At 52.9% G+C, this 142,833-nt stretch overlaps 1 protein-coding gene across 4 annotated transcripts; it reads right to left on the bottom strand.

The window, feature by feature from the left end:
* Positions 1 to 28,380: 28,380 nt before the first annotated feature.
* PLXNA1 (plexin A1) lies at positions 28,381 to 140,911 on the bottom strand. Of its 4 annotated transcripts, none has more exons than XM_069028448.1 (32): positions 140,833 to 140,911; positions 125,262 to 126,608; positions 118,830 to 119,012; positions 90,576 to 90,716; positions 88,430 to 88,530; positions 87,850 to 87,973; positions 85,591 to 85,744; positions 84,810 to 84,909; positions 75,780 to 75,894; positions 70,979 to 71,179; positions 62,763 to 62,859; positions 62,268 to 62,458; positions 58,589 to 58,740; positions 58,155 to 58,275; positions 57,673 to 57,809; positions 56,958 to 57,125; positions 55,982 to 56,075; positions 55,261 to 55,500; positions 54,960 to 55,103; positions 54,019 to 54,253; positions 52,513 to 52,655; positions 49,766 to 50,022; positions 45,792 to 45,858; positions 41,086 to 41,232; positions 40,097 to 40,256; positions 39,559 to 39,662; positions 39,036 to 39,132; positions 38,186 to 38,376; positions 37,344 to 37,513; positions 35,439 to 35,651; positions 32,277 to 32,427; positions 28,381 to 28,912 (listed from the first exon to the last, which is right to left on the bottom strand). In XM_069028448.1, the coding sequence occupies exons 2-32, from the start codon at positions 126,462 to 126,464 to the stop codon at positions 28,817 to 28,819; spliced, it is 5,697 nt and encodes a 1,898-aa protein (XP_068884549.1). In that variant the 5' UTR covers positions 126,465 to 126,608; positions 140,833 to 140,911; the 3' UTR covers positions 28,381 to 28,816. The 4 variants fall into 4 exon arrangements, with proteins under 4 accessions (XP_068884549.1, XP_068884548.1, XP_068884550.1 ...); XM_069028447.1 differs by lacking the exon at positions 140,833 to 140,911 and adding an exon at positions 140,295 to 140,397; XM_069028449.1 differs by lacking the exon at positions 140,833 to 140,911 and adding an exon at positions 140,295 to 140,397 and having other exon boundaries at positions 49,766 to 50,016.
* Between the last annotated feature and the right edge of the window lie 1,922 nt (positions 140,912 to 142,833).

The following is a 142,833-nucleotide window of genomic DNA, read 5'->3' as shown; positions in this document are numbered from 1 at the left end:
AGCAGGTGAAGAGATCAAGGAACAAACTGTCACCCTGCTGGTTTTCTCCCAGGTCAAGAAAACTCTACAAACCAGAAGCCTACAACTGTGTTTTACTTTTGGTGCTCTACAGCCAAACACACAAGATAATTGGGACTGTCAGAGGGACTGAAGGTGACTGATGCTGCAATCCGAAGGGGATGATTACTTCTCCAAGAGATTTCCAAGGAGCACCTGGGGTCACCAGGGGCACCAGCAAAAAGGATTTTTAGGTGACTTTGCATAAGACAGGAAGATAAGCTCAGAAGCTTCTCAGTGAGCAGAGATGACTCTACACTCAGAAAACTCAGGAGGTGGCAGGCAGCGGATGGTGACACAATGGTGCTCAGTATGGCCCTCAAAACCACAGGCCTCTTCCAAGTACAAATTAGACCTTCCAGCCCAGCCAGCTCCTCTAAAGCCTGAACTGGCTGGAGGAAAGCAGAGCAGACTGGCTCCAAGCCCCAGGAGATAATCACTGAGCTTGGGCAAGTGGCCCTGAGCCTGCAGGTGTGTTGAGAGACGAAGACAACAGCTGTTTCTACTTCACCCAGGTCCTCCATGCCAGGACAACCTTCCTTCATTCCCAGAAGAGCCACAGCTCTCTGCAAATTCATCAGGGGGCATTCTGTGTAAAATGCTCTCATGTACAATAAAAATAGCCCAAGAGCCCAGGCAGGGCTGAAACAAGTCGAGTGTGGTGGCTGAATAAAGTGGTTCAGAGCTGTGAGTCCAGCCAGAGCTCTGCCAGCACATCTCTAGAGGAAAGAGTTTTCAACTGAAGGACAGTCCATTCAGATTTGATATAAAGATTAAGTTTTTTACAATAAGGGTGGTAAAACACTGGCACAAACTGCCTGGAGAGGTTGTAGATGCCCCATCCCTGGAAATATTCAAGGTCAGATTGGACAGGGCTCTGAGTAATCTGATCTAGTTGAAGATGTCCCTGCTCATTGCAGCGGGTTGGACTAGATGGCCTTTAAAGATCCTGTCCAACCCAAACTATTCTATGTTTCCACAATCTCCACCCATTCCAGGTTTGGGGTGGAAAGAAACACATTTTGGGAAGGTGGGAAATAGCTCCTCTGAAGTCCTCTGATGAAGAGGAGATGGAAAGAAGACTCATGATCAACTCCCTCTTTTCAGTTGCAGCCCAAATTTTCTCACCTTTCTCTGCCAAAATACCAGAAGCAGCCACCACAGGGTACCATGTCCTGTACCCAGAACAGGTGCAGTAGACGGTGACTCCCTTGCTTGCTCTATGTCACCCACATAGACCCAATGTGAATTTAAAAGTAGCATCACCAATGCAGAAAAGGGGTGTTGGTTCTCCATAGCTCCCCTCAACCCTTGCCCTGGCTGTGCAAAGAGGCTGAGTGCAGCTTTCAGTGCTTATGGGACAGAATGACCCCTACCCAGCCTTCAGAGTCTCTCCTGGCATCAGCAGGCTCCACACAACATCTCCATTCCTCTCAGGAAGAATAGGCTTGACGGTGTTTTGACTTCTTTCTCAGAGACTCCCACATGGCATTTTACAATCCAACTCTGCTCTTAAATACACATCCTGGGCTGCATCCCAGAGATGTGTGTCAGGCACGAAGTGCTGTCAGTCAGCCCCAGTCACAACACATCAGGGCTTAGGAGAAGTCTGACTGATCGGAGCGAGGGGGGAGGGAGCACAGGAATGAGAAGAAAAGGCTGAACAGCAAAAAAAAAAAATGGGAGAAAGACAAATCAAGCAGGAAAATGGCAGGAACTATTCCATACAGGAAAGGATGTTTTTCATCTGCGATACAGCAGCAGTGTCAGGCACCAAACAGGTCAAAGATGCTCACATACAGGTTCACAGAGAGGAGGGTGGAGGAAACTCCTGGGAGGGCTCCTGGGCTGAAGTCCAGTGTCTCTCATCCATGTGGCTTCAGGCAGCAGGGGCTGAAACGCGCTGCCACATCAGCAGCATGGCAATTAATGTAAAGTGGGCTGTGGCAACAAAGCTACCAGAGAAAATGTGTGCCTGGCCAAATGCCACTCTGGAGCTGGCTCTGATGGCAGCACCCTCAGCCAAGAACGACCAAACAGCCACAGCACTGTGGCTGCCTCTCCTGTGCCACGGAGGAGTTCACGGGGCGCAGGGAATGCTCACTGCAGAAATGACGCGGGGTATTTCTCATGCCACCATCCCAATGTTTTCCTACATAGGAAGGTACCTGCAATTCTAACAGTCAAGAAAGACAAAGCTGGACAAAATAGGAGCAACTGAGGAATCAGCTAAAGCTGTACTCATTTGAAAGCAAAGGTGAATAAGTTTAAACAGAGATTCAGAGGAACGCCTATGAGAGGGCACTGCAGTGGAGAGGGAGGAGGTCCCTCCCCATTCTGGGAGAGGAAGGACTTGGAGAGGAGACCTGGAACATTGCATAAAAGTTTGAGATTACTCAAGTATGCTCATTCTGTGAATTTCAGTATCTTCCACCATGCATGAAATGAGTAAATATTCATTGGCCTGAAGAGAAAGAGAGGAGAGCAATGAGGAGAGATGGCTCTATAGCATAATTTATATAAGTATTCACCGGAGCTTGAACAGGAACCCACATCTCCCCGACTCCCAGGTGAGTGCCTGAGCTTCTAGGCTGAAAGTCCTGCTTCTTTTCATTTCCTCACTGCAACTCAAGGTTTAAAAAATATTTCATTACTCCTTCTAATGTTGAAAAGCCCAAATAGGAGGACTGAGCAGATTCTCCTGCCACCTCAGAACCAGAATTACCTGACAATCAAGAGGGTCTTTCCAGGTGGGTTCAAGTCTCTTCCAAAGGGAGAAAAGATAGGAGCAGGGAGTACTCTAGCCATGACACTATTTTGTGAGAGTGGCCAAAGTTTCTCACTCCATGCAGACCCTGATCTCTGAGCCATGCCCAGAAGATGCCTCATAGATTGGGCTTTGCCAGTAAGCCAGACATGCTCAGAGTAACCTGGTGTTCCAACAGCACTGACTGGTTGAGCACACCAAAAACAGAGGTGAGTCTGGCAGAGAGAAGAAGCAGATCCTCAGGAGGATGGGAAACACAGAAATATGGCAATGATATTGCAAGGCAGCTGAGCAGGGGCTCTGAGGATCCAAACTACACCTCTATAGCTGTTTTTATGTCTAGGGTTTCTCCACAAATCCATGAAAGAGGACAACAGGCTTGTGCTCACCTACATCACGAATACAAGGGAAGGAACCTCATGAGGAACCAGCTGCTCAGGCAAAGGATTCCCATGCAAACCCCAGTGCATCTCATCACTCTCTTGCCTACAAGGAGGCATGGTAGCTCATAAAGGGGGTGAGGGGCACAAGCTACGACCAATTTCAAATTATTCATCACTGACCCTCACTCCCCCTTGCATAAGGACTGTCTGCACCTCTGGCTTCATGGGCTGAGTTTAGCCAGCTCACGTAGCATTGCGTTGGATTTTTCTTTCAGCTGCATGAGAGACAAAGGCAATGAAGTGGGTGGTGTACACTCTGGCTTCACAAGGCATTTGCTAATCTCTGAGGAGGAACCTTGTTAGAGAAATTGAAGAGGTCCTTAGGGGTAGGGATGGGAAGCTCTAGAAATTACACATCACCTAGAAAAATGACCAGAAGAAATGGGAGTCTCTGTGCAAGCTGGCTCATGGGGAAAAGTAAGTCCATCACTCTTGCTTCCTTATATTCCCCATATTCGAAGTCACTGATGTGGTGAAGTGACCCTGACTGGATATCAGGTGCCCACCAAAGCTGCTCTACCACTCCCTTTCCAGCTGGACAGGAGAGAGAAAATATAATGAAAATTCAAGGGTCAAGATAAGGACAGGGAGAGATCCTCACAGCTACCATCATGGGGAAACCAGATTCATCTTGGGGAAATTAATTTAATTTAATCCTTTAAACCTTGGGAGTCTGCTCAATCATTTACTCTCACCCTGGAAGAGAGCTTGTGAGTCTGACCAGTAGGCCAGCACTCTTGCAAGTCACTTTTCTGATCCAACAAGGGAAGAAGAAATGGCTGTAGAACGGAGGATACAGAGAGCCTTGCCCTTCACTGGCTCATCTGAATCATAATTAGAAAGTGCTGCAAAACATCTCTGCAAACCCAAGAGGAAGCCAGCCTGCCCTTCAGCCTGTAGGGAGATCAGTCCAGCAGCACGTGCTCGCGAGCCCCGGCCCAGCTCCGGCTGGGTTAATGTGACAATCCATTTCTGACAGCGTGTCAATACAAAGCAATTTAGGAGTGCATGAAGAATCGACCCGAGGTAACAGGCAATTTCTCCGCTCTGCTGGTCAGACGGAAGTGGGGACCAATGAGGCCACAATCTCGGAGCACACTGAGCTCGGCAGGGCCCGCTCTGCCGGCACGTGCTGGCATCTTAGCAGCACTCACCAGAGAGAAGGGTGGAACAAGGCAGGAGCAGGACACCTGCTGTGGGACACAGTCTCGGGATGGCGACAGAGTTGAGGGTGGCATCCCATAAAGGTTTTGTTAATTGGGAGGTATTTGAATATGTAAAGTAACAAACTGGCTGAAACAGAGTAGATAGACTTAAACATACAGATGATTATAAGGCAGCACCTCAGCCTCGGGCCCATGTCACGTTCCCTGTGGGCAGGGAACCACTGCTGAACCTCGCCAAGCTGGAGAGGCGCAAGCAGGTGGTGCAGGCAACCCAAAAAACTGATTCCAAAAAGTCATCTCTTCTTTTAAGCCAAACTTAAGGCATGCCTGCATGGGACCCGAAGCACTAACACCATGCTGCTGCCCTTCTTCTGTGTACTCAAGAAGCACATTTCACACTGGTGCATCTCTCCATGCAGGGAATAAGAGAGGCCATGGGAATTAGCAGGGAGCGGCAGAGAGTGCTGTGGGACAGGAATTGGAAGGCACTGGCATCACTAAAGGATGCTGCCCTCCTTCCATTTCTGTCACAGCACAGATTGCAGGGAGGGCCCTCATTTGCCTCTTGCCCACATGGTAGCCACCAGCAGCCATCTCAGAGCACTGCCTCCACGCCGTGAAAGTACATTGGCACAAACAGCAGGGCTGGCGTGGAAAAGTGGAGGGCGAGCCCAATCCAAGCAAATCTGTTTGCAAATGCAGAGCGCAGCAGCAGCGTGCTGGCAGTGCTCATCCAGCACGATGGGCTGAGGGACACTCCCACCACACTAAAAGCATCTCAGTCTGTCATTATTAAAGCAGAAAACACAACAGATGCAGCCTGCGCTGCCGAGTCCAGGCTTTTGCTCCCTCGCAACTCAGGATGTTGCACTCTGAAGAGCTGATTCTGATCACTCACTCACCTAGAGAGGCCAGAAGTGCCTCCTCCTCTGAAAGAGTTGGGAGAAACTACCCTTGCTGCCTATTTTTTAGATGGAACAACTTTAAACCAGGCTGAGCTTCCCACCCATGCCACGCACAGCAGCTGTGGAGGGTGCCAAGCATGGAAACACAGAAGTCAAAAAAGAAGGAATGGGTAGAGAGAGGAAATATAACATTGTTGTAGCTCTGCCAGAATAACATGCTGGTTTAAACCTATCCTTGGACATATTTTTATCCAGGACATCATGGGATACAGCCAGGGAGGCAGGGTTTGAGGTTGGATCCTTTTTGTGCGGTTGCATTAAGAGTAAGATTCCCACTTTATTTTGATTTAATAAGCTAGTTAAAGCATGTTAACAAAATTAAAAGCATTATTAAAGGCAGATGTACTGGTGTACAAATAGCTAAGCATCAGCTTTGACTTTAGATGATCCACAGCTTCAGCGTATGCTTCTAATAACCAGCTGTCGCTTACCAGAGATGTGGTAAGTCTCTTATTAAATCCTAAATGGGCATATGGATGTTACATTTAAAGTAGTATTTTCCCCTCCTCACTTCTATCTTTTCCCACAGGCAACTGAGCCAACTCACAAATTTCCTGCATCATTTTTTCCCTTTGCTAATGGGATGCATGTTGAGATCAGAAGGGCCAAGTGATGACCTGTCTTTATGTTTTTTACATCCCTTTGGAAAAATCCATATGACTCTCTGTGTGTCAAAAGAGTCATAACACATCCCAGATGCCTCAGTACTAATTGCACTTTTTCTGCTTGAAGCCACCAAAGTCCCCTGAGAAGCCATTCAAGCACCAGCCCATTTTGTCCAGCGCTGCCATGCTCCTGAACAGCTTGCAGTAACAGGCTGGTGAGGACAGCTCTTGGAGGAGCCACCACCACCAGCCCAGCACAAACACCTCCTTCAACACAAACTGCATGTTCAGGGGATCCAGAAACTGGGGCACTGTCAGGCTTGTGAGAAGCAAAATCTGTTTCTAGGATGGGAGTCGGGGAGAAGGATTAAGAGAGAAAATCAATCTCATTTGCAAGGTTCCAGTAGGAGTACAGTAGAAGTGCCATCAAATTGAAACGGTGCTTGAAATCAGGAAAACACTTCCACCATCCACCATTTTTCACATCTTTTACTTTTTAACTGAGGTAAATGCACTCAAGAGTGCAGGAGTCAGCACCTTCCAGCATTGTGGTCTCTACAGGATGCCATCTGGGACCTGCCTCTGCCCAGGTGCCAGCCACATGCACCAGGAGGAGATGATGCCAGCAAACCCCACCACGCTGGAAAGCTTTGCCTTGGTCCTTTTTCTGTGAGAAGGAGCTGGCACCCACCTTTGACTCTGTTTTTCCCTACATCAGCAGAGGAAGACAAGGCTTTGGGCACACCATGAAAGAGCATCTATGAATATGTTGCTGTAACAGAAACAGACCTTCCTTGCCCCCCAGAGAGATGAACAGCTGGACTGCCTTCCCCGGGCAATGGCCACTGCTGCCCCGGGAAGCAGAGGAGAGCATCAGAGCACTTGCTCTCCTCTAGACACTGCTATCAGCCATAAACACAGGATATTTGTGGTCTAAACTTTTCAATCCTTATGTCTGAAGGTCCTGTACATTGTGCTATCAATCATTTAGAGGAATATTAAACTGCTGGAGAGCTGACGATATCATTTGCTATGTTCATTCCCTTGAGGATCAAGTGTCTCAGTGAGAGCAGGAGCAGAGTCCAAACATGGAGCCTCCCCTATCCCTGATCTCATTACAGGCCCTGCTGCTTCCACAAACCCCTTTTCCCTTCAGGTCTCTCTTCCCACAGCATTGACCATAGCTCATAAATTAATAAGTGCATGCATTTTTCAAAATCAGGTTTGTGGCGAGCAGATGTTGAAGATGAAGTGGAGGGGAGAAGGGGGAAGAAAACAAAAACCAACACATACAAAAAATTCAAACACTGTGAAATGTTTAACAACATGTAAGTCCTTCAAAGCCACAAACCCCTTGGTCCCTGTCCCTGGCTGGATTCACTAATAGGTTTGCTGCCAGTGCCAGTGTGGAAGGCAGGGGTGCACAAGGACCCTGAACCCTCTGTTTTGCCTCCAATTATATGCCAGGTTAAAACTCAGGGAAAAACAAAAACAACCAACCTAATCCACAGTCATTCTTTAATCCTGTGCATCTAATTAAAAGCAAAAGGACAAGATAATCCACCCAGACTGGCAAATTGGAGGCTGCTCATTCCCTCTCCAGAAGAAATCAGCTCGTGTTTTCTCCTGAGGATCCCAAGAGGCCCGAGTCCGGAAGACACTGGCAATATGCTACAGAAAAGAAAAAATAATTTAAAAAGGAAGGTAATTATGGAAAAGGTTCAGAGGAAAACATATTTCTGCAGTGCTGCTGAGGCCAAGCAGGAGCTGTACATGCAGCAGGAGCTGCTGGCTCCCCACTCCTGGTCATCAGAGGATCACACTGGAGAGGCAGATCTGGGACAGAAGGTGGAGGGATGGGCAGCTCCAGGGATTGGGCACCAACAGCCTGAGCTACAAAAAGGCTGAAGGAGACAAAAGACACTGTCTCCCCATCTGTGCAGCCAAAGAGCTCTAGGCTGGCCAGGTCACATAGCTGGAAAGAGCTGGGCAGGGGGGGACCTTGATGTAGGCACTCACTCTGCACTTACATTCTCACCCCTTGCTCTGTCAGGTCCCCTTAGGCAAAGGATGGAGGCGGCTCAGAGGAACAAACACACCCAGTAGGACACAACAGCTCTGCATGCCACGGCCCCAGGTGCTGGAGAGGTGTCAGAAGCCAGGAGGAGCAACAAACCTGACAGAGCAAAGGTACCAATGTCACTGTTTCCCTCAGGAAAGGTGGGAAAGAGGAGCTGTAAAGTCAGCAACGCCTTCACGAATGTGATGGATGAAGACATATGACAGGATGGAAGAAGATCATTTTGGGCCACCACCACTTGGACAAAAGAAATAGAAGTAGCTCCGTTAGGAGAGTGCTGAAAGTTTGGATGGACACTGAGATTTCTGTTAACGTTAATAATAAAAAGAGAGAAACTATGAAAAATGTCCCTTCTAGGAGACTAACTACCAAAATAAAACCTAAAAATTGCAACAGTGAAAGCTCACACATCCTAGATGGAGCAGTTAAAGACTTGAACATCAACTGTAGATGCATCATCAAGACATGATTGTGACTTAGACTCGATATTGGTGAATGATAAAAACACAGTGGAAGAGATGGAACTGGAAAATAACCTTGGACAGAGTGATTTATTTAAAACTCTTGCCTCATTTTGACTTACTCTAAACAGAACAGACAGATAAACAACAGCAGAGTGCTGCCTAAAGGTTCCTGGTTTCAAAAGGGCAAACCCAGCCTTGCCTATAAAAGGCAGGTTCAAATGTCTTTGAACTAAAGGCAAAGCTCCCTGGGGACTTCACCCCAAACACGGAAAAATAGTGAAGGAGTAGGTCCTGGGCAGCTCCTAATTTGCTAGAATGAGTAGAGCAATGCAGACAAAAGGAATAAGAAGAGAGCACAGAAAGGGAAATGATTAACCAGCAAAGAGCTAAGATTTTAGGGGCTGAAAATAGAAGGGATGGAGTGGGAAATGCCAAACGTCAAATGAGTTAGACCTGAGGAAGGATATTAAATAGTGAGAGGTTCTCTGGTCATACAAACACAAAGGTAATAAAGACAGAAGAAGCAGTGCTGTGATTCAGTCTGTGGGAAGAGAGTTCACAGGAAATCTAGGTGAGGTCCCAAGACTAAACAAATTCTTTTCAGCAGCTCTGGACAGTGACAATAATTACAAGCATAAGAACTTAGTTGGGTGGCTGATATGGAAAATGTACTTACCACAGCTGAGAGAGAAGGGAAGATCCAAGACCTTCCCATGATCAAATCACAAGGCCAGGTATCTCACAACCCAAATTCCTGGAGGAACTATTCCATGAAACAGACAGATTGAGAGCAAGGGCTTCAATAAATCCACCAGTAAGGAGGTGAGGAACATAAAATGCAGCACCTGTAAGTAAGAAGGATGAAAAAGCAATCTGAGCAGCTGTCACCCACGGCCCTCTGCAAGGGAGGAAGCAAAGACTGGGCAGGGCTGTGAAACGTGGGGGATGCAGGACTATCCCATTTGGGATTGTTTTTATTTTTATCTCACCTTTTTGTGCTACTAACTGATCTTCTAGGTAAAGGAAAAGACACATTTTAGTGAATCATTTAATGAAGGGCCATGATTTTCTGTGAGAAAGAGGAAGAGGCTTATCCCAGGCACTACAGTGGCAGAGTAGGATTTGATGGAGGGATAGCTGTGGACAAGGAGGGAAGGGTACAGCTTGCAGGGAGTTTGGCAGTGGAGTTCCCTGCAGAGTGGTCTCAGGACTTGTCCTGGTCAACAATTTCCCTAATGAGTCTTTCTTAATTAAACTAGCCTATGAGAAGCAGGGGAAACCAGGGAAGACAACTGGAAGCACAGCCTGACCACGGCTCAATCCCTGAAGGAAACCATGTCGTTTTCAAGAATTTCTGCCACAAATGGGGAATTCATAAGTTGAAAATGATTGAAGAGGAAAAGACTTTGATTGTAGGAGTCAATTACAGGCTGATTAGTGAGATAAAGGCACAAAGCAGGTAAATTTGATCCTAAGGTGTATGCAGGGGAGGATTTCCAGCAGAGGAGGGCATCTCCCAATTCACGAATTAAACTGGTCAGCCACTCTCAAGAGCAACAATAGATGCAAAGAAAGGCTGTCAGGATAACCAGTGGATAGGAAATGGCCCAAGCAGAGCAGGTACATGAATTTTGTTATTTATTATCAGGCTGAAGGAGATGTGATTTCTGTCTCCTTTCCAACTATAGTCAGTAAACATGGGAAAAAGCAATGGTGGTAGAAGGATGACATGAGTGCTAAAAATATATAAGCTAGAAACATGTCTAAGCTCAAAATTATGCCTCACCAGAGTAGGGAGGCAGCTGGGGCAAACAATGAAAAAACAAAGAAGGAAGTCTTTTTAAGATGGGTCCTGCTAGGAGTATGAAAGGGATTTTATGAGGTGGTTCCCAGCTGGGAATTTGGCCAAGGTACTGGGGTTAACACACTCACTACTCTGAAAAGTACCAAGGGATTTTCAGCAGCCAGAAATTACCAAGACCTTGGTTTTAAATCTCCACTGCTGAAATGCAACTATTTACTCAGCGCAGTTCCACTTGAGCAACTATGTGAAATGCTGCTCTGAGACTCCCTAAAGTCTCCCGGGGAGCAGGCAAAAAAATACATATATTCTGTCTGGAGTTGATTCTCTTTCCACACTTCTGTCCCTCTCATCCTGCCTCACCACTAACAGGATTTGCATCAGAGTAGGCCAGCTCTCAGAGCCAGGCAGCTCCCAGCCCCTCCCTGAGCCTGTCACACCGTGGAGACATCGCCTTTGGACATTTAAGCACAAGGAGCAGGGCCCTGGGCAGCCAGGGGGGACATTGGTCACACAACAAACACCTCTGTACCCCTCCTGGCAAGCAGAGAATGAGTTCAGGCATCGCAGGGTATTGTACAGTTTAGACATGTCCAAGCAATTCCAGCTAGGAGCAGATGCTTTCAGAGCCACTCAGGACTTCCTTAATAACACAGGATTACCGGGCCTGAAAGAAAACTGAGCCATCTCCATCCTAAGCCAAATGAGAAGGTACCAGCAGCCTCCATGGTTCCCAGGTAGCAAAGAGCTCATTTTAACAGGCATCATGTACATGGGAACAGACACTGTTTAGGGCACCCATTGTCCCAATGCCTGGGTATATTTTTTTATGCTCAATGCACTGTGTTTTCTTGCAACAACCACCAGACTCTGCAAAAAAGAGACTGCTCAGCCAGGGCTTCCCATTTCTGGGGGGGAATTATTTTGGGTTTTTAAAGCCTTGTCCCTTCTTTTACTCCGTATTATTTGTGCTGAATGATAGAGGGGAAAAACCCCACACCAAAGCCTGGACACGAACCAGGGAGCACTAAAATCCTGCCCTGCCAGCAGTGACCAGCATCCACAGCACAGTGTGCAAATGCCAAAGCACCACAAAAGAGCAAACCTGAGCAGAATAAATCCTCCTCCAGCTGCTTGTTGTTCATCCCTTGCTGCTCAGTTTGGCAGCAGGGCTGAGCCAAGAGGGAAGCCCAGATGCTGGGAATGGGGCAGCAGGCAGAAGGGTGCTCTGCAGTGGGCTCTTCTTCCCACAGGTGATTACATGCCACTGGGCAGAGAGGTGGATGGAAGCTGATGGAATGGTTGACACATAGAGGTTTAGCAGTGAAACCTCCCACTCCTGTGAGCCCATAACTTGGCACAAGAGTAGCAGGTCAGTCCCCAGCATGGTGACTTCAAAGGTTGCCAACAAGGTGAGGTGCAGTTGACACTTACCTGTCCTGCTCCTTGTCCCAAGGAAGAACCTTTCACTTTCCTCAACTCTGGGAGGCTCTCAGGAGCTGAAATCACAACAGAAAAGGGCCAAACAAACAGCATGGGATGCTGGGAGAGATGTGCCCAGTGCTGATCTGTCCCACCCCATAGCCAGCCCTGCCTTTGCACTTCACACCCACTGGTGAAACCGGGCTGCCTGGCACCCCTCACCACCCCGGCCCCCTCGGAGAGGGGCCAGAAGGGGCCCAGGCTGCCCAGTCCCCAGTGGTCCCTCTCTCACCCTCCTTGCTGCCCCAAGCACAGGCACCCCCTCCTCTCCTCCCCCTCCCCTGCCCTTCCCCGCTTGTTGCACGAAGGGCGCGTTTGACCTCAATCTGTCTGCTCGGATTAGAGTCCGGAGCCGTTCCCCTCTGCCGAGCACAGAGCCCCAGCAGGGCTGCGAGGCCGCATCTGCCACGGCGGGTTCTTCCAGAGGGCTGCCACTGTCACAGGGCATGGGGACACGGAGGTGAGAAGGGGCAGTGCTGGCTGCACCCTGCCACAGCCGTCGCTCCCGGCTGCTGTGGGGGACAGGCACGGTCCCACCAAGCTCAGCTCACCCCGAGAGGTGGGGAACAAGCAGAAAGGGTGAAGTGGTGAAGTGGGGACTTATTATTATAAAAAAGTGGAGATGGTTGCATAGGGTGAGCTCCAGCTGCAGGGATATGGATCCTTTGGGTTTGCACCAGCATTTCTTCGGACCACTCCAGAGACACTCACAAATAAAAGTAAATAAAGGTAAGTATAGAAAATGCAGCAGGACACAGTCTTTGGCCCAAGGCAAGTGACTCAGCATGGCTCAAAACAGCTGCACCCTACAACCTGTTCCCAAAATCAGAGTGACCTCACTCAGACTGCTCTCTGGGAGGCATTGCTGCCCACAACATCCCAAAAAAGTGCCTGGTCAGGAGACAAGTTCCCACAGGAAGCCCCTTTAACTTCACTGCATCCTGTCCCATGCCGCAAGAACCTTCTGCTCTGGCTGAAGTCCAGCACCACACCAAAGATGCATCCAAAGGAAGGACCAGAGGGAGGAAGGAAGGTGCCTTTCATCATCAAGTGGACAAAAAGGACAGAGACATGTGCTCAAGAAGCTGAGTGGCCAGTCTGGGAAGAAGCAGGAGGGTGACAGCTACTGTGACAGTCCTCACGTGCACACAGCCCAGCACACTGGTCAGGAGGGGACAGCAGCAAGCCCTGGAGGCTTCCACTGTGTTGGTTGAGGATGACAGGCCAAGTCTGACAGCTCTATGTGCTTCCACCATCTATTGTGTCGCATTCCTTGAAGGACAGCAGGGCCAGCACAATGCCCAGAGCCCTGGTGAGTGGGCGTCCGGAGAGCCTGGCACAGCCAAGAGCTGTCCCCAACTGCACACACCTCTCCATGTCAAGCCTCTCTCCTCTCTTTCTGTTAGAAACACCACCAGAGCTATTTCCCTCCATTCAGAGGACAGGTCTGCTGGCAGCACCCAATGCATCACAGCCATTTCTGACTGCATCAAAGCCAGTCCTTCAGGAGGGACCACCATGTCCAGTACCAGGGTAGTCAATGCCCTGGGGACACAAAGTTTCACCTCAGGGTGAAGGTTGCAGCCCGTTGTACTGCACCAGAGTCCTGCACCACAGCAGCTGGTTAACACAGTGCTGGGGCTGAACAGCAGCCTTGGACCCCTGGCCAAGCCCAGAACTAATGGCTGTGGGGTTCATTCCACTTACTCTGCAGAGCAGGGGCAGCTGAGGAATGTAGATATAGCTTGTGAAATGTCACAAACCTCAGGTGCATTAGTCAGTCAGACGTTTCCAGCCCAGTTCTCCCCAGTGAGAAGGAGAGGTATCAGTGCTGCTAAGTCCTTGCTGTTTTGCCCACACCCAGAACTTCCAAGACTTTGTCCCATCCAGTGATGGACATATCACAAACACATGAGCTGTGGCCAGGACGCGCATTTCTGGCAAAGGACGCCTTTCAGCATTTCCCTTTCATTTTATCTCTCTCTGTCCATCACCCACTTTGGAGTCATTGCCCATCAGACACATTGCTGATAGTGCCTAGGTGGAAATCCAAGGAAACCCCAGCTGGAGGCATAATGGGTCCAAAAGGGTTAGCACAGCCTGCACTCCACCCATTCTCTGCTCACCTCCAAGGGGAGAAGCCACCAAATGTTCTGGAGTTACAGCTCTGCAGGCAGAAAGCCCAGCGTGTGCCACCCCAGGACTGCACAGCTCTGCTGCTGCCTGGCCTGTCTGCTCTGTCCCCACAGCCACTGAAGCTCAGCCAGCAGCTGGGGTGTGTGGTGACACGACAGTGACATGACAGAGGCCTGGCTGCAGCTTTGTGCTGGAGGCCAGCCTGGCTGCCGTATCCTGGGGCATCAGCAGCGAGGAGACTGGCACGTCCCTCCAGCTGCCCCGATGGCTGGCCTGGCTGTGCTTTCCTTCCTCTGCTCCCTTGACCCTGCCTAGCCCACAACCCAAGACCCAAATGCTTCCCCTTACTTCAGCCCAGTGACACAGAAAAACAGCTGTCAGAATGGGGGGAAGGAGTCAGATGCCAGCGCGGAGAAATCCTCCGAGTCAGACACACAAACAAACCCAAATCACCGCTTCTCATGGATGTCACAATAAGTAGCACAAACTGTAGCTGCAGGAAAAAAATCCAATAGACACCAATTAAATGCATGACTTGACTGCCTCTGCCATGGCAGCCAGTGGTGGCTTGCTGGTGGCAGCAAAGTATCACTGGTCACTGCTGACACTGCTGAGCTGCTGCCTCTCCCAAGGGATGCCAAGGACGGTCAGTCTCACCGGTGTGACACATCCCTGTGTACCAGCTGGTTTATTGCCAACTGCGCCATAAAGTCACTCATGTCCTGCCTTAAAAACAGGGGACTCTCACTCTGCCATGACCCCAAACCTCCCTGGAGTATTAACAGTGGATGAACCCAATGGAAAAAATAATCTCTTTTAGATTGTCCAAAATCTGGGGTAGCACAGACCTGGGCATGTCTGCTGTTGCTAAGAAGGATGCTACAGCCACGGCCAGCCCAGCAAAGGTCCTGCCACACCTCTTGACAGAGAAGGGGATCACCCCATGACAGAAATATCCAGAGCAGCTGTTGGGTGGCAATGTGGGACAGCCAAGAGAAAACCCACAGCCCATCCGTGAGTCACAGTTTTTCCCTGCCTACCCACAGTGATGCTGCCATCTGCTTTAGACATCCCAAAGACAACTCTGGTGTGATAGCCACAACAGCACAATGCTGTGCCAGGCAGCCTGGCCACAGCATTCCCAGCAGCAGGCACTTCCAAAACCAGCCCTCCTGGTGCTGGCAATCAGGCGCTGGGTATCGTATTGCAGCTACCGCGGGCATCTGCGTCACTCTGCAGCAGAGGCTCTTCCCGGGGCCCCAGTATCCCCCATGGCACTGGTGCCGGCTCGCCCGCAACCTCTGCTTGCCCTCTACACTGCACCCCTGGACAGGTGCGTTCAGTAAATCACAGCCATGTCTGCAAGAAACACACGTCCCTCCTTTATTTAATCTGCAGCCACTAGAGGGTAATCCAGTCCTCCAAGTTAGATCGGCTCTTGCTTTGATACACTGGGCAGAGGTAAGCGCCTGAACCCCAGCAACTAATTACCAGGTGCCTTTCAACAGCTCCTGCCTCAGTTAGCATCCTGCCTCCATGGCTAGTCAGAGAGACCTTCCGGCTACCCCTGAGCCACACAGTCTGCAGAAGGCACCCTGAGCCGATGCCACACGCTCAGGGGCAGTTCAGACTCTGTTTCTTCCAGCTGGCTGCTGCCCCTCCTCCAAGCTGATTAAGAAGAGTACAAGATAATAACACAAATAAAGAAATAACATTTTAAAAACCCACCATAACCCTGAAATCTTCATTAATTATGAATTTTGCATGGCAACTGTTACTAAGAGAGTCTCCTCTGAAACTGATGTTCAAAGAACTTTATATCAAATCTTCAAACAGTTGAGAAGGTTCAAGCTACAAAGTCGAAACATCTGTTGCTTTCCATGCATTTTTCAATGGGGAGATCAGAGAGGAGGAAAAAAGTGTACAAAATAATCCTGGTTCTGCTTTATTATTTAAATACAATGACAGTCTATGATACACACTCTGTGAAGAGAGACAGAAAGAAAAAATGAAGGCAGAGTGTTATACAGTTCTACCTACTGGAGCCAAAAATATAATATGCTTCAATTTGCTTTAAATTTAGCCCTTCTGGGAAATGCTGCATTAACAGCCCTTGGGGATGAAGTCTAAAACAGGAAAAGAAGGGCAACTTCTCCAGCAGAAGCAATGAACTGTCAGTCCCATCCCTCTTCCCAGTGCCATGCAAAGCCTGGCTGAAGTGAGAAAGTTTGGAGTCAAGACTATGGGGTGCACCTTCCAGTGACATATATGCCACCTCCCTTCATCACAGCCAGCAGGGAACAAGCAGAAAGGGTTCTCCTCTGTGGGAATCACCAAGCAGGCAGGACCACCTCCTAAATCTGCCTTCAAAATATACTCTCTACACTCAGCTTTTTGCCCTAAGGGCAGGCAGGAATCCAGAAACTGGTGCCTCTTCACACCTGATCAGTTCCCTCTAGTGAGGCCTTCACGAGACCCAGCTGTGGCATTTTTCAAACTTTTCGGTTGAGAAAAAATAGCATCATTTTAGCCCAAACCAAACCTTTCAAGCAATAAAACAATAACCAACTTTCCCAATTTTTTTCCAAGGCTTTGCAAAATATTTGGTGTCACACAGGATCAATGTTGCTTTCAGCATAACACTGACATTTTTTTTGTTGAACAGTGAGAGGAAATTTCTAACAACATTTGGATGGAAGACCTCAATCCAACACACAGCACAGCAACCTCTCACCACAGTACCCTCAGGAACATGACCCAGAGGTTTGCAGGGTCCCTGCACTTGTGGTGTTTCCACAGCTTTCCCTGGAGCCCCGAGCACTGCTGCATCATAGGACTGATCCCTGAGGAGAGAGCCTTTCTTTAAATGGGAAAACTGACATCAGATTTCAAACCTTGTGCTTTTGGGGAATGCTGCTCCTCTGAGAGTTAATGCTGGAAGAAACCTGGTCTGTCACAGGTGGGTTCATCTAAAGCCAGGAACCAAGACCAATTAACAAACGTCTGATGAAGATCTGGACATCAAGGACATCTGTAACATGAGACTGGGAATGGCTTCTTGGCTCACTGTACCAAGTCCCTGCTGTCACAGGCACCATGATGTATTATCCCTTAATAAACATAAAGCTCAAAGCTTTGGTTCAAATCCCCCAAAAATGAAGGTGGAATGGGGCATGAGAGAGAAACTGAGTGGCTCCCAAAAGCCTTGTGAACCAGAGATTCATGTCCAAACCCTCCTCCTGCCTCCGACCCACCAAAACTTTCCTCAACACACAGTCTTCTCCTACTACCATGGCAAAGGTGAGGGTTTCCTGCAAGCATCCTTTCCAGTAGAAAGGTGTCAAACCCCTTCGAAGAGGCTTTTTCTGAACCTTCTTTCAGCCTCTGATCATTTGGAGGCAGCTGAGAAATTCAGCTGCTGCTGGCTCAGAGCAGGCAGGGATGAATTATCAAATGCTGCTCCTGAAGGCATGTAAAACGACCTAGTGGCAGCCACTGAGCTCCTGGCCATCCTCTTGCTTTCTGTGTAATATGTCATTTCAATTTGGGCCCCAACAGTTCAACAGCCCCTGAGGCTTGGTTGGGTCAGAAAGATCAGAACAAGAGGAGGAACATGGAATTAACATTTTCAGAGCGTTCTGTCCCAGCAGCTTTCCCAGCTCCCATCTCATCCAGACCCACCTGGCCCCCAGGCAGCTCCTGCCCTGTGAATCCTATCAGGTTTTGCTGAGTCCTTCCCGTGCAGCCAGCCAGCAGCAGTCAGAAGTGAAGGCTGAAGCCAGTGCAGAAATTCCCTCCTCCCCAGGCAGTGCATTTCAATTACCACAGCACGGGCTTCCAAGTGGATTTATCAAACTGGGTCTATAAAGCAAATTGAATAATCTTGTGCTTCAGACCTATAAAATTTAAGTATTATACTTGAAAGTACTTTGACAAAGTAATAAAGATGGAGAGTGAAGGAAAGGAGTGAGGAGATCAACCAGCTCTTTGTTCATGTGTTGCAACCAAAGCTCTGGCTTCAAGGTGCCCCTCCATCATGGAGCCTGCAGGGCACATCCAGCTGTGAGATTGCATGATCTGGATGGAAAGCTGATAAACTCTAAGGTATAAAGGTGCTTGATCACCCATTTTGTCCAAGACCCTTTCCCTCACTGCTGAAACTTCAGACATCTCCAAAAACTGAAGAGAGGGGGAAGTTTGAGATAACCGAGACCTTGGAGTTAGACATCCTTCCAAAAACAGTATCTGTGAGCAATCTGGTCTTCACCTCTCTGCTGAGCAGGACCAGTAGAAAGAGGATTTCAACAAGGAATATTTAGGCTGCTCAGCAGGAAAAACATCCTGAGTGGAGGAGTTGCATGCTGTTGAAGAGTGCAAACCTACAGTTGCCCCTGAGAGAGGAGTTAGGGGAATATCACGCCACATTTTGGGACTGGGAGAACACTGATGCATTGGGTGGGTCCAACATGAGGTCTTTCACTATACTAAATCACGTGAAAATTGGGGTGCCAGGCAACATGAAACACAGCAACAGCTCTGGCTCATTGGGCGTTCTTCTGCTCCACCCAGTTCTTCACACCAAAAGTCCTTCTTTTTAACTCCATCCTTGACTGTAAGGTAACACTAATCCTCAACCAGGGCAAACTCTTCCCATACAGCCTGATATTAAAAATGAACACAGGTTCCTCCCCATAATGGTGTCCTGTCCTTCTCCCTACATGTGTGAGACCCTTCATTCAAAGGGACCTACCTCACAAATCTTGGCCAGTGTAACAACATAGTACTGGGATTAGCTGCAAACATCTCCTCCCTCTAGCAGAAAAACACACCCTTACCCTGACAGTACTATTTTCATTGTTTGGTAGGAACAATGGTAAGAACAGTGCTCCAAGTTTTGCTTTCCCAGTTCAGTCCCTTCCCTCCATCAATCATCATCAATCACCATCAAGCAAACCATGCTAGCTCTGGAAACAAACCACCTGCAGTGATCACCCAGACAGGATCTGTAACCCCAAATGAGTGGCAAACTACAGAAATGGCTGAACTCATTGGCTCTGCCTCCATCTTATCTCACCAACACTTACATGATCCAGGAGCATTAATCCAAGAAATGTAGCCATAAATCCTTCTCTTTGTCTCCTCCCTAACACAAACACATGGGAGCCTACCTCTCTGCATCATGTATTTCTAGCTGGTAAGTCTGGAGTAGCGTGCTCGGATACCCAAACTGATAACACGCTGAGTCAGCCCATGGCATGTGCAGTCCTTCCACTCCAGCAAGCCCCATTTTGGCCTGAAGCCCCATCCCTTGACAGGACACCAGATGAGGGCCACCTTTCCACCCAGGTGGGACACATGCCTAACCTTCAACTTCACACATGGGGCGTTTCCCCTGCTAAATCAGCACCCAGATCTGGGAGATGTGATGGAGCAGGGTGGTAAAATCATACAACCAGCCCTTCAGAAAATTAAAAATAATTATCCAGCCTATTAATCTACCCCTGTGATTTCCCATCCCAGTTAAACCCCTCTGGCCATTGTCTGGAGCTCAAGCAGACATCAGACCCCTCTTCCTTGCTTATTATTTACTCTCTACTCGCTGCTTTTCTTCTGCCCCAGTGACCCCACTGTTCACACATCCCTGCTCTGCCTTTAACCCCATTTTGGTTTAGGGTCTGATTAACTCTTGATGCTGAAGATTTTCACCATCAAAAGGCTTTGTTTCCATGGTAACTCCTGGGGGGGATTATTCAAACCAACGGGTCCAGCTAGCACAGGGTCAGCAGGATGGAGGAACCCCCAGGGATGCTCAAGTCCTGCTCCACAGTGGTGCCCGTGCCTCCTCCCACCACCAATTACTGCAGATGAGAGCTGAAATCCCGCTGCCCTCTCTAACTCCCTCTGTGTTAGCACTGGCTCACGGACATTTTTTTCTTCCTTTTTTTTTTTTTGCACCATGTGTCACTAATTTTACTCATTTTCTGAGTTTGTCTGGAATAGTAAAAGATTTGATTAGAGTGTTCCCGGTTTTAATTGTAATTAGGACAGTCATTGTACGAGCTATAAAAGGAAATTGGGCTACCGCTGAGTGGAAGAGCCCCTAAGAGAATAGGAGCTGCAAAGGGAGAACTTCGTTCATAAAAAAGGAAAAAAAAAAACAGTTTGAGGAAGAAATAAAACTCCAGCTCAGGATAGTGTGACAGCCAAAGTGGCCCAGGCATCTGGGACCATAATCAAAACACATTTCCTGGGGTTTTCAGTATTGACTGTGAGCAGTTCCTTCCCCACTGCAACCTTCTGTGCAACCTTGGGCCAAGCAGCTCTGCCCTCATGCCTCAGTTTCCCCCACTGGGACTCATTTGGGTGGTCTGTGAGCTATTGGCTTGTTTTACAATGTGCTTTGTGATCCCTTGTGAAGTGGGAGAGGCGACCATTGAAATAACCCCCCCAGTCCCCATCCCTCAGCAGCAGATACCTTGCTAGAGGCACCACAGCTGCCAAGGGACAGCACCTGCAGCAAGGGGACGGGAGATGCCCCTGGCTGCCATCCAGGTCCCCAGGATGGACACTGGACATATCTGCTTTTTTCCAGCAGAGGGAGGGAAAGGCCCATTGAAGCCCATCGCAACGGGGTTACTGCTGGGAAGAACACCCAGAAACAGCACATGAAGTGTCACATCAGTCACCACCTGAAAAGCACCCAGAGAAGTGCAACTCCCCCACTCATAGACGGCACCACCCCAGGCTTTGCCAGCCCAGGGTGACCTTGCTGGACACCTGTGCCAGAAACAGGGTGATGAGCCACCAAACCACTGGGGAGCAGAGGGACAGGCAAGATGCCTGCAGCAGTGTTTCTCAGCTGACTTCACTGGATGGAAAAATCGTCCTGACAGTCGTGGCCAAGATTCCCAGTGGTCATGATCTCCAGACTGATCACTGCACCCCACTGCCCCTGCCTCCAAAGGAGGACCCTCTGGAAAGGGGCATGTGGCAGTGCCCAGAGCCATGTCACCTGCCCTCTGTCCCACAGCTCTGCAGGGGGGCAGCTCGCTGAGCCTGAGCTGTCAATCTGGTGCAATAAAACTCAAGACAAATCAATTTTCCCCCTTCCCCCTGCTCTAATTCCACCAGGAGAGACAGTCTTTTTCCCGAAGCAATAATCTGCCTCAGTTTAAAAAAACCCCACACAGTGGAGCTCTGCTCATGGCACATTAATGTGTATCAGCCATCACCTGCCACCTCCTAATGATCCCACCTCTGATCCGTGCCCAAAACTGTGGGCTTTTTACCACTACATTTAAACCAAAGAACAAACATAAACCAGTTGCCTCCCAGCGTGGCTGCGATTTTCATTAGTCCAGGCGGGGAGAGGAAGGGGTTGTTGCTCTGCTCAGCCCTTGCTGCCTTCAAAATTTATGGATTTTCTTTTTATTTTTTTTTCCTCTTCCCAGCAGCTCAGAAGAAACTTAATCATCACCTCTGAGGGGGAAGAAACCCCCCATCGTATCCTTCAACTTGCAGGGTCACGTGGTGCTGCTCTGGCCTTTCCTGTGCAAAGTCTGAACACAGCACACGGCCTGGCACTTGCAGCTCATGTTAATGTTCCAGCTGGGTTTTAATTTATATTCTATTCTATTAATATACATAGTTATCAATTTTATATGTACATTTAGATTATAGACTATGGATTATATAGATATACCTCATATGTGAGAAATAAAGCTTCTTTCCCATGGAAAGTGGCTGCTTGAGGACCGCCCCATATCCCCCTGAAGATGTGGCAGATCCCTTTCCTGCAGGATTATGGAGCTCAGGGGGCAGTGAGGGACAGCCCAATTAGCCCAGCTGCTCTCTTCATTTGTGTTCTCTGGGCCATGGGGCAGCAGCCTAAGGACCAGGACTGCTCAGAGTGATGGTGCAGAAGAGGAAGGGAAGGTGCAGGTGGCCATGGCTGGAATTTGGGGCTGGTGGGCAAGGGAGGTGTTTCTGCTGACCTTTAGGCTAAACCTGAAGAAGAGGATGAATCTAAAGTCATTTTTAGTGACTCTGAGTCTCTGAGCACACCAGTGGTGACACCAGAAGCAAACACACACTGGGAGACATCAGTGGCAGGTCAAAGAGAGGTTAAAGGCCCAAGCCAAGCCCTCATTTCTTTCTGGAGCAAAGCTCATGAAAGGCAGGAGGAGCTTTTCTGGTGACTGACACTCACACCACCAGCATGTGGCTGTCCACGGCTGTGCCTAGGGAGATGAGCATGTCCCTGTGCTGCAGGCTATGGGTCCCCACATCCCACACCCAGCACAACTCGAGGTGACACGTGGCACTGAGCACGCAGTTCTGCAGGAGCACAGCTACCATCTGCACGTCCTGGCCCTCACCATGTGTGTAAGACAAGTAAAGGGTTATACAGAGACCCAAAGGCAGAGCAGCAGCATCTCCCAGGGCAGGAGGACGAGGAGGTGCACAGGGAAAGTACAAAACCACAGTGATGGTGAGGGGATAGAGGATGAGACCTTCAGACCCCACACAGTGCCCTGGGATGTGCCACTCACCCAGAGCCTGAGTTTGGACGAGACAATGGCAAGGGGGTTTCCAAGACCCCCAGGTCAGCCAGGGAGGCCACAGGGAGAGCTGCCTCCACCTCTGAACCCTGGCAGCTCCAGACAGCCAAGGGCTGGTACAGATTTGCTGGATTAGCACCGTCTCAGGCGGCAGCAGTGTATGTTGTTGCTGGAAGGTTCACATTTTATCATTTAATCAAATAAAGTGCATTTGTGGATTACACAATCATTTGCAGGCCTTGATAATCTTTTTCTGGTTAGCTCTGCACTAGGACTGAGGAGGCAAACAAAGACATTTGTAGCTGTCATTGGAGGCCCTGGCTTCCTGCCAGAAGCTCTTACTCCTTGGGAAAACCAGTGCAATTTGTATTGATGAGCATCCTGGCGATGGTGAAATACTAGATATTTATTTATTTATTTGGTTGGTTGGTCAACCAGAAGGTTTTAAAGTTTTTGTTCCCTGCCAAAATAGTAGAACAAATTTTAAAATAAAAATCCTGCTTGCAAAGGGCTCAGAGTAAAGCAGCAAGGTCCAGCAAGGTCTCTTCAGGAAGAGACCCTCATCTCTATGCCTTGAAAAAAGCAATGAAAGCCCCACTGTATGTTGGACTGACAACTTAAAGACAGTTTCTTTACCCACCACAGTGCTCACCTGTTTGATGCTCAGCTGCCAACTGCTCCCACGTGGCCATGAGGACAGTGTTTGCAGCACGAAATTGGGGAAGGTGAGGGTCTTTTTCCCATTGCCCTCAATTAAATCCTCCCAGAAACCTGACCAAAACTCCGTTCAAATGTGATCTTCTTAAGCATTTGAAAGGTTGGTAAAAGAAAACTTTACTTTTTTAAGATAGAAAAACAAGATCAAAGCAATCTTTGTTTTAATAACACTATGGCAAAAATAGTGGGTGTTTAATATCTGCTGCTGATATTCTTGCTGGATAGTAGGAAAACTGCAAGAGAGAACATGAAAAACATCCAGTTTATACACACACTAAATGCAAAAAAAAGATGTATTCAGCATCCACAGTACAATCAACCCTGCCAGCTGAATCCCTCAGAAGACTGGTCCCAGGGCAGGAACAGGCTAAGGAAACAATAAAAACCAAAAAAGCAGCTGAATTTGTCTGATTTCAGTCTGTGTGCTGGGCAGAGTCCTGGCCTTGACCCCAAACCCCAGGGATTCACCCCCAAACTCACCCCCTCCTCTCTAGGAACGCCTGCCCCGCCTGCCATGGCCACCAGACACTGCTGAGGAAGGTGCCCCTGTGAGGAGGGTGCTGAGGTGACCGGCTGCTGCCCTGGGCTTGCTCTCCTGGTGCTTCACTTTGGGACCCTGCAGAGACTACAACGGAGTTTGGAGGTACCCAGAGCTACGGGATGACACAGCTTTAAAGACAATGATCAGGAGCTGGAAAAGATCAGGAGCTGGAAAAGATCAGGAGCTGGAAAAGATCAGGAGCTGGAAAAGAAGATGCCCTGCAGTGTGCAGAGCCTGCAGAGACACGACTGCAGCATCACCTCACCACCATGTACTTCCTCCCAAGCACTTGTGCTGTCACCCCACTCTATCCCTATGGGAGGAAGGGCCAGGATGTCCGAGAGGCAGAAGTGAAGCCCTGGTCGGTTCCTGTGGATCCCAGTGAGTAGCAGAACAGTCAGGCAGGTATCTACCTCTCTGTGCTTGCAGCGTTGCAGGTTCTGCCCCTCTGCATCTGATCAGCAGCTTTGAACACTTAGAAAGGTGACAAGTGAAATCAAATGGTTTAAAGCAGTTTAACATGAGCCACCCAGGAAAGGGGCTGATGGGGAAGTCATCTATATTCCTCTGTGAGAGCCTGGAGCTCCTTTGGGGGGTGTAAACAACCAGAGTTCAGGACCCCCACACCCACATATGCACCGTGTTGCTGGCCCATCGCAGCACGTGCCATTTTGCATCACATCCCTGGCACAGCCACGGATTTGCCCACTACTCCCAAAGCTACCTGCCCCACGCACCCACATCACCCCCAAAAACACAGGCAAAACACCAGCTTTAGCAAAAATGTTTAATCTCTCCTTGATGCATGTGTTTATTTACAAGTACTAAATCTGAAGAACATTAAAATAGGAAATAGCAGGATATTTACACGATCAAAGGGCGCTCGGCCAGCCGTGCTGGCCTGTTGCTTCAAGTCTGAAACAATCACAGAAAGGGAATCAGGACTCTGGAGTGTGATTTTTTTTTTTCCCCATTTAATTTTCTAAAACTATTAGAGTTCTCTGCCTCTCGCCGGGTCCACCTTAGGCTTTCCCCTGCTTTCTTAAAGGACAGCTCGTTGTGCGCTTTGGTCAGGAGCGGGTGAGCCGGGGGGGTCCCCCCATCCATCCCCCTGCTCCCTGTCCCCAGGCTGGGGCCAGCTCTGGGGGTGACACGGGGCTCCTGCTGAGGGGACACGTCCAGGCTGGACTGCACATTTTTTAACCCCAAACTGAAGAGAAAGGCAATGAGAGCAGCCAGGGACCCCCCTTGCTTGCAGTGGTGGGGGATCAGCTTGCACAGCCCAGCTGCCTCTGGTGGTGTCCAGAGCAGGAGCGCCCGGAAAGGCAGGCTCACAGCAAGGGATACTTCATCTCAGCCCGTTCTGGGGCATGGGCTACACCAGCAGCAAGAGGAGTCCTGTGGGTGCTTCCCAGCTTCTCCACACCTTTCTCCGTTCTGAGGCAGGGTCTGACAGGGCCGGTTCTGACCCCGCCAGGCTGGTCAAGGGAGGGCAGGCAGCTGCCTGGCACGATTAAGGACGCTGGGCATCATGCGAAAGGCAAAGGTAGCACCAAGAAGCGCCAGAGGCTGCGGGCAGCACTGCAGTGCCCACCTCACTGACCACCACCCTCCCCATTAGAGGCAGCAAGGGGACCCCTGAGTGGTGGGGAGATGCTGGGGCATCCTTTGCTGGAGCAAACTGCAGACACCCCAAAGCTCTCCAGGAGGAAGCCAATGGGAACCCATCCCTAGGACCACACTACAGGCAGTCAGCATCACCAGGGGGCTGGAAGAGCCAGGTCACAGCACAAGGGGAGCCCAGAAAGCAGAGCCACACCATGGCACTGCCATTCAACCCAGCATGACCTCCCAAGGAGCCTCTCTGCTGCCCAAATTCACCTCAGACCCACCATGGCCAAAAAACTCATTTGTCCCTCCAGGCTGGCTGAGGGAGCACCCACAGCATTGCTGCTGGGAAAGCAACAGGCTAATAGACCTCAGCAATTAACAGTGCTTCCAGCCCTCTCTGTCCAAAGGGAAATTTTCAGGGAGATGCTCTTAGAAACACATCTCCATCCCCTCTCAACCACCACAAAACCCACGTGCTTGGCTCCCTCAGCACCAACCAAAGCTCCCCAAGACACTCTTACCACTGCAACAGGCAGGACCCACACCGGTCCTGGACAGAGACCTCAAAGCCATCACTCCCCTTCCGTCACACCGCAGTGACCACCGATGCATTGTCACCATCCTCCGGGCGATTTCCAGGACCTCCACCAGTACCACGCAGCCAGCAATGCCACAAGGAAGAAGTTTTGCACCAAAGGGAGCTGCAGGCACCCCTCCACCCCATCACAGCAGCAGTGAATTCTACAAAGGGACCCCCAGAGGGTTCTGTCCCACCAGAGCACCCAGGGAGATGCTGGCAGCCAGCGGTGGCCCCGGCACAGGGCACACAGCTGTCCTTTAAGGCTCTCCAAGTACCACATTTGAGATGTGAACCTCTAAAGTCTTTCATTTTGCTGTTTCTTTTTTTTTTTTCTTCTGGACGAGAAAGTGGCAAATTAATTTCAAATTTTAAAAAAAAACAGGTAACAGGCCTAAACAAACCTCTAATATTCAATACTTGCAGTTTCTTTGTTTTATGGGTTTTTTTCTTCTGTTTCTTAAAAAGATCAACTCAGACTAAAATCTAGCACAGTCATGCAACAGCCCACAGCTCTCAGAAATCCAGCGACAGCTCAGGGTTCGTAGGTTTGGGAAACAATTATAAATTCTTTTTCAAACATAGTTTTGCTGTTGTGGTTGGATTCTTTTGTCATCTTTTTTTTTCTTTTTTTTTAATCAGCATCTTCTCTCCTTTCCCTCCTTATTAAAACAAAACAAAACCAAACAAAATTACAACATAATGAGAGATGTGCAGGCTTCAAACAATTGCTCTGCATGGTGAGAAAGGCTTGGAAGTTCCTTCCAGACCATTTGGTATCCTTTTTTAATTTTTCTTTTTTTCGGTTGTTGTTTGTTTTGTTTTAACTGGCTGTGTAAATTCATCTCATATTTATATTGGTTCGATTCTCCTTCAGTTGAATATACAGCACCCCACTGGGGCACGAGAATTAGATTGTAACCACATATATATATATACACACTTTTATTATTTTTTTTTTTAATTAAAAACTTCATTATTTCTCCCTCTCCCCCCCTTAACTTGCAATTTAAGGGAATGGACAGAAATCAGCTGGGCTTCTCTCCACTTGGATTTCGACAGCCGTCCGCTCCTGGCAGAGTGTGGCCCCGTGTGCCGTGGCCTGGGCAGTGACAGGAGTCCTCAGTACAGAAAAGGAAAGGGTTTTGCTCATTTCTTTTGGAAGTTTTTGGTCACCTGCTGCCATTCAGGGCAGCATTCAGCACCTTTTCATCTCTGGAAAGCACAAACCCACAAGGAACTGGCATTTCCAAGGGGGCAGCTGAGGGAGAGACCTCAGGTCTCCAACGAAGCCCTGTCAGGGCGGAGGCAGCGGAGGGGAGACAGGGTGACAGCAAGGAGAGAAAGGGGGAGAAAGAAGGAAAAGACAAGAGAAAGAAAGGTCAGTCTTGGGTGGAAGGTCCTGCACACATTTGGGGTCCCTAGGTGGAAGAGCAGGCAACAGCCCCATGGCAGCCAGAATCCCAGTCCCTCTATGGGCTGGGAACCCAGTGGGGTTTGCCAGGGGGGATCCCAGTCAGGAATGCAGAGGAGCTGCCTTCCCTTTTGCCAGGGATCCGGTCTCTTCCCCTGCATCGGCACAAAAAGATGATGGGGAAAAATAAACATAAAGGGGCTTTGTTAAGGCAGCTCCAGTGCCAGAGAATCTGCCACAAAAAGCCAGGCTGGCTCTCCATCAACCCTCCTGACAGCCCCCAAGGCCCCACAACCATCCTCCACCCCGCGTCATCCCAGGACAGGCAGAAGCAGGCAGCGCTGCCCAGACCACCCCATGGCCACCGAACCGGGAAAACAAGGACAAGCTCAACAAAACACCGACCATCCTTCAGCAGTCACCCAGGAAAAGAAAAAACCAGCCTTGGGATCTCCCTTCCTCTCTGATTTTGACCTCCAGAACCACTCAGCAGCATTAAAATAACAGCATCTATCCAGCTAACAAAACTCCCAACTTTTTTTTTTCTTCAATTTTTTTTTTTCGCACTAAACGACATTCAAATAAAACATGGCACAGGACGTATTTTAGAAATATCAAAGCTCAGGGATTTCTCCCTTTCCTGCCCACCCCTAAAGCCCCCCACCCCAAATCTCCCCAGCATCAGTCCTTTAGCTTATCTCTTAAAATCATTTTTGTTAGTTCATTGCAAAAAATTTAGAATATTTTTCCCCTCCCATTTTTTGTTACAATTTTTTTTTTCCTTTAAATTAAAAATTTTGTTTGTCTCGTGTAAATTGTGCAAATATAGCAGTTAACACTAGTGGCAGAAGGCCAGAGAGAGAGAGAGAGAAGGGGGGAGAGAGAGAAAAAGAGAGAGGAGGAGGAGGAGGAGAGGAGGTGGACAGCTGGGGGGAAGGAAGGGAGAGCAAGTCAAGTACAGTAAAAATAGGAGCCCACCCACCCTCCCTTCACCAAAGTAACAACAACATCCAAACGCCTTCCTAGAAAGCCCCGCGGTCCCGACCCTCCTTCCCTGTGGGCTCAGGGGCTCTGCCCAGGCAAGGGATGCCCAGCAGCTCCACGGGGCAGGCAACCCCCTTCTCCTCCGCCCGGCATCGCCTCTCTGCAAGGTCCCCGCTGCATCCCGGTTGGACTGGGGGGTTTGTCTGTGGGTCAGGGAGTTCTATCGACGCTGCTGCCGCCGTCGGGGTTTGTGGTTTTTTCCGCTAAAGCGCGAGGTTTCCGTGTTTGTCCGTGGGAAGCGTGCGGAGGCGCGGCGGCTCCCGCGGGCCCGGCCGCTCCCAGCCCCAAAGTCTTGTGCCCGTGGCTGCCGCTGGCCGGTCCTTCCTCCCTCCCTCCCTCCGTCCTGCCGCCCCCGCTGCCGGACGCCGCCGCCGCCGCCGCCTTCTCAGCTGCTTAAGGCCATTGTGTCGATCGCCTGCTCCAGCTTACTCCGCAGCCGCTGCCTCCGGGCCTGCTCATCCTTCTCCAACGCAGCTAAAATCTGGGGAGAGAGGCGAGGAGAGAGGGTGAGGAGGTGTCTTCCTACCTAAAGCAGCTCCCTGTGGCCTGCTGGCTCTTTGATGGCATGAGGAGATGGGGATGTGGCCCCATGGGAAGTATTCGTGTTCCCCAATGGGGCCAAAGGAAGTGCAAGGTGGAAGACACCACTCTGAGTGGTGCCATCCACAAACTGAGCCCACTGGGAACCCCAAAGGGTCTGCAGTAACACCAGGGACCTGCCTGACACTAACGAGAAGCCAACTTGCACATGGGGAAGTGAAGAAAACACAGTCAAACAGAGAGTGAACCCCAAATCCAAGCCAACAACACCTTCCCGCCATGTCTGTGCCTCCAACAATCCTGTTACGCCTTAGGGAAGCAGGGGTTGTGTTTGAGAGATCACGATCAAACCATTAACTGGTTCCACAAGCACAAAAACACCCAAATCCACAAGGCTTCGGCTGCCACCAGAGTTAAAACCTGTCTCATTTCTCCCCACAGTGGACAATGGGGACAGTGGGGTGCTGGAAGGGGACATCAGATAGATGCGCCAGCAAAGCCTGGGAGCCCCCAGTCCTCTTAAAGGGGTGCACCCACAGACCCCTGAGAATGACTTTCCTCCTTTGAAATCCTTTCTCTGAACAAGCTGCTGATCAGGATGACAGATTGCAGACTGGAGGGTCAGTCCCCTGCCCTGGGCTGGATGTGACCGTGCCCCCAGGGCTGGGGGAAGGACTGGCAGCAGCAGGAAGGTAGAGGATGAGGCTCAGAGTGGGAAAAAGGGAGTAACAAAGTGTAAAACAAAGGGGCAGTTGCCCTCCCAGCAGCCAGGAGTCTCGTCTCACTAACATCGTGCCAGCAGAGCAGAAAAGCCGATTTAAAAAAACAAACCTGACAGAAATCTCATCTCCTCGGGTGAGCTAGTTGAGAGAGCAAATTTTTTGTAATTATATATCAAGGCATCCATCAAAGGGGACTTGATTAACCATTTCATTGGCTGCATAATTGGAAACAAACTGTTGTATAATTAATAGACTTACTAGGAGGCAGGCAAAGTCCATCAGGAGCCCTACAGGTAACTTCTTAATGGGGAATCAGCTCCCTTTGATTAAGAGCTGCCGCAGTGTTGGCGAGTTGTGGAGAGGCAGACAGGGTGTGCTGAGGAGCATCCACCACACTGCCACAACCAGCCTCTGGCCACCAACACATTGGGTCTCCTTTAGGCTTTTTTGGGGCAGGACCAGGCTGGCCCCTGTCTCCCAGGGCAGTAAGAGATGCCTGATGGGAAGTCTCTTCCCAAAAGAAAAGGGAAAGCTGCATCTGGGCACTGGTGCCAGCTCCTGAGCAAGAGCTGGACACATCTGATTTACCTCCCCTGGCAGCAACAACTCAGGGCGGCAGCTGGACTGGCAAGAACTCATGGATTCTGCCACAAACCTGCTACTAGGGACACCCCCCCACATCCATCTCCACAGATGCTCTCAGCCCTCATGCTATACACAGAGTAAAATACCTATAGTGATACTCACACAGAAATCAAAACCCCACATGCCTGAAAGGTGCCTGAGCTGGAACCAAACAAGATTGGTCAGAGAAGTGAAGACTTTTCCACCCACCTGCCTCCTCTGCCCCTCCCAATCAGACAGCTGTATATCCTGGGATGCTGAGGTGTCAAAAGATTCCCAAACTGCCCAAGCATTTTTTTACCCCTCTCTTATCTCAGCCTTATGGAAACAATGCAGTCAAAGGAAACCTGTTCTGAGCGTAGAGACCCAGGTTTGTCACCTGCTGTAAGGAGCCAGGACCACTGATTACCAAGATGCAAGTACCCAAATGAAAATTAATTATGATTTTCATTCACAGCCAATGACAGCATATTATTGCACTGAACAACAGGAAAAATTATTCTCTCCCATTTTGCATCAAAGAGGGTGCAATCGGGCTGCATATAATTGTGCTTAATGAATGAAAACAAACAAAGGGAACAGCTGCGATTTATTAATCCCATTACAAATAATAAAAGAAGTTCCTGAGAGCTGTGAACACACTTGTGATGCTCAGAGAGCAGCCAACAGCAAGACACTCAACAGATGTCAGGCTGCTCTTGGGCAAGAAGAGGACCTGTGCTCCTAAAGAGCAGCTCATTAGTGCCACGGGTTCATCTCACATGGTCCCCTCCATGCTCTCACCCAGGGCTTGGAGGATTTATTTAAGGCTTGTAGGACTTTTAGCCTGGAGGAAGCAAGCATTGGATGATGGCTGAGGGATGATAGCTGGACCACAGCAAATCTAGATCTTCCAGACTGCTCCACTTCCACTCTCATGGTAGCCACAGAACTGTGTACGAAGTGTAAAACCCCAGAACCCCTTCATGGCCAACCCATTACCCAGAGCAACAGGGGCCTCTGGGATGTGCCATCCAAAGTCATCTAAGGAGTGGCACAGAGGTCCCACCAGCATCTTCCCAAGAACCAGGAAAGCCAGGAGCTCCTCCTCCCTCCTGTAAAGCACCAAGTTCCATAGAATATTGGCCACCATGATCCCAGTGCTGACCTTAGACCCAGGGGCCAGGTCTGCTACAAACTGCTCATGGACCCCTTAAATTCACACCTCAAAGAGGCACTGGAAGAAGCCTCCTGGGATTGCTGCATGGTGCAACAGGCACCCCATTTCCTCTCCTGGCTCTGAGTGGGACGATGTTCTGGCACTCTGTCACCTAAATGAGCCACCGTTCAAATACAGTCATCAAACCCCTTTATTGGGACAATAAAACCTGTACTACCATGCTTTGTGTATAGACCCATATTTTACAGTAGTTACATGTTTTATTGCTTTAATAAGATGTAGGCTGCGGATTTGAGCAGAGCTTTGAGAAATTAATTTGTATAAATTACGACAGAGGAGTTCTTAACCATCCTTACTGACATTCACAAAACAAGCACTGGAGAGGCCACCACATCCTCTAACATCTCTGAGGAGTGGAGCCACACACCACCTGTACAGCTCCATAGCATTAGTACCACCATGGTGCAGGATTGGTGGCAGTGGGTAGGGGAGGCACGCTGAGATAATGCCAGGAACTCCGCATCCTCATGGAGCTCATGTGCCAAATGTGTAGAAAAATAGGTGTTTCCCACATTACTCACTGCAGAAAATACGAGGGATGAGCACTGCCTACCCCAGCTCCTGGCTTCATGCCTCCCAAACCTTTCCTTCTCCACCAGGTCCAAGCACAGATATGGAATATGTTACTATTCCACATTTCATGGTGTGTTTTTCTATAGCAAAAAGCAGGGGACTGCAGAAACAAGGACAAAAGGAATCAAGTGGCAGCTCAGGCCTGACTCTGCCTCACCACGTCTTACCTCATCCTTGTACTTGGTGATGTAGGAGTAGATCTCGTGCAGGGCGCTCATGCTGTTGAACTGGCTGAGGTGTAACCGTGACTGCTCTGCCAGGTACGCGCTCATGTCCTGGTCACTGATCGCTGGCATTTTAGCTATATCTGCATAATATCTGCCAGGGAGGAACAGAAGAGTGGGTCAGAAACAGGGACAGGCAGGAGGGGATGGGTCCCCACCATGATGTTCACAGAGAACAGCCACTGGAAAGGCAAGTGAAGAGCATCTTGCCTCCAAGCAGTGACATGTAGTCACCCATTATAATGCTGCTCATTAAGAGGTCTCTGAGCACTCCACAGAGCAGTCAGCACCATTAGGAACATGGTCCTGATGGAACAGCACCCAGCAATTCTGCTCACCATGCTGGGAAGCCAAGAGATGCTGCTCTGAGGGATTTTCCACCCTCTCCTAAACAACACATTTTTCATCCTTCCCATCCCATTGGCATGTTTTGCCACCAAACCACATGCACCAGGACCCTCCACACTTGCAGCAACACACAAGGTTTTGCTACTGCTCTCCTAAGGTCACCATGTCCCTAAAGCCAACAATGCCCCTTTGCATTCAATTAAATACTTGGGATGTGAACGGGAGACCAGGTGACATCCTTGCCTCTGCAGCGATACACGTGCTGTGGTAGTGGAAAAACAGAATATCCAACAGGATGTTCATCAAAACCCTGAGAAGACAAAGCTGCAGCATCCCATTACAGCAGGAGAGTTACACCAAGCAGATGCACCAGTGGACTGGCTGCTGAGGACTTTTTGGAAACCAGGGTTGTGTCCACAGGCCTCGTTTAAAAAGAAACCCTGCCCACAGCAAATGAGCTCTGGCTGCTCCCAGAGACCAGTATTACCAGCATTACCACCTGGAAATACAGAGTGCCAGCCTCTCCCAGGTTTGCTGTGCTCCTCATGACTCCTCACTCAGTGAAGTTTCTGGTACAGTGATTAGCATCATTAGTGTCATCAGCTGAACACTGAGATGGAACACTGCTGAAGCACTTGGATAGGAGCAGATGGCAGCAAGACCACTTGAGGAGATGAATATGAGGATCCACTCCATCCCACAGCACTGAACTCAGCTAGTGATAAACTACTTGGGCAGTTTTTACAAAGAGACTCATTCACACCCAGAAAATGATGCCAGAAAATTCCTGGATGCTGCTGGGAGAGCAGTGGTCTGAGGTGAGGACCTCTGACTAAACCAGGCATCTCCTACACCCCTAGAAAGATCACCTCAAAATGACGTCTCCTAAAGCAGCAGTTTCACATTCCAGGTGTTATCATGACACATAGGATGGGAAGAAATCATCGTTTTTCAATACAAGGTGTGCACGGCTCATGTGGACTAAGATTCCAGTCACACCGACCATTTCCAGAGGACACATAACGTGACCCCAGCAGCAGTCCTTTCCCCAGGTTCCCCACTTCCTAAGCCCTTCCCTGTGCTATTCCTGCCTCAGATTGGCAGGATGCCCTTTTTTCAGCTGGTGCCTGAGCCACAGCAGCAGGCAGACCTGCTGTTGGGACTGGCAGTCCCACTCAGCCACCCCCACACCACTCCCATCCCTCCTCTGCAAAGCTTTGTGACTGTTACTGTGCCAAAAGCCAGAAATGCTGATTATGCCATAAATCCCTGCAGTAGAGGAACAGTGGTAGACATAGTCACCCCCTGCACAGGACATCTCTGCCCCCTGCTCATCTGCCTCTGGGACCATTCCGGAGGTAAACGATGGCAGGAACATCTGTCACCACTGAGATCTCCCACCTCCTCCCCAGGGACACAGAATGTCTAGACCAATGTTTAACTCTGAAATGGTTTTATACCTTTTTTCTTCCAGGCACATACACAGAGCTGAATATTTTTGTCATAGAGATGGCAAGGTCAAAGAAATTCACCTTATGAAGCTTGTGATGCTCCTATGGGACCCCACTCCAAAGCCCCATCCAGCCCCACGCAAAGAACTTCCTCCTATTACAATGCAGCTCATCTCTCATCTCAGGCATCATATTTCAGGGGCATCTTTCCTTCTGATCCAAGCCCTACCCTCCTCAAGGGAAGAAGCTTGTCTTTGTACTTGCCTGCAAAACACCAGGCATGCCAATGGTGCAACAAAAATATCTGTGCACAAGCGAGTACCCAAGGTGATTTAGGCTACAAAGTTCCACCCTTACAAACTAGAGAATATTACATTTACTGTTGTCTGGGCATCCTTCATTTAGTTCATTCTGTATTTGCTCAAGATGCTGAAAAAGGGCCCTCAGTTAAGACCAAGCATCATCTTTAACCCAGCACATCACCACAAAGGAAAAGTTGCATCAGCAACCTGAAATCTGCCATTTTTTAAGTTTTATGAAGTTCCACTTCACAGGACAGTAACATTTTAACAGTAGCTCTATTTGGAGGGCTTTGGAGGACATCTCCTAGGTTTCTCTCCCAAAAGGATAAAGCTAAACAGTATTATGCCTGAGTGCATCAAAATCAGTCTCATTCAAACCCTGAACCTTTAACACTACATTAATTCAGCGGGACAGAGGGATGTCTCTTGTCAGCTAACAGGGAAGGTGGAGGGTGTTGGAAGATGTCAGGGGACCTGCTCCTCAGCACAGAGACAGCAGCCTGAGCACTGCCTCAGAGCATGTACCCTCACAAGGATCCCAGGCGACATGTACTGAAGGATGAGAGATGGGAAATTATAATTTTCAAGCATTTCAGCAAAACCTGGGTGAATTGTTGTGGTACAAAAGAGGCACTTCTCTAGTCCAAGGCTGAGTTCTCACTGCTCTTCAAAAGCAATCAAGGGAGGTGTTAGTAATTCCCTAGTACAGACCAAGTTTTTACAACAGAAAACATCAGACAACCTAATAGTGGAGATTGCTTTTAGCACCCCTTAAGCAAGTCATAAACAGCTCTTCAGAACAGTCATTGCAAACTCATTCCAGGAGACAATAATGAGAAAGCATCATCCTCCAAACAAGAGGATCACCTTCTGCCAGCATTAGTACAGTCCTGCTTCAGTCAGCTGCCAAGAGGAGCCCTCCCAACAACCCAAGTCCCCACATCCATGAGCATCCACTGCAAGTCCCCCAGGTGAAGCAAGGAGCTACGGCCAAGTCTACTCACCTTTCTACCCAGCTCTTGTAGTTGGGGATGTCCTTGGCATACAGTAGTTTGTTGGAGGGAGAGTCCTTTCCTAGCTTGTGCTCAGAAGTTGAGCAGGAGTCCATGAATGTCTGAGCCACCACGGATAGGCAGGCATCAGTAATACTGTTCTTGTGAATGTCGAACACAAACTGGGGGTTCTTAATCACATTCACCCAAAAACGTAGAGGTAGACTGAGGGATGAAGGAAAATAGGAGTCAGCACCTGAACCACACCCTGCAAGGCAGCTGGCACATACATGCACCTCTAGTTGTGGAGAAGGAGCTCCCCATGACACAGAATTGGGTAGGTTGCTTTCCCCAGCATTCCAGGGATGCAAACATCCTGGGTAAATGGCCATTCCCCCCTGCCCACCCCCACAAAGACGCAGTTCTCTGTGAAGAAATTCCTCAGCACTGCCAACATCCCCAAAGGCAAACCAGGGCAGTGCAGATCTCTGGCTTCTCCAAGGATCCACTCACACTGAAGAGACCTTGCTGAGCCCATGGGTCAAACCAGGCACGGTCCCTTTCTCTCACATGAATAATCCCTTCGAAGGCGCTGTGTGGCATTTCACACATCTCCCATGCCAGAGGAGGGAGTTAACTGGACTCCTCAAGGGACTCATTAGCGCATTTAACACCAGAGGAAAATTTAGGCGGCCTCAGGTGCTGGAAATAAAGCTCTCAGCTGTAGAGACAGCAGGTCTCCTGGCGAGCCATCGACTGGTTGTTTGCTGCATACTGACACACGTGCCACCCTCCACGGCTCCACTTCCCAATCCTGCTGCCCCCCTCCTCTCCCAGGAGTGCCTCAGAGCCTCCTCCATCAGAAATCCTCCCTGCTCTGTCATCCCCCAGCACCTACATTCAGTGAATGTTTTTATCTTAAACAAAACACACTTCATTCCCCAGGACTTTCCTAATGAGGGTACTGGGTGCGTGTACATATTTCATTTGTGAAGGGAATGGCCTGGAGAAATTAGCTCCACACGTCGAATTAGCGCCCAGAGATAAGCACAGGCATTAGTATGCAAGAGCCTGCGTGCCCAGCCCCTGAAGAGTGGGGCTTTTTTCCTCCCTTGCCTTTCACTCCTTCTTTTAATATAGGAAGCTGAGTTATAAATCAGTTCCAAGCACTTCCGCGCTCTCACATCTCCATTTAAAAATGTTTCTTTTCCTGCCCTGCTAATTGCAAACAGTTACTGAACTACACAAAAGCAATTTGGCTGCCATTTAACAAATGCCAGACACGGGGAACGTACATACCCGTCTCCAGTCACGGCAAGATCAGAGAGGTGGAACCAGTGAGGCAGCAGAAACGAGAAATGCCAAAGGGGGCTAAGGAGCCAACACCTGCTGGAGCCCCGGCCCCAGCACAGCACCCAGGAGGTCTCATGAGCCTCCTGCCCCAGCGTTCAGCCAGCGATTAGCAGAGCAGGGGCTGGCTCTGCGGGCAAGGGCAGCGAGGGTGTGCACACAGATCTGTGCTGGCTTTGGCAGGGCACGGCTGAGTGACAGCAAGGAGCGTGGAAACACCTTCAGGACAGCAGAGATGAGAATTGGGGCTGGCATCCCTGGAGGAGCCCGGAGGATGGAGAGGCCAAGGTGAGATGGGAATGGAGCTGCTGTGGCCCTCAGAGACTGCAGCCGTCAGGGGGAGCGTGCTGCCTGGGATCTGGGGAAGGGCTGAGGGAGCATTGCATTCCTGGGATTTTTTTCTTCGAAGGAAGGCATGCAAGGGATTTACCCACACCCCAAATACAGAGATATGGGCCTCTCTTGTCCTGGATCATTTCCAGGTACATATTTCTGCTCCCTGTGGGAGAGCTCGGAAGCTGTGATATTGTTAGCCCACCCCCCTTGCCCACTGTCCTTCTCCATTACCAGTTACTCTTCCAGGTGTGCCTGACATCATAATCATTGATCTGATGCTTATCAGCTTGTTCATCCAGGAAATCAAACATGTACTTGATGGCGAGGGGCAGTGCACTCCCACGGTGAGCTGTGCTAAAGATGGTCTCAAACAGGTCATCCACAAATTTCTGCAGGGTACCCTGAGGAGAAGAAAGAGAAAAGGGCTGCTCAGCAACACCCTGTGCCAGTAGAGAGGTGAGTCTTTAACTAATGGTCAGCCTCTAAATCAATTTCACTTCTATTCCTACACCTGGAAGAACAGCACAGTACAGTCTGTGTAACCCTACTGGTTCTCAGTGGTTTATACAGGGAAACAGACACTGCAGTGATGAGGTATCTCCTTCACTGTATGATCTGGCATGCTAAAAGTATACAAAGGAAAGCACCATACAAAACAAAAATTGTTGTATGTGCTGAGGGAAGTGGAACATGCTGCAATGCCAAATGCCAGGGGCAATCACCCTTCCCAGATCACCAGTTCTGCAGCTTTATCCCAAATGCTGAAGAGGCACCTATCCCAGGACATCTCTGTTTTGCAGACGAGCAGCTGCTCAAGGATACAGGCAACGGTAAAAACACCAAAAGGTGCAAAAAGCAAATAGGAAAATCCACTCAGGGGATGTTCACTGAGGGTTTCAATACACAAACCCTTCACCTCCAGCTCAGAAAAGATCAGATGAGGACCTCTTCCTGTGCTAGAGCAGGAGGCTAACAAAAAAGTAGTGCTTACCACTTTTGGACAACCCAAATCACAACCCTTCCCCACTCAGATTTCAAAAGCCAGGCATCAGCTTTGGGTCTCTGGGCCATACCTTGGTGGCCAACAGACGGGTCAGGTAGATTTCGGAGACCATCTTGCTGCCCCGGTCGCCCTCCCGCTGGTCCATGTGGTCGTGGTTTTTCACCAGGTGCCAGAGCTTGGTGCCACTCTCCAGGTCGGGGGTGATCATGGGGGTCCGTGAGCGCAGGCTGTCGGGGCTGCTGGCTGTCCTCAGCATGCTCTCTGCAAGCACAGGGGGATGCTCCTACCCTGCCTCACCACCAGTCCCATCACTGCCCTCCCCTCCAGAGGAGCTTTGGGATTCAGCCCCTGCAGCCACCACAGACTGGGAGCTCTGCTGTGACCATCCTCATAGCCCGCTGGGCCACATGCAAGCCTGGCTGATGTACAGGGGCCAGGACCAGCGTGGATGGAATTCTGCAGAGCCTGTCCTGCTCCCAGCCTGCAAGTGACGGGATCACAGATGCTTCCTGTGCATCAGTCTGAGCTGATCACACTATTCCCTCCCAAACCAAGGCTGAAGTATACATGCCAGCACATTCGTGGGAGTCTTCAACTCTGCTCTTTTAAGTGCTAAGTACCTCTGTGCTTCTTTTAATTAGATTTCAGGGGAATAAAAGGGAAAAGATCCCTTAACAGCAGCCATCTAACATTTGTGTTTTTCCCCTGAGTCCAACACACTGCAATGAAAGACGGCTGTGAGGGCACCTGTTCCCTCTCCAACACCAGAATAAATTGCATCGTGCAGGAGAGCTGGGAGTTTGGAGGACTTTGTTCACATGAGTTACAGTTATAGTCACTTGCCCTGTGCCTTGGTCCACATACCCAGCCCAGTGTCACCTCCCCTGCCAGCCCAGAGGAGGATGCCACTGAGCACTCACCGTATCTGCTGAGGGACTTGGTGAAGGTGGAGGAGTTGGAGATGTTGTATGCTGAGTTCTGCTTGGGCACCAGGGCGACCGAGGAGCCATCCGTCACCTGTGGGCAGAGATGGACTGAGAGGCTGCCACACCAGAGAGGCACAGGGGGAACAGCCCCGGCAGAAACCAGCCCCAGAGGGATGCAGCTACACTGCCACCACCCCAGGGACATCATCTCCAGCAAAGGAGCCTGACATAGCTCTGTGACAGCTGGGGGAAGGGGCAGAACAGGAACACACCAGAAAGCTCAGCATGAAAATGGCAGAGTAAGGTCAGAGTGCAGAACAGCCTCTATGAACTCTGGAAACGTCCCATTTAAAAGGACCATAAACATGAGGTGCAGGAAGGAAAGTGACTGCAGACCTCCTGGCCATGGCCCTGGAGAGCTGAGCCCAGGCCCTGACCAAGCTGAGGAGGGAGAAAAGATGCTCAAGCTCAAAGCAGCTGGTGACTGCTCAGTGTTCTCCATCATGGAGAGCCTTACCTGGTAGTGGGCCAGGGTGTTCAGCCTCTTCCAGTCATTGTCAATCTTTGTGGTGACATCTTCATCCTGCAGTATGATCCGGGCCATCCTGCCCTGCCGCCACTCTGTCCCCGTGAGGGAGAAGGGCTCATGGTTAGCAGATAATAGGAGCACAAAGCTAAGGCAAGGGCAGGAGCATGGTACCCAGGCATCAACTAAAGAGCCCTCCTACCCCTCTCTGAGCCCCAAGGCTGATGGCTATCAGTGTGTTGGGCAAATCCAAGTACTCAAGGAAAGCCAGCATTAGTGTGACCCCAGTGACTGTTACCTTTGCTCCTCTCCATTCCCCTGTCCCCCCTTTAAGAACAGACTATTAACACTCATGCCAGGGCTCCCCACACACAGTCAGTGCCAGTCAGCATAGCAAAAGAGGACTGAACAAGCACAAATGTGCTCCTGTACGATATGTTGACTTTCTTGCCCTGCCCAGATTTATTGGCACTTCTGCTCTTAGTCACATCCCTGTTCCCCACAGGGAAGTGCTTGGCCTCTCTCTTACCCAGGTCCATGTCTCCGGCTTTGGGTCGCTGGGAATAGGGCACACCCTTGTAGACAGCATCCAGCAGCTTCTCCTTCACCTGTGTGATGGTGTCGCAGTTCAGCACCTTGACAGGGATCTCTGGGGCATTCTCATTCTCAGGGTTCACGCAGTTCAGGGTCTGCACAGGGTCAGAAAGGCTCGAGTGAGAGGCTGTGACACACTGGCTGCAAAGGCAGGTCCAAGGACACAAGGCTACAGCTGTCTACAGGCTGTGTCTTCCCACCTCCTGGGCTACTGTAGAGTTGTAGCCACATGGCACATTCCTGCTCTCCTTCCCTCTTTCCCCACCTCTCCCTGCCACTCTCAAATCTCCAATTCCCAGAAAGGGAGCACAGTGTCAGTGAAGAAATCCTGGGCCAGCAAACCATGCCCAATGCACCAAAGCCTGTTGAGAACAAGCAATGCCCAGGCACACTCCACTCCTCTCCCAACCATCCCAGTGGAGACTGAGCTGCAGGTGAAGAACCAGCTGCAGGCTCAGCCAGGGGAAGAGTCTGGCTTATCATTTAGCTGGACAGAGGAGAGGGCTCAGAAGGAAGAAGAGAAGTATCTCTCCATCTCCTGCAGTAACCTCAAAGCTCTAACTTCAATCCACACCCAACATGAGCTATGGGCTGCTCCATGTAGCACAAGCTCAACAGCATCTCTCACTCAAACCTGCCAGTGCCAGGGGGTTTGCTTGGAGAGATATGGAGAAGGATTCAGTTCACGTTTGGCTTCCTTGGGCCCATGGCAAGAGCAAACCTTGCCAAGGAGAGGCCCTGTTTCTGACCCTGTCTGAGACAGGCCCCACTCAGACAGACCAAGAGGCACCCAGGAATTCTGGAGAGAACAACAGACAAAACTCTCTCTAAAAGTACTTTGTGTGCCTCCAAGATCTTGTTAAAGAGCTGGACCTGGCAGTCCTGGCAAGCACCAGCACCACTGAGCCTTCTGCTTGCACTAACCAGCATTTTGTAGTCAATCTGCTGCCGGATGAGCTTGTCCTCACTGAGGGAGTAGCGAGCCTCTCCTGTGATGGCATCAATGGGTCCCTTCTCCATCTGCTGCTTGATGGCACAGTAGAGCATGAAGAGTGGTTCCCCGGCACATTCCTGTGGGACAGGAGGATGGAGGAGAGGAGAGCGAAGAGTTAGAAGGTGACAGGCACCAGCTTTGCCTTTCAAGAACCACCACTGTGTCAGAAGTCTCCTGCAGCCCTGCAGCATCAATCCCCACACACGGCATTATAAAGAGTCTCCATTCCTTGCTCAAGACTGCAAGGAAGGGGGTTCATGGTAAAATTCATCCTGTGAAGGAACTTATTCTCTCCTTCCAAGCCCATTGGAAGTTGATTGTCTATCAACCTCTTGGCTCAGATTCTCAGAGCTTCCAGATACTTCTGGGCGAATTCTGCTCATTCTGCAAGCCAAAGATGAGCTAAAAAGGGTAAATTCAGGTCTACTGAAGAGCAGATTGAGTCTGGGGACCTTGAGTATGGGATGCAACCTGTCTTTTGAGCTGCTCCAGACAAGAGAAGCGCCTGAGGACTAGAAAGGGCATTCTGCAGTAGGACAGCCTGGGGGCTCCTGCCCAGGTAGCACGTTGCAGTTCTGACGTCTTCTACGAGCCCAGTCTCACATGAGAGAAGGTCAAAAGAGGTTTCTCCAAATGACAGCTGGGCACAGCCAGACAGATCCATTGGGAAGGAAAAGCAAGGGAGCAACCCACAGACAACACTGCCCTGAGTCTCTAAGTGATGGAGAGGACCAGGCAATGAGGTTTCCTGCAGCTAAATCATTTGCCACCTACGCATCTCCACTGCCAAAGCCTTGTAGTCAGAGCCAGCTTTAGCCACCAGACAGAGCCACATCAGCATCTATCTCATACATGTGAGAAAGGGAAAGGGAACTGGACCAGACACTTCTCCCTAAAATATGCTGGATGCTGGATTCGGGAACAGTAAAGGACCTGCCAAGGTTGGAAGCACCAGCCAGCCTGGAGCCAGGATTTGGCATAGCGGGGCTCAGGGTGGACACCTGTCCATCACCCAGGGCCCAAACATCTTCCCTGAGTTGCATCCAAATGAGCCCTTCCAGATACAGCCATTAGCCCTAAGGGAGAAAAAGGAGTACAACGGGAACAGAGAGGATGGGAAGAAGTCCCAGCAGATTTTACCCCACTAGCCCTCATCCCTCCCTCCCGGCCGCCTCACAAATAAATTGTACTTTGGTGCAAAGTGCGGCTGCTCTCCCTGTCACCATATGCTGTTAGCATCTCGTTAGCATCTGCGGTAATTAAAGAGACAGCTGCTAACGAGCAGGAACAGACATACATCATCCCCAGACCTTCCGACAACACGCCTGTCTTTGAAATTATGTTTCATTTGCAAACTTGGCTTCATTAAGTCAGCTTGGAAAAGTGAGAGACCCAAGTGGGTGCGAGGCTGCACATCACCGGCTGCCCAGCAAGGCGAGGCTGGCTGCAGAGTGGTGAGAGCCCAGGGGTCCCAGGGCACCCCAAGCCTACCTCTCTGGTTCTGGTGGAAGGACTCGACTTGCCTTTTTTGGTTGCCTGCAAAAACTCCTTGTGAAACATCCAAGTCTGTGGAAGTGGTATGGATGAAGGATAGCTTGGAGTGGGACTCTTGCTTCCATCTGCCATGGTTGCTGCAGTCTCAGCCCACAGCTTTCACCTCTCCAGTTAAGGCATGGCTGCTGCCCCATATCTGCAGCTCTGCACCACCTCTGGGGATCCACACCAAGAGAGGTGGGCTCAGTCTTTCCCACACTGGCTTCTCCATCTGTTGCTAATGTGGATCCTACCCTTACAATGCAACACCTCACTCCCAGCCTCACTGTCCCACCGGCTCTTGAAGACCAGGGCCAAGATGCGGCTGTGGGTCACAGCTCAGACACTGCAGATGAGGATGGTTTAGGGATCATCTTTGACATAGACCAACAAAATGAACAGGGACCAAAGAAACCAGTGCTGGGCAGTTGACCTGAGAGGAACTCCATCAGGTGATATACAGGAGGAGACCACTGAGATGTGGCCAGATGGCCCCTCAGGTTGATGAAGGGCAGCCTGCCCCCCAAAGGTGACTGTGCCCATGCTGCCAGCCCTTATGCAGTTTGGTCTCTGCTGGGAACCTGGCTGAGGGGAGCTTTGGGAGCTCTCCATGGCAGCCGAGCTGGAGGAGGGCAGCTGCAGACACCCTGTGCATGCCCATGTTGATATGTTGGGAGCAGGCTGAGACAAGCCAGGTAATTCCCAAACTGGAAGATCTAGCTCATCAGGAACCTAATATTGTGCATTTTTCAGCACTTGTCTCAATTTATCCATCTCCCTTTCCCTGAGGTATCTCATTAAGAGTCTGATAAATGCTGCTACAGGGCCCTCCTGAAAGCACCAGCCCTCGCTGGCTCCCCAAGCTGCTGGCCCTGGGCATGAGGGGCTGTCCTGTCCCTTGTGCCCATCCCTCACCCCAGTGTATCTTGCCCTGCTCGGGGCAGGTTTGCTGAGAGCCAATCTGGCAGCTGGGCACGTGGCTGTCTGCCTCATTTACATGCACAATTACCGCACTTTGGGGCTCTTTCCCTGCTGGCAAACTCTGCTGTGATACTCTCCATCTACTCCATGGCCTTCTCCTGCTTTTGCTGCCACCTGCGATCCTCACCGCCCAGAGACAGGTGAGAACAGTCTCATGGGTCTCCTCTGGTGGGACTAACCCAGAAGAGGGCATGAGCACATCCTCAAGTCTCTTCCAGTTTAACTCAAGTGACTCAAGCAGTGGAGTTTCAACCACTTCCTAAGGAGATGAATCCCAGCGTAACAAATTTCACAGCCAGCAAGTTCATCCAGGCCCTCTGTGTATATTTCTCTTGTAATGGTGCACCTAGATCAGACCTTTCTCCTGCTACTACCACCCAGAGACTGGAGGTGTTTTCCCATGCCTAAGTCATGGTGTAGCCAAGGACTTTTTTATAAAGAGGCATTGCCCTGGTCCCACCATCCCCACATCTCTCACTTGCTACTCCTTACCCTCAGACCTGCCCCACACCTGGTCATGTGCCCAGAAGCCTGTCTGAAGGGCGACAAGGACAGATGCAGGACAATGTTGGTGCATGAGCTGATCCAAAGTAGCTTCTGAACATGGCCCAGTCCAACCAGGGACAGATAAAGGATGTCAGGTCACACACACAAATGCAATGTCCCCAAACGCTGCTGCGGGTGTTTGTAGGCTATGCACTGCAGTTTGTTCGGCCAAAGCATAACCCTGTTCACTTCAGGGAGCCTTGAGGGGAGCTACTGCTGCCTGTACCACCAAGTTCACAGAGCCCAAAGAGCCTTCTGCCAGTGTTCTACCCGATCCCACCGGGTGGTGCTGATGCAAGAGCCCTGTTGGGCAAAGCCCTGGCACAAAGGGGTGGTGGGAGGTTTGACATCTCCCCGTGACCAGCACAGCTCTTCTCCTCTCCCACCCCTGGCAAGCTAGATAGATTTTTATAGATACAGGGTATTCCTCGACAGAGGCAAAAAGCCAAGTGCATGTAAGTGATATTATAAATCACCTCTCGTTGACGATCACTTGAATTCTGCTCAGACTCCTGCTCACTCACATCTCTTGGCTGGAAATGGTTCAAATCCTCTTTATCTTAATGAGGGATGAAATCCCACAAAAAACGACTGTGTGCCACCCAGTCTCACTGCACCAACACCAGGCAGGATCCCAAGAAACAGCCCTGCTGCCTGACAAACCAGCGGCAGGATCGCGGGCGCCGTTCATCCATCAGAGTCCTCCCAAAGTTGCAGCAGGACTGAGCCAGGGGTCCATGCACTGGAGCTGCTGCTGTGTAATCTGCACGGAAACTGGTGCAGCTCTAGCAAGTGGAAGCACTGGTGCTGATGGCATAAATGTTCTCCATATGGGTAGATGCACCAGTGGTAAAAACAGAGCTTACACTGGGGCATCCTCTTCTGTAACCCCGATGAAATTGGGAAACAGGTGAATTCAAGCTAAAAGGCTCTGCAGCCTCATGCAGGTGCAGTGGAGAGCTCTGTCCCTGGCTGTCAACAAGCCCCTCAAGGCATCCATCCCCACCGGGGCACCTTTGGCAGGGGAAGCAGCAGCAGAAGTGGAGATGCCTGCAGGAAACCATTCCCCTGCCACAGAACCTCAGTGTTGGAGAGATGAAGGAAAAGCAGTGGTGTTACATGAAGAGTGCAACTCATTAAACTACAACTCAAAGAGGCAGAAACAGCCTCCCATCACAGCCATGCCTATAGAAGGGTCAGCTCTAAGGACTTTTTCCTCCTGAGTTACACAAGCAAAGGCAAGAAGAGAGGAATGGGGACCACTCCAAGAGTCAGCTGAGTTGCTTCAGATTTATCTTTCCTCAGGGCACCATTGTTAAAATCTCAAACCCGCTATGCATTAAGCAATCCTGATCTGGATTTCATTTCCCAATCTCAGCTATTTCCCAAAAAGGAGACCAGAATCGCATCTCAGAAAACCAGGATGGGAACGGAGGTCTGGGAAGCAATCTCTGCTCTGGGAGGGAGCAGCAATGCTCAGGAGTATGTCAGCGTGGGCTTTGGGTAGCTGGCTGGCCCAGAAAGGCAGGAACCACCTCCCTGTCCACACGGGGTTGCTATCCCTTCCCCAACTCACCTTCAGAAACTTGTACAGCAGAAACGTGAACCAATTTGTCAGCATCTTCTCTGCCACTGATTCCGTTCTGTAGGGAAGGTAGAGAGCAAAGCCATCAGCAGAGAATATTAAGGGTCTCTAATCTCACCTGTTGCCACCCCACCCTTAGACTGTAGCTAAATTATTTTGGGCTTTAAAAGGCTTCATCTGGAAAGGCAGGAGGCTCAAAGCCAGGGGCACAAGCGGACAGCACAAGCTCTAGTGGAAAGCCTTCCCATCAGCAGCTCCCCAGGAGAGAAAAGCAAATTGGTCTCCAGTGTATTTGGAGAACTGCAACAAGTCAAGCTCAACCTTGCCCCACCAGGAGTCTCACCCAGGGGATGAGCAGCTTTCTGCTTCTCCCTGGTACCTCCTACTTCAATGAACTTTGTTTCTTCTCTGATGTCCCATTGGAACCAAGCAGGTCCCTCCACAGGAGGATTGTATGAGGCACCTAAGCCAGGTACACTGTCCCCAAACCTACCTCAAGCTCCGCAGTTAAAGTATAACCTGAAGGAAGAGCTGAGGTTGCAAGGAAAAGACAGATCTAACTGGAAGCCCCTTTCCCCACCTAGGAGCTTCTGGTCCTGCAGAGCACTCAATACTGCCATTGCCCTGATGCAGGCCACCACTACTGGTGACATGGGACTTCCCTGCAACCCCTGAAGCAGCCCTTGATCTCTAAAGCCTCAAAGCCCAGGGCCCATAGTAGAGCAAGAGGACATTGACCACCATCAGTCCACTGGTACATGGCCTTGGTTAAAGCCACGACCAGATTTGGGTCTGGAAACTTTGACCCAAATACGTTTTTGATCAAACTTATCCCCATTACTAATTCATCTGAAAACAAGATGATTAAAGAAGGAGGGAGTAAGAGCAGTGGTTGGAAGCTTAACCTGTTTTCCACGTACTTTTGGAACACAGACACTGTGCCAGGCTTGGAATTTAACCCTTCCATGCCTGCATGGTGGAAGTTTAGGGTTTCTGTGTGTCTCCTCAGAGTGGGGTGGTGATGTAGGAGTTTGCAAGTGTACAGTGCTGCACTCGCACCAAAAGGAATTTAAAAATGGAGCCGTGCCTCTCAGCTTTTGGATATGCAGTCGAAGGAAGCAGTCAAAGCTGCATTGAGAAAACCTACACACTGCCCCTAGTTTCCTAAAGCACAGTTCAAGCCCATTGTGCTCCAAATCAGCATAGCAGGGAAGGTCCAGGGGAGCTGCCTGTGTCTGCTGGGGACCATGCACAAGAGGGAGAGCAGGATCCCTCAGGATGGGTGTGAAACATGGTGAGTCTGAATGGAGTGAGGGAACCTCAGGGTGCTGGTACTGCAGCCAGGATGTGCCACACCAGCAGAGAGAGGGACATGGAGGCGTGGAGGGAGCTGAGGGTGACACCAGACCCTGGTGAACTGAGCAGCCCTACAAGGGCAGCTTAACATGCCTTTCTCTACACCACACCTTATCTCTCTGCCCTAAGATTAAAACTCCTCTTCATATGTCTATTATTTTTAACATGGCCTTCACTCCTTCTAAAGTAAAAATGCCAGCCAGTCCCTTGACCCTCTCCAGTTAGGCTTCTTCAGCTTATCCACCCATTAATTATCAGATCAGCCACTTGCAAGTGCAGACGGTCCTGAAAGCACATGCAATACTAATAACCTCAGGGATGTGGCTGCATTCCTCTTGCATCAGGGAAACAAATACAAATGGCTCACTCAAGAAACAAAATCCAGAAGGAACCAAAATGTTAGAGCCATCAGGAGGAGTCCCACTGCCCAATTCCATGCACTGCCCAACGGCAATGCCATGCCCTACAGATGGGCCAGGAGCAGTTCCCAAAGAACAGATGGCTGGGGCAGGAAATCTACTTTCCCAGACTTTATTCAAGCTGACTCAGTGTCATATGGCCCCTTCCAAGGTTTTCTCTTGTGCTAATGGGGCTTAGCCCTTTTTGCCCTCCCTGGAATAGCACAACCCTCCTTAAAGCATTTGAGGACAGCATTACCTGAGCCTTCAGGGAAGGGAAGGCTTCATGCCCCCACCAGGAAAGAAAAATCCACCATGGGGAACAAAAAAGGGAGAATGAAAGGGACATGGAGAGAAAGCCAAGGGAGGAGTGGACTGCAGCTATTCAGCAGACATCCTCCCTGGCCCTAGAAAGGACCTGACAAGCCCATAACGCTTATCTGAAGTGCCACCACTCAGGCTCTGGCGGATGTTTGTCTTTATCCATGGAGGATAGAGCCAGATGCCACAGCAATGGGGGGATTATCCAACAACCAAATAAATAAATAACAGCTCTCCCCAGTTAGATCAATGCTAATCCAGTTGCCCTGGGCAGTCAGCACACTCTCACACCCAACAGCAGGGCTAATCAAACAGATAGAGAAGTACAGCCCTCTACACCACTCGTGGCTTCAAGAACAGTGTCTCTTTGTTAAATATCACTCAGGGAGGCACAAGCAAGGTGCTGGCCAGGGGACCTTATCCCTGTCCTAACTGCAATGGCTCTCAAGCACTGTGGCTGGGGACTGACAGTCTTTGGAGAGGCTGGGCACTGCCCCTGTGCTGCTGCCATGGCTCAGCCACTGTTGCTGCCGGCCTCCTCATGATGCCTTTTATTTATATTTTATTGATTTACTTCAGGAGCTGGAAATGCATTCTAAATACTTCAGTGAAACCTGGTGTTATGGAGGGACGATAGGGAGGGAAGAGCCTAAGAATCCAGTCAGGGGAGAGGGATGGAGAACAGCAGTTGCCACCTCCAAGATCCATCCCACTCCCGGACAGCCACAGATCTGCACGACACACCCCCTCTGACATGCTGCTAATGAGATGCTTTGAGACATTAAGGGCACCCTTGTAATGGGATAAATGAATCAGAGAGAGTAAGAAAGCAATGTGCCTAACGAGATGGGCAACACAGATGTAACTGGGACCAGCTCACATCTGAGTCTTCTCCAGGTGTTTCCCCAGGGCCACCCACACAAAACCTGGCAGGCTTTGTCCAGTCTGGCCATGCCATGAACATCAGTTGATGTTTGAAAGATGCTCTGGGTTTTTGACCCTTTCTGTTGACATGCCAGCCCTGTGCCTCTCAGCCATCCCTGCATCTCTGCCAAAGCCTGGTGGCACCAGGCTGCTGGAAGTGGAGATGGGGAGGCACCGCATGGTGTGCAAAGGGAGATGATGGCACGGAGGGCCTCGAGCTGAACCAGTGGAGCTTATTAATAGTTTTTGTTCAGGACTTGGTGTATCTTTCAATATTCATCAGCCCGTGATGAAGGAGAGCTCGGAGCTATCGTTAAATATTGATGGGGCAGGCAGACTCACGTCAGGGCTTGGCAGGCTGCCTCCTGCTTGCACTTCCCCCAGCCCCGGCGAGACTCCCGGCTTGCAGAGATCTGAGTGACTTTCCCAGGAAAACCCTCATGTGCCCGGCAAGGCAGGTAAGCCCCAAGGAGGGAGTGGGGAAAGGAGGACTCCTGCCTGCTGCCAGCCCACGGAGGCACCCACACAGTCACCAGGCAAGGCAAGAGCTACCCCACATGCCAAGAGATGGGGAGGACCACCTGGTCACCTTCCCTTCTCCAGGTGACCTACAGCAACACGCCAGAGTGCCTGACACCAGCATGTACCCTCCCTGCACCAGCCTGCACAGCTGGCGAGCACCTTGTTCTCTCCTTCCCAGGCAACATGAGCCCACACAGGCCAAACTGGAGTGAGAGCATCCCACGGGTGCCTCCTGAGTTGGCTGGGGCCAGGTGGTCCCACATCCCTCTCATGCTTGCAGACAGACAAGCAAGGAAATGCTTGACCAAAGACAGTTCTCTCACTGCCACAGCCAACACCAAAGCCATCTCTGACGGCATCCCCAAAGGACATCAGCTCATGTCACTGCACTCAGAAGTGCCTGGGCACTGTCCCCCAGCTCCAGCCCCTCAGGGGAACACTCACCTCCGCAAGAGCAGCTTGGGGTGGTTCTTGCTCTCCAAGTTCTTCTCAATCAGGTCGGAGAGGAGCTGTTTCAGCACCCCCGTGGCATACTCCATCTCGCCCTGCAGTGCTGTCATGATGAGCGAGGCAACGTTGCCACGGTCCCGCATGGAGAAGCTCCGCTGGGCCTCCAGAGTGCGGATGAAGGTCAGCAAGAAGTGCTTCTTGTTCAGGAGCTGACCAAAGAGGGTCAAGGACTTCTCCACATTGGCCTGGACCTGCAAGGATAGAGCAAAGCTGAGAGACAGGCATGATGGGGAGGCTGATGAGAAGGTGGCTGGACTGAACCATCCTGAATTCACCCTCAATCCCACAAGAAGAAATGATGAAAAAGAGTCAAAAAGCAGCTGGACTTGGTCTCTCCCTACTACCAAGCTTCCCCTTTGGTAATCAGTCTCAGTTCCCCCAGAAGTGTTATCTAGTTTGTAAAATCCCAGCATCAGGTTAACACACTCTCAGGGCATCAATGTATATATATGTCTATATAGACACACCCTTCCATACAAAGACTCTCTCTCACTTGTGTGCAGACACATAAACACATTTCCCTCCCATAAACAAACACTCCTTCTCTCCCAAGCACATGCACAAATTATAATTTTCAATTTCAGCTAACAAGCAGCTCAATTCCCACCCAAGTCACTGCAACATGTGCTTTGGGTATTACACAGAAAGCAAATAAAGCCACAACCCTGAGCTCCACAAGCAGCAAACCCACCTGGTTTGGGAGGATGGATTTCAGATAGGGAAATAATAGCAGAAATCTGGCTCTGTCCCACTGCAGACACACCCTGAAACAGTTCCTTTACTCATGAGACATTTGAAGGTGTATTTCTAGCCATACTTGGCCACGTAGGACCCAGCAGGGATTGGGCTGGGATACTTTCACACCTGCATTGCTATCAGCAGCCCAGCTCTGGCCAGCCCTGACCACATTCGTTACCAGAAATGAATATTTTTACAATACTCTGTTTTCCCATTAGACAAGATAGTTTCCTCTGAATAAAAGCCTTCCTGTGGTAAAATATCCATTTTTCTTTAATTCCGCCCCTTGTCTTCCTGACTGGGGGAATGAGCATAAAATTTTGCTTCATGTCGGTATTTGGAGATAAAACAACACTTTTCATTTCAAAACACCAACTCAAAATGAAGAACAGAGTTTTGACACATCAAATCATTTCACTTCAATCAAAACTTTGGATTGGTGCTCTTCAGTTCAGTGAAGTTCCTCACCGTTGTTACTTCCCTCTCTAAAATACTTTTTCCTGCTGGACAAAAAACCTGTTTCCCACCAAGTCCTTGTCAATTCTAAGCCCCTATGTTCAACTTGCTGATCATTAGCAGAAATAAATAAATTAACAATATTGAATGAAATATTTAATCAGGCTTAAATTCTCACAAAGAAACCAGCCTGTCCCTAAACCCTGCAGAGGAAGGGAGCTGGTATCAGTGCTCACTGTGGATTAGCGTGTGCGTGAGCAAGCGCCGCTTCCTTCCGTCACTTGCAACAGCTAATGTTACACTCTGAGTAAAGAGACAAATAAAAGCAAACCTGATTAAATTAGATGAAGCTTACACAACTGTAGTTGCTTTATTTAATCTCTTTTGGGGATTTTTTTTCCCCCTTCGCAAATTTAACCCCTTGCTTCCCAGGCCAGGCAGAGCTGGTGTGCTCTCTCAAGCAGGATGTTTTGAGTTAGGAGCTGGAAGTGGACAAAGTCCACCCAGCCTGCCACAGCAAATGCAAAATTCCTCCTCTGATACCCTTTTTGATACCCTTTCCACTTTCCCTCTTTAGGGAAAATCTTTAAGAGCAAGAGCAGAGGTGAGAGGAGAGCCAGGCATCTGCACAGACAGGAAGGACTGTGCCCCAGGGAAACCTACACGCCTGCTTTGGTTCTGAGCATCCGGAAACCTGAGCTGCAAGGGGAAATCCATGGAAACAGGGTCCCCACCACCCTCCAGAGCTGGGATTAGGGACTGGGGAAACAGAGCAGGCACAAGGCCAGGACCCATGCTGTAGCCATGCTGGTGTACAACACCAGCACGTGCACTTGCAGTTGGTAAGAGCTTGTTGTGTTGTAATTAGTGACCGTGCATCTTGCACCAGGGCCAATTACTTCTCCTAAATACATTGTGAAGCCCACGTCGACATTAATTACTGTGCTGGGTCAGCAGTGAGGGGAAGCGAAGGTCACCCCCCTCCTTCCTCTAACCAAGAGTGGCCTCAGCAGCCCAGCACACGAGAAGCAATTGCTGTGCAATTGCATGCACTAAATTATACAGAGGTGCGGAGGCCAGGAGAGGAGAAGGAGCTGGTTTGGGGAGCAGAGGAAGGATGCCAAGAATGGGTTCTGCACGAGGAAATGGAGCCAAGCAAGCAGGCGATGTCAGACAACCCTGCTAAAAACGAGCGACCGGTCAGGCATCAAACAAACCCAATTGAATAAAGCAAGTGCTGTAGAAAATGACAGCAGCAATGATATTAATATAAATATTGATATTAATGTCAGAGAGCGCAGTAACCATTTGGCAGCCGGTCCACATCCACGCCGGCTGCCACGCGGAAAGATGCACCGCACCGGGCCAGCATCCAACCAAAGCGTATCTCTCCAGCCCTGGGGCACAGGGACTCGTGCAGGGGACTGTGCAGAGGCACATCCCCAATGTGAAACACTACAGAGACAGACAGACAGACAGACCCACACCTCCATCTCCTTCAGCACGGGGTGGTCTTCTATCCCTGGGAAGAGAACGCGCATGGCGTAGGTGCGGTAATCCAGAAAGGGGATGCCAGCCCCATCCAGGTCGTTGGTCAGCTCGTTGATGTCTGTCTGCAGCTCAGCAAAGGCTGGGGTGAGAAAAGCAGAATTAAACAACACATCCTGGAGTCTCAGCACACAGCACTGGCACTCAGCCCCTCACCACACCCCCAGCACCCCACGGGTGGACCCCCCCAAGGTGTGAATATTCTCAGCATTCCTCTTCCTGGCAGGCTGTGATTGCTGTCCCCATCTCACAGATGGAGAAATTGAGCTGCAGAGTGTGGGGATGACATTCCCAGAATAAATCAAGTGGCAGATTTGGGAACAGAACTGCTAGGTCCCAGGGGTCTCAAATCCCCCCCTGCCCAGCACTTGCAGACTCCCAGGGATGGTGGGGGAAGGGGGGAACAGCAAGGCTTGAACAAAAACAGAGCTTCTTGGGGAAAACATTAGCCTAAATCACAAGATTGTCCTCATTTCTTTTTGACCTAAATACTACTTGAGAGAAGAGCTTGAACACACCCACCCCGGAACCTCCCGATCCCAGCAGAGGCAGCTGTGACTCCAGGGGAACGTGATCCAGGGGGGTCCTGAACCTTTAATTGCACCTACAGGGAAAAGCTGATGGGAGAAGAGTCCTGGAGATGCACCAGGGAAGAGGGTTGGGGTGGGGGTAGAAAACCCTCAGAAAAATCAAATTAACAGTACTTTAAAGGGAGCTGAAAGCCAGGCAGAGGACTGCAGGCTCGTCAGCCTGATGAGAAAAAACAAACCGTCAGCTTGAAAGGCGTGCTATCTTATCTGTAACTAGCGGGACTAGAAAAGAGAAAAGGCAGGGAAGAGATTGTGCCTTTTAATTAAAAGCAGATCCTTTTATCTGCCAGCTGTGGAAGACAAGACACCATCCCCTCCACCAGCTCCCTCCCCTCTCCCTGTCACCAGTGCCATCCGCAGGCATGTGAAGGGATGGGGACTTGGGGGAGCAAAGGGTTTGTCTTTCCTTCCCCTTTTTATTATCTTGTTTTCAGTGCCTGCTTCATTTGGAGCATCCAGGCTGGTTGTGGCTGTGGCTGGCAGGGTCGGGGCCTCTGGAGCCAGCTCAGGGGGATAATGGGCAATTAGGTTTTATCAGCAGTATCATACAAGGAATTCTGTCCAATTTCACAGCATCTGTCTGTCACATAATGAGAGATCCACTGCCCACTCACAGGAAGCCTTTGCTACCCTCCTTGCTCTGTTTTCTCCCACTTGGAGAAATGGAGAAGAACTTCTTAACTGGAAAAATCCTCAAATCCCACCTAAAATGAGTTCACTTCCACTAACAAAGCAGCTTTGCTCATTTCCATTCCCTCTCTGAAAGGCAGCAGGGAAAGGGTAGGAGCACGCTAAGCCTTGGAGCAGTAAGAAACCCTCCAAGACCCCCATACTGATGGCACAGGAATCTCTCACCCTCTTTGCACTCCAGGGCCACCCGGGACTCCAGGTTGTCCATCTGCAGCTGGAGGCGTTTCAGGGTCCGGTCAGCATCCCGGGACTTGCGCTTGTAGGCGATGAGAACGATGATGATGATGAGGAGGAGCAGGCCACCACCGCCACCAATGCCAATGATGGCGGGCAGGGTGAGCAGGCTGTCTGAGTAGATCTGCAGCGTCCCCGGGGAGAACTCGAACCCTCCAGCCTTGATCTGCACCACGGTGGGGGAAAAAATGGACCTGCTGTCAGGGAATATGTGCCACAGGTATCCCTCCCTGCTGCGCCCACCATGCTGGAAACTGGGGCATGACTCCCAGCCCATGGCACAAAGGATGTGGAAAAATGCAGGCATGGCAGGGGCAGGTCCGGAGCAGCGCGAGGCGCTTTCAAGGCACGCAGCACACATGCTGGCAGTGCACGTGGAGCAGGCAGAGAGTTTGATGTCTCATTCAGACAACATTACAGTAACAGATGGGATGTAAAGCGAGTTCCCCCACAGATGGGGAGCTTGGGGAGGACTGTGCTGGGTCCCTTTTAACACAGCAGAGTCCTGGAGTGAGAGCACTGCTGCACTACAACCCCACAAACAAAGGAGCCTGCCTTACAGCGTGTGCCAGCACTGCAGGGGAGAGGTGGGAATCCCCCCTGCCTTGCACCCAGAGACAGCCAGGGCACAGGAACACCAAGCTGAGTGTGCAGGGGGCTGACAATGTATTTGGTCCTACCAAACATGTAATTAGGAAGAGGGATGCCTAGGGAGCAGGAAGATGACTCCTGAGGATGCTCCTGCACATACACCTACTATCTGGTCCTTATTCAAGGATGAGCACACAGCAGGGTAAAAGATGCTGGGATAAAGACTGAAATTCTGAGACACATGAGACACGAGGAGCCAAGGCACCAGTGTCAGCACTTACTGTGACTTTGTGTTGGCCAGTGAGGTTGGGGGACTCGCAGAGGAGCTGTGTCTCGGAGACCGTGAGGGTGCAGGGAGTGTCTCCGATCAGCACCGTGTAGTTGAGGCGGGAGTTACCAGCGGCCGGTGGGAGCAGGTTCCTGCCCTTTGAGGGAACAAGGAATGAGACTGTCAGTTCTCGTGCAACGGGGAATGTTTAAAAAACCCCAACACATGGCAAAATCTTTGCTTCAGGAGAGAAAAAATGCCACCTCCACAGAGGGACATGTCCCTACTTCTGCTCCTAGGTGCAGACTCTTTACCTTGAGGATGAGGGGAGAGCTGGGCTTCAGCTCCAGCATCCCTGTGGGGCTGAGTGGCTCAAAGACAGGGTCTGGGTAGTAGATGAAATTGGTGGTGTTGATGATCAGCAGGGCCTGGACGTTATCCATGACAAAGCCAATCTCATCCGGGCGGTCGCCGAGCTCCGGAGGGCTCCGCACGGGGTTGTCAATGGAGGGAGCGTAGCACACCATGGTGGTGTCATTGTAGACGGTGCAGTTCTGCAGGAGGCACGGAACGAGGTCAGACCCACTCACAACAGGGTGGTTAAGGTCAGACCCCACAAGGATCTCTTGCAAGCAGCGGCTCTGGACACAGGGTTTAGAGTTGGAATCTCCTGTTCTGTTCTATCAACAGGCATCACATCCCACCCCAGGGCAGAGACAGACTCCTGTCTGAAATGGATGTGCAAGGGGTGGCAGGCGAGATGGCACTGGTGATGGCCTCTTTCTGTCAATATCATATAGATGTCCCACGAACCTCCTACCAGTTTTGAACAATGAGATCTCAACCTTCTCCTGACAGCACCTGGCTGGAGGCTCTGCAGAGAGATCGGTGCCTCTCTTTGGGGCAGCAGCCCCCGGACCTCAGCCTCTCCACACCATCACACCTGAAGGGCAAAGGATGCACTTTCTGCCCTGCATTGCACACAGCATCCCTCTTTCTTGTGCTCTGCCCCCAGCCCCAGCCAGCACCACTTACATTCTCCCTTTCAGAGCTGCAGTACTTGGCCCGGATCCTTGGCTCTTTGATGGTGGCCAGGTTGGTGCCAGTCACAGTCAGCAATGTCCCACCACTAGAGACATGGAGACAATGGGTTAGGAAAGGCAGCTTGGCACTGGATCCCCAGTGCCAGGAAGGAAGCAGCCATCATCTCCACCCAGATGCTCATCTGCCCCAGCCTGGGTGACCCACCATGCCCCAAGGATCTCTTATCCCACCCATTTGTTGCATGGCTGGCAGGACCTGGCATGCACCAATGTCAAATCATTTCAGCTGACCCAAGGGCCAACTAGAGATATAAAACCTGGTAATTAACACTGACACCCCACCCTGTGTGCAGGTTTAGGGTCTGAAGATGGCTCCCAAGCTAAAGACTTGAATGAACTAAGCATTCACAACTGGAAAGCATCCCAAAAAGTACAAGCTCCTCTCTGCCACCCTTTCTCCACCACAGAAGCAGCGGGTGACAGGACAGGCTGAACTCTGCCAGGTTTTCTACATGGCTTGGTGTTGAAAGCCCTGTGGTCCTGGAGACCTCAGCCATGCCTCTGGGGAGCTCGCTCCTCATCAACAGCCTGGGGAAGGTTTCCCTTGGCACTTGCTCTTAATGGATTCCTTCGCCTCCTCTCCAGCCAATTCAAACCTTTTAGAAAAATATGTAAACATTTCAAAAAATCCCCCGATGGGAAATATTTTAATTTTATTTGCCGCCGCCAAATGTCAAGCTGAAATTAAGCAGATCCAAAGCACTCTCTGCTCTTGCCCCCTGCCAGGCTGAGCACTGTAGGCCAGGAGTTAGCAGGGCCCTTGTGCCAAGCCATTGCTCACAATCCTCTTGCCACATCTCTGGAGTGCAGCCTGGCAGCTATCACAGCACTGAGATGTGCCCATCAGGAGCGGGAAATCCATGTGGGAAACAGTCCCCTGTGCATCCCATAAGCTGCTTGCGATTCACCTGTTGATGCTCCATTCAGGATCAATCTTCTGGATGGTGGGGTCCTCTGTATAGTTGTACTTCACCTCTGGGTTGCTCAGCTCTGCCCGGTTGATGTTGATGAGGATGGGGGAGCCGCCGGGGGTGTGCCCCGGGGGGGTTCTGCACCGGATCTCGCGGGCGCTTCTCCTGGGGCAGAAATGCACAACATGTCAGTGCCTGGGCAGCAGGGAGGCCAGGGCAGCCAGGGGTCCCCTGCCCCAGCCCCTCTCACCTTCTGAAACAGCTGGGGGTGGGGGGCTGAAGAGAGAAAGGAGGAAATAAAAAGAAAAAACAAAAATCCAAGAAATGAAACAAAAGGCAGCCGGGAAAGACTGAGCAGCTCCTGAGCGTTCCCATCGTGCGGCGGCTGCAAACAGCAGCGATTAGGGCTGATAACCAGTAATTACCGCAGGAAAATATTTAAAGAGCCGCTCCATTATCATCCCTAATCTAAAAATTATCCACTTCATGCCTCAGGGCTTTGTGCTTTTAGAGAAAAATCTCTGTTCTTAGGGCTCTTCCAGCAGCCTCTGACACACGGAGGTTTGAGGAGGAGACACCTTTGGCTACCCAGGGGGTTTGGCTCCCGTGGTCCCTCCTGGCTTCCTTGCTTCTGGCTGCTGCTCTGTCGGGGGGTCCCAGTGCCTTTGAAGGTGCCTGTTGCCCATCCTCCACCACCCTCTGTGCCCCTCACCATGAAAAAGCACAGGGCCGTCCCCCGATGGTCACGGAGACATTGCTGCCAGCATTGAGGTGGGTGCCTTCGATGGCAATCCAGGTGCCACCAGAGAGAGGACCCCGGGCTGGGACAACACGGGAGAAAGTGGGCGTCTGTCAAAGGAAAAAAGCATCCCTGGAGTCAGACAGGCTGGGAACAGAAACCCACATCCCCAGGCAGCTTCAACCAGGTGACAGGGCCACAGAGGAGAGGGACCTGTGGGACAGCAGCCCGGCACAGTACTAAGGCCTGGCAGTGCCAGAAGGACAGTGGGGAGGCAGAGCAGAGGCAGCCTTGGAGAAATTCAATCATCATGACTCAATGACTGACCAGAGAATCCCTGCCTGCCCTGCATGAAAATGACGGCAAATTTTCCAACTCAGCCAGAAAACCACCCAAAACCACCCAGCATCACCTCCCTCTCAAGGTGACAGACCTTTCCCCAGCATGAGGCTTACCACAAAGGTGAAGGTCTTGGGGGATATGGCCCGGTAGCTGGGCGTGCAGTCACGGATGCACACTTCCACCCGTGCCTCATGAACCTTGCTCAGGCTGGCATCTCCGATTTCACACACAATCCTAAGAGATGAGGGTAAGAAACTCTCAGTGTCCTGACACCAAGACACTCCCTGTGCCAAGCAAAGGCCTCAGGTCCCAGCAGCTCCATGAGAAACAAAGGTGGTGGCAGTTGACACTGCCAGCCCTCAGAGAAGCTTCCCCAAAGCCTTTGGGCTTCTCCCAGAGCAACCATAACCAGCAGGTATTTCCCTCCCAGTTCAGCCCAGTCAGCTCTACATCTTTTGCAGCCACGGGCAGCATTTGAACATCATCACTGCTGTCCCCAACCTGCTGAGGTGACTTGGGGCACACCCACCCCTCTCCAGGCACTTACTGCTCGGCGCTGATGTACTCGCTCTCAATGGGGATGCACACCACTTTGCCCACTCGGACACCCCAGCGAACATCTTCAAACTTCAGGCCCAAGTTCTCGCCAGTGATGGTCAGACGGGTCCCACCTTGTCTAGGGCCGGTCTCGGGGAACAACTAGGAGAGAGCATGGCCTGTCACAAGGATGCAGAGCCACAGGGACACCTCATTCAGGCAGGCTACAGCCCAGGCAGCTGCAGGGTGTGTGTTACAAGCAGCAAGGAGCAGACAGGTGATGAGAAATGCCAGCACATCTGTAAGTTGCCCACAGAGAGGGAAAGACCTCCCCAGTGACAGCACTGTATTTTTTGTATCCACAAAATCCCCCAGGAACAAGCCAGGAGATATGAGAGGTGTTCAAGTAGAGGGCTGGGATGTGGACACCCTGCTGCAGACACAGCCATCTCCCAGGTGACAAGGACATGGAGTTGAAGGAGACAGGGCAGCATGGCTCCAGCTGAACCGGCAAGGAAGCACCTGGATGTGCCTGGCTTTTGGCCAGGTCCCAGATGCCCAGGGATGAGATTCCCATGTCCAAGATGTCCTCAAAGGAGAAAGCATCTCCACCAGGTCTCTGCAGAGGGGAAATGGCCGGCAGGGGGGAAATGCTTTTCACTTCACTGGCAAACCCTGTGCCAAGGCCGGCTGAGAAGGGAGGGGACCTCACCACAGCACCACGCCTCATTTACCAGGATGATGCCCAGTAAAGCAGACAGGTGTGGCCTGACAGACAGTGGCAGGATGAGGGATGAACTGAGGTGTGGGCTCTGTTCCAAGGTATGTGGGGACACTGCCTCCAACCAGGCAATTACAGGCAGTTTTACATCAGTGATTGCTAGCCCTGAGTGGGCCCAGGGATGCAGCTGGGTCCCCAGTGACACGAAGACACAGCAGGGGAAAAGGCAGCTGCAGGCAGCAGGAGAGGGAGAGAGGAATGCAGGTTGGGTCAGTCCAGGAAGATATCACACCCTGACCCAGGGGAAGGGATGGTTCTGTTGCAGGTGATGGCCTCCTCTGCTCTCCTGGCTGAGATCCCCTCTAGCACTGGCAGGCACCTCTGCCTGCACTAAGCTCAGCTCCTGGACAGGCTCAAGCCTCAACCAAGCACGTGTAAGCTCTTTGCATTCTTGGCAAATCTGGGCAGCTGCAACCCTGGGGCCTGAGCCAGATGGATCCTCCTCCTCCTTGTGAAGGGCTCACTCCTGAACATCATCTCCACAGCAAGGAAAAGCGGACAAGCTGAGGGTGGGACACATGCAGCAGCAGACACTGTCCACATCCCCAACCCTGATGGACTGCATGGAGCCAGGGGCTGTTTCTGCACAATCCCACTACAGCCATCACCACTGGAATTAACTTCTGCCCTCTGGATTCACACTGGGCTGGTCACCTTCAGCACACACAAACTCAGATGGGAGCACCCAGTCCCCTTGCACACCCGTATCCTGCAGGACATATCCCAGACCAGAATCAGAGCTAGGACTGGTGCCTGAGCCCTGGTGACTGACCAAGGCAGTCACAACTCACTATTTACACAGCAACAAAACCCTCCGGGGCTGCGGGGAACCACTGTTTGCCTAAACCTTGTTCAGCCCCTGCCCAAGTCTGGGATTGGAGCTCGTTCTAGCAGCTGCAGCCAGCACCAGGTTGGGTTTTCCCCTTAAATAAAGCTCAGGCGGGGCAGCTGGCAAGAAGCTGTTTGTTTGGTGCTGCTAAATGAGTGTTAAAAGCTGCTCCGGGCATGTTCGATTCCTCCTCCTCCGCAGCAAAGCTGACAAGGGCCACGCGTTCGGGGAGGAAGGAGCCCGGGAATGAAATGACATCGTTGGCCGCCCAGCACAGGGAGGTCACAGCTAAACAAGGTGTGTGGGAGGGGGGAGCTGCCGAGGACAGCAGTAGCTGCTCAACCCTCCCCTTTCCCCCCTCCACCTCCGCACCCCTGGCCCCAACAAACACTGCTGCTTTTCTCCTAATTGGTTTCATAGGGTCCTTTTACATCAACAAGAGAACGGCTCCAGCGGGTACAAGCAGTTGGCTTGCTCCCAGCTCCAGTGGCCAAAGCATGGCCAGAAGGTGCTGAGGCCAAGGGGTACCTCCTTCCCAAGGGAAAGGGTGTCACTCTGAGGGTCACAGCAAGCACTAGGCGAGACACCACAGAGGTTTGGAAAGGACTTGTCCCCATCACTGAACAATGGGTGATTCCTCACTCCAAGGGTGAAGAACTGTGGTCATCTCCCAGCCCAGCCCCACCACCCATGAAGACACCTGCACTCTAGTGGGCTGGGCAGGAAGCAGGCTCCAGCTCCCCATGAAACCACTGTAGGAGACCCTTCTCCCCCATTGGCCCATGCTGCCCTCTCTGCACTAGGCTTTTCCCTGGACCATTTGCAAGCATGCCCACTGGGGGAGTGGGAGGCAGCAGGCAACAGGCAGGCATCACAGGAAGAGCATCACACCAACAGCTCCTGCACATCCACACCAAATGCCACCTCCCAGGGCACTAATGCAGAGCAGAGCCAAGGTCAAGCCCACCTGCTAACAGATCTGTTCCTGCTGCACCTGCAATTACTATAAAATTTCATAATGATTCAGGGCAGGAGAGTTGCTACCATCAGCTCTGGACCAACTGCTGTTACCAACGCCAGGCACCATCAGCTGTGGTGTGTGTGTAAATGCCTGCAGCCCTGGTCACCTGAACACAAGAGGACAAGGGCACAGCCTACAGCAAGGCCACCCTGGCCATGACCTGCCTCTGCATTCTCCACTCTCATCATCCCTAGGGGTCCGGATTTGGGCAGTTCAGCCTGAGCACGGTGGGAAGCTGACAGGGAGTCCCGCAGCTCTGCACACAACAGCAGACCTCCATGTAGGGATGCAGGCTCTGAGGCTCGATCCCACTTCCCTGGGAATGAACCCCTTCCCTGCCAGCACTCCACCAGCCCCAGGCAACTCTGCAGGCAGTACTTCTTGCAGGCAGGGCTCTTTGCAGGCAGGGGCATGCCCAGCAGGGCTGTTCCCCCCTCTCCACATGGCTGCCACCCAGCACACTGCAGGGCCCATCCGTGTGAGAGGCAGGCAGCACGCACTGGGAAAAGCCAAGACTCTCATTTCCAGCCTCCATCAGATAAGGCACTGAAACCCAAACAGATCAGATCCTATGCTAAGACTCCAGTAATTAACACCATCGAGGCCTGGCCAGGCGTGGGTAAGCAGAAGGTATCCAGCTGAAATACCCACCAGTCCTTCCTTGTGAACCTGGATCCCAGCCCAACAGGAATGTGAATATTAATATACACAATCTTATAAGCAAAGGTCATAAAAGCTGTCAGGGAAATGGGATGATGATGATGAACTACTGGCCCCAGTGCACATGGCAACACATGGAGGGGCAACTTAGAGCTTTCCTGGATCCCTCAGTCATGTGCAGGAGGGGTTGGAATTTTGGAAATGAGCCAGAAAGCCCATTGCATGGGGGTGGTAGAGAGAGGATTTTAGCCTTGGAAATGAAAGTGGTGACAAAAAACACTCAAGTACTAAACACCGAGTAGATCTGGCTGCTGTGAGCTGCCACTGGAGAGCCCCATCCACTTCCCCCATCGGAGTCCCTCGGCACAGGGCATCAGCACCCGCCCGTCCCCACATACCTTGGTGATCTTGGGGTCGGTGCAGCGGCTGTTGCCGCTGCTGGCGTGCATCCAGCTGCTCTCGTAGGCCAGGCAGTGCTGGCGCAGGGAGCAGCGCCGCTCCGACACGCACCAGCCACACTCGAAGCGCGGGTCGGCCTTGAGGCACAGCCCGCAGCTCTCCCGCAGCGCCGAGCACTTGTACAGGTGGGCTGCAATGGCAGGAGCAGGCGGGGTTAGCATGGGCTCCCCCACCCATGGGCAAAGGTTTTGGGGGAAAAAGGCACCTGCTCTTGCCCCTCCCACCAACTCCCCAGTGGGACAAACCCCCACAGGCAGGAGGCAGCAGCACCCTGGACTCAACGCCAAAGGTGTCTACCAAAGCTTCCTGGAAAATGCCTCTTATTTAGAAAACCACTACACCCATCAAAGCACTCGTGCAAACTATGGTCAGAGCCAGGGTGGGCTGGAGGCTGAGGGGGCACTGAGCCAGGTCCTGTCCCATCCCTCACTCACCCTGGATGTTCTGGGGGTTGTCAATGACAAAGTTCCCATTCCAGACCACAGACAAGTTGACGGGCAGGTCACTGATGTCATTCCCTTCATAGAAATACTGCAGGAGGAAACAGAAAGGAGGCAGAGCTGGTTAATTGTTGAGGCAAGATGTCCTGGTGAGGGGCATAGAAAGACATACAATCCTGTTACATGGATGTCTCCCATCAGCCCAGAGGAGAGGGATGGGGTCCTGGCTGGGACTTGCTGGCTAGGAACAAACAGGTCTGACAGCCACTCGTCAAAGTATCGGTCACAGCACATGAAACCAGTGGGCTGGACTGACAAAAAAAGATAAAGCAGCAAAACAGAGGGTTTCTAAATAGACCCAAAACCCATCAGCTCAAAGGTCTGAAGCTGCTGCTGCTGGAAAAGGAAGAAACAGATGGTGCCTCTGCAGCACAGATGTACTTCTCCCCACAAGGCTCCCAAGCCCATCTCCATGTCCTCTCCACTCCAGGGATGCTCAGTTGAATATTTGGGATTATGGTCATCACTGGTGAAGCTTGGGGAGGACAGGCTGGGTACATCACAGGAGTGAATTCAGTAGAGACACCCTTGACAGCCAGTGAGGGGATGTCCCTCGCAGTCCCCTCCAGCCCCATCACCCATAACAAAATGACATAAAGCTGCGACCACATGGCTGTGGGAGGAACAGAGCCAAGGACCACTCCTGTGCCACAGCAACCTTCAGATCTCAGGAGAGAGCACTCCTCCTCTCCAAACCACACCCCCAGTTGCCCCACTCCCGGCTCCACACCATGCTCAGACATTGGCTACACTCCATTTCAGGACTGGCACCACCACCCTGAGCTCCCATGTCGGGAGGTGACACCAGGGAATCCTACCCCCTCAGCTTTAGGGCACCCAAAACTCAGGTCCTAGGACCTGCTGCTGTCCAGACACATCCACCTCCATTTCTCCTTCCAGCCTGGCCAGCTTCTTCTCCCCACCCAGACCCCTCACCCCTGCCTCAACACCTGAGTCCCAGCCCCAGCAGCACCATCAATATTCCCTGCAAAGCCGCTGCATGCAGACACAGAGGTTTAATCGATACAGAGGCAGGAAGGCAGTTGGAACCATCCCTGACAGCTAATGACCTCCTTCGGCAAGAGATTCCCCGCTCCTCGCCTGAGAAAATGACAGGCATGTCAGGAGAGATTAAATGAATGATTCATGGGTTGCTGGAGTTTGTTAGAGAGCAGTGGACGCACCAGCAGCCATTCACTGGCAGTGGCCACAGCCAGTCCCAGCACCACCTTTCACAACCCCAGGCTGTACCAGGAAGAGGTGGCCTCAGCACCTCCTCCAGCACTGCCCCAGCTGCTGCCCCACATAGGACCCTCTGCAGTGGGTCTGTTCTACTTGACCCCTCCATGGGATACAGGGGTGTGGCCCATGAAGGAAGCCAGCTATGCCCAGGAGAACAACACTTGGGTCCTTCTCGCCTGACCATCAAAGCTGGTCCCTTCTGCGCTGAGTCTCTCCCAGCCAGGCAGCACCACCAGTCCAGCATCAGACACGGCACCAAAACGGGGCACACGCCCAGTGTGAGACCTGGCTGCAGCAGCACACCGCTCCCTCAGCCCCACAGGGTGCCAGTGAGAGCCAAGCCTGGTCCTCCACTACAGCCTGTGGTTAGTGATCCTTTGTCCACCCAAACACAGGGTGGAAGACCCCAAAATGCAGCCCTCCCCAGGGAGGAAGGCTGCTGCTGGTCAGCCGTACACAGCAGCTGTCAGGCATAACGCATCCAGCTGCAAACCCAACAGCTTCAGCACCATCTCATCTCTGCAGGCTGAGCCCCAGCCCCCTCCAGCACAGCCCCCAGACATGGCACCTCTTGTCGTGTTTGCTCAGATGACCTTCACCACATCTCCCCCATGCACCATCTACCACCAGAGCCTCTCAGCAGCATTCCTGTCACCAGGCTTGGGAAGATGAAGCCAGAACCTGGCTAGGAGTCCAGATCTGTTCACCTTGCCCTATCCTACTCCCACCCAAGCACATCCTCAACAGAACCACAACAAGGAGCTGGCCGGACCCTTAGCAGTGAACAGAGACCATTCCCTGGCAGCAGGAGGGAGCACATGCAGGGGAGGGTGGTGGCAGCGCCGGAGCAGAATTTAGCTGTGACGAGCCACGTGGCAGCGTAAGTGAAATTGGCATTTTCAATTTGTACTCTGACATGTCTCATTTGGGGCCCTGGCATCTCGGGAAGGCATCCAGCCTGCAGCTGTCCAAAACACTTATTTGCATCTCTCTGCCCCGGCTGCTTTTGGAAATTAGTTCTTCTGGGAGGTGGGTTGGAGGAAGAAGAATAGGGGGAGAAGGAGGGAGAATATTAACCCCTCAAGCACCGGTTCCAAGACAGCAAGAGGCCAATTGCACAAGAGACTGCCTCCCTCTGAGAAAGGACACAGTGCTGAGGATGCTGACTTTGCTGTGGCAGGGAGCTGGAGCGGACAGCAGGGAGCAGCGGGAGCACAGGACTGTGTGAAGGGAAGTGGCAGAGCAGGAGTCGTTGCCTCAGCTGGTGTTCAAAGTGTGGGATCACCAAGGGAACGTGGATATCAATGAAAAATGTGTCCTTGGCATCTGCGTGTCTGTCAGCAGCCTCTCACCTGCCCTGCAGAGACAGCAGTGGGTCTGTGTCTTGGATGCTGTTCCTGGTCCCTGAAGGATGCTGGAGCTGGAGTCAGGACTTGGCTGTGCACGGGCAGGAGCTGCAGCTGCAGGGGCTCTGGGCTTGGCTTCCTTGGACTTGGAGATCCATCAGATCCCTCTCTAATTTCCAAAGCATCTTGTATTTTGAAAGGTGTTTCCAAAAGGCCTACTCACAGCTGCTCTTGCCATAGTGTAAGCACAAAAATGGCCTCTCCACCCACAGGCACAGCCACAGCCAGGGAGGCAGCAGCATCCAAGTAAAGCAGCAACCACCTTCCTGAAGGCCCCACAACTGGTGGGGATCAGGCAGGGGGTGCTTACCAATCTGTCCATCCTATGGGACCCAAAAAAGAGCTCACAGACAGGTCCCATCACATTGTCTCCTCACTGCTCGGAGGTGTTAAAAATCCATTAAACACTTAACTGTTACTAACTTCCCAGTTAATCAATCTCTGTGGCTGGCAGCAGACTGGGATGAGCAGCAGGAGAGTAGGCCAGGATGGGTATGAGTGGGGGGATGCACCTACCCAGGCAGTCCTGCTATCAGACCATTTTGCACTCTACAAAGGTGCCCAGGACTAGCAGCTGTGCCAGAGGATGATTTGGATTGGCAGCTGCTATGAGGACAAGCTGTGGGAAAGGGAAGTTTGCTCTGGGAGCAAAAAACGACAGGCACAGCCTGAGAGCAAACTAACGGCACCCAAAGTGATGTGTTCTAATACAGCACAGCCCACAGAAGGGGATGAGAGAAAAGATGTCATCAAGTGAGTCAGCAACCAAGATGAGAACTGCCTGGCTCCTTACCTAACCCAGCCAGCCTCCCTGTACCTCCATCAAGAGCTTACAACACGAATGTGGAGGACAGAGGATGTTTCATTCCCACCCACCTGGATACTGGTCTTCCCAGCAAGGTCTCCTTCTGCAAAGATGCAGCTCAGGCAAGAGAACTCCTCACCTAAGCCTTTCTCAAGGCCCTTTACCCAAAACTTACCTCAGGCATCTTCCCAAGTAGCAACCACCAACCTCATGTTCTTCTCACATCTCCAATTGTCACATCCACCCTGCCCCCATGTGGGGAATGCCACCAACCCTGCACACCACAAGGGTTGTCACTGTCACCTGCCCTGAAAGTCCCACTTTTGATTCTAGGAAGCCCACTGCTCACCCACCCACCAGCTAGCAGCAACAGGCACTGAGAGCTACCCAGCTTCCCTTGGGATGAGAGATTCAGCACTCTGAGAAGGTGCCTGCAGGGAGCCACACAGGGGACACAGCTGCAGCTAGCAGGAAACACCCCAAATCTGTGGGCAGATTGCACTGAGATGCACTTTGGGATGCTCCTGCAAATGCCATGCCAACTAGACAAGGCCCTAGCCCTTCTCAGCCCAGAGGAGCAGGGCAGCCCCACAGCCATCACCTTCCTTACCACAGGGCATCCTTCCCACTCCAGCCACAACCTGCCCAGCCCATCCCTGGGGAAGGCAGCAGAGGGGCTGCTCCTCTGTAAGCAAACCCACACATCCAAATTTCCTGTGCAACCCCCCTCACTCCCACATGCACCATCCCCCTGGGCTGCATTTCTGGAGGAGCGCTTGGGCTGCAGCTGTGTCCTATTTTTCTGTAGTTGATGACCTCAACTCCTTCCCCGCGCTACGGGGACGGCAGTAATGTACATCGCGTCTCGCCAGGGCTCAACTGCAATTCATCATTATTTTATCTGCTGGAATTTAATTGGATCCTATCAAACTCTCCTGATACTCCCTTTTCACTTTAAACACTGCTGCAGGAAAGATAAATGTAGGCACCGCTAGGATGGAGAGCGCGGCTTTGTTGGCGGACGGAGCTGGGGCTGTGGGCTCCAATCCTGCTTCCCTCTCCATGGCTGGTTAATTAGAGATACATATACTGGAGGTGTGCAGTGCTCAGAACAGGGCATGTGTGTATGATTTATGTTCCTCTATAAATATACCCTGGGCCGAGTAAAATACTGCACAACAGCACAACTTGACGGTAACGCTCAGCCTCTCATTCTGGATCTCCTCCTTTTCTCCCCCATCACACACAAGCTTCTTCACCTGGATTCCTCTTGCCTCAAATCCAGCAGGGTGTGAGAACCTGATACCCTGGGAATATGTCAGAGCAACACCCAGGTTCTGCAGTAACAAAAAAATACCCAGAAAACTTAAATCTGACAGGTCTTACTTCACTCCCCAGCATCCACACTTGGGGCTGGGCTTCAGCATCCACACTGGGGTACCACACATGCCCACCCTGCCAGCCCAGCTTGCTCTGCACCCACATCACTTTGTCCCAGCAATAATGCTCACTCCAGGGTGAACATCCCAACCCGAGTCTGGCCAGAGGGCAGGAGTCCCCACAGCCACAGCAGAAACAGTGGGCAAGGTGGGCTCTCCATGCCAGGGGTACTGGTGAGAAAGGAGCCAAAAGGGAGCCAGGGAGGTGGCACAGCTTCTTCTCACCACGCAGGACTTTGGTTAAAAGGAAAGGGAAATAACTGAGGCATGAGGCTTAATTTAAAGTGCTGAGACAACAAGCTCATGAAAACGAGATCAGGGGTTCTTCCTATTTATACATTTAAAGGGAAAGAGCAGCTCTGGGGCTATTTCAGCCTTAAGAGGAACATTTTACAGAGAAAAAGCCAAACCCTTGACAGCGAGAAACACCTGTAGTCATTTTGCAAAGGCCAGGACTAAATCAGATCAAGTCCAAGGTTACAAGCATTAGCGCAGATTCAGGACTGTGGCGCTTTTCAACAGCAAAACTGTTTCATTTTTGCAGAATCAGGAGGATGAGCCCTGTTGAGAGATGTCAGATGGGAAAGAACAGGCAAAGGCAGGGATATTTGGAAAATGAATCTCAGTGGCATCAACCTTATGCATTAAGACAGGTGACCATTTCTCCATCCTCTGCTGCAAAAAGCAAGCCTGGAAAAGTCTGCCTCCAGAAGATTAAAAGCAATGAATTGGCAAAAAATAGTTTATTGGCAAAGATCTTCATTTTCTTAATTAGGCTTGTCTTTCCTTTTTGCATCTTTACAATACATGTGGAAAACCATTAGGGTGGCTTTCTTTTTGAAGAGCAAAAGAGACCAAAGTGAGGAGGCAAAAAAGGTTCTTTTGGCTTTGTTTATGCCATGGGATGCTGGGGAATACCAGAGCTGGTCTCCCTTGAGTTTGCCAAAGATCTATTGGGTGTTTCAAACGATGTTTATAGTCAACACTCAGACCTTAATGAATGGATTGCTGAATATTTAACCAAGATGTCCTTTCTTCAAAGTGCTAACAAGTCACTGGAGTTTGACAAGCACTAAAACAAAAGACAAAGAGTTTTAAGGGCCTTGACTTATTATCCCTTTCATTCACCAGTGATTCAGGAAAGCATCCCTAATTCCACAGAGTATTTAACCTCTTGTTTAGATCCCACTGAACTCCTGGAAAGAATGTGTGCTTAAATGCCTTTTGGCATCCATCCTTCACTTGCTGGCTGGGAAGATTGTCATCCTTTTCCTATATCTCTACTCGCCAGTGTTCACCACACCAAAATCCTAACGCAGAGGATGAAGTGCAATGGAAGAAGCCACCGGGCCATGGCTGGGAGAGCCTGAAGCACTATCAAGCAGCCAGATGGACTGCAAAAAGGCACGAAGGAGACAAACACCACACAAGTGTGAATCTGAATCCCCCACACCATAATGCAGCCTGGCTCAATGCCCTCAAATGTTAAAGCAGGCAAGTAGACCCTGAAAGCAAAGCGGCTTCTTTCAAGTCAAAACCCTCCCTTTCTCTTTGTGAAGCCACCCTGCACCCGAAAGCCGCATCTCCTGCTCCAGACTGCAGCCCCGTGGAGCTGCTGCTACCTGCTCCCCATGCACCTCACAACACCTCATACATGCTCTTCTGACAATTTGTGCTGTTTTCATGGCATCTCTGACAATTTCCAGGGCAAACATCCAACACTGTCGGCCCAGGATAAAGCGCTGGTTCCAGCTCTCCTATCCCTTTGGAGAAGAGCTGCAGAGGCCATGCAGCTCATGACACCAATCCACAGCATCCCTTGGGAAACACAGGGAATTCATTCTGCTTTAAAATCTCCCTCCTTAACAAATTTAAACTCACTGAGGAGAAATGAGCCCACATCGTTCAGAGCCTATCTGCATGCTCCATCCCCGTTATGTAAAGGCTCCCCTCTGATGCAGGCACCTCTCCTCGACACCCCACAGGAGCCATCAGGCTGCTGCTGTCAGCACTGTGCAGCCACAGCACTTCCCTACAGGGAGCATCCTGCAGCACACATATCCCAAACTGCTTTGGAATAACCTCAACCAAACCCCACACTACAGAACTGGGCAGGAGGCAGCTGCCAGCTCCAGGCAGAGGAGACCTGGCAGGAGGCTGGACTGGCTGCACAGCATCCCCCCAGGACTGCTGCCCAGGGCAGGAGGCAATGACTCAGGATGCTCCTTCTGTCCAAAGGCTCTGCAGCCCAGGGATCACTGGAGGAAGGAGGGAGCCAGTGCTCATCTTAAATGGCCTCTAAATGTCACTTCTGCCACCAAAGGGAGCAGGGATCGGCGCTGGTGTTAGGCTGCAAATGAGCTTTCACAGTATGAGAGATGAAAAACAAATTTTAAAAGGATTAAATGGGAGAGCAAAGGGAGGGGCTGGCTCCATTCGGATGAGGACAGGTCGGTGCAGAGCACAGTGGGCAGCTGAGGAGCTGGGCAACAGCAGCTCCTGGTGGGGCTATCAGCACCCAGAGTGGCTTTGTTCATTGGCCTGGTGCACAGCAAGGAGCACACACACAGCTCGCCCAGGACTGCAAAATCCCCTCCCACTTAGGAGATAAGGTGCCTGGAGAAGGCAGAGAAGGCAGAGATGCCTGCAGGAGAGAGCTGAAGTGACAGGGCTGCAGGGGGCAAGGACACAGAGGCAGGGAGAGATGCAGGGAGCAAGGGATGGAGGGCAGGCAGGCAGGGGAAGGAGGCAGCTGCTGATCAGATCAGGGATGGAGTCAGGGACAGACAGAGGCTGCAGGGAAGGAGGGAAAGCGCTTGCAGGGCTGGCAAGCACAGCTGCATGTGGAGGACTCCATGTGTGCAATGGGACACAGAGGTGTTAGCTCCATCCTGCCTGTAAAGTGGGATAGATTTACGGGGGGGGGGGGGGGGGGGGGGCTCCAGCACATCTGGGCCCAGCTGGCTCCAGTCCAGGCAACTTTCTTCAGCTTTGCAAACCCAATTTCCTTGGAAGTGCTCCTAAAGCCTGGTGACTTCAGCATTGATCCTATCTGGAACAACCCCAAGCAGCCTCCCAATGCACCTGGGGGAAGTGGCAGGGAGCCCGCCTCACACCCCACAATCAACAGAACCCCCTATAACCTGCCTGCAAGAGAGCAAAGCTGCCCATGCAACGAGCCAGGATGGTCCTGGGGCAGGCAGGAAGGAGCAGCCCACAGACAGGGCCCCCGCCAAGGACAGCTCCCGTCACACTCACCGAGGTGTTCTGGCACTGGATGCTGGTGCTGTTGAAGCGCAGGGCGGTGACGCGGGTGGTGCTGCCGGGGATGTGGAAGATGCACTCGTAGTTGCGCTGGCCTGACTGCGGCTGGGGCAGGTTCTTGGCCGTCAGGGTGATGGGTTTCACCACACCCACGGGGATGTAGATCTGGGTGGAGGGCAGGATCTGAGGGCAGTCCTACAAGGGGAACAAGACAGCTGATGAGATGGGAACACTGTGCAGCCTTCCCTCAGAACCCCTGTGACCCTCTCCTGGCTGGCAGGCTTGGAAATGTGTTGCAAAAACACCATCCTGAGCTCATGCTTGAGAAAATCCTCATGTGCAGCAACCCCAAACCAGCATGCTATGGCTGCTCTACCCAAAGCCCTGAAGACAGGAAAGAGCACAAAGGAATCTGGTGGCAGGGCCGATGTAGAGTGTTTTCTACAGCTCAGGTTGATCTAGGTGGGAGGTGCGGAGAGGATGCATCTATGGAATCTGTAACCTGGCACTGCAACAGCAACATGTGTTTGGGCCAACTGGTAACAATATGGACTTCAATGCCATCATTGCAGCCAGTAGGTTTCAGAGTTAATGCCCACTGGGCTGTGCATTGTCAAGCTACCTGCTCAGCCCTCCTGTTTCCCTTACAGCTTCCATCCCCCTCCCTTCACAAGTGGACAGAAAAGCATTTTCCCTCTTTGATACAGCAATGTGCTCCTGCAGTGTGGCAGAGAACCTGCTCTGCAGCAAATTTTGCTGCGGCTTCTATCTGCACCAGCTTGGAGCAGTGTCACCCCACCCAGCCCGGCTGCAGGCTGCCCAGCAGGCAGTGCCTCCAGCCAGGGGATGCTGCTGAGCCCGAGGTGGAGAGGAAAGCACCTCCCTGCCAGCCCCTGGGGAAGGAGACATTGGGAGGGCAAAACACTCCAGTTTTAATAGCCGTGGGCTCCCAGCTGCTCCAGGGGAGCTGGTGACTCTTGTGTGCAAAGCACAGGGGAGCAGGAGGGAGCAAAAATAAATGAGCTCAGGCAGCAAAACAGCTCTGCAGCCCCGGCGGGTGACACTTCGGCAACAACAGCCTGATGCAATCCCACGCTGCCTTTGCTGAGTCGGGCAGAGGTCTCACACCTACGGCAGCTACTCCTGGGAGTGTTGGCTTGAAATAACATCAGGAGGGAATAACATGTGAGTTGCTTTAAAAACAGAAGTGCTGTGGACGCAGCCACTCCACTGCTCTCACAAAGCTTCTGGTGGCCACAGTGCAGCTGCAGGGGCAGCTCTGGCCCCAAGGCCACCAGCAGCCGTGTGTGACCAAGGCTGCCCAGCTGTCTCCTGCCACCCTGCAGCAAGCCAGGCTGGACGTTGCAAAGTGCCAGGCTTTATCTCAGCCGCTATGATTAATTAACTTTCAAACAATGCAGAGAAAAGAAAAAGAAATTGTTTCATTTAGCAAATATTGACAGAAAAACCCAACTAGTTTTACTCTTTGGGTTTTCTGTTCTTGACAAGTCTCTATTCCCCAAAAGCACAGTTTTCAAGGGAAGTAACTATTTATCTCCAAAACATACTAAACAAAATAAAAGCAGTGAGGAACAGTAGTGTTAGCCCCAGCCTGGAGATGGCAACAGGGCTGGAGCAGTCTGGGGATCCTTGGCACTGCTCTGCCACCTCCCTGCTCCATATCACAGCTACCACTCTGCACAGGGGGGCTTCAGTTCCCCCCCTACCACAATCAGCCTGACTCACAGTGGGGAGACACCTCATGCCTGCTGCCATTTCCATGGAGTGCCCCCACGACTGCACGGGGGTTGTTCCCCACCATTTCCCAGCTTGGAATTGCTGTCAGAGGAAGCAGCCCCCACCTGCTTGATCCCCTCCACATTGCAGGGGGACCCCAGGGGTGGCACAAGCCTTCCCCATGGGGCACATACACACTTGGCAAGTATTAACTCCTGGCTCACTCTCCAACACTTCCATCTCCTCTTTTTTCAGTAATTACTGCCACAGTGCAGCTGGGGTGGTGGGTTAGTCCATGCCCCCCAGGCTGGGCTCACCACGGCTGCTTGCAGGCTGGTGCCCAGGGAGCACAGCAGGCACGTGTCCCTCTCCCCACACAGGCAGGAGGGCTCATTCTGCCGATTCGCGGTTTGAGCCGAATCCCCCCATGATGTCACACGCTCCACATCTGCCAGCAGAAGTGTCTCATCCAGCAAAAATGTCAGCCTGTGCCCAAACAGGAAGCACCTGGTGCTGGTGGGCGCCCAGGGTGCCCGGAGGGGTGGGGGTACAAGGACGACTCATTTCCCCTCTGAGCAAGTCCAACCGCTGACACAACTGGCTCTGGCATTGCCCAGCTCTTCCATCCCTTGGTAACACTCTGCACAGCCCACAGAGCTCCGTGTCCTGCCAAAAATAGCCCCTCCCAGCAGAGTCCCAGGCCTCAGGAGGAGGCAGCTATGAAGGCATGGGATGAGCAGAAAAGCAAGACCCCCAACTCACAAAAATTCCCAAATATCACACAACTTGGATTTTCTCCATTAAAACCATTTTTCCAGCTGGATGAGAACATGACATGGGTGTCCAGGTTTGTCTGGAGAAGTAAGAGCTTTAGAATCACACTGCAAATGCTGCCATTGGAGTTTCTCTGGCAGCTCCCAGCTCCAGCTGCAAGGCTGTGCATCAGCAGAGATAGGATGAAGGCACTCTGGGACAGGGCCTGACCCCAGCTTTGATGTTCCTTCACAAAGTCCTCAGCCACTCCCACTGATGGGGAATGAAGAACAAAGACAAACCTGCTTAATCTAAACCAACACACTTCATCCCCCCAGTCCAGGAGCCTTTCATCCTCCACAGCAGCTCTGCATCAGCAGGGGCTGTCAGAAGAGCAGCCTTCTGGGATGGGATGCTCCAATGTCCATCACTGACCACCCTCTGGTCACCTCTGCATATCATGAGTGGAAAAAATGAACAGCAGCCTGGGCTACTTCATTACCTCTTCCCCAGCCCTGCACCCCCCAGCAAAGCCACAGAGGAGGTCAATCTCCAGAGCCTGGGCTTTAAAGCTTCCACAGCAGTGGACAGGGACATCCTTCCTGCTGTCACCGTTTCCAGGCACATTAATGTGAGAAGTGGCTCCTACCCACGCCCCATTCCAGCCCTGCCACCCCCAGAAAACCAGACAAACATTCCTGGCATGCCCAGGACAGAGTGCCATGGGTCACTCTGTTTTCCTACAAAACAACCACTTTCCCACCCAGGAAATTGTGGCAAAACACCCGTGGGAAGGAACAGAGACAGAGTTACCCTCTGTCCCTGCATTTCCTGACCAGTGCCCACGACACTCCAGCCAACACAGACAGACCAAATCCTGCTTAAAATAACCCTCCTGCAGAGAGGATGGGGCTGGATGTCTACCATTAACTTGCCCAGTGGTGCCATGGGATTGGCACCAAGCCCCCCCACCCACCACACCATCCTGCTGGGGACCAGGATGGCCAAGGATGGGGACAGGATGTCTCATCCCAGCCTGGTCACACAGCCCACAGCAGCAGCTGGTCTGAGGGTGCCTCACCATCCCTGCTGGGAACTGCTGAGGCCACACCAATGTGCAAACAGGCTGAGCCAGGCAATCCAAACCTCAAACCAGGCGCTGGTCCATTTCCCAGTGTGGCCAAAAGGTCTGCTGGGGGACACCCTGTTCACACTGGGAAGTGACACAAGTTCCTGAGCAGTCGGTCCGTGGGAGAGCTGCACAAGGGTAACACCACTGTGGGTACAGCCAGATGCTTTGGGATTGGCCTGGCAGGGAGGGGGGCAGATCCCATGGCCTCACTGAGGGGAATGGGCAGACGAGATCTGCTGGGCTCCAGTGGTGTGGACACCACATGTTGCATTTGCAGCAGCAATGCCAGGGCTGGCTGGAAGTGTGACCTCAGGAGCAGGCTGCTGGAATGCCTGAGACAGGCAGATCACTCACTGGATTTCTTCACAAGCTAGGAGAAAACAGCTTTTTCCAACTTTCTTGGGTTAGCAAATTTCCCTGGAGGCAGCAGGACCCTTCCCTCTGGGCCCATGTACAGGCAATGGGAAACCCAGATAAGTTCAACTGGAGCCTCCTTTTAGAACAGGGACAGAGGAGAAACTTTCCTTCCTGTAACCCTCCCTTCAGGATCCAAATCAGCATTTACTGTAGAGGCAGCAGTGGCTTGCCAGATCTCCAGACCCAACCCACGCAGCCAGTAATGCCACCACAGGCTGGGGACAGCAGGACATCCTGCAAACACCCTGCCAGTTTCAGGCAGGTTTCCCCAGTGGGTGGCACGGATGCTGCACAGGATGAGCCCCCACAAAAGAACATGTTCCTTAGTAAAGCAGTTGAGATGAAGAAGGCGTGAGGTGCAGCAAAACAGTTTGTTTTACAGATTTCAACCTTTCCCTCTCTGAAAACAAGTTGTTCTGCAATGACAGTTCAAGCTTGCTCCCTTCACAAACATCAAAGGAAAATGCTTTAGCGTCTCTGCCTTTGTTTTTCCTTTCATTCAGCCTTAAGTGCTCCGGGCTTCACCTGACTTCCCAAGCTGCCTCTCCGAAGCCACACAGCCTCTCTCCACCAGCACACGGTCCCGTCAGGACTTCCCTTTCCTCCCTCACTGCTTCTCAGGCACTCCCAGCATCCCAGGAGAGGCAGTGAGAATGATTTCTGAAGCAGTTTGCCTTCTTCTAAACCCTTCCCCAGAGGGCAGGGGGCCATGACAGGACCCAAACAGGTAAGGGGAGCAGTCTCACATTGTCTTACCTCAGAGAGCTTGACACGTCCCTCCAGGAAAGAGCAGTCGGCAGCATTGTGGGTGCAGATGTGGCGGTACTTGCACCAGTGGCAGGGGAAGGAGCCGTTCACACAGGACAGGCAGCTGTAGAAGGAGAGAAGTGGGCAGCATCAGGGCAGCACCGAGGCAGAGCCCACAGGGACATTTCTTGGGATGCTTCAGCAGGACAGCATCTGTAGGTGACCCTGTACCTCGGGGTGGAAAGGATCCCTTAGCCATGAGGCACGGGCCATGCGCTGGGAGGGAGATGCCTGCACAACCCGAACCCCCAGGCTTTGCCCATGGCAAGGTGGGGGGATATGGCCTTTTAGGCACTGCAGGATTTGTGTCCCAGCCGAAGAGGCCACGCTCCCTCCTCCTCTTGGCAGACTGACCCTGCCCGCCCCACTCCAGCAGGGGCAGAGCTCCAGACTTTGGGAGCTTTATTTGGGTTCACTGAAAGGCAATTTTAGCAAGAGGCAGCACATCAAGGGTTCTGCACCGCAGGGGAACAGGGGAGAAAGAGCCAGATTAATGCATGCTCATTGAGAGGAAAATTATAACTGGCGAAAGGTTGGGTCAGATTAACATTTCGGGACTGTAGCGCCTTTCAGCCGCTCACAATAGGTTGTGTGTGACCCCCTCCCTCAGCCCCCTCAGCCCCAGCCCTCCACAGCCGCGCGTGCGTTGTGTCTGTGGCTTCCACCCCCCCCCTCAGCCCCAGACGCTTCCATCTCCCTCCCCAGCCTCCTCTCGGAGCTCTTTGTGCACAGGGATCACTCCTGCTCCCCTCTCCCCATCTCTTCTGGGAGTAAGCTGAGGACCCAGGGATGCCGGGAGCTCCCGTGCTCTGCTTTCCATTCCTCTTACCAAAGAAACCAGCCCCAGGGACCTGATGACTCTCCCCAGAGCAGGAAGGGACACACAGAGTCCCACAGCCTTTCACAGGAGTGGCACCTCGACAGCCTGTCCCCTTGCTAACCCCCTCGCAGGCATCCCTGTTTGCAGACACAGGGCATCCCACAGCTGGAGGGAGGCCTTTAGGGGTTTCACCCCTGTGAGGAGGGAAGGGGCTGAGCCCCCCTGCCACGCTGCCTGGGGGCAAAATAGCAGACAGGTCCTGCATTTAGTGCAGAGCCTTCACAGGGTGGGTCTGCACCAGGCGTGTCTGTGCAGCCCAAGCTGTTCTCCCAAGGAGGAGATGGGAGAGCTGCTGAGGCATAAGCTAAAAGGCAGTAAAAATAATCAGCCTGGCTTAAAAAGATAAAAAAAAAAAGAAAAAAGAAAAAAAGAAAAAAGCAGCAACACTAGTTTTCTCCCTAGAAGGCTCATACCTGCTCCTCACTGATCCGAGCATCAAAAGGATCAGGCCCAAAGCAATTATATTTAAACAAAGACAGGCTCTTTCCCTGAACACAGCCCTGACAGGAGGCAGGCAGCCCTGCCCAGCCCAATCCTGCTCCTAATCACAGCTACCTCTCTGCCTCTACCCCTGGGAAATGACAGGAAAACACAGCATGGCCCTGTGAAGCGGCAGAAAGACAATCTTCCTGGAGAAGAGATCCTTGGTGGCAGAGCCTGGCATGCTAAATCCCTCGCCCTCCAGCAGAATTGTCACTTTGGAGGTGTGGGAGCCACAGGGTAAGGGCAACCCAGGGTGCAAAGACACACCCAAAGCTTTGCAGGCCCGGGGCTCCCAGCCTGCCCGGGGGTTTCACACACCATTACAGATACAGCAAGAGCTTCCCAAATCCATGCGCACACACTAAGGAAATATTTAATTAAGCTGCTTGCAAAGGGGGCTGGAAGTCATTTCCATGTTTCGCTCACATTTTCACTTCCAAATGAACAGCCCTTTTAGCTTTACCCACAAATATGCTAATTGAGATGCTCCTTATGCAAATATATGCAATTTTATTTCAGCTGCAGAGATTCAACTTAAAAGCAGAGCCACAGCCTCCTATCTCTGGTTGCTTTGATGGAGGGAGGTGCAGAGGGTAGGGGGACTAGAGAACACAAACAAAGCCGAAGGACAGCTCCTGCCCTCCTGCTAAGGGTTCAAGCAGGACCAGTGGACAGATAAATCCAGGATATGGAGGGGCAGGACAGGGAACATACAGATTAATCCTCATGGGAGTAGCGTAGCCCCAGAGAGGTCAGTAAGAGAAGCACAAGCAGCCACAAGCCACATGCTGGGGCACAACCAGCAAGCTGGGGCACAAGCTCCCATGAATTGCCTCCACCATCCTCCAGAGAAGAAATTTTCCAGTCACCAGGTCCTTCAGGGTCTGCAAAAAAACTCCCCAGTCCCCTTTCCACCACCTCACAAGGCATCTCAAAGCAGCTGGGTGAAGCTCCCAATGCAGCCCTGCCCTGGGCACCCCAGCCCGACAACTGCAGTTCCACTTTGTAGTTCTTCAGGGTCAAAGCCAAATCTTAGCTATTTCTAGATCCTCCTGACCTGAGGGTCTCCTTTGCCATTTTATTACTGCAGGTCCCAGCTGGTCTCCTGGTCTCCACTTGTCAAAGGATCTCAGGTTATCCTCCATGTACACCCTGAGGTAGTTTCCCCTCCCCACTTTAGCCCTCCCAGTTGCTTCTAACTTAACTGAACCACTCCTAAAGCCCCATCCTCAGAGATGGTTTCCACCCTCTCCCTTCTGCCAAGGTTCTCCTTCTGCCATAAGGACATCAAATGCCCCTGTGAGAGTCACCACACACACCTTGCTCTGCAGCATCTCTGCTGTGTTTAGAGCCTGTCCGGGTCAAAGTGGTGAGTAAATCAGCACTCAGGTGCCAGTAACATGGTGAAACCCTGCTCACAGCCTGCCTCAGTGCTGCTGGCCTCAGCATGGCTCTTTGACCACCACAGCACCCTGCAAGGCTGCCCAAAGCCCAGGACAGGAGCTGAGGCAGGGATCCCCAGCTGCTGGTCAGGCTGGGCAGCGTGGCTGGGGCTGTGTCCCAGAGTGTCCGTATCCCGGTGGGTCCGTGTGCCACTGCTGTCTGTTCCTGGCACAGGAGCAGGCTGCTCGGCAGCATGATGCCATCTGTGCCGTCTCTCTCCTTCCCACGGTCAGGCACTCTTCCCTCATCACTTTTTGCCTAAGAGGCTTTCATCACTCCTGATAATTAGAGGGAGGCTCTCCTTCATGTGTTGAAGTGTTCCCCCTCCCCAAAGCGTGCCAGGAGAGCAAGAAGCCCAGTGAGGCAGAAAACCGATGGCGGGGGTGCAGCACTGATATGGACCCACAGCTTGTTCCCCATCTGCCTCCTCCCCAGCCCTGCCAGGTGCTGGTGGAGATGAAGCCCAGGCGAGGCAGGGGAAGGGAGCCAGACCCACCGGCAGTGCCATCCTTGCCTCCTGCTGACCTCGTGAGAGAGGCGTGGCACCAGCCTCAGAGCAGCATTTCAGGGTCACTCTGTGCCAAGTGCCCCATTCCAAAACAAGTCCAGGCTCAATGCTGGCCTGAAACCTCCCCCAGCCAGAGGAGGCATCCTTGCAGGCAACAAAGCAGCTCTGCCCAAGTTTAAGTGCCCCAGGGTCAAAGCCAGAGCCTCCCCACAGCCCCCACCCTTGCCCACATCTCACCCCACAGTTGGGCCAAAAACTCCCAGCACTGCTCCCCTCCACTTCCATAATTGATCCCAAACTTGATAAAGCCATCCTAGGGAAAAACCTGACAGGACTGCAGAGAAGCAGAGGCGCAGACAGGGCAGAAGGACAGTAAAGACACCTCGCCAGGGTGGGTGCAGGGCCAAAACCATCACTGCAGGATGAGCCCAGATCCAGGGGCAGCTTCAGGGACTGACTCTTCCCTGGGTGTGCAGGCACCTCCAGTGACCATGGAGAGGTCACAGCTGTCTCCACACATGACCCAAAGCAATGTTGTAGCTGATGTAGTGTGGAGAGCCAGCAGTGCTGGATTCAGGCTCCACACTCACCCTCCTTCCTGCACTCCCAGCCCCAGGCATGCCACGTGCCCAAAGGAGCACAAAGCTCTTCATCACACTGAACAGCGAGGGCAGAAAACAAAAACAGCATCCACAGGAGTGAGATAAGCCTGAGCAGCAAACGTGAGTGGGACAGGAGGTGCGAGCACGGCACACACACAACAGACACTGAGGCTATTTCTATGGCGCAGCACATCCCTGGAGGAAGGAAGGACATGGAGTGAAGGGCAGGGAGGAGGGACAGGGGGAAGTTGAACGGCACCAAGAGCAGAGCAGGGGAGGTCCATTACGAAGGGAAATTATAAACACAGTGTTGATGAAAACAGCATCTGTGCAGGCACAGCACAGCCGCCTGTGAGCCCCCCGACTGCTCCTCAGATCTCCTCTTGGCAGGAGGATGCATCCTTAGTGAATACTCAGCTCCAGCACAGCCTGCATCTGGAGCAGCAGCTGTCAGGGCTGAGGGGCTGAACTGCAGTGCTTTGGGCTTTATATCCATCTCTCTACCCTAGGGAGAAGGGAAGATCCTGAAGAGCAGTGGAACCAGACAGTCTGTGTCCACCCAGCCCCTACATGGACCTACAGGCAGCTTCCCCACTGGTGCCCAGGAAAGGTGTGGGGTGGGAGTCAGCTCCCACCTCCCTCCATCCCCGCCCATCTCAATCCATTTCTTCCCTTCCTTTTGCACCAACCCAATGCTTTTCCATCCCTGCTGGGTTTCGCCAAGGTCCTTACTTACAGGTTGGTCCAGAGCATCCACCATCATGCTGGAGGATGCAGAATCATGCCCTGGGTTTTAAAATAATTCTCTTGAAACACCCTCAGCTGCCTTCCCTTACTGAAACATAAGACCAGGCTGTACCAGCCCTCCTCTTTCACAACATACATGACATAAACCAGGTTATCCTGAGCTGTCTCTGGGGCCATCCTACAGGATTTTCCACCTGCCCCAGCCCAGGAACACACAGGGATCTGCTACCACCACACAGCTCAGCCATGCAAACTCAGATACACTAACTCAACTGCTTGCAGCCATCTGTCCATGCCTTTGAAAAGAAAGCATCTGTAAGCATCTGGAAATGAGCAGCACTGGGCCAACAGAGAAGCAGCCATGCCATGTGCAGGCAGACAGAATGGCTGCAGAGAGGAGCCAAGGCACAAGGGCTGGCATTGTCCCACGGGTGCCAACGGGTGCCTCAGCCACCAGAACAACCCAGCCCTGCCTTACCGGCACAACCCCACTGCTCCCAGCCCTTGAGACATGCATTAAAATCCCATTTACTTAATTGAGGCTTACAGGGAAAGCCTGACCTGTGGGATGGAGACACAGCAGAGTCACATCTCTCCAGCCTGGAGGAGTTAGAGCCCTTTGGCATGTCTGCCCTTGCTCTAGCCTCAGAGAAATTCAGCACCCTGCAGCTGATAGGACATGGGTGCCACAGCTGTCACTACAGTGAGGCACGACCACAAGGCTGGTGGCATCATGACCACCTCCCAAACTGGAGACAGGTTTCCAGGATGCTCACATCCCCTCTTGGAATCAGACTTGCTGACATGATTTTCCCCCTTTCCCTGTGCCACCACCTGGATTTTTGCTTCCACACCGCAGTGGCAGGACATGCTGGTGATGCGCTGGGCACGCTGGTGCTTGAAAAAACAGCGGCTCTGCAAAACCTGCCCACAGAATTGAAAGAAGCACCAAAAGCTCTCATCTTCTTCCCCATCCCACTCCACTTGCCAGCTCCCTTCCCACAGCCACACACTCCAAAATGCCAAGCCACAACATGATTTATGAAACAGAGTTTCCAGAGGAGAAATCCAGCGAGAAAACATGGAAAAAGCAGGAAGAAATAAATACATCTAAGTATTCCCTGGAATTGCTCACTAGCTTTCCATGAGGATTCCCTACTCACCCACCTCGCCGGCAAGCTCTGCCAGAGGCAGGCAGGGAGCCTGGTATTACATCTTTATCTTAAAAGGGGACTCATTTCCCCACAAATGCTTTGAAGAAGGCATTTAGCTCTGACAAAGACGACCTCAACATCTGCCCGTGCACGCGCTGGACTTGGGCTGATTCATTACACGATCAAAGGTGCCGAGCAGCCTTTAAATGCCTGCACTTGATCGGTGTCCCATCGGAATCCCCCGAGGGAATCCACCCAGTCCCTGCCACGGGGTTTTCATCTCATCCTCCACTGCAGGAACCAGAGCCTGTCCCCAGGAGCTGCAGACAAGCCTGTGGGCAGCCCTGCTCCCCTGCTGCGGGCTGGCAGAGACCCTCAGCCACTCACATCCCTCTTTGCAAGGACCCCATTTCCCCACATCAAACTCTTGGTTTCCACTCCTCCATTCAGTGCATCTCCCACAGCTCAGCCAGAAGCATCCCCTGCCTCATGCACAAGCCTTTACAAGCAGAATGCCCAAAAGATGCCACTGCCTGGAAACACTTGCCTGAGCCCCACAAGAGCCCTGAGTACACAAAGCTGGGACCTCCAGAAGCTGCCCAGGTGACTCCTGGAGAGGAATGAAGCCCCAGAGGGGACACAAATTCCAAACCACAGATCTCAGGGACCCTGCACAAAGTACCCCAGGAGCCACTGACGCTGGTCTGTGATGGGGACAGTTCCATTACACAGGAATAAAGCCCTGCATTAACAGATGGGACAGCTTTGAAGCTCTACCTGGAAGACCCCCCCTCAGCCCAGAACATCACAGCCAAACATACAGGCAGCACAACCCCCTCTGTACCCTCCTCTCCTGTAGAAGTGATCAGAAGCATCTTTCCTTCTGCAAATCCCTCCCTTGACCAGGCACTTGAAAACGTATGGGAAGAAGACTTGCCAAGGTGGTGGGAAATAAGAGAGCCAGGATGCTCATGCAGCAGCAGGACCAGCCCCACAGCCCGCATTTTGCTGATGCCTTTCCAGATATCTGCTGAAAACAAGAAATCAGACTCTCCTTGGTGCACATGGTGGAGCTGCGTTGGCTTCCCTTGGAGCTACCCCAGCTGACATCAGCAAAGAGCTGCCTCACAAGCCTCCCATCTCTCCACAACCATCTGAAAAATCTCACCCAAACACTTTGTCCTCAGCTGAGAAATGATTCGACACGCAGAACTCTGCCTTCCAACCTCAGCAAAGCCACCCAAATATAAAAAGAAAACATAACGCACAGTGATCAGAGATCTCCACAGGAAAAACATTAGCCTCGTGGAAAAGCATACTGTTCCTAATACAGAATTTATCAGGCTGATGTATAGATTTTCCTCCACAAAATATGAAACCTGGATCTGAAAGGCTATTAACTCCAGAGAGATCCATTAAAGACGCCTGTCTGCAAATGGTATTTAAAAGTATTGCATCATCCCAGGAGGTATTGTCATGCTCTTTGGCTATGATTCGACTGCAGGTCACACAGTTAAAACTACCTAAAACTCTTAACGTAAAAAAAAAATAATAATGTTCACCAGCTTAGAACATGGACTTTTCTATCAGCTTCAACTGGAGCCCATAAATATTAATGCATCCATAATTAGCCTTTTTAAATAATGCATCCAAAATTAAACATCAACGCAGTAATAAATCAGTCAGGCTCTTTGTTGTAGGTTTGTTTCAGGGGGGTAGGGTGTTTTTTCCCCTCCTGTGTCAGGCACATAAAATAAAATGCCAATTCCCCCACCACCTCTTCCCACCAGACCGCTGATTGGACTAAATCTGATGCCATTTGTACTTAAAAGTCATCTTTCTTTCATTTAGAAAAATAAAAGTCATATCTGCTTTTTGATTTGCAAAATAATGACATGCAGCCAGCCCGAGCCAAAGCTGAGCTAATGTTATTGAAACCACAGGACGTGAAGGGAGACAAAGCTCATCTCAGAGTCAAGGTGAGGGAGAAAGTCAAGTTTGCAAAGTCTCTCCTCCCTCACCAGCACAGCGCTTCCAGGAGGAGCCCTGCTCCCTGTGCAAAGAGCAGGAGGGAAGGAATCCCTGTGATGAAGGAGCTTTGCAGGGGCTCTCCTCTGACACATCCCTCCTGGAGCTCACTGTGGGTGGGTTCCCAGCCAGGGCACCTGCATCTCACCTGCTCTTCCCTGATCAAAGTGGAAACTCTGAACAGGCTTTGGAGGAGCAAACTCCAGCAGAGCCCTCAAGCCAGGCTCAAAACTTTGCAAAAAGACATTCAAAAGAGATCACTTGGCATTTGCTTATCTATAATTACTGATCAGCTGGAGCGCCACCATCCATGGGAGGTTTCTGGCAGAGTAATGAAATCTCTTGCATTCTTGAGCTCCAAATTCTTTGCCCAAACACACCCCAGCCTCAGCTCTGACAGTCCTACAGCGCAGCCATCCCCCACTGCTCAAGAACACTGTCTGCAGCTCCTCATCAGGAGTTGTGGTTTGAGACTTTAGACACTTTGCTTAGACAGCACATCAATAATCCACACCTCCTCTATTTTATCAAACGCATATCTCAAGCTGTCTAAAAACCCTTGCAGGAGTAGATTTCACAGCAGCCTGACAAGAAAGCAAATTCACAATTACTTCCAGTTAGGAAATTCTTGGGTAAATGCCCCAGGACATGTGGCATGTTCCATCCCATGTTGCTGTAACTTTCCAGCTCCCTCTCCAGCAAGCCTGGGAAGCAGGTACCGTGGCAGGAAAGTACAGGCTTCTCCTTTTGCATGGCCAAGTCACTCCTATTAACTGTTTCCAGGAATAACAAGACGCTTGGCGTTTTCAGTCACACGGATTGATTTCTACAGTGTGCAGTGCAGTAAACTCTTTTTCTTCCAAAGTTTTGCCAAACCCAAAGCCCTGTTTTTACGTGAGGTTCTGTCCTGACGCTACATGTTCCCACACACCCAAACCAACTGTGGGTGCTCTGGTCACCATCCCAGTTTACACAGGCAAAAGAAGGAGGTTTCTCACTGTAAACACCCCTGTACTCAACTGCCCTTTCCTCTTGCAACATCAGCACCCACAAAGCTGAGAACTCCCTCTTCCAGTCTCACGCCATCCCACTAATCTGTTCCTGGAGCCCTCCCACAAAGTCCAGGCCACTTACGATTGATGGACGCTGCAGTTGTAGAAAACAAAATCCACGGAGGCAAATTTCTTCCCCGTCTCCTTGGACTTCAGGTAGAGCTTCACCACTCGTTTGTCCCCTGCAAGAGACCCAGGCAAAAAAAGACATCAGAAAGGACAAAGTGCATGGCCCAGCATTCAGCCCAAGGCTTGTGATGGCTGGAGGGAGCTGGGCATCACCACTCAGTCCAGTTAATTAACAAAATCCCCCGAGTGCGGCCATAAAAAGAGTGTTCACCCACCCCCATTCAGACACCAAAGAGGCCAGCAGAGCCCAAGTACATCTCTGAGCCCCTACAGCTAAATACAACCTGCTGGCATGGAGACTGAGGCCTTGGGTTATACTGGGCATACTGAAGGAGGGTTTAATAGTTCCGGGGTCAGGAGAATGTCCTAGAGCCCATGGCTACCTCTGCCCAGGAATGGTCTACAGATGGAAATAGGGCCAGGGTGCCCAGGAGTGGTCAGCAAGTAAAATCACAAAGTGGTTTGGGTTAGAAGGGACCTTAAGGATTATTCAGTTCACTGCCATAGGCTGTGCCCAAGCAGCTGTGTCCATGGCTTGGAGGAGACTAAAGGACCAACCTCCCATGAGTAGCAGTTCCTTCTCTTCCTATACCCCAAGAGCTCAGGTGAGGTCCAGATCCCGAGAGTGGGATCACTGTCACGGGAGGACTGTCCTCCTCCACACCTGCCTGTGGGGTAACACATGGGATAACACTTGTCTCAGGCTTTTTTCCCACTCTGGGGCACAAGCTCACCGCGGCCCCTGGTGATGGGGATGACGTCCTTGGCAGAGGGAGAGCTGCAGTAGATCTTCCCATCCTCAATGCGACTCTCTGACTCGGTGAAGTCTTCAAAGGAGCAGTTAACTCCTGCTGAGAGGTCTGGGACATTCCAGGCCTGCAGGACCAGCTAGGAAGGAAAGGCAAGAGCATCAACACGGATGACTAGGAAAATAGGCTCCTCTGTGGCTGCTATGTGTAAATCTAGAAAAGACTAGGAGGTGCAATCCCTCCTCTGCCACCCACACATGGCGGGGAGACCTGCTCTGGGCTTGTGCAAGGGAGCCCCATCCATGTACCTCTCTGCTCAAGCAAGGAGCATGGATTTAAATGGGTTAAGAGCTGGAATGACTCACAGCCTCTGTCCTCTGCCCTGGGCACACCACAAGCCATTATGCCTCACCTCTCTACAGAGAACAAGAACAGCATCAGGGCTGAAGTGTGTTTCACAGAAAGGCAGAAAGGCACCCACTCTGGCAGAGACGAGGAGGGGAAGAATCCACCTCTTCCTTCACAAAGTCATCCCCAGGGTCAGCAGTTCTCACTTTACAAAACGCTTGCCTTATTTCTAATTTGAATTTTTCACAGCTTCCAGCCATTAGTTCTTGTTATGCTTTTCCTTGATAGATTAAAAAGCCCTTTAGTCCCTGATATTTGCTCCTTGTAAAGGCACTTATACTCTGTAATCAAGTCACCTCTTAATCTTCTTTTTGATAAGCTAAGCAGATTGAGCTCTGGAAGTCTCTCACTGCAAGGCATTTTCTCCAGCCTTCAACTCATTTACATGATGTTTACGGGAGTTTTTCAGTCCCTCCCTTTGACAGCTGCACTCCAACCCAAGCAGAGCATCCCCGTGTCATCCATGGATGTGCAGCATCCTGCCATTGGTATGGAGATAATTACCCCAGGAGTGAAAGCACTGCCCAGCTCCTGGCTTCACCCCAGGAGCATCAAGAGCCTGCAGTGAGGGCTCAGCCCCAGCACCACTTTCCAGGACACCAGGTGAACCTTCATCCATGTTTAACTTTAGACTTGGCAATACCAAACCCCAGTTTCTCTGCTAAACAGCCCCACTCAAACCCAACTACTCCAAAGGAACTCTCACCCATACCAGTCTCCAGTCCCAGGATCCCAGCAGGTCCTGTCTGCAGCCATATCACATTTATCTCCACATTACCAAAGAACATTTAGCCCTGCAGAAGTGCTTTCCACACTCTTTCCATCCAGTGACAATTCCCCTCTGATGAGAACTTTTTGAGATCTGTCACGGAGCCAGCTCTTAATCCACTTAACACGTGCTTTATCAATATTGTATAATGCTAATTTTTAATCAGAACGTTGTGTTGTACCAAGTCAAATGCCTTGTAGGAGCCTACAGACATCACATCCCCACAGTCCCTCTTCTAATTCAAGTCACAAATTCATCAAAGAGCAAAATGGGGTTTGTCAGACACAAACCCACGTTGACTGGCATAAATTATATTCCCATCCTTAAATCATTATCAGGTGTATCCTGCACCTGTTCTTTTTCTTTTCTTCTTCTACTTCTGAAGTAAAACTAAGCACTCTCTGACTATTTGGTCCTTTTTGCAACTGAGAAAAAAAATGAACACTTTTTCTGTTTCTGGGACTTTTCTCAACATTCAGTTGTTTATTACGAAGTCATATTATTACATATATCTCCAGGCCACAGAACTCCTTGGCCAACTTTTTTAGGATTCCTGACTGCTGGATATCCAGACCTGACGGTTTATTGCTGGTATATGCTGTTTCTTATTCTGTTCATGGTGCTAATGGCCTGAAAAATACTTCAGGGAAGTCCATCATCCTTTCTGCCTGCACAGAGAGAGAGCAGCAAGTTGTGCATCAAAGTCTCATCCCAAAATATCTACTGCAGGCTGGAGTCAGAGACAAGCTATTGAACTAGAGCTAGATCACTGGGCTATGAATGGCATTTCTGATGGTCATGCTGTCATTATGGAGAAATATTTATTGCTCAGTTGTGTCTTTTCTGAATAATCATCAACTGGTTTATTATCTCCATCAATATGGAGCAAATGGCCTGCCCTCATCAATGCCCTGCACTTTGCTCTGTTTTGTCTCAGATCTCTCTACGCCTTTCTCCCTATTCATCGTAAAGTCATCACTTATTTTTAATTGCCTTCTCCCCAGCCATTGCCTCCAGAGAGTCAGGAGGTGGCTGGGGAGGAGTAGGAGGGAGCGGAGGTGTCTTACCGGGACCTCGGACATGGTGACCGAGATGTTCTTGGGCTGCACGGTGAGCTGGACGCACTGCTGCAGCTCGGAGGCGAAGCGCTGGGGCTCGTCCGCCCGCTCGCACCGGTCCTTGCGGGAGCAGCTGCAGGGGGATGGAAGCACCACGGTGAGGAGGAGAATCCCCTGGGGTCCTGCAGGGCTTTGGGCTGGCATCAGGGCAAACAGACCCTTTGGCACGGAGATGATGCCCAGGTAGGGACGTTGGGTGACCGAGGCCTGTATCGGAGCTCCGCTCTCCCCTGAGACTTCAAGGGTATTTTGTGTTCAGTTTATCCTACTGGCACAAGAATGCTGAACCCAGGAGCCCATGGGCAAGATGAGCAGGCCCTGGCAGCAGCTTCACCATGCATGGATACTCCTAAGCACAGCCTGGGCACCACAGGAGGGGATGACTGACCCCTTGGACCATTCCATCCCTCGGCATTTTGGGGCCGAAGTCCAGGAGGGATGCCCTCAAGGAGACCAGCAGTGGGGATGGACACATTTTGTCAGCTGTAGGTCGCTGGCACAGCTCTAGGGACAATCCTGCTGTACTCACATGTTGTGCAGGACACACCAGCCGCAGTGGGGGTCCCGGGAGCCCAGGCATAGCTCACAGCTCTCATACTGCTCACAGCTCTCCACTGGCACACGGGTCACCTGCGGGGAACAGGCACGGAGTGAAGGGAGCCGGGCTGCTGTGCCCACACCTTGGCTTGGCAGAGACAGACCCAGCACAGACTCACCCTGGCCTGTTAGTGGGGAGGCAGGAGAGGGAGCAGGCTGAGCCCCTCACCATCATCCACTCCTCTCCCAGGCCCAGGCAGTGCATCTGCAGGCAACACCTCCACCCCAGAGAGACTTTTACTCCAAACAAGCTCCTTTCATTGCACCTTTGCAGGATTTGGGAGTGGGCTGTGCCAGCTCAGCCCCACATCGGCTCCCAGTGCCAGCCAGGCACCCCGTGGCTGCTGCAGCCCTGCTCCGAAAGGGTTACCAGTCCTTTATTAATTGCTCCTCCAGATTTGATTAAAATCCCCTCATTCTCTGAGCCCTTCGAGCTCTGTTACAACTGTTCATTTAATTACTTTCCACCAGCACTCTGATAACACTGAGTGTACTAGGGAAGAGAGTGGGCTTTATTAAGGAAAGGAGAGGAGAAGAGGGGGGACAGGGAGGGGGTGCAGGGAGGGGGTTCCTGCTCACCTGCCATGAGGCATCAGCAGCACCGAGCAGCTGCCCATGCCTGCCGTGCTTGTGCCTCAGTTCCCCACTGCTCCCACAGGGCAGCACTCACTCATTAATTAAAATTTGCAAACTTCTCTACTGAGGGCTAAACCTGGGGTGTTCTGCCTTCTTACAGCCCAGCAGAGCACAGGCTCAGCATGATGTCTACAGCTGGCCAACCAGGGTGGTGAGGACAGCTGTAATGTTCCCATTTGTTTGTCCCTGACATTGCTTTAGGCAGGTGGTGGCAGAGGGTACCCCCCAGGCAGACCCTGCACAGGCAAGTCTCGGGTCCCAGCAAGTGTGGTGGTCCCTGGAGGAGATCCCCAGTCCAGGCCAATGCAACTGCCCCCCTAGCATCCATTTCTCCAACATCTCCCCTGCAGAGGAGAGGCTTAGCTGAGCAAGCTTTGGGACAGAAACAGAGCCAGGGCTGGAAACACAGCCCAGGAGAGCTTCATGGAGGAGCCCAAATAGTTTCTGCCCCACCTGGAATGCTGCATGTTTCCTGCAGCAGAGCAGAAACCAGAAACAGCCACTGGGAGGAGGGGGAAAAGAACTCTGCTGTCCCCACAGGGCTGTCTAGACAAACCCACGGCCCTGCTCCAGCATCCTTCCCCCTCCCAAGCCCTCGGGCTGGTGGCCAGGAGACTGTGAGGCTCCCAGCTCTGCTTGCAGTCCCGCTCACAAGCACACACCTCTGGCTGGGCAGAGGAGCAGAAGTGCTGCGAGACACAGGCACACCATGTCCCAGCACAGCCACCCTGGCATGGTGTACTGACACCAGATCCAGAAAGCGTCACCACTGTGACAGGAACCCGCTTCACTCCCTCCAATTCAGCCCATGGATGGATGAACTCACACCAGCAGCCCTCCCACAGGTCACAAATCAAGCAAATGCTCACTCAGACAACCAAAACCTCCTATCACGAGCCCAGACCACACTGCCAGGGTGACAGCACCAGATCCAGACTGGGTCTGTACCTCCCGTTTAGCTCAGCACACGCAGAGGCAGGGTTCAAGTAGTGCACACCATGAGCCTGGGGTTGCATCAGCCCTATGTCCCCTCTGCCCTGTCACGCAAAAGCAACTGCTCCAGAGGACAAAAAGTTGTTTAGAGCAAGGAGCTCCTGCTGACCTGCAAAACCCTTGCTCAGGAGGGGACAGCCAAAACAGGGAGGAGGTTTATGGCCAGCCATTCACAGCAAGGCAGGGTCAGGAAGCCCTTGGTCCCCAGGGACCACGGGAATTTCAAGCAGCTGCTGCTAACAATTAAAGCCTCAGGACAGCGTTTCTGCAGGGAGGAGCAGGGAGGAGCTGCCCCAGGGTCCCTAGGCAGTTCCAGTCCCAGGAAGAAAAGGGCAGACCCCACTAAGGAGCAGCCCAAAAGGCTTCCCAGCACACGGGACTACAGGCTGGGGCTGCAATGCAGGCTGCCAAGTCAGGAGAGCAGAAGGCTGCTGAGCCCTCCCCCTTACCTGTTTCTCAGTCATGGCATAGATGTGCTGACGGTCGGGGCTCAGCACCAGGTCTCGCAGGATGGAGCTGCCTTCGTGGGCCACAACATTCTCGTACTGCAGAGCTTGGTGCCTCCTCTCGGCTGGCAAGTCCACCAGGATCTGTGGGGAGAGCAAGGGGGATGAGTATGATCCCTCACACACCTCAGCCCCCACCCAGGATGCGGGATACAGAATGTGCCCCATCAGGGACACCAGCTTCCATCGCACACCCATGCGGTGACTCCACAGCCCCTGCAGCACAGCAAAGCACCAGCTGCTCTGCAAGTATCCCGTCCCTTTCCAGAAGACCAAACTGCAATGCCTCCTTCCCTTTACTACATTTGCCTGGTGCATTTGTACCACATTCATGCTGATGGCATTCGTCTCTCTCCAGGGAGGGAGGACACATCCCTGGTTCTCACACTGCACCCCACTATGTGCTGCTGCTCAGCCCCAAAGCCCCTCCAACTCATAGCATGGAGCAGATGAGCCCCCAGCTTGCAGCAAGGCATCAAACCCCATCTTGCCCCAGCGGTGCCGAGAGCAGCTCGCACATCGCTCTGCTCCAAGGCCTGCCAGGCAGGATGCTGCGGCGCACGCAGGCACGGCTCCCATCAGCCCATCCATCAGAGGAAACACTTGGACTCGTGACCGGGGAAGTCAAGAGGGTCTCAAGGAAGTTGGAGGTCAACAGAGGTTCAGAAAGCGCCTTTGTTCTCTGAGCAGGAACATGACGAAGGCTTTAATCTCCTTATGGCTCACAATTACGTTAAAGCTCTTCCTAAGCACACTGGTTCCTGCCTGGCCCGGCCATCATCACATCAGGAGGCACCATGGAGCTGGAGGCACACACCACACAGGGCTAAACTTGGCATAACCTGACCGGCACCTCCACGAGCCAGAGGTACTTCCTGCTCATGCCATCACTTGTGATACCCCCAGATTCAGGCTGACCCTGGGGGCTGACCTTGAGACAGCCTCAAGGGAGGCAGTGCCAGAGAAATGGCTCAGAGAGTCTGGTCTGCTCCCGTGGGGTGGGGTGGGGTGGGGTGGGATGGGATGGGATGGGATGGGATGGGATGGGATGGGATGGGATGGGATGGGATGGGAGCCACACCAGCAGTACATTCTGCAAAAATCCCAGCGGTAGGCAGCGAAGCATCGTGCCCAGCAAGATGGAGCAAACTCTGCCTGGGATCATTTCCGCGCTGGTGCTGGCACACACAGGGACCTGGTCCAGCATCCCCATCTGCAGGACTCAGGATCCCCCCACAGCAGAGGGGCAAACTGGCTGCTTGGAAGCACCCCCCAAATGCACAGCCCTGCCCTGAGCATCACTCCCACAGCCCAGCACAGCCACGACCACCCCTTGTGCCCCCACAGCAGCCCCAGCATCCCAGACACCTCACCCCCTCCTACAATAAATTGCCACCGGCGTTTGCACAGTTCCCAATCAGGAGGATACGGGCTGGGAAAGCAGGATCCCGGTGTGCAGCTGATTAGCATGGAAATGTATGCGGCTCACAAACAAACTGGGGCCCGTTTAATTAGAGCGGCGCCTTTGATTCACTGCCAGCCTCCTGCATGCACCAGCCCCGGATTATTTTTAGGCAGTTTTACAAAACAAATGTATTTAATTAAGAAAGAGACCCCTGAGCAACCAGAGAGAGATGAGTCCTGCATAGCAGTGAGCAAAAGGGCCACCCTCTCCCCAGGGATGTGACAACTGGGCTTGCAGAGCCAGGCTAACTCTTGGGAGCTCATGGGACAGCCAAACACCCCCTGTACCTCCTTCCACAGGACTGAAGAGCCTTCACCATAACCCAAAATGGTCCTGGTATTCACCCACCTTCTCAGGATCCTTTGCTAGACCCCTACACAGTCTCTGCTCCCCATCAGCCCACACTTGATACCACTGCAGGCTGGGGAGCTCAGAGGTGCTAAAGCCTCTGCCCAGGGTATCTGCCCAGGTCCAGGACCACGTTTGTTCCTACTCCAAACATCAGAGGAGGTCAATCCCCAGCCCCCTGTAGTACAGGGCCACGTGGCACCCCTGCCCTGAAGTGTCCCTTACACGGTGGTACCCAGCATCACCCCAAGAGCACAACCATGCCTCCCCACATCTCCTCGCAAGTTGCTCCCCTTCCAGCTCTCAGTTTCTCCCCTACAAAGTCCTGCCCAAGCCAGCTCTCTGGAGGAGGGTAGGGGAGCACCCCTTCCACTCCCCAGCAAGGCACCATCTCCCCACTTCACTATGGCGAAGTGACAAACGCACCTTTCCAATCCTTTTATGGGCCACAGTTGCGGCACAGAATAATCGATACAGTTTTACCCTGGTTCTAAAATAGATCTATGGCTGGATGTCGCGCTGGCAGTAATTTTTAACTAGCGGGGTAATTTCCCCATTACATTATTGCACTGTGCAGTGCTGGGAAAGAGAAAGAGATATATTAAAAAAACAACAGACGTGAAGCACTTCCAGTTAATTTGAGGCTCCAGGAAGAACCTAAAAATATTCTCAGTAGTCAAACAGGGCTGGAACCCAGCCTGACACACGTCAGGATGTTCTGGTGGGGCCAGGCATACACAGGAACCCTTCTCTCTACCACCTCTCTCCCTGTTAAGGGTAATCTGTACGTGCGTTTGGGATTCAGGAAAATGAAATTTGGAAGACTTTGTAATCAAGTTGTTTTCTGGCTGGCCAAAGAGGGAGATTTTGAGTTAGGTCATGGTAGGAAAATGCATCCTCTCTAACCTCCTCTCCAGCATGAGGAGACCACAGAATCATAGGAAGGTTTGGGTGGAAGGAAGCTTATAGATCATCTAGTTCTAACACCTCTGTTCCAACTCTCTGGTTCTGTTATACCAGGTTGCTCAAAGCCCCATCCGACCTGGCTTGAACACTCCTGGGGATGGGGCATCCACAACTTCCATGAGCAACCTGTGTCAGCAGATAGACCCCAGACTGCCCCCACACCAAGCAGGACCCAACTGCCCACAGCACCCACTGCTGGGCAGACAGAGGTGGGAACACAGCATCAGGGCCTTTCCAGCAGGATTAGCCCAATATGAACCTACCCATCCTGGCTAGAAGAATGAGGATGGGCTGTTTGGAATATAGTGCAGCAGCACAAGGAATGCACGAGGAATGCACAAGGAGCCTCCCATCTCTTACAGACACTGGAAGGGACCACTTTCCTCCCCCTCCCTGCACCCACAGGGTAGATGGGAGCAGGGAAAGGGGGAGAGGATGCAGTTTAATCAGAGCAGACCCCCTCAGAAACACACTCCTTCCTGCCCACCCTGCCTGCCTTCCCGCCCAGGGGAAAAGACATTTACCATAAATAAATAAATATATATATATATTAACCTTTCTCCTCATCCTGATGCTGATATAATTACCCAATACTAATAATTACTCACACTAATTTCTTGCTCAGGATTCCTGCCCTCGCTCCTGCCTGCCTCAGGCTGGCTTCAGGCAGCAGCTCGGCAGTGCTGCCTCCTCCCAGGAGCTGCAGGAACCCCAAGGGGCAACCAGCTCCTGGGGCTGTACTGAGGCACGGGAGCAGGAGTGAGGGTCGGCTTGAAGGGCTGCTGCCTGGTTAAGTACATGGGGAAGACCAGAGGCATGAAATTATAAACTCCCTGCTTGGGTGAATCATCTCAAAGCAAGCCCAGGGGCTGCTCGGCCAGAAGCCCCTGTGCACACCCGCCCAACTCAAACAAGGAGCACACCCCAGCTGGGTGGCCAGCACCCAGCACCCCTTCACTCTGAAGAGGGAAGGGTTTAAGACCTGCACCCCCAGAAGCTGAGAACCCTGACAAAGGAAGGATGAGGGAAAGGATGGGGTGCAATGCTCCAACCCCTGGGGACGCTGGTGTAATGAGAGACTGCACACTGCACACCCCAGCTGGGCATATGCAAAGTCCTTTCCCAAGAGACCCAGAGACGGTTCCTGGGGATGGCTTTGTCTTGGCTGGAGAAAGGAGTTGCCATCCCAGATAAGGCTTTGGAGAAGGTGAGCACATCACCTTGCTAATGAACAGCTCCTTCCACGGCTTCTCCCCTGGGCAAGGTGCCCTTCTGGCTTGTCCAGGTGAGGGGGCACCTCCCCACTGCCTTAACCACGGCTGATCAGCAAATCACCAGCAGGAAAATCTCCCAACATCCTTACGGCATCAGCAATGGGCACGAGGCAGAAAGGAGCACCTCCCCAGAGCCAGCTTCTGGAAAGACAGGCAATGAGAGGAATGCAGGGCAGCAGCCATGACCTGGCACCCACCCAGCGCTGGCAGCAGGTCCAGAGGAGGACGGCACTGGAGGACAGGGCTTTACAGCTCAGCCTGGGCCAGGGACACCAGGTGGGGAGGGAGGAAGCACAGCCGGAGAGGGAAGGCAGCTGCAAACATGCCAAGGCTGCTTTTGGATTTAACACATGCCTGCAGAGGTCTGTGCGGGGTCTGGGAGGTGTTTGGGTGGGCCACTGGCTCCTCTCAGGACCAAAACCACATCTTAGGGGGCTCACAGAGAAGGTCCCCAAGAGACCCAATCTCCCAGGGGACACCCCTAAGCCCACCACCAGGAAGAAGGGACTCTTCACTGCCCCACAGCCGGTCCTCCCACGGGCCCTCCCACCCCAGCCTTGCATCTCCCCACCTCCAGGCTCTCAAGCCTCCATCCTGGGTCCCAAGCGGTCCCCCGCAGACCCCTCCTCCGGGCAGGAGAAGTGCTCAGCCAGGCTTTGTACTCTTATCTGTGCAGGGCTGTGATTAATTCGCAGCGGCTGGCAGCAGCTACAAGAGGAGGGCGCTTTTGCCCGCCTGCCACACTTCAAAGGCAGGGACTTATCTGTCTGAAACACACTCTGCAGCCTTTTCACGGGGACCCTTTCCAGTTCCACAGGGCTCGCACGGTGCTGACGGGCAACGCGAAAGAAAGGCTTATTTATGGGAGTGCATTTCAAAGCCTCCCCTCTTCCCTCTCAACACACGCTGAGGGAAGCAGAGAGTTCCCCAGCCCCAAGGATCTCCACTGGGGACAGAGATTAAACAGGCAGGGAAAAGATGAGGCTGTGAGGAGAGGATGCTGGAAAGAGGTCCCTGCTCTACCAGTGCCCATGTCCTGGCCCCCTCCTGCCCTGTCATCTTACCGGTGAGCAGCTCTGTAGCACATACCTGAGTTGGGAGGAGGAAGATGCTTTGTCATGGGTGGAGGACAGAGGCCAGCCCCAGAAGTGAAACCTTCCCCTCCCCAGGCCATTGGTGCTCACAGCTCAGGCACCATGGAAGCCCCAGGCTCCTGCACCCAAATCAGCAGGCACACATGTCCCTTCCCAGAGAGCAGGGCCATGCAAACACCCCCAGAATTCTGCTTTGATTTTGGCACCATCCACCCTAAAGGCATAGGACAGGCCAAACATAACCAGAAGAGGAGTGGGTCCTGGCAGAGCTGCCTCCCCAAGCCATGGGGCCACCTCCCAGAGGCAACAGGGGGCCTGTGCAGCCTGGCCACTCCGGGGCAGAGGTGACAGCTGCTGCAGTGTCACACAACACCACGCTGACAAGCCTACAAAAAGCTGGAAAAGGCACATCCCATGTCCATGCTCGTGGGGAAAGGGATCACCTTGGGGGGTCAGCCTGCACAGCCCCTCCTGGCACATGGCCTGGGGTCACCCCAAGGCAATAAGACAATGTGGGGACAGGGACACCGGCTGCCCCTCCACATGCCTTTCCCCAGGACCAGCAGCTGCCACTCACATGCCCCTCTCCAGTTTCCAAAGGAAGGGAAAGGGTTTAAATTAAATTCCTGGATCAGCTGCTCCAAGGAGACACACACTCCCCTTCACCCAGAAAGGTGCAGCAAAAGGCAGGGGCAGGAAAAGCTGCAGGGCCGTGGTATCATCTGTCCCATGGGCACAGCCCTGGGAGCAGGGTACTGCTGGAGAGGGGGACACTGGCATGCTGGGGGTCAACAGCAGGGAGGAGAAGGCAGTGGCTCCTGCTCCCTCCCGCTGTATTGCAGGTTACCAAACTTTGGTGTCCAGGCTGGTGAGGGTTCGCCTCTGGCTTTGCTCAGATAACCAGGAAATTGCCACCAGGAGTGCCTCAGCCAGACTTCACCAGGCCTCACCCTACGGCTGCTCGGTGCCATGGGGCAGGAGCCGGGCACCCAGCGGAAGGGTACGGACAGCCGGCAGCAGGGCCGCGGGCAAGGCTGTGGGGATGCAGGCGCTGGTGACAGGATGGGCCCCGCAGAAACATCCCAGCTATGCGGGGCAGGCTGGCAGCCGCTACCCCGGCTCCCACTGCTCCCCCAGCCACCCAGCCACCCTCCCTGCCATGCCGCCAGCTGCCTGCACAGGAATGCACCAGGATCAGACACACGCCTCCCGCCAGACAGGCAGGCAGCTGTGGGCTGCTCAAACCCGGCAGAGCTGGGTCCTGTCCTTCCCGCCTCCTCTGCAGGAGAAGGTGTCACTGGGCACTCACACAGGGCTGGGATGCTCCTGCCTCATCACTAACCTGCCCAGGAGCAAGGTAAGCTGCTCGATTCCATTCAGTGAAACCCATTCACTCGATAAAGATGGGTACAAGCCAGGCTTTTATCCTGGGCCCAACATCACCCTGAGTTGGAGAATATTGGAACTTTAATCATATTAGTATAGTAAAGCAAAAAATGAGGAGATACTTCATCTAAATCAACGTTCAAATGCTCAGCAACAGATCCAGCACCTCACGGACATTGGCAGATGTGGCACAGGTTCACCCAGCTGGTTTCGGAGCTCATGTTACTGCCAGTGTGCCATCCCCAGGCAGGATCCTGAGCTCAGCCATGGGGGCTGAGCACAGACACACTCACTGCACCTCTCCGGGGAGGAGGGGTGGGAACCGGGTGAAGGCACTGGGGTTTGCCACAGGAAAGAGAAGAGAGAAGGACGCAGGGCAGCAACCCTGCCCAGCAGGCCCCCAAAACATGGCAACATCTTCCCCAAAACTTCTCAACCGCCTTTTTCTTTCATTTAAACTCATTTCCATCTTTTCCTCTTGTTCAGCCACCCACACAAGTGGTGCTCCACCATGCTAAGTGGGCTCAGCACAGCCAGTTACACCAGCACCAGCCCACGTGGCACAGCATAGGACTGACCAGCTCCGTGCTCACCATCTGCAAACCTTCCCAAAATCCCTCCCGACAAGGACTGCCAGCATTGCTCCATCAGCAGGATGGGAAGTACAGCCCAGAACACTGTTCCAGCAATTTTGACAGATTAAGACACTATCAGAAAAATCCTTTCCATCTTTCGGTACAAAAACTGAACTGCTGGAAAGAGGGAGCAAGTGCCAGGGTAATGCATAGGAGAAGCGCCTTTGGCAGAGTCAAATCCAGGTGCAGGAGGGACTGATGGATACAATGAAGTGGTAGGAGGAACTACAGGCACTCCCCCTCACTGGGAGCCACACACAGTGTGGGATGGGTTAAGGCAGTTGCCCCACTTCCATCCTGAATAAAGCCCCAGGTCCCATCCCCGTCCCTGCCAGCCCCCAGCCCCACGGCAGCTCCATCAGTCTTGAGCCATTGATTTCTCAGCTTTGCCCTTCAAAACCCTCTTGGCTCAGAGCCCAGTTCGTATCGTCTAGTCACTCAGGAGCAAAATATCTCTATTATTATTGCAATTATTTCCCAATCAGCATTGCTCAGGGCTGAGGCCATCAGAGGGGGCCCCCAACAAGCAAATCAATGGGCAGGCGCTGCCCTGAGGCTGCCGGGGACCAGGCAGAAGGTGCTGGCAGCTGCTGAGTGGCACAAGGGAAGGGGGATGGGGGACCCCAGGGACCCTCCATGTGATGCTATGACCTGGCAAGGTGGCAGTCCTTGGTCTTTGCTGATCCTCGGCCAAGCAACAGTGATGCAACTTAACCCCTGCACAGAGCGTGCACGCAGCCACCAGCCCTGCACGATCTGGGTGCCACGCAGGGGCTCTGCCTCCAAGGCTAAACAGAACTGACAGGAATTCCAGGCTGTCCCTGGGGGCAGCACAGCAGCTGCCAGGGCATCAGTTCCCTGGGGAGGGAGCGACAGAGCATCTCAAAACTATGCCTCCAGCCACACAGTGCCTGTGCCCATTCCAGCATAAATATCCAGCGAAACCCCAGCACCATATCCCACCACAGAAATGCTCCTCTCAAGGGAGAGGAACACAGGCAGGCAAGACAATCCTCCTTTTTCTCAAGCCTTGGGAAGAAAGGAGGGAGCTGTGGAGGTAGGAAAGCCCAGTAACAGATAGAGAAGGAATTTTAGCCTTGCAAAATGGAAGGTAAGAGCACAAAGAAAAATGCGACAGGGATCTCCTCTCTGCATCCCACTGTTCTTCTCCATGTAAAAATAAAGCCCTGGGTGACAGCAGTGAAGGGCAGAGCACATCACAGAAATACTGGATTATTTTTTCTCCTGTTCATTAATTACTGTAGGCATCCCAAGAGTCCCAGCAGGCCCCAGGCATGAAAGGCATGAATGAAGCCATGGCAATGTGTCACCCTCCCAGCTCCCACAGGACTCAGACTGCAGGTGACCAGCCTGGGGCAAGTTAATACCTAAACCTTAGAGAGAGGCCCTGGAGAGAAAGCTCTCACTGGAAGGACTCAATACTGAGTTTTCAAGACAAAAGCCATCTCTTCCACTGCCAAGGCACTGGCTCCTCCAAAGAGATCACATGGGGACCAACCAGCCCAAACCCTTGGCTGATGGTGCCCCCTGACACACAGCCCATCACAGCAAGCAGAGCAGACCCAGAGCCACCATCCCCAGCCTCTCCATAGCTTAGAAATTGCTATTTATTCTGCAAATCCAAAGCATCACTTATTTACCTCTTAATAATGCTGCTCAGCTCAACAGGGCAGCATAAACCTTCTTTCCTGAGCTTCCCTCAGCTTCTGCCCAGGTATGCAACCAGACCAAGATAACGCCAACATGAATGCCCAAAGGCTTGTCCCACCACCCTCACCCTCCTGCCCACTTGGGACATTAAGCAATGATCAGACAAAGTCTCTGCCTATGGCCAGGGGCTCAAAGCCTTGCTGCCTGAGAACATGAATGGGGACCGCCCCATTTCCAGGGAAAAAAGGCAGGGAGGGGGTAGCAGGCCTTCACCAGAGACATGTCAGGGAGGAAGTACGAGCTCCCAGGGCTGCAGCACAGCTGGAGATCAGCTGGATCCCTCCTCCCCTCTAGGCTCCAGGAAAATAGCTGTTTCCTTCCTGGTCCCTAAACAACACAGCAGCGAGAGAGGAGCTGCCTGAGGATTAGGCAGGGGCTGTTGGCCTTGCAGAGGAGCCAGTGGCAGGAAAAGTCCACAGAGCAGAGGCTGTGGAGGGACATACCCCAAGGCAGGATCTGTTTCAGGGTACTCCCCCTGGTCAGGTCCCCTCCCACCCCAGTGCCCACCCCAGTGCCCACCCCAGAAGCCCCACACACAGATTCAGCACCAGTCAAGCCCGTTTCAGTGGGGCTGCCAGTGCAGGGCACAATGGCTCGTGTCTGGATTTACCCATCCATCAGACTCCAATGCCTTCTGCAGCCCCATCTCAGCCCCCCGCTCATTCAGCTCCAACCACGTAAGTGTACCAGCCACTATTTCCATGAGAGCCAAAAGCCATTTCCAGCAGCAAGGTGGTTATAACAACAAAATCCACTGCTCGTTCACCTCCACACAGGGAGAAGGACAACACCGATGGCATGGGGGCTTCAGCTTCACTCATTTAACACCACCTTTGATCCCTTCCCACCCATCAGTCCTCTTTTTACTGCAGCTCTGGGCTGTCCTGGTGTTTTATCTCCACAGACAAATCACACCAGACTGCCCAGGAGAAGCTGATAAGCAACAAACAATCAGGGTCTAAATATCACAGGGCGCAGTAGCATTAAATATTAAGAGCCAGCACAGGCAGCAGGCCTGGGCATGCAGAATCTCTTACAGATTCAATGACAAAATCATGTATTACATGATGGACTTCATGGGAATGCAACCCATGTCATCAGGAGAAGACAGAAAGTTACAGCCATACTTTTTTTTTTTTTTAACTTTTTCTGATCAGCAGCTCCACTATCAACATGCCGCAATCAAAACTCCAGCTCCTGCCTTTCCTCATAAAACAGTCCCTGCTCCAAACACAAACACCTTCAAGATTAGAGAAGAAATCCTCCAACATTCCATGGCCAGTGATCCTGGTGATAACAGCCAGCTAAGCCTGAGCACACCAGAGTGCCTACAAATATTTTGCTTGCAATAGACTTAGACCTTCTCACTCACTCCAGCTGGAGCTCTTGATGCTAAATTCCCTGATCTTCCTTTCTGTTCACATTTTAAAATTTCATTCCCACACTCTAAACTTCTGGCCCTCCTACAGCATTTCCAACCTAGAGAGCCACAACCCTGGCTACACGACCCCTCTATACATCTCCAAAAAGCCAGGGGAGAGCTATGGGGTGTGGCTCCCCACCATGAAGAATTCAGAGCAAATAAAACCACTTGTCTGCAGTGGGCTCCCTGTTCAAAACCAGAATGGAAATTAGGCCCTTCAGTCTATGCATCAGAGCAATTTCGAAGGAGAGGTTGAGAAGATTTAAATAGAGAGATTGCTTTCCCCAAGGATGCTGCTGAAGATATTTAAGAGCTCAGGTTTTACACAGCATGGATTTCCTTTGGCACCGATGCAGAACTCCCTGCCCTGCTTCTGCAGGCAGCAATCCCTTCTGCAGGCTCTCAGGGAGCACAGGGTCCTGCTGGCCAACACAGAGCCCATCACTGAGCAGGGGGTTCACCCAGGGGGGTAAAAGGGGCACAGAAGGGCTGGAGCCCACCCTGAGCTTTCCAGGTGTGATAGCACTCGGCTACAAATCACTGTGACCTCAGCTCCTGCAGGTCCATACAATGGGAAATGAAGAGCCTGGCTATCTCCTTAACAAATTCGTCCTGGGAATGCAAGGTTGCTTCTCTGAAAGCCCAGCTCTTGCTAGGACCAGACCAGACCACATGCCACGTTCAAAACCAAGTTCTCAGAAGATCTTTAAAGAACACCTACCACCCTCCCCGCCACTCCCAGTGCATCCAGGGGACCTCAAGTGGAGCTGCTGCTCATCAGGACTTGCCAGCACCTTGACCATGGAGCATTCCCACATGGGAATGCAGCTGACACTTGGCAGCCTGGAAAGAGCTGCGTCAGGGTCAGGAACAGGTGGACCTTACCAGCCTGGTGCTGGAGGGAACAGGGATGGGGACAGGCAGACAGCCCCCGGATAAACAGCTCCATCCCAAGATGCAACCCTGGCAGACACCCATCACATGCCTGAGTATCTGTAAAGGGAGGCCAAGGGGTGGGAAATGATGTTAATTAAAGTTTTAATTACTGTAACCAAACGAGTAGTATAATTACTTTATTCTCACAGAGACTTCAGACTGATTAAGGACCACGTGCACAATCTTCGGGTTGATGCGGTTTTTAATTAAACGTGCCAACAAAGATGGTGAGGGGGTGGGCAGGACGATGGCTCAGCCCTTCCTGGACCTCCAAGGACCTCGTGTGAGGAGGGAGCCCAGGCTGGCAGAGACACATGGGTCAGCAGCAGCAGCCAGTGCCAAAGGCAGCTGCTCTGGGAGGACTGAAGCTGCAGGGTGCACACTGGTGTCTTGAAGGAATAGCTCCTTTCCCATACATCAGCCCTCAGCTTCACATTCCCCCAAAACATCTACCTCTACAAACATTTCCAAACAGCCCCACATGGGCACTGAAAATATTAATAAACTGGTGCTGCCAACTGGAGAGAATGATTAAAAAACAATTTTGCAAAGGTATCCTTTTCAAATAATAATAATACTAAAAGACAAAGCAGTAGAAATTAAATTCCCAGTCCCCTACCTCAAATAAATAGTATCAGAATTTGAAATGAGACATAATTACCCCGGCAAGGTTAAAGCTGCTAATGCACACGGAATACAGAATCACCATCCATCATAATCATATCTCATATCGCAGCCATTATTTATAATTAGGAGGCACAGTTTAAAAAACACATAAAGACGCCCATGCAATGCAGTAATTCTTCTGTTATTGCTCCTGGTGGGCCAATTCTGCTCCGATTTGTGGAGTCCAGGATGAGGCAAAAGTAATTCCCTAAAAGTCATTCCCAAAATTCTACTCTCTGGGAAGGGGAACCCACCTCAGCCCACCTGCAAGCCCTGCTGGCAGCAGTAGGGCACAGCCAGGCTGCACTGGGTTCCTCCCAGCCATTTCAAACCCAAGGGGCCTCACAAAGCATCCAGACATGAATTCACAATTTTTTTCCCCAAATGCCAGTGCAGGAAGAGTGGAGCTGAGCAGACAGTAGAGCCACAGGCTGGCTCAGCAAGGCAGGGACATGCAGGCCTGGTGGGCTTTGCCAGGGCTTTCTCCTCTGCTGGGTGGTTCTTTTTTTGTTTTTTACCTATTTTCAAAACCACACAGAATGAGTTATAGCAAGAGCTGGGAAAACCAAAAGCTAACCCCAGAGCTGCTGAAAGCTGCCCTCCTTTGAAGCGTGGGCTTTGCAGTCTGCCCCCGTGCCCCAGTGAAATATTAACAAGCTTCCACTGAAGCAGGAGGAAATTACGTTTAATATATTCTGGGGAAGTCCGCAGACAGCAGCACCTAAGCAGTAGAGGCTGGCTCTAGAGGGACCTGCCTCCAAACCCCCTCTCCTGCAAGCAACAAGGAGCAGCCACTCTGCAGCCCTGCAGGGACGTGCAGCAGCTCCAGCGCACACACAGGCGCTGAGCAAAGCCTTGCACAGGAAAGCGCAAAGCCCTTGCTCAGAAAAGCACAAACCCCTGGACATGGTGGGGTACACAGCTGGTTCTGAGCCCCAGAAGTCTGGCAGAAGTGGATTTACATCCTTTGACAAAATAGAAAAAAGTAGAAAAAGTAGAAAGCAACAGTGGTTGTAGAGGATGTCCTGGGGACATAGAGCCATGATGGCAGCGGTAACAGCAAAAGCCCAGGGATGAGACCACGGAAAGGAAAGATGCATGAATATATGTGTGTAAATTTAAGCTAGTGTTTTTGTGGATAGAAAAGCAAGCTGGGAGAGGGACAGGGAAGAGCTGAGGCCCAAGTCTCCTGCTCAAGCAGCCCCAAGAAGGAGGTCAACCCTCAGCAGCCCAAGGGGAACAGCCAAAGCCGGCTCGCCCCACCAGTCTCATGACTCTTACTCACAGCAGAGCTGCACTTTCTCAGAAGTTTCATTAAGCTGTAAAACAAGAAAAAAATAACAAGGGAAAAAAAAAGCCAGCTTGCAGATGCTCATACAAACACACACTCCCCAGAACACAGGAAACACTTTTCAAACGAAAGCTGCCGTAACGAGAGCAAAACCTCAGCCAGATTTTCAGCCCAGGTCCCCTTACTTGGGGTGCTGTGCTCCTGCAGCACAAGAGGATAACAGGCACGGGGAGTAGTTGGAAGGAGGGCACAGCCAGAAGGAGGGGCTCTGTGCAGAGCAGCACTGCCCCACTGTCACCATGAAATGAGGGGAATAAGCCTTTTTGGGGTTCAGACACTGCCCACCTGGCCATCAGCTCTCTGGGGCAGGTTGTCTTCCTGCATGGTGAGTACCAACCTATGCACTTCATCTTGAGTGAGGACTGACCTCCAGGGCTGCACGCAGGGGGTGTAGAGCATCTCTTGGGCCTACCCTGAGCATCTTCCAGCTCCTCCTCTATTTCAGACAGCCAGTGCACTGCCCAGCATGCCAAGGATCTGCAGGCTTGTAAACTTGTAAGTTTGGGAAAGATGACTGTGAATGCCAGAGAAGGGATACTCCCCACAAGACTGTGGATGAGGAATACTGCAAAGTCAAAGGGGAGTGGTCATCCCCCTGCAGCCAGTGCTTCCCCAAGCCCTGAAATGGTCATCAGCAGATCGCCAGGCCCTGTCTGACATCCTTCAGCTATCTCAGCCCCGATAGCACACACCAGAAGGACTTCTAACATCAGTGGAGGCTGAGTTTACTGCAAGCAAAAGAAGCAGAAAGAGGAGGAGGTGCTTTGCAGGCTTGGGCAGAGGATCACTATTTGCCCTTCCAAGTGCTGAAAACTAATCCCCCCTTCCCCTTTTTTATCCCATTGAAAACTTGACAGAACCTCCTAGCGCTTTGCAGTTGAAATTGGCAGGTCTTAAATTAATTGACTGCAATTTTACACAACAACATGTTTAGCTGCGAGCTGGCCCGCGGCCCGCTTGGCTCGCCACCGCTCCCCAGACACTTTTCAAGCAACCTCCAAAACTTCGTAACACATCGAAGGCAAGGCGAGCAGGCTGCCAACGTGACCCTCTCGCTGCCAAAAGCCAGCCCTGCCTCCCCTCGCCCCCACCCCGACCCTGCTCCAGCTCCTCCGGTGTTTTCCCCCACTCTCGTTAATGGCTCGTTAAATTATTCTTGTCATCTCCGAGGATTTTTGCTCCTCCAAACGCCGAGGAGCACGGGGCGGGCTGGGTTACAGGCCTGCTGCTTTACCATGGAAACAGCAGCCATGGGACCAACGCATGCAACAGGAGTGAGAAAAGTCAGGGTGGGTTTTTTATTTCAATCCACCCTGACGCATTCCTGTTCTCCTTCTGCTTAATACCCCGAAGGACAAAGCCCAAAGCGAAAGATGACAATGCAGTGGCAGGTTTGTAATGCCTCCATCCAGGACTGAGTACTCGAGGTAATGCAAAAATACACAACCCCTGTGCCCAGGAATGAGAAGATGCCTGCAAGCCACCTCCCACCCACCCAAAGAACAACCGTGCTCCTCTTAGGAGAGGGCTGGGGGTGCACCGCAGCTCATGTGGAGCCTGCCTGCAACCGAGCCTGCAGAATTCAGGGCTGGTCCCGGCTCCAGGTCTCCCAGCCTTTCTGCCAGCTCCCGCGAGATGCGGCCGCTGCCTCGGCCAAGCGCCCCAGCGATGAGTCAGCCCCAGCTCCCAACCCTAATGTAATCCCGTCCCCAGTGCCGGGCGGCTTTCCAGGGCATGTCCACAACATGAAAGGCGCGTTCTCGCCGCACTGCTGGGTCGAGAGCTGGAGGAGGAGAGAGGAGGATTGCTCCGGCTCCGCCGAGGACTTGGGTCAAGCAGCTGATGCTCTGCGAAAGCCAAACTGGGGGTGGGTTGTTTGTGTGATTTCATTGCTTGAACAAACAGAAACATCCTGTATGTGATTAAGAGCCTTTATGAAAAACACACCAGCGTGGAGCCCCACAGCTGGGGCCAAAGGTATGGCTGTGGCTGGAAGGCAGCGTGCAGCAGGGCTCGGCCGCTCCGGGGTGAGCAGAGTGCCCTGGCAGGTTCACATAGCCACAGCACCCCCGGGATATTTCAGACCATGCACAGAAACAGACATCCCCACTAGGAAATCACCTCCCCCATAAAATGTCAGTTTTTCCATGCCAATCTCCCCAGGTTCTAGGGAGCAAGAGGCACAGCGGGGTCACCGACAGCCCACAAGCCGCAGGCAATGGCTGCTCCAGGAGAGGCAGCCAAGGCTCTAACATCACTCTGAAGCTTTAATTCTTTCCTTTATCACCTTCTGCCCCAGGATATCAAAGTATTCCACACGTCTCAGGATTGCTCCTCCTTTTGGCTGCAGGCGTCACCACCCACAACTGGCACAGAGGAGAGAACTGGGCAATGTAGGCAGGAGAAGGGAACTGACCACAATCCTCCATCACCTCCCTTCCCCCCTGCCCCGAGAAAGGGAGAACTCCAGCTCCTGCCAAAAACCAGGACTTGCCTGGACTTGTGCAGCCATCACCTCCGCAGCCCCTGCCCTCCACTCCAACAGAGCTGCCTCGAGGGAGCCACGCCAGGAAAACACATGCTTTTGTTTAAGCAGCACAGGCTGAGCAGGGAAAAAAGCACTTAAACGTTACACACTCACACACACACAAAAAAAAAGAAAAAGAAAAAAAAAAAAAGAAGAAAATTGAAGTTTTGTAGTTGTTTCTCTTTGGCAAGGTTCAAAATAGGGTAAGGCTTTTGTTTTTGCTGTGAGGCTTTAAAAATAAGTGTATTTTATCCAAACTATCCTTGAAACATTCTTGACATTTATTACCAGAATAATAACTTTTCCTCCAATTAATTGCTTCTATACAACTGTCGTTTTCCCAATGAAAAACAACACCAGAAACTCGCAAGCTATTTAAAAAACGTTTGCTCTCTCTCTGTTTCTCCCTGCTCTCGAGCATAAACAGAATTAGGGAGGTTAGAGGGGTCAAAACCAACAGTTTTGACTCAACAGCCTTGACCAGTGAGAGCTGCCACCTACGGCAGGGAAACTGAGGGCAAGACTTGGAGCTCAGTAGATGCTGCAAAAATACCTCAGGTCCTCAGGTATGAGGTATCACCTCTGGCTCCGACTCAGAAATGCACAGTGGGCCAAGTCTCAGCCAAAAAATCATGTACTTGGAGATTCGGGCTGGGTTTCTAGCCAAGGCTTTTACAGCACAGTGGTGAGGATGCTCACACAAGTGTGACAGCACGTGAAAGGGGGAACCAAAGCTGAGCAGAGGTGAGTGGAGATGCTTCCATCCCAAGAGGGAGGCATCAACAGCCACTCGGGCAGATACAGTCTCGGGGAGTACCAGAGCTGTTTGCATGCTCCTTATCACTTCCACTTCCAAAATAAAGCATAGTCTCATTTCAGTATCCCAGCTGAGCAGGCAGTGGGCAGAAGGACAACCTCAACTGCACACGGTCTGGAAGGATGAGGCTGCAGAGGGGAAAGCAAGTCGTGATGCTGGACTCCCTGAAGGGTGGGACACAGATGTGCTCCATCTCTGGGATAAGTGGCTAAAGAGCAGGGGGACCTGCTCAAGGCACACCAAGCAGCACATCCAGCAGGGACCACAGGTGGTGGGTGTCAACCAGAAATGCTGATGCTGCTATATAACTAAGTTAGCACAATTTAAGGAGCACACCTGCGGATTGGCAGCAGCACCACATCGTCACACGGTGTGCCCTTAGTCACCAAGGTGAACCACACTTTGAAGCTCGAGCAAGCACATTTACCCCTTCCCATTCCCTGCTCCTCCATCCCCATGCTGAAGGCAGCATTTTTCGGCCTCTTTTAAAATAAGAAGCCACTGGAGGAAGAAGCCAAAGCTCACACATCCTGCACTGAAGCTGACTCATCCCCCTGGGAGAGCCCAGGAATCTCATTCCCAGGTTATGTGCTCCAGCCACAGGCTCACACTTTCCCACCGGCAGATTCAAGGAGGGAAGGAGAGGCAGGAAGGAAACCCCCAGCTGAGACAGGGAGTGTTTATCTCACCTACTAGAAACACATCTTTAATTTTAAACGTTGAGCATAAAAACAAGATCCCTTGAGGCTCATAAACATACCAGAAAGAGAGGGAGAGCAACACGGAGTAACCCTGGAGAAATAAAGGGAGAATTCAGTTTGGGAAGTTCCCATCCTTTGCATAGGGTGGGGATCAGCTGGCACGGGCCGTGCTTGCAAGGTGCAGTTTTCAGGGGTTTGGGTCTTTTTAAAGGACTTTGCTTAGTTCTCAAATAAACAATCACAAGCATCACCCTCCCCCAGGAAACCAAGGGTGGTGGCAGCAAGCCCAACCCAATGCAGTGTTCGCATCCAGGGGGGCAGAGGCTGCTCCCCTCCCTCTGCCAAGAAAGCCGCCAGTACAAGATGCCTCCGAGGTCCCACATCCCGACATCCTCACCAGGGATGCTGAGCGTTTCTGTGTGGCTGTCACCAAGACACCCACTTTCCTTAGCTAGTTACAGATGCAGTCACCCCGGCCAAGACATGGACCTATTTTTGGAAACTTTCAAAGAAAAATAAATACATATGTAGAAAGCGAGAGACACACATGCATGCACACATCAAACTGCATCATATTTTTGTCCATTATTTTTTTCAGTTGCATTCTGCTCAACAACTACCAATTAATTTTTGACCACTGTTAACGGAAAGCAAAAAGTCAGGGGAACCAGAGAACAGCCAGGCGCTGACCCAGCCTCCAAGACCAGCAGGACTGCAAACTGCTCTACAGACCTCCAGCTTGCCCACAAGCACCTCTGCTGAGCCTAAAATCCGTCCTCAGAAGGATATGGCTGTCTTTCCTTAAAAATTTAGTTTTAAGTCCTGGTTGAGAAGAGCATCAGCAGTGACATGAGTTTGGTAGAGCTGAGGTTTTGATAAGGGTTGCTGCTGGGAGGACACAAGAGGGACAGAGGACTACAGGTGACAAAAGCTGTGCTGGAGACATGGATACTGTGTCCTTCAAGGTGGGAAACATGACCAGGGGTCCTCCAAGGAAGGGACATCCATGAGTCTCCAGCTCCCTCCTCCCTGAGCTCCCCCGAAGAACAGCCACACCAAAATCATGTGTACATTTAACGTCATCCCTTCACCACTACTCCAGCTACCTCTCACACAGCTCCAGAGGTCCATCATATCTAGCAAGGGCTACAAGTTGTCCCTAGAAAAGCAAGGAAGCCCCTTACCTTGGGAACTGCCAGCCCATGGAGTAGCATTATCAGCATTAAGCCTCCAGCCATAGCAGCACCAGGTTTGCTCTGTGGATCCCAGCACATAATTAAGATCTACAGGGCTCTGTCAATCAAGGGGAGAAAGAAATGGCAGGGAACCCTCTCCTGGGACACAGCAGAAGGCCACGTATTGCTGGTGCCAGGATGCCCAAGGGATGCTGGTGGGATGGCACAAATCAAATCCACCCCTGGAGCAAGCAGCCAGAATCCCCACCCTCCAAACTGCCTCTCCTCACCTGCTTTATGAACTGTAAACCCCCCCAAAGCCAAGCCTGTGCTCTCCCAGGGCAGCATCATTGCTAACTCTTGCTCCAAAGGGAACAGCCTCTTAACAGCCCACGGGATATTGCAACCCAGGGTGGCCCTGGAGGGCAGAGATGGCACTGCATGCATGAGAGATGGGGTGCTACAGGGTTTGAGGCTTCCATCTGGCCCACTAAGGAGGCTGGGGGCAAAGAATCATTCCAGGGCTCCAGGCAAAGGGAGGAAAAGTCCAAAGAAAGCAGAGGCTGCAGAGAACAAGTCCCCTCCTGCTCTGAAACATTCTCATCAACCCTCCCCTTCGGGCCAAACCACAGAGCTTGGACCCACTGGCTCTCAGCCCACACTGCAGCAGCATCAGGGAGCAGCATGGGAACGCTGCACCACAAGAGCACACACAGCCTGGAGGGGAGCAGGACAGCCCCCCTTCTTTTACCCTGGAGCACCAACCATTCCCAGTCTGTTCCCAAAGAGGGACTGCCCAGCAGGGTGGAGCGGCATCCCCACTGCTCCAGAGCCACGCACAGCCACGCTAGCGCACAAATTGCTTCATTAAATGTCATCGCATTAAGCCAGTTTCATGAATTTAACATTGTCCCCGGACTATTGTTTGCCTGAAAATTAAATTATGGCAACGTTTGTTGTTTCAACGAGTCTGTCTGTCAGGGAGGGGGCTGGAGGAGGAGATGCAGGCACAGGCAGGGGATTCCACTTCGGCAGTGGGGCTCCTGTGGACGTGTGGCTTCAGTGAAGATGGACAACACAGCCACAGCTTCCTTCCTGGGGGCAGGAGAAGGCAAGAATCAAGCCAACACGTTGTTTTGACAATGCCAACCATGCCGGATGTGGAGACATGAGCCAAGCTGCCCGGAAAGGGAAACCATCTCTGTTTTGGAGCAAATAAAGGCTCTGATCAGCCCCAGCAGCCACTGGTCAGCATGGTAAAGCATCACCCGATATCCCTCAAGGCACCACAGACCCTGGCTACCTCCACACGAGGAGCTCCGGTTGGCAGTCCAGGGCTTTTTGATCTTTCCAGATTACAAAGCTTTGCCGCATACAGGAACACTCTGAGAAATTTCTCATTTATTCTTCCTTTTCCCTAGAGCAGCTCCTCTCTGCAGTATCAGAAACAAAGGTGACAACCTTTCGCTTTGTAAAGAAAACCACCAAACGAAGCGGACTATAAATAGCACCCAAAACTGACCCGCATCCCCAGCCAAGGGGAATGAAATGAAGACAAGTGAACGAACAGCTTCAAGGTCAGAGAGACTTTTTTATTTCCCCTTTGTTCAAGGACTGGTAATTTTTATCCACGCAGGAGAGCAATCCAAAATACATCATTAGGGTTGTAGCTAATAAAAACCACGCTGGCTTTTTTCAGCCCGGCGTTGTTTCCTTTGCCCATACAGGGATTATGGTGGGAGGGAGATGCTTCCCCCAGCACCTGCTCTACCAACAGAACCCCTCCTTGCATCTCAGGGCTGAGTACCCTGGCCATGCCAGATCTGTCCTGGCACAAAGGTACCAACCAATGCTGCCCTCAAGAGCACAAAGAGTGGACAAATTAAAGCACTATCACATTATCCTGCCTCTCTCTGCCAGACTGTAGGGATGCTCCCCACTACTTCAGCCCATTCTCCGTCTGCAGAGAGCCGGCTTGTCACATGGCACTGGCTCTCTTCCTTCTCTCCAGCTGCTAAATGGCATTAAAAGAACTAAGCATCCATTAAATAAAACTTTCCCGCTTGCTTCCCATGTAGACAATTGCTCTCACTGCCACGGGGAGGTTTCGTGCTGGCAGCAGGTCCATGGGTACACAAAGAGCAGGGAGGTGCCAGGATCAGCTGTGGTAGCACAGGTCATCCATGGAATGCACCAGAGAGAAACAGGGACATTGTCCCAGAGGTCTGCACCCTCACCACCACCCAGTACCCACCCCAGCTCTCTTCTATTCCTATTTCACCCCACAATACTGACCCCATGGGACACATTCTGCTGCCCTCCCCATCAGCACCAGCCTGCTATTAGCATCCTTTCTCCTGCTCCATTTCAGAAAAGCCCATAATTAACGAGGGCAAGAGGCCAAACAACAGCTCTTCCAAGCAGCCTGGGACTGACACCATCCCCGCCTGGACCTGGAGACAAATGACCCCCCCCGTATCAGAGATGACCCCCCATCTCAGAGATGGATTACAGGATCCAGCAGCCACTAAGGGGCAGCTGGAGTCCACATCCTGCATCCCCAAGTGCCATACCACACCTCCACCTTGCTCTTGATGATGGATTTTCCTTCCAGCCCAGAAAGGAAAAGCAGGGAGGTCAGCCCATGGGGATGTCTGACCTTCCCCGCGGTCATGTCTCTACCTGAGGCAGGGCTAGGACATGCAGAGACCCAGACAACACTTGGAGCTGGCTGAGCTCCTGCTAAACACGCATCCTCCCTCCTCCAGCAGGCCAGGGGCTGAGGCAAATTCCTCAGGCACCATTAAATCTGGGTTAATGGGGGCTGCACAAAGGCGAAGCAGGACACCAGCACTGCCCCTTCACACCAGGCATAGGGATAGTCCCTGCCTCCCAAAACGCTGCCTTCCTGAGAAGCCAAGCCATCCTCCTTTTTCTTGGCTGTCTTTGGTGGGAGGTAGGGGCCATTCTCCCACCTGAAAAGCCAAAATTAGTCAGTGTTTGTGAAAGTTAGCCAGTGAATAGGCACAATGGCTCCAACAGGAGGGATCCAACAGAGCTGGGCCCTCCCAGCTCATTTCCATCTTAATGGAGTGGCTTTTCCCCCTGCCCTGTCCCCTTGGGGCCACCACAGAGGTCCCCAGCAGGAGGCACAGTCCAAAGCAAGAGTCGTGCTCCCGCTCTTCCCAGCAGAATAGAGGTCACAGACAGAGGCCACAGCCCTACATTCAGCAGCAGAGAGATGCAGAAGAAAATGCTCAGCAGCTTCATGCTTCAGCAACCAAACCAACCCCACCAGCTAAGAGGGAAAACCCACTGCTCACTGCTGGCATTGCACGCCCCCAGCCAGCCCACACACCCCTTTTCCTAACGCCAGTCCCCAATGACTGTGACCTAGACATTTATGGGGGCTCAGCATCCCCATCAACGACCCCAAAGATCACTCGTCTGCCTTGTTCTCCCCGCGCTGCAAAGCCATGGCCACCAATGCGTTACACAGCCCTGCAACAACAGGGGCAGGACCAGCGAGGCACAGTCACAAACCCACGCAAGCTCTTGCTTTTTCCTTTCCCAGCCCTATTTCCACAATACTTCCAAGGTGGCAGCCCCTGCCAGGGCATAGGATGGTCGGCAGGGACCAGCTGTGAAGGTGATGCTGCCGTGTTTGGCTGGCACAGACCTGCCAGCTCCTGAGCACACCCCGCAGGGCAGCACCGACCTGTCCCGAGGGGCTGCCAAAGGGCGTTTTGCCCTCAAACCCCTTTTGAGGGCGATTACAGAAGTCAGGTTTGCACTCGGTAGCCCTTTTGAAGACAGGGGCTCTTTGGGATCCACCTCCACCCCTGAGCCTCCTCCGGCTTGCACAACGCGCCGCTCCCCAGAAGTCACCTTGCCGGGCACCGGCGAAGTCCAGCAGCCCCGCTGCCGTGCGGCCGCGGCTCCGGGCCGGGCTGATGGATGGGGGCGAGCACACGGCTGCCTGCGGGCGCCCGGCGCCAGGGAGAGGCGAGACGTGCACCGTCAGCGCTTTCGGCAGCGAAGGCTGGAGCAGCGCTGGCTGCTGCTGCCTCCCGGCTGGCCGGGCGCCAGGCTCCCAGGCCTCGCTCACCTGCCGGCTTTGTGCGGAGAGCCGAGCAGATGGGGGGGAAAGAAAAAAGAGGGTTGTGGCTTGTGAGTCAAAAAGCCTGGGGGCACGGAGGGTGGAGGGAGTGGGCTTTGAGGGCAGTGGGTCCCCTGCCACGTCCTCTCCTTCCCCAAGGCTGTCTGAGCATGCTGGAGCATCCCTTGGAGTGCCAGGAGACAAAATGTTCATGCCCATCCATCCTGCACGAGGCAGGAGCAGGAACCCCAGTGGCATTCCCCTCCAGGAGTCACCCCAGGACGAAGCTGGCAGCTGCCTGGAGCCACGGCCTCGCCGCCCCAGCAGATCCCAGAGGCCAACGGTTCACGATGAATTTCTAATTGTTTCCTCCAACAATGAGACATCCTGTTCAGAGCCGGGCGGCACAACAAAGCCCAACGCCGGCGAGAGCGGGGCCCCTTCCTGCTGAGCAGGAATGGGGCGATGCCGAGCGCTCCCTGCCACCAGCAAGGGGACGGGAAGGCTCCGCCGCCCCCTCCCCACCACCCCATCCACTTAATACGCCTGCTCTCCAGCCTCCACCTTGATTAAAACAGCTTAACGACTCCAGCGAGAGCTCTCGAGGGGGCGGGGAGCCGCCAAGAGGTATTTGATGGATTCACTTTGGCAACCGTCGGCTACCTTGTCATGCCAATAAAATTATTGCCATTGATTGGGGAGAGGCGCGGGCGCATGCTCCGAGGAGCACATCTCCCTCACGAGGCTGGGCGCAGGCGCCCACGGGGGCTGTATGTGTGTGGGGAGAGGGTTAGGGGTCTCCAGAGGATGAGACGGGGACAGAGCAGGAGAGGGCAGAGGGAAGAGGCAGGAGGAACAAAAGGCCCTTGTGCCGGGCAGCCAGCTGGGAAGAGGCAGCAACACGGGCAGGAGAGGATTTCCAGGGGCTGCGCAGGGGTCGATGCCTGGGGAGTCCTCAGGGGTCACTGGCTGACACCGCCAGGGCCAGGGCTGGGTTCATGCCCCAAATCCGTCCTGTGTCCCCCTCACACACCCCAAAAGAAAAGCCAGCCAAGGCACAGGCAGTAAGTAGGATAGCCAGCAGCAGGGTCATGAGGCGGGCCAAGCCTTCCTGCGCACTCTGGGAGCCGGATTTCACGCGCCGAGACACAAAGGGCCCCTTTTCAGCCAGAGCTGCTTACCCTGAGCACTAAGAGAGGGTGATGAGAAAGGATCCGTGGGGACAGGGACCAGCAGGGTGGGCAGGGAGCCTGGCTTCTTCCCCCAGCTCACATGGACCACGATCAGGTCATGCATCATCCCCAGGAGGCCAACACATAGGGGGTTTTGTGATAGAAGGGAGCCAGCAGGCAACAGGGAAATCCCAAAAAGGCCCCAGTCAGCAACTCCCCCTCTCCACAGCACCTATTTTCTGTCCAGACACACCAAGGGTCGTGAACACACTGAAGCATCCTTAATCCAAAGCTTTTAGAGAACTCAAAGGGGGTGCCTCCATAGGCTGCCAAATCTGCTCCCCCCAAAGCACCCTCATCTCCCTGCCCACAGCAGGACAGGAAGCTGCCGTGGAGCCCCTCAACCCTCCCCAGTCTAGGAGAGGAGCACCACGTCCTGCTGTTAGGGATGGGGATGACCCACAGTGTGAAGAGATTATTATTATTATTTTTATCAAAGAAGTGAAACCAAATCAGCCAGACATAGGCCCAGTTCAGCTGTGCTTTCTGTGGGAGAGAATAAACAAGCCGTGGCAAGCGCAAGCCCCAGGCGGGGAGCAGATTCCCAACGGAGACATGATGCATTCATGCCCAAGGCCAGCCCGTTCCAGGACAGAACAGGGAGCTACAGGGATTGTGGTGGTGACTGGGGAGACAGATAATCCTCCAAAAATGAGAGCTCAGCTGGCTGCAAGGGATGTGTAGTGCAATGCTGTCCTGGCTGGGATGCACTGGCTGCAACTGTTCTACAATCACTCCTGCTTTAGGGATCTCCAGCACCTGGAGCCCCAGAGGTGCTGGGTATCTCCTGCAGGGCTGTGGCAGCAGGGACAGCTCACAGCCTCCCTGGTCCACAGCAGCCAGGGACAGCTGTGGGCAGAGAGACACCGGCTGCTTTGAGAGAGGAACTCAGCTCATCCCCCCAAAAATAACCAGACAGCACCCAAAACTGGGTCAACCCACAAGGGCTACACTGAGCTCAGCAGAGCCCCAAGGCAGTGCTGTGTGCATAACAAGGAGCAGAGCAGCAAAGGAGGGCAGCCGGGTCTGTGCTGCACCTCCCAGAATGTCCCACTGCTCCAGCCTCCAGCCCAGCATGGTGCAGTTACTGGGAGGGGGCTGCACCATCAGCACACCCCCTCCAGTGCCATCCTTCTTCCCTCCCTCCATACAACACTTCAAGCACACGCAAAATCAAGTCCTTGGCACACACATCAAGAGTTGACACAGGTGCAGTGTCAAACGTACCTTCCCAGCACATGACTGAGCACTCCCATTGCAATCATATACACAGCTTCCTATCCACCCAAAAAATAGAAAAGACAACCTGGGAAAACGATAACTGCCTAATAAAAAGATTGCCAGTTGAGGACAGGTGGTTTCCAGGAAAAACCCAAGCATTAGGAAGCAAGACTCATTTCCCTTTCAAAAACATCCCCTGACATCCCTGCTTCAGCATGCTCATGGCTCACGTCCCCATGTCGCTTCCCCATCCACAGCATTCTCAGACTATAGGGTACAAGGCCAGGTCCCTGCCGTGCCAGCTCAGGAGTACAGAGGAAGTGGCTCAGTGCCAGCTCCAGCAGTGTTGGAACCCATCCCTGCATTGTTCACCTGGGCACGGCTGGAATTCCCTGGGTGCCCCAGTCCCATGACTGCTGGCACAGAGGACATCGAGCACGCGGGACCAAGGGCTTTCCAAGCCTGGCCTCTCCACATAACTCGGGATCAGCCAAAGATAACTGCCTGCCTGGTAATGCTGCAGGACAAGCTGAGACTGGGCTGCCATGGGTTCCACTGCTGCAGCCCGCTCAGCATCCCAGGGGTTGTGATCTCCATCCCCCCGCTGCCTCCCCATCCCAGCCCACAGCCCCTGTCCTGCAGACAGTTTTGCAAATCTGACATTGCCTACAGGATCCTTCCTCCCCCCCGGAGTTGGGGTCTCCCTGCAGCTGTGGTGGCAGCAGGTGCTGCCCAGCACCCTGCCCTCGCAGCAGCAACTGTTGGTGGCAGGGCTGGGGAGAGGCTGCAGGGCAGCCACAGGCTCGCGTGGCTTTTTGGGGGGGACAAAGGGAGGCTCTGTCTGCATGCAACAGTCTGGACAAATGCTGGGCATGGGAGCTGCCATCCAAGGAAAAGCCAGACGCAGCACTGACTCTGGCCTGACCTTACCCCGGCCCAGATGGCGAGATCGGTGCCCCTGAGCAGAGCAGCATCCATTACAGGGCTCCTGGGGGTGGGGAGGAGGGCACCCAGCTGTCGGTGCAGCCCTTCCTCTCCCAAAGGAGATGCCAGGGCTTCTGGAAAGGGTGGGGGGCTGGCAGGCTGCACCAAGCCTAGTGTGGGTGTTTGCCAAGGGGATGGTGGGAAACACCAACAGCTTAAAAGCAGAGGGATTGCAAGCACTGCTGAAGGATGCACCCCCCACACCGTGCTACTCCCCCACACACCCTCTCTGCCTGGAAGAGCCACCTTGGCTACACTCTGCTGAACCCCTGCCAGGTATCACATCTCCTGGCTGGGGACACACTGGTTCCACTCAAAGCCAGGTCAGCAGCCCCTCCTCACCCTCCCCTGCCTCCGGCCTGGCAGCCAGGCAGCAGGATCAGGTAGCTGCTGAGGCAGCGCTTTGCTGGGCAGCCAGGCAGCCCCTGCCGCAGGAGGGCTGGGCTGCCCACCTCAAGGTCACTGCAGGGACAAGGAGAGGACCTCGTGGCGCAGGATTTGGAGCCTGCAAAGTGCTCCCATGCTGCCAGTGGAGAGCTCTGCAACCCCAGGGGATTTGGGGGCTCTGGGCAGGATGAGCCTATAAAACCTACGTGGCATTCCAGCACAGAGACAGGACTGAGACCCATCTCTTCAGTCTCAGCAGCTCCATGTCCTCACGCCCTGCAGGGCCGGAGAGCCACACCAGCTCTTTGGGGCACCAAGTTTAAAACTAGGAAAAACAAAGCTTGGGAAAGCCCTGCAGGGAAGGAGGACACTCAAACCACACCTGGGCATCAAGTTCTGGCCACAGTCATGGCTGCAGCATGCAGCCCACCCACCAACCAGGCACCCAGCCTAGATGACCCCTTCCAAATGGCTCTGAAGGTGCAAAGACCAGGGAAAAACAGAAAAAAGCAGTTAGAAGAAAAATCCAATTTGCTGTCTAAAAACCAACCACCAGCCCCTCTAGACAACTGAGGAACTAGAGGTGTAACACTGTTGCTGTGGCTTTTTGAACCCTCCTCCCACGTGCTCCTTCCTTCCCATCCCCATCTAAAAGCTCCCATCTGGAGCCCAGCAGCAGGAGCAGCCAGCAGCAACACGACACCAGTCCCTCTGGATCCATCATCGATCCAGAAGGGAGGACGAGCTGCCTCCATCCCCACAGCCCTGCTGCCACTCTGCACCCCTCCAAGGACTGCAGAAAGCAAAGTAGAAGATGTGGGGCTAGAGAGAACCCCTCCCTCCTGCCCCCCACCCCAACATGTGCTGCCCGTGCCCAAAAAACACTGCTAATAGGCAGGGGCACAGGTGGGTCTGTCAGGGGTCCTGGGGGAACAGGGGCAGAGCGAGTAGGACATATGGGGGCTACACAATGGCATCCTGCTCCAGATTCCTGCCAGGGAAACCACCCTGCCTCCTGCAGGGCACCCTGGCCAGCACAGATCAGGAGACATAGCAAAAATGCAGAATGCTGTGCCCAAGACAGAGTGCTGGAACACCTTACAAGTCACAGAGGGATGGGTCAAACCCCTCAGCCAAGCTCTGGTCCATAGCAGGGACCCTACCAGGACCTTCACGCGGCCTTTCCCTGGCTGAGGATGTGTTAATGGCAGCTATGTTTATACAGGGCATGTACAGCTGTAATTATAGGCATGATGTTATGATAACAGGAAATCCGTGCCCTGTGGAGATGCAGGCAGAGAAAGGCACGCATGGAGCTATTTGCTAATTGCCACCAACAAGCAGCCTTTTGTGCTGTGGTGGGGTACAGGAAATGAAGTCTCCCCCTCACAGGGCTGGAGCCATCAGCACCCACCACTGCCCACCCTGCCCAGGTCAAGGACAAGGCCAGATGGACAGAGGATCCACATGGACAGAGCCCGCCTCATGGCAGCTCCAGGGCAAGCCCACCCGCCCTCGAGACATGATGGGATGGGCTCTGATCAACCATCAGCAAGGACTTTACTTCTTTATGATATAACCCTTCCAAAAGGCAGAGGTTTTGTAAATTCAATTGGCAGAGAGAAGCAAGGGGAAATTGCCCCTCCCCAGCCCTTTGCACACTACCCCAAATACATCAAGTCACTCTATTATGGAGGCACAGCCCGACCTGTACCCCACAAAGGGCCAGTGAGGCAAGCAGTCATCCCTACCCATCAGCATCACTGAGGCCTTTCCTACCTTTTTGATCTTCCCACTCCGTGTGCCTGCAAAGACAACAGTTTGTCCTCTGTAGTCATAGGCAGCCACCGAGGTCATCCCATCCTCCTTATCCACAAAGAGTGGGGTCCCCTCGATGGTGACAGTCCCGCCCAGCGGCTGGTTAAAATCCTGGCCACAGAAATTGTCGTCGATCTGCAGCGGCTGTTGGAAGAAAGCAGAGGAGAGATGAGCTTTTTGCCAATGTCTTGACACGTTGGCCCTCCCAGATGGCAATCAGCGATCTCCCACCTTCACCCCACAGTTACAGCACCTTTGGCAGCGTCCTACCACAGCCATCCCACCTCACCAGCCAAGGGAAGGCATGAGTTGATGTTTCCCTAACATTCCCTACACACTGATGTAAGGCACTTGGGACAGATCCACTGCATGCAGGCCCTCTCTACATCTGAACAAGCTTTGCAACCCAAGACCACGGCTCTCTGTCCTCTGCATCCTACAGAGCAGCACTTACAAACCCAGCATGAGCCAGCCCAGCATCCCTACTCCACCCTCCATCCCTACCAGTGCCATCTCAGACACGTGGGATGTCAGCAGAAGCTCCCCAGCACACACACATTCCTCTCCTCCTCATCCCAGCACTAAGCTTAAAAAAAAAACCAGCTTGGCAGCAAGGCAGGAGGGTCTGAATCCTGCACCGCAGCCTTCCCCCAAAGACAAAACAATTCCCAGACAAGGCCATGCCAAGGCAAACAAGTCAGGGCTCCTGGAAGAGCCTCACTTCACATAGCAAAGCCTCCAGCAAACACACTACCCACCTGCCAGCCCTGTTCCTCCTCCCGCAGGAACGTCTTTGGGAAATCCCCACATTTTTTCCATGCTGCCTTGCCCCAGACAAGGCGCCTGGCTCCACCAGCTGCCTCCTCAGTTCAGAGGGAGCCCACAGATCTGGGAGAAGCTTTTGCAAGCTCTGCCCAGGGAGAGGCAGAAGCAGGGCTGCACTGGCCTCTCTCTACTCTCAAGGCCATGACAGCAGGGACCTCCAGCAAGGACAGTCCAAGGATGGGCAACGCAAAGGCAGAGGGATGACCCCTGTAAAAGTTGAGTTGCAGGCAGGGCAGTGGGACCAGGACCAGCTCCACAGCACTCACCCCTGCCTCGAGCATCCTCACCCTGACCTGCTGAGCGGAACAACAGACCCTGGCCATGGCTGTCAGGCCTGGGGGGCACATGGGCCTCTCAGTGTTCCCCCACGAGGCAACAGCCTCACGAGGTCACACAGCACCAGCAAAATCCCTGTTCTGTCCCAGGCAGTGAAGGGCTTTGCCAAATCCCCAAGGGTGGCAGCGAGCCTGGGTGCAGGAGGGTAGAGCGGCAAGGCAGGCACAGCTGACAGGGAGACAGCCTGCTCCGGTCACGGGATTCTTCCGCTTCACAAGGTTCCTTATATAATTTTGAATTTAAAGGGGAGAGAGGTTTTTTGGCAAGCAGCAGGCTCCAAATGCATGCCAGTCCCCAAGGGGTTTTAAATCCATACCGCATGTGCATGGAGCATATGGGAAAATGCTGAGCTCCACGTACGCAAGGGCAGCACAGAGCTCTGTAATTCCCACTCATCGCTGCCTGGGAAGTGAGGATCAGCCCGGACCGGCTCCCACCAACAACCCACAGTCACCCATGTGGAGGGGAGAAAACACAGCACTTTTCCATGCCCCAGCACAATACACTCGCAGCTACAATGGCATCAGCCTCCCACAGCCATGGCAAGGCTGCTCGCCCTCCTCACCGTGCCACCATTCGGCTCCAAGACCAGTGGTCCCAGTCCCTGCTGCAGCAGGAACTCAGTGCTGTGCTAGCCTTCCAACAGGGAAGGACCAGTCACATTCAGCCTCCCCAGGCACTTCAGGGATGCTGGGCTGCTCCCTCAGTCACTCTGACTTTGGGGTTTGGGTGCTGAGTTAATGTACAGACAAAGATCAACTCCCTTCCCCGCCTGACTGTTGCTCATCCTTCCCCAAACTGGGGGAACTCCTATAGCCAGTCATGAGAGATGCGGGGATCTCCAAAACAGAAACATGGGGCACCACGCGTCTCTGCAACCACAGGAAAAAGAGGGAAGGGAAATCACAACCTCCCCACTCATCCTCTGAATGCCAGCCTTGCCCTCTCCTATCCATTGCCCAACACACATACTAAGTGTCCTCCTCTGCATTATGAGGCTAGGAATTTTAAAAGAGCAGATCCTAGAAAATCATCTTCCTAATCACAGAGTGAGATGCGAGAGATGTTCCAGCCAATACACAGCTCCCATCCAAATATCCGGGATTTCTCAGGTGCTTTGCTGGGAAAAAAACTTCTGTCACCCACAGCCCAAACAAACCCCAGCACCTTCCACCCAGCCATCTGCAGTAGCAGAAGGGTTAAGGGCAATGCCACAAGCCCTGGCACTCCCGAGTGCAGATTCTGCTCTCTCTGAGTTCAATCTGCAGCTTCCCCACCCGCGCGGCTGCTGAATATGCAAGAGGAGAGATGTTTATGGTGTTTACTGCTCTCTGCTTTGTCTCAACATACTCTCTGGGAGATGACAAATACAGCTGCGCTCTGGGACCGAGGAGCTCCCGCCGCCGCCATGCTGACACCACCTCGATAAATAATTACGCCAACAATTAGCTCATTAACAGCAAACTGCCTCGTTAGGGAAGCGCTGGCAGCACAGAGAGGTCGGGCCAAGGGCGGCAGTGCCGGGGTTACGGAACCCACTGACATCTCTGGCAGATGCGGGCTGTGGGGAGAGGCAAGGCAGAGGGACGGAGGGAAGGATGGACAGAGGGACAGCTGTCCCCCAGCCGGTGCTGGCAGGGACCGACACGCACCACAGCACGCGAGGGCCAGTGACCTTGGAGCGTTTCAGCCTGCGGATGCTGGGATCTGCAGGAGACACTGGGATCTGCAGGAGGCGTTGGGATCTGCCCACTCTCACATTTGCATTTGCATGGGTTTTTGCAGGGACCTTCAGCCCATTGCAAGGGGGAGTGTTTCTTTTGGGGGTTCTTGGGCTGTTTTTTTAATTATTTTTATCTTGTTTTTATTTCCATGCTTTCCTTTGGCACCCCTCTCTATTGCCCCTGGCTCAGACACCCCAGGCTGCTATCTGCACAGCACAGCAGTCTTCTCTCTCCCAGCACTACTTTTTGCCTCCCCACAACAGGGTCAGGAAATTCAGATTTCCTGGGGAAAGGGACCTGAAGGAGCGGGGAAGCAGGCCCACAGCACCAAGCGAGCAGGAGCGGGTGTCTCCTGATGTGCCTTGTCTCATTGCCTCCCTTCAAGCCCACTTACGAAAGCAATGAGGGAGCAGACAGCACGACAAGGCTCGCATCACTCAGCATTATTAATTAGCCAGTAATTCGCCAGTTAACACCATTATAGGCTCACCCCATCCCTCTGTGCACCTCCAGAGCCTGCGATGGAGGATGTGGAGGGATGCAAAGAGCCAGGGAGGAGGTTACAGGAGGCTGGTACTAAGTGCCAGGCTGGGATGCCAGGCTTTTTGTGCATTAATCGCTGCTCAGGAATAATCCCAGTGTGGTACAGTTTGTTACCACCTGCATTTCTCTGGCTGCCCCGGAAAGGATTTGGCTTATCCTGGCCCACTTTCAGCCAGTTTGTCACCAGCCATTGCCCTGTGCCAGCAAGCTGGGCAGCAAGCCTTACTGAGGAGTCAAAACTCATTTTCTCCCTGGGGTAGCACAGGGAAAGCTGATGCCCACATCCTGCTGGCTCCAGACACTGGCTCTGCCCACACTGCCAGCCCGGGAGTCAAGGGCTCCAGGAACTCCCTGCTGCAACCTCTGCACTCCAGCTTCAGCCCACTGCCCTTCCCCAGCCCTTGCTCCCCCCAGTTTGGGGACAGGAGCACTGGGCAGCTGCACTGAGCACATCTGGCCACAGGCACAAAGACTTCCCAGCCCTGCACTGCACAGGAGAAGAAAAGAGCCTGGCTATACAACACCAAGCCCCTCTCAGTGAAACACTGGGAGCAGCAAAGCCTCTGGAGAGGTTCAGGGGCAATTTAGGCAACAGGGCTGGCACAGGGAAATGGCCTGGGTGCTTCCACAAGATGCCTCTGCTGCTTTTGGAAGTCCATGCTCAGGTCTGAGTGCACCAGTGCGAGGAGCCTCCCTGCAGAGCCAGCTTCACTCCCCTTCCCACTTCCAGATCACTGGATCCCAGAGGGAGGGAGAGAGAAATGGGAGGGAGGAATTCGCTCCACTCACCAGTGTTGGTGAGGCATCACTGACATCTCCTGAGCTGCCTGGCAGCCTCTCCTCCCAGCTCCAGCACCAGCTCTGGAGAATCAGAGCTACCCTGCAGTGCTGGGGATGAGCATCCCTTGGCCCTGCACTGCTCGAGGTCTGGGAGTGCAGTGCTGGCAAAACCTCCTCCAGAATAGACCAGCCTCAGCCCCTTACTGCCATGAAAGAGCAGAGCAAGAGAGCTCCTTGCACATTTTCCATATGGATGGGGTGTAAATTCCAAGCAACTACTGACTTGAGCAATTACATTTTGCCTCCTTCAAAATAAAAAAGCCAGCATGCCCTTTATTTTCTGGCCAGTCCTCACCACCAAGAAATCTGCCACTGCCATGACTCACCCCAGAGGTGGCTTTATTCTGTTTAGGGGCACAGAAATTCCTGCCAGAAAGAGGGTACATGCTTCAAGTGGTCTGGTTTGGCCTGTGCCTAACACAGCAAGGAGCTGACGGCTTGACTCACGATCCAGTCATGTCTTGCCCCACTCTGCCTGGCAGCTGGAGAAGGACTGGGACAGAAAGCACGACCTGGCTCCCCTGGGGGAGGGTATCACTCCCCAGCCTAACCCATACAAAAGCAGGAGCCTCCCCATCACGACACACATCCTTCCACCCCACAAGAGCCACATCTGCAGGACCCAGAGAGTACTTTGAGATCCACTTACTCCCAGGGGCTGGCCACCAGTTAGCAATCCCAGGACCCTCAGAGTTTAAAACCATCCCCAGAGTGCAGGGGGGCAGAGCAGCCTCCCCAAGCCCAGGGGACGTGGCGTTAGTGGGGCACTGGGAGAGGAGAGCCGGGAGTGCGGGAGGCAGCAGTGAGCAGCTCCGCCGCCGAGCCAGCAGCTGCGCGACCCAACAGGCAGCCGTGTAACGATTTCATCATTTTCCAGCAAAATTGAATTAGTTCAAAGCCAAAATCTGATTTGCGAGCCCAGCGCTCTTGACAGCAAACCCTTTACTTTGTCAGGCAGCTGTTAGCTGTCTCCTCCAGAGCAGCAGTGAGGACGGTGGGAGAGAAGGCAGGGCTGCTCCACAGGGACACCCCTGCCTACCTGCCTGCACCCAAATCCCTGCTTGAGCAGGGCTGGGGGCTTGGGGCAGGTGGGTGATAGCAGGTGGGTCAGGACCTCCACCAGACCCTCCCAAACACACACAGCAGCACCCCAAGCCTGCCTCAGCCCTGTATCTGACCCTACTTGGGGACTATTCAGCCTACGACCTCTCCATCACATGGAGTTGTAGCCTCCTGCAACTACTTGTGGTTTATAACATTGCCCAGAAAAGAATGCAGTCACAGTTCAATGCTCAATGAGAAAACAAACCAGAGAGCCAAGCAGGGAGGTCCCCTGCCCACCACCACTCAGAGGTCCCACACTGAGCAGGTGAGACACCAGCAGGGATGCAGATGCACCTGGGTGAGAACCAAGCAGGAAAACACCTCTCTGGGGACAGAGGGGAGTGCTCCCTCACTTGGGAATCACTTCTCTAGGATAGCAGCACTCACCTCCTGCACCTCTGGATGACAGTTTGCATTGGCCACTCTCAAAAGCCACCTCTGACAGCACCTTGTGCTCTCCCAGCACCCCATGGAGAGGATGTGGTCCCTCCATGCTGAACATCTAACCAACTTCTGCTGGGACCACCAGCCTCCCCACCTCCCTCCATCAGGTCAGTGCTCCCTGTCCCACACATCCTGCTGCTTCCAACACCTTCTGCTTGGCCACTGCCAAGTCCCAGGAGACACAACACTCACAAACCCACACGTGCCATCTGCAAGGGACTCCACAGCAGAGCTGCCCTGAGGCCTGAGCATCCCACCATCCCAGCCCAACTCACTGACACTGCCCAAATCCACAGGGCAGGGACATCAGAAACAGGCCCCTCTGTCGGCATGGGGCCCCTTCTTTGAGGCTCTCCACGGGCACTGCTGCACCCCAAATCCAGAGAGCTGACCCATCACAAAGCTGTGATTTCCTCAAGGAATGCTACCAGGCAAACTGAGCACCCTGCCCCAATGGCACCAGTCCTTCCCACTGGGAAAACACAGCTCAGGTCAAAGCACTGGGAAAGGTCCAGCCAGAGACCACCACCAGAAGCCAGAAACAGTCTGGCTTGCGTAAAGACAGGTAGGAACTTACCGAGTTGATGCAGCCCAGCTCCTTATTCAAGAGCCAGGGCAGAGAGAGTTTCCCTTCCCCTCTGTAGCATGACTGGATACGCTCCTTGATTTTATCCTTGATCTTCTTCAACGTGAAGAGGCAGAGCACAGACTCCTTGGGAGGCTTAACCCTATTTTTCTGGCCCTGGGAGAAGATGGTGAAGAGGATATCCTCCTGCTCTGAGATGCCCAGGTACTTGGCCAAAGCCTTGCCAGGCTTGGTCAGGTAGGCGTCCTGGATCAGGCGGTACTCGATGCCGTCCTGCACGCAGCCAATGGGAAATTCCACGTAGGAGTAGAACTTGGGGTCATCCACACAGAGGCGGACGATCTTGGAGGTGAAAAACTGCTCCCCAGTGGAGTCAGGAGAGGTGAGCTGGGTGTCCAGCTGCAGGGTCAGGTAGTAAACAAACTGCTCGCTGCTGAAGCTGTAGATGTAGTAGATATCAAAGGTGGGGAACTTGGAGAGTGTATCCGAGGGGATTTTGAGCTGCGAGGAGACAAACTCATCCTGGTAGACAAAGCCAAACATCTCTGCGTTCTCCTCATTGGCCATCAGCTTGCGGCTGGAGAGGGTGGGGAAGTACTCGGACTTCCCATCAATGGGCGTCCCAATAAAGAGCTTGTTCTGCCCATTCAGCACCTCGATGATGACACCAGACATGGTGCCCGACTCATTGACACTGGAGAGGTAGTGCTCCTTGCGGTGGTGGGGCTCACCCAGCTTGAAGAGGTCATCCAGCCGCAGGAACTGGCAAATCCCCTGGGAGGCACTGCCGCAGGCAATCAGCCGATTCCCCGAGTAGTCCACCAGCAGCAGTTTGTTCACGTTGTTGGTGGTGACCAGCCCATGTGGGCAGGACTGGACACTGGGCGGAGGGTAACACTTCTCATTGTCCTCCACGGGCCCCGTCACGTGGGTCCGCAGGAGTGTGAGGTTATTGGAGAGCTTGTAGATCCGATTGACAGCCCCCACGTAGACCTCCCCGGTTTTGTTGTGGACCACCAAGTGCGTCAAGCTCCAGTCTGTAACCGGGAAAGTCCTAAAGGGAGATTTGGGGCTGCCTTCCGCCAGCGGTAGCCAGGTGCTCCCCAAGAGCAGCAAGGTCCAAATGTGGATGGACAAGTGGTGCTTGAGCCAAAGGAGCCACATTGCAGTAGCCTCACATCCAGCCAAGGCCATGCCCAAACCCAGCCACAAAATAAATAGAAACAAACCCAAACTAAAGGGATGAGGGAGGGAGGAGGAGCTAACGGGACACAGTCTCCTCTGCTTCCGCTGCACTCAGCATTCAGGGCATCGTGGGCACGGCCAGTCCAGTCAGCCCTAGAGGTAGAAAGACAAGAAAAGTGGGGTTAGGAGGCTTTCCTGCACAGTCTCAAGCGTTTTCCATCCCACCCAGCAGACTCTGCTGCTTCACATTTTTCTAGCAGACAGAAGAGACCCTGGCCTGCTGCCCCAATCCCACTCCACGGCGGTGCTGGGAACGGATGCAAAATCCCAGTTAGCAGCACACACAGCCCAAGCCCCTGCACAGAGGAGGATCGCAGAAGCACCTTTTAAAGGAGCTGAGAGAGAGCCAAGAGCCCCAGCATGTTGCCCCACATCCTGCCACCTGCCTGCCATGAGGGTCATGAGCAGAAAGGGCTGGAGGGAGCAAGCAGGCATGGCAAGGACAAGCCTGTCCTTCTGGCATTTCTGTGCATTAGAAAACACAGGGCCAGACATGAGGCAGTTGGTTTGAGAGGCTCCAGAGGAACAAGGGGGCACACACAGGGGGAATGGAATGCTCTGCCTGCTGCTGTGCCACAGCTGGGGCTCACCAGCATGGAGCAGCAAAGCAGTGGGGAGCCAGCCAAATACCCCCACACCAGTGGGGTATCCTGGCAGTGGAGAGGGGATGGCCACAGGAAACCAATGCACAGCTCTGCTCTCTGCATCAGTTCAGCGGCCCCACTGTCACACCCCATCCCTGTCTTCTCCATCCCCCCTCCCCACACAGGCACAAGCACCCCTGGACTAACCTGGGGTTGTGCAAACCCCCCTGGCAGCACACAGCCCATCCACCCCAGCTGGGACCAAGGTCCACGGCTGGGACACCAGCTCAGTTTCCCAGCCAGAGCAGATAAGCCGCTTCAAAAGGCAGTGGAGGAGGAGGAGAGCCTCTCTCTCTCCTCCCTCTCCTTATCGTCCATCTCTGACTCAGCCCAGGATAACCTCTGAGAGGATCCCCAGCAGGGAGTGGCACAGGTAGGATATATGGCCCGCGGTGACTGGCAGCTCCGCCAGATCCCAGTCCGGGCAAGGCAGGGTGTCAGAGGGCAGCCAGCTGCCGTATCAGCAGGGCTGTGTGGGGCTGAACGCTGCCCCAGCCTCAGCACCCTGCTCCTGGCAGGGCTGTGGGACCCACCAGCTAGGCCACGTGCAAACCTTGGGGGGCTGCATCATCACTGAGCCAGCAGTGAGCCAAACGGGTACCCCAACATTCCACACGGCATCCTTCGCTTCTGCTGCTCCCCTCCCAAGCCACAGAGCCAGACTGGGAGAGGTCTAAGGAAAGGGAGAAACTTTTTTCCCCTTCTCCAACTCCCAAAAAGACCTCCCCTCTCCTTTTGCAGGGCAAGCCCAGCCCTACCCACCCCTGCAGCCCTGCCAGCTCCACTGGGCCCCAGCTACATTGGGAAAAGCTTCTGCACCACTTCCAAACCCTCTCTGCAGATCTGCCTCTGCCCACATGCTCTGCACCCTGCTCTCTCTGACTTCCCAACACATCCACCTCCAAGGTAACAGTCTCAAGGGATATTTGGACAACAGCACATAAGCAACACTGAGACCAAATCCAGGTGCCACAAAGCTCCATGGGTGTGGAGACAACCAAAGCACCAGCCCTGGAAATCATCCCTATGGTCTCAATCACCCATTCCTAACACCTTTTCAACACTGGGAGCCACTCAGCAAGGAGTAGGTAGCCACAACACTGTCAGAGCAAGAGCACTCCCAGAAGACACTGACACTGCCCAGAATCTTCATTTTTCTGAGCTTGTTGGTAAGACAATAACCACGAGCACCCCGGATCAGAGCTTATTAGCCCCAAACCACATTGATGGGGGACCGAGTGGCGCTGTCAGCACAAACCCACTGGTTAGCCCAGAAAGCCACAGCCCAGCAGCTGCAGACACTGGGGTTTCCTGACAGAAACCAGAAAGTGGTTTCCCACCCCAAGAAACTGGCACAGTTGTCACCAAGCCACTGCTCCCATGCAGCTGAGCCCCTCAGGAACAGCATAGTGGCTGCCTGGCAAGGAGACCAGCACCGACACCAAATTCATGTGTCAGTGACATGCCAAGGAGAGAAGGAATGGGGAAGATGGGGAAGGTGACAGTGGGAGATTGGTGCAGCGTGGGGATGCCAACCAGAGCATCTCCTGCCAGGACGAGAGAGCACGACAGGGAACATGCTTTCTTGGTGCATTTCTGTGATTCATTGCTTCTATTTCAGGAAGTGGGTGAGAGAACTAGAGGTCGAGCTGCTGCCACAAACCAGGGCTAGAAAGCCCAACAGGAGATTCCCAAATTAACGTAGGGAACTGCAAATCAGAAGTTGGAACGAGAGCAAAGTGAGGCAGAGCTGGGGCGAGCTGAGAGATGACACTCTGCAGAGCTCCTCAGAGACTTCTGCTCCTAAATATACTACAGCAGCAACATCTCGTCCTAGTGACCTGACACCAGTGGTGGTTTCGTCCAGTCCTGCTCAAAACCATCAGCAGCAATTAATAAAAATTAAACAGCACAAATAGCTAGTTTGTCTACTTTCTTCAGGATTCAGTGATACGGGTTCCTGAACTTTGGATTGAACTAAAGCAGGGCTCAAGCCCACCACAGTGCAGGCAGCTCTGCACTGGAATATGGGTGGTGGCACAGCCCCTGCTCCCTGCCCATGGGAGCAGCAGCCAAAGGGCATCTCCCTGCTGTCACAGAGCCTCCAAGTCCCATGGAGAGGTCACAGTGCAGCTAAGGCAGGGCAGCTCCTCTACTGGTACATTCTTTAAACCACAGGGCACCCAAATCCCCTGGGGCTGCAGTCAAGTAGCACCTTCCCCTGGGGGGACGCAGTCCAGGGCCACCATACGACTGCCACCACCGAGAAGCAAGACCTGCAGCACAAACACCTCCAGTGCAGTCCAAAGGCACGGAAAACCCCAGGCAGATACCCTGGAGCCGAGCCCTGCCCTGAAACAGGCAGCAATAAAATAATACACCCCAGCCCGGATGCATGTGTGCCAACTGGGAGAGTGGGACTGCAAACACGCCCTGCAGTGCTTCTGGGCAGCAAGTGATGCAGTGCAGAGCATCTGCAGCACTGAGCATCCCTAGGGCTCACCCCACAGTGGGGCCACACCACCAGCCAGACAGCACCACAGGCTCATGTTTTGATGTTTTGATTTCCACACACACACACACGTATATATATATATATATATATATATACACACATCTATTTATAGCAGGAAACCTGCCATCAGAAACAAAGCCAGCACAAGAGCCAAATCTGCCCCAACCCCTTTCATTCCCCACTGGAAAGGACATTTGCTCACGGTTTCACCTCAAACTGGCCACGTTGAGATGGTTGCAGCCGCTGCAAGACTTGGATGGGGGTCACCCACCTCAGCACAGCCAACACTCACACATCCCAGCTTCCAACAAGCCTTTCAGCAACAAGCCATGGACGTGCCCCACAGATGCCACTGCCCCAGTTGCTGGCTGCTGGAGAGGTGGCAAGGGGCAGCAGCACTCATCCCCCGAGGCTGAGAGCTCCCCGGTCCTGCAATATGCCCAAAAACCTGTGTTTGGGATGGGAGATCACACTTTGGGAAAACAATCATCACTTTTGATAGCACAAAGCAGGAGTACTGGGATGGAAAAACTAACCTTAAAAGGCAAAGACTGGACAGAGCATTAAGGACCAGCTCTCCACTCATCCGGGCAGCAAGTCCAAGAGTCAGCACTAGCCTACAAAGCAGCAGCTCTCATGGGAACACCCGCAGACAGGGTTTAAAACATGCAGACAAGCACAGAGGTGCATATCTGGCACTCACAGACCCGCCTGCCATCCCTGCCCTTCCATCAACAGGACCCCAGCAGGTTCACTCCCAGCAAAGCACACCAAGAGCTTTACAGCCTTGCACTTTTGCAAGAGAGGTTGGAGGAGAGAAAGCATGGGATTGAAAACCCCCAAGTAACCGACCCACAGAAGGGGAAATGGCATCTAATGGGCCTTTACCTGTAATTCCTCCAAGTCACTTACTGCTCTCAGCAATAAGAAAGAGTCGAGAAGGGACCAGCTCTGAGTTGCCAGTAATTAGCAAAGGGGAGAGAGGGGAGATTATCCAGGGAAGAGAAAAGCCTTTGGGCCACAGGAGAGGCAGCCTCACCATAGAGCTGGTGTATTTTTAGGTTCATCTGCCTGGGAAAAGCCTTGCAACAATGAGGAAAGCCTGGTGGTGGTACAAGTCAGAGCTGCTACATATGCAAGTGCTGTAACAGGGCTAAACTTTAACTCCTTCCTTCACTGCATACAGTCATTGAAAACTATTTGACTTCGGTCCCTCCCTAGCCTGTGAGTTAAATCATTAAAAACCTTATCCCTGGCTCAAACCACACCCTGATGAAATCAATGGCAGGCTCTGAAGCTGCCCCAGTGCCTCAATCTCCATTACTATCACCCAATCAAGAATATCTTCAGAATCTTCAGTTTCCTCCCAGGTTCCTGCCATTCCCCCAAGCAGGGGCTGAGGAGCCCATCCTGCCCTGCCATCTACCCCAGCTTCCATTCCTGCCCTGCAAGGATCTTCTGGGAAAAAAATTCAACCTCTTTTGTCCTGAGAAATGTGACAAGAAGAAGCAGCCATCTACTGCCCAAGGGCTCATGAAGCTTGACCCTCAGCAAAAAGGGGCATCAAAGAACAAGCAGTGAGGAAATTAAATAGCATTTCTCAAGTGCGCAATTCCCCTTCTCTGGTCCTCTGCAAGAAGTCATGTCACGCCAAGAACAGCTTGAACTCCAGAACAGCTCTGGAGCCACTACGTGCTCTCACCACCAAGAGACTGCAGGCTGCCCTGCAGAGAGCCCTTCCAAAAAGGGCTCACAAGCATTTCCGATATGGAAACCCAGGCTCCCCGCAACCACAACATCCCGAGGCAGAGAGGCACACGAGGGCAGTCTCAGCAGGTCCTGCCAGCACTGCTTATCCCTGCCACAGAAACCGGGCATGGACCAAGGCCCTACACATATTTCCCAGCTCTGTCCAGCTACACCAGAAGTGAGGGTCAGTGGCTGTCTTTTGCCTTATTCCCACAACTCACCTGGGTATCACAGTCCATACAGGGACCCTACAAGGGCTGCCGAGGGCCCTTCTGTTTGCAGCCCACATGCTGGATCTGGACTTCCCAGGAGGAGAGTGCACCCCACCTTCCCTTGTGCTCCCTGCAGCCAAGAGAGGAGTACACAGACCTGGACTGACTGACCCTGATCCAAGGCACCAGGACACCAGCCATGGCACTGTGGCTTCCTACTATCAACACCCAGGTCAGCTCAAGGCTTCAAACACCAGACTGATGTGAACTTTGTCACCTCAATCAGGACCAATTAATAACATCTCACCCCAGCTCAAGAGCAAAGAAATACAGACCACATTCCCTGAAGGCCACCTTCTCCTTTGGCTTTGGCCCATGCACTCCCAGACTCTGATTCTGACATCTCATCAGTCCACTGCCCCACATAAATATCCCAAAAACCTGCCCTGCTGGCAGAGATCACCTTGGTCCAGCTGGACCTGCAGAGACCAGAAGATCACCCACAAGCAAGGTCTCTCAACAGCAGAGAAGTCCAGCGAGAGATCTTTTGGCCATCAGCATCCTTCCCTTGTCTGATCTCATTCCCTGGGGCATAATGCATCACTCCTCACTTCCCAGCCTGCTGCTCCACATCCCTCACTGGGCCAGGGCAGCCACAAACACAAGCCATGATCTTACCCTGCCCAGATCAATTCTGCTCTTCCAGCCCAGCTCTCCAAGCTGCATTTTCACCTCTCTGGCACCAGTGCTTCCCCCAAATCTCAGAGGGAATCCGCAGAGCTCCCTCTTTGCAATGCAGCACTGCCACAGGAGGATTCCTGGTTGCTGGACCCCCTCTACTCCAGCAAAGGGAGGTCATTCTGGGGTTGGTTTAATCCCAGCTAAACTGAAATTCCCATGCTTCCGCCTGGCCCCTTGCTGACACCAGAACTTGTGCTGTCCCGTGGCGAGCCAAGCACAACTGCCACCACATTAGCTCTGATTAAAACAACCACAAAACTTCTCCAAACGAGCTTTCCCAAGCCATGTGTGCCTTTTCTTCCCCTATCAACCTCCCATCCTTCCCCCTCTGCTGTTTCAGTTATGCTGCCCCAAGAACCACAGCTGGAAATGGCTCAGTCCCAGTTTTGCTTCCTCTGTGGAGTTCCCAGCTCAGCACAGCCCCATGTTTTATTTGCCCAAGGTGAAGCTGACCCAGGAGAAGTGAGACACCCAGAGAGATAGCAAAGCCTCACCTGGCAATGGGACAGGCAGAGAGCAGAAAAGGAAGAGCCCAAAAGTCCCCCCACAGCAACACCACCACAGGGGAACCTGTTCTGAGAGTCCGAAAGAGGCTTCATTCACAGCACTATGGGCAAAGAGCCTCTGATATTAACAGGCATCTCCATGGCCATGGAGGTGCAGTGCCCACACTCTGCTTTCCTATGGGCAGTGCCAACACAGCACATCCCATCCCAATTTCCCACAGCAAGGGGGTCTCACCCACCAGACCTGGGCAGAGCACACATCAAAGCATGGGTGCAGCCCAAGAGCTGCTAGCTGGCAGGGAGGGCAGAGCAAGGCTGCTTCTTTTCCTGCAGATCTCAGCTGCAGCCCCAAGCCATGTTGGACACAGGCATCAGCCTTGCTACTATGGCCTGTCACCATGCACGAGGGGCTGAGATTCCAACAGGCATCAGCATAATGGATCGTCTCCTTCAGTGCAAAACCGAGAGGAGGCGGTTGCTCACCCCTGCTGGGAGGGCTGTCCAAGCATCTCTGCCAAAAACCCACTTTCTGCTAATCAAAGTGGCTGGATGGCAGCTCCAGCAAGTGCCATCACCCCACGGAGGGCCAGGGAGCCATACAAGGCACAGCCAGCAGGCCAAGAGATATCCTGCTCTGCTGGGAGCTGACACACTCCCCTGGCACAGTCGCATCCCTCCCTCCCAGCTCTCTCCCACGCAGGCACGAGGCTATGCAGAGCAGGACCTGTCCCGCATGTGCCAGCAGCCCCACGGGCACCTCGGCCATGCTGATAAGGAATAACAGTGGGAGCCGTGGAAGCCGGGGCTGCTGGCAGCGTCATGGGGCTCGGCAGCAGCTCTCCTTCGGAAACGGCGCTGCCTTCCTGCCTTCCTCCTCCCCCATTTCTTCCCGATGACATCAGCCTGAAAAACAGGTTCTTGACTTCAGCAGGGCTCATCGGGCCGACTCTGGTCCCGCCAGAGACGGGAGAGCCCCCCCTTGACTCTAGAAAGGAAGCAGCCATCCAGGAGCCGGACATGGAGATAAGCAGCAGTGGGCAGGCAGGGACCCTGCCAGCATGCCAACACTTCTAGGAATAAAAACCATGGAGAAGCAGATGGGGGTGGAGGGAATGCAACGCTGGGGAACAGATTTCAATGTTTTACAGAGGCCGTGGCAGCTGTAAGCTGGGGCTCGCGCCCCGGCTCCGACACTGCTCTGCTACAGGGCAGCCAGACCTACCCAGTGCAAAAGTCAAATCCCAGGGCAGACTCCCATCTCACTCCAGCTCCCAGAGCCCAGCAGCAAGCCCTCAGGCTAGCCAAAATGACAAGACAGGACTTAACACCATCCAGCAAAGCCTTCCGAGGGCCACAAAGCTGGACACGGACCAACAGGGAACACGGTCCTGTGAAATATCCTGCCCACCAGCCAAGCTCCAAGATTATTTTTAAACTCCTCTTAAAATATTTTTGGGTTTTCCTCTTCCCCTGTTGAAACTAACAGTCTGCACAGGAAGAGCGAAGCAAACAGCCGTACACAAAGCCTGACCACATGCACAAAGCAAACAACTTACTGCCATTATAATTACCTGCGATGTTATCAGCAGCTCTGACGGGGTCGGCATTTGCAGAAGGAAATGTGGTTTTCACATCGTGTCACTTGAAACGAGCGCGACCATCCTTCTTCCCCCCCCCACCCCCCAGCAGCACCCCCTCATGCCAACACCATGGTAAAGTGGGGGGACAGCCCTTGCATGTGGGGCTACATCACACGGGAAATTTCTCCCCCTAATACAGGAATCTGCCTCTTCTCTTGCCAAGAATTTGCTTCTGCAAGAGAGCCTGAATATTTTGACACACAAACAGTTGTTTAACTAAGCACATAAAGCAAAAGGACTCACAGAGCTCCTACAATGACACCAAGACTTGCCTGGATGGGGGTAGCATCAGATGTGGATCCACAAAGGATTGGGCCCCCAACACTGATGTTGCCCCAGAGGTGCTCAGAGCATCCAAGCTTCCCAACGATTTTGGGAAACCAGCCCTGCTCCCAACCCCTCACATGCCAGACTGCATCTCTGCTCCTCCAAACTCCCAAGAAAACATGAAGAATCACTCAACATTTATCAGTTCAAAACACACGTGCAATTAGCAGGAATTTTTTTTCCTCCCTCCAGTATAATTATATATGTTTTAATGCAATTACCACCCCTGTATTTTGTACATTAAACAGTAGGCAACCCAATGAAGAGAGAGGCTTTTATTTTTCTTGGCTTTGCCTTTCTGAAAATACTATGTTGCAAAATAACTCCGGAAGAAAGGCTTATCTTTACCAGAAAAAGAGGGAGAGAAGGTGAAAAATGGGAAGAGGGAAGGAGAAATCTCCCAAAGAGAAAACGGGGATTGCAGTGTCCCTCCACGCTGCCCTCACCCTCTGGTCATTACACGTACCTACACCTGGAAACTGTCCCTGACACCACGGACAGGACTCGGAAACAGCCTCAGCCCCTGTTCTCCATCGCCGACAGCAAGGAAAACTGCATCAAGCAAATGGTTGTGGTTGCTGAAGCCGGGGTCATTAGCTGGATTAAAGCTCCCGAGCTCCGGCCAGCAGCACGGAGAGCAAAGTGCAGCTAAACTGCCCAAATTGGATTACCAGTGCTCCCGGGTCTCTGTGCCAAGTTGGCCGGCAGATTGCGGGATGCTCGGGATGGGGAGGTGGGCAGCGAGCCCCAGGGCCGATCTGCAGGCTGCCAGTGAGGAGGAGGAGAGAGGAGGAAGAGACGGTCCCTGCATAGCATATCCCCCAGAGCCAAGCAGCCTGTCCCTGGCACCCCTGGCATGTTCTCACCTCAGGCACTTTCTCTAGTAAAATCCCTCACAATCTCAGCTCAAGGAGCAAAGAGGATATCACACCCTGGCTCGCACCAGGCCCTGAGTTGACCCCAGCAATACAAAAATCTCTGTGCTTCAGGCAGCTCACGAGGGTCTCTGCCCCGGGGCACAGACCAGCACACAGCAGCCCACAGGGCAGGGGTGGATTTGGCCCTCATTACACCAAGACACCATAGGGACAAAGAAGTGACCCAAAATAGTCCATCTGGCACCATCCAAGGCAACTTCAGAGCAGAAAGAAGCAAAAACACTTGTGGAGTGTGAGCCTGACGATCTGGATGTGTAGTTTTCTTCCAGACTCAAACATCTCGGCATACCAGCAACAAAGAGAAGGTGTGCCAAGCCTAAAGGGAAAATAAACTTTGAAATGTTTTTCATTCAGGTTTTTAAATGGTGGTTTCCACACAGAACAAGGGCTGGAGGCAGCCGCAGAGTGCTCAGGGAAGCAAGGCAAACAAGGACACCTTTCTGTGCCTGGCCACGCTCTGACAAACCCAAGGGAAGGTGTGTGTTTGGCTACACCACAGGCCGAGTGCAGGGCAGAAGAGCCAGGACTGCCCATGTCTGGCACTGAAACCATCAAAACTTATTTACTGGCTGGAGCTTTTCTCCTCCATGATGGACAAGAGGTTTGCTCAAATGGGACTTCCAAGCATAGCAGGAAGACCATATTGGGGTATCTACATGGCTTCCATGCTGCACCCTGGGGAAGACTAAGAGGGCATGGATGAGGCTGTGGATCAGGGGCGGTGTCAGAGCACACGTGTTCTCACCAAGTACCACATATCTGTAGTGGGATGTTCCCCACAGCATCGCATGGGACACTTCCCAGGCTACAGCCAGAGAAGAAGCTGGTTGTCTCCAGTTTAAAGCCAAACCAGCCACCTCACTACTGGATGGTGGCAAACACTTGCTCCTTCTCATTTTGCATGAAGCCATGGTACGCAGCACCTTGATGGGAAAAGGGGCCCCAATCCAAACTCAGGAAAGATAAGGAGTCATGGTCCATGCTGAACCAAGCTCCACATCACCCATAATTCCCGGCCTTTGGGCCTTCCTCTACACACAAGATACCTCACCAAGCCATTCCCCGGTCAAACCCTGGCCAGGAACTCTCTACTCACTAGTTTCATCCATATAGCACACAACTACTTAAGAACATAACTTGAAGGAGACATTCACAGATCAGAGACAACAACCCAGGTTCTCAATACATACATTCCACCTGCTCAGATCAATGAAAAATCCAAGCTTGCAGGCAGTGAGGATGGCATCTGGGCATTGGAGTGACCCACGCCCACCCTCCCATCGCTGCACAGAGACATGGCTGCACCTCTGCTATGCTGGCTCTTTCAAGGCTCCCCTTCCATTGAGTCAGAGGTGCCAAAAACCATGACTGACTTGTCACTGAAGACCAAGGCACCAAAACACCCTACACAGAAAGGCAATTACAACAAAGCCCAGTGGGACTTAGCAGAAGCCCGATACAGGTAATGCTCCCCCGGTTTGCAGGGAGCCGGTGTCGCCAGCACGGCAGCACCAGTCTCCGCTGCTCGGAAATTCCCAGCTCAGGGCCGGGTCCGGCTCTCGGCGCAGCGAGCGCTGCAGCCAGGAGCAAGGCAGGCAGCAACAAAGGCCCTGACCCACACTCAGCCTAGAGAATAAACACATCCGAGCTCCCTTCATTTAAGTCCGATCCCAGGGCCAGATCCTTCGCTTTGTTCAGCACAAGTCAAACGCAGCGAATCCACGGAAATAACCGGCCTGGCGTGACACTGACACGCAGGGAGCAGGGCAGGGGCCAGCCTCGGCTGCCGCCGCCATGGAGGAGGGGAGGCAGCCCTGCCAGCACGCAGCAGCGCCGCTTTATTACCCTCTTCCATTTCGGCTGCGCAAAGCCCCGGTGAAACAGCACTCCCCGGGAGCCGCCGGCATGGCCCTCGGCCCCGTCTCCAGCGGAGTTCGGAGGAGTTTGTTTATCTCTCGCAGGGCACTGCCTCGCTCAGGGAAAGGGCTTTGTGTGACGGAGCACAAGGACTCCGCTCCGCAGCTCCGTGCGCAACCCGAGCCTGCACGGAGGCGGATGCCTGCGCTCTGCTCCAAATCCGATGCTTCTATTAAAAAAAAATAAGCCAAGAGGGGAAAAGTCTCCCCGACGCCGCTATCACCACGCTAACAAAAGCAACGTCGCCAAAACTTTAATCTTCAGGATAGCAGCTGCAGAAAAGCCCAGCCATCCAACGGAGCAGGAGCCAGCCAGCCCCCGGCGCTGCCTCCCCGCAGCCCCTCGGGAGCAGCGAGCGCATCCAGGCTTGCCTCTCTCGGAGGAGCGGCACAGGCAGCCAAAGCCGCAGGCGGATGGGGAGCACCAGATCACACGTATGATCGGGTATTTTGAATCCAAACTTCCTTACCAGCCTTCCTTACGGCCCCGTGTCGCCACGCCGCTGCCGGCACCGGCATCCACCGGCACCAGCGGATCACTCGGCGGCGAGCGGGAAGAAGAAAAAAAAAACCTTTCCTCCTTGCAGCCACTTAAGAAATTATCCATGCATCCTCCCAGAGGCATCTGCCCCACTGCTTTTCCTTGGCTTCTCCACCTTTCCGCCCTGTTCGGTCACCAGTGTCTTGAGAGAGAGACATCGAGTCACTCATTTTACCCACTGAGTATATACAAAAGACCCTGGGATTGTTCAGGAAGCAATTAGCCGCTGTTCAGAGGAAAATGGTGTTTTCAAATGGATAACCTTTGATGTAGTCAATAGCCTCGGCTCCTCTTTTTTTTCTCCTTTTTTTTTACTTCTTGAAGCCGCACACGAAAGAAAAGAAAAAAATAAAAAATGAAAAAAAAGAAATCCAGCAAAAGGCTGGTAATTCCCCCCGACACAGCTCTCGCTCAGCAAAAAGGGATTTTCTCGGAAGCTGGAGGAAAAGCAGCTTCGGGAGGCAGCTCATCTGCCCAACTTTTCTCCCCTCCGTGTCCCGGAGCATACGAGAAGGATCATGAATATTCATCCCCCCGTTAGCAGGTTCTGCTTTTGTTTTGTCCTCCCCAAGCAGGAGCCAGGGGGGAGCTAACAAGTGAGGTTAATGCCTGTCTTTTCTCTCCCATCCGTCTCCTCTTTAACCAGTGACCTTCATGTTAAGCCCTGTTTACACACCAGTCCCCCTCCCCTGGCTCCCCCTACCCCGGCGCTCGGCCAGAGGCAGAAGGAAGAATTTTCCCGCAAGGAAGACAAGGGAGGAGAAGGGATTGCGGGATTTCGGGATTTATTTCAGCATGCCCCAGAGATTTTGCAAATCCCTCCCCGATCGCACGCCGAAGCTGCCGTGTGTGTTCGCTGGGCAAGAATGGGAAGGGGCTAAGGGACACCGAGCGCGCAGCCGGCTTTATTCGCCACCTTCCACGTTCATATCGGCGGCGGGAGGCGCGCACCGGCGCAGCCCCGCACACAGGTACCGCAGCCTCCCACGCCTCGCTCGGAGGTGCCCAGCGCTGGCGCTGCCAAACTACAGCGCGATCACAATAGTAGCGATCATAACGAGGGCGACGGCAGCCATCCCACCCTATCCCATCCCACCCTATCCCATCCCATCCCGCAGGGCACCCTCGGCACCTCCCCGCCGGCAGCTGGGGAACGGGGAACGCGGAGGGAACGGCGGCGCTGTGGGCTTCGGGACGAGCCCAGCCCGGATGCCGCTCACCGCGCCCCGGCGGGATGCGGAGATGTAAAGCAGCGAGAACGCGTGAATGGATATGGGATAGCACAATGCGGGGATGGCAGCGGGGATACGGGGCAGCGCGGACACAGGGATGACAGCGAGGATGTGGGGCAGCACAATGCGGGGATGGCAGCGAGGATGCAGGGCAGGGCGGATGCGTGATCCAAGGCGGCGAGCACGGGAAAGGCTGAACCCCGTTCACGTCCCCAGCAGTGCCGGACCCGGGTGGGCGGCGGGGCTGGGGCAGCGAACGCCGCCGAGAGCCGGGGCGGGCGGGTGCAGCGGGGAGGGAGGGAAGGAGGGAAGGAGGGAGGCGGCCAAGCCCCGCCGCTACACCGGACAGGGAGGCACCGCTGGCACCGGCTCCCCGCGGGAGCGCCCCGGCCCGAGCAGCTCCAAGCGGGGAGGCGGCCCTCAGCCCGTCCAGCCCGTACCTGCCCGGTCCCGGGCACACGCCGCTACGAGACCCATGCGGGGCTTGCGGTGGATAAAGAAAGAGGCTCGGTCCCGGCGCGGTTTTGTCCCCCCGCGGGAGGCGGCTCCCGGAGCCGCCGGGCGCAATGCGGGCTGGTCCCGGCGGCAGCAGCGCGGCGCCGGCCCTGCCCGGCCCAGCCCTGCCCGGCCGCCGCGGCCCCTCCGCGCCCCCCGACGGGGCCGCCGTGCCCTGCCCGGGCCAGCCCCGCGCCGTCGCCGCGGTGGCAATAAAGCCAAATTTTTTAGGGGGGCAATAAAGCCAAATCCGCGTTATTTTTAACGAACCGACCCATCGGGCACGCCGCGCCGCGCCCGAAAGTTGCAACCGGGTTACTCACGGCTCCGGTCCCCGCTCGCCTCCGCCGTGCCAGCCATAATTGCATTCCACACCAAGCCGCCCGCCGGGCCGCCGCCGCCGCCTTCTCCGCCGCCACCGCCTCCTTCTCCTCCGTCCCCTCCTCCTCCTCCGCGCCCGCCTCCCCCCGCCGCCGCCGCCGCCGCCGCCGCCGCCCGGGGCTCCGCGCCCGCCTCGCTCGCGCCGCCGCCGCCGCCGCTGCCCCGCATGAATGGGACGGGGCGCGGGGCCCCGACGGAACGCCGCCCGCCGCGCGCGCCCCCGCCGCGCGCACGCGCGCACGCCCCGCACCGGCGGCGCCAGGGAAAGGAGGGGAGGGGAGGCGGGGGCGCGCCCGCGAGCGCCGCCTCCAGGGGGCGCCCGAGGTGGGGAAAGGGGGCGGGGAGAGGCGCGGGAGGCCCCGCCCCCCGGCCGCCCTTAAAGGGGCGATGCCGCCAGGGAGGGACCGGGGGGCTCTCACCGCGCTCACCGAGCGGAGGCGACCGCCAGGGGCTTCGGGGCGAGGAGGGGCTCGCACCCACCTGGGCGTCCTCGCCCACCGCTCCCCTGCACCCCACGGCGGGACTTCGTTCCCCGGAGGTGTCCATTCAGCATCTTCCCCCTGGCACCGCATCCGCTCCGCCTAAAAGTAGAATTGCAAAGGGAAGAAAAATAATAATAAAAAACGTATAAAAATATTAATTACAGGCTAGAAGTGGTCGTTTGTCTTTTTTAAGCGCACTCAGTATTATCCACTCTTGTAACCTTCCCGTACTTTTCCCTCTCACCATGCCAGCCACAGAGTCCCTTCCCGGAGACAGTAGTGCCACCGGGGCACCCTGCCTCTCCCCTGGCCTGTGTTTGGGTAGGCCCTAAGGAAATGCTCCATCATCTCCCCGTCAGGGAGGGACCTTTGTAAAAATCAGCAGGAATAAATACAGTGTCCGTCATCGGGACATCCACAGATTGCAGAAGAGACCTTTGGGATGGAAACGACAAGGAGTGGATCTATCCAGACCTCCCCATTAGGAGAAGGAGCTCTAAGTGGTTCTGGTCCACCGGGACCCCACCGTGTGCTGCCACACGGGGGCAATCGGTGCCAGATGGTTTGCCCAGCCAGGTTCGCCTGGGTGCAGCCAGCCAGACCTTTAGCCCCACCAGCTCTCAACACGGGGATACTTTGTCCTTTAGACAGGGACACACCGTGGGAGTCTGGGAGTTGCCCCATCTGTGAAGGGAGGTGTGCGGTCACCTTGTGCAGGCACACATGTAGGCCTCCTCTGCAAGATCCCAGCAGGTGTGTGTGCCTACAAACACACAGGAGCTCCTTGCCCTGTCTGACAGGAGGAACTGAATCCCAAGGCTGTGGAGAGCAGCACAGGACACTTTGGGAGAGGACATGGAAGGAGAGCATGAGGCACAGGCGAGTCTCAAGCACCAAAATAGAGAAGAAAATGGACCTTCAGAGGCTCCAGTGAGAGTAGGGAGGAAAATGGAGAAGGAAAAGGGTGATTTGGTTGGGTTCAACAGCAGAGCTGCACTCCCCTCAGCACCCTCAGCATCTCAATGCTCGCACCTCACTCAGAGCCCACCTGAGAGCAGAGATGATGTCCCTGCAACTTGGACAGCAAGGTTTTCTTCTCACTTATCTCCCCATCCAGACCTCACCAGCCTCCATTTCCAGGAGCTGAGAACAGGCCTGTTCCCCCAGGGCACAGCATCAGTGCCTGCCATTCTCCCACCTCTTGTTTGTGCAGGGACACACATGGGGCCAGACTTAAAAGCTTTCAGGACAGAGAAGACATCAAGCTCTGCCGGCAGGGAAGTGGCTGGGATTTGGATAGCTTCCCCCAGACTGAAAGAAACACTTCTCCTTTTCTTTTTTTCCCTTCTTCCAAGAGACTAAATGTAGTGAATTCCTTTCACATTAAAAACTTGTCAGGTATTCACATCCAAAGAGGCTGCTGCTGCTGTCTCTCACGGGAGTTACCGAGACAGCAAAACCTCTTAAAGGAATAAAAAAGAAGGGAGAGATATTCAGGCTGTATCTCCCACCACTGCTTTTAAATCCACTCTCTCCCAAGGCTGGTGCCCGGGCACCTTGGTCCCATGGCTGCTGTCTCCTGCTGCAGAGGCAAAAAGAGAGGGATGAATTCTCCCTCCCCAGAGCAGGACTGAGTGACGCAGCAGCAGCGACCCCTGGGCCGGTGCTACCATTCCCGTGTGCCTCTGGGGTAGGAAACTGGAGCGATTTATTTTTGCTGGAAGATGGATTTGTCCACATACATCCAGTGGCAAGGGGAACCAAGGTGGTGGAGCTGAGAAAAGAACGGGCTGAGAGTGCACTGCCAGCCCCCTCCGGATTCAGCAAGGAGGGTCCAGCCCTGAGAGAAGACAGAAAGAAAATCCAAGACCCCCCCCATGGCAGGGCCCAGCACAGGGTCGGGAGGGAGCTGGCAGGGGAGATCCCGGGTTTGTATTGGGTGGGAAACAGCCTCAGGCTCCCAGTGACCCGCAGAGCTCCCGTGGCTGCTCCGATGGCT

The sequence above is a fragment of the Aphelocoma coerulescens genome, chromosome 12 (genome assembly GCF_041296385.1).
Source record: "Aphelocoma coerulescens isolate FSJ_1873_10779 chromosome 12, UR_Acoe_1.0, whole genome shotgun sequence".
Classification (NCBI taxonomy): Eukaryota; Metazoa; Chordata; class Aves; order Passeriformes; family Corvidae; genus Aphelocoma; species Aphelocoma coerulescens.
This window is presented reverse-complemented; position numbering and strand designations above follow the sequence as displayed.

Bases quoted from the DNA above. Each gene is read 5' to 3' on its own strand.
- PLXNA1 (XM_069028448.1), bottom strand. From the start codon at position 126,464: ATGGCCTTGGCTGGATGTGAGGCTACTGCAATGTGGCTCCTTTGGCTC. The intron at 87,974-88,429 runs GTGAGTACAGCA...ATCCCCCTGCAG, and splicing joins TGGTGTGTCCTGCACAACAT to CTGCTCCCGCAAGGACCGGT. The intron at 40,257-41,085 runs GTTAGTGCAAGC...GACCCTGTGCAG, and splicing joins AGATTGACTACAAAATGCTG to ACCCTGAACTGCGTGAACCC.